At 42.8% G+C, this 144,179-nt stretch overlaps 5 protein-coding genes across 9 annotated transcripts; all 5 read left to right on the plus strand.

The window, feature by feature from the left end:
• Nucleotides 1–7,599: 7,599 nt before the first annotated feature.
• LOC142472281 (Golgi-associated plant pathogenesis-related protein 1-like) lies at nt 7,600–15,550 on the plus strand. Of its 2 annotated transcripts, XM_075579251.1 has the most exons (5): nt 7,600–7,754; nt 9,960–10,009; nt 11,410–11,628; nt 12,693–12,770; nt 14,288–15,550. In XM_075579251.1, the coding sequence occupies exons 2-5, from the start codon at nt 9,994–9,996 to the stop codon at nt 14,440–14,442; spliced, it is 468 nt and encodes a 155-aa protein (XP_075435366.1). In that variant the 5' UTR covers nt 7,600–7,754; nt 9,960–9,993; the 3' UTR covers nt 14,443–15,550. The 2 variants fall into 2 exon arrangements, with proteins under 2 accessions (XP_075435366.1, XP_075435367.1); XM_075579252.1 differs by lacking the exon at nt 9,960–10,009 and having other exon boundaries at nt 7,610–7,754.
• Nucleotides 15,551–36,223: 20,673 nt separating this feature from the next.
• On the plus strand, nt 36,224–42,298 carry LOC142472279 (Golgi-associated plant pathogenesis-related protein 1-like). Of its 3 annotated transcripts, none has more exons than XM_075579246.1 (5): nt 36,233–36,362; nt 36,928–37,093; nt 39,095–39,313; nt 40,385–40,462; nt 41,967–42,298. In XM_075579246.1, the coding sequence occupies exons 2-5, from the start codon at nt 37,012–37,014 to the stop codon at nt 42,119–42,121; spliced, it is 534 nt and encodes a 177-aa protein (XP_075435361.1). In that variant the 5' UTR covers nt 36,233–36,362; nt 36,928–37,011; the 3' UTR covers nt 42,122–42,298. The 3 variants fall into 3 exon arrangements, with proteins under 3 accessions (XP_075435362.1, XP_075435361.1, XP_075435363.1); XM_075579248.1 differs by lacking the exon at nt 36,928–37,093 and adding an exon at nt 36,470–36,585 and having other exon boundaries at nt 36,245–36,362; XM_075579247.1 differs by lacking the exon at nt 36,928–37,093 and having other exon boundaries at nt 36,224–36,362.
• LOC142472282 (Golgi-associated plant pathogenesis-related protein 1-like) lies at nt 36,233–100,918 on the plus strand. Of its 2 annotated transcripts, XM_075579254.1 has the most exons (5): nt 36,233–36,318; nt 91,982–92,020; nt 97,982–98,200; nt 99,192–99,269; nt 100,320–100,918. In XM_075579254.1, the coding sequence occupies exons 3-5, from the start codon at nt 97,990–97,992 to the stop codon at nt 100,469–100,471; spliced, it is 441 nt and encodes a 146-aa protein (XP_075435369.1). In that variant the 5' UTR covers nt 36,233–36,318; nt 91,982–92,020; nt 97,982–97,989; the 3' UTR covers nt 100,472–100,918. The 2 variants fall into 2 exon arrangements, with proteins under 2 accessions (XP_075435369.1, XP_075435368.1); XM_075579253.1 differs by lacking the exon at nt 36,233–36,318 and having other exon boundaries at nt 91,875–92,020.
• Nucleotides 42,324–45,079, plus strand: LOC142472278 (uncharacterized). The gene is made up of 2 exons (XM_075579245.1): nt 42,324–44,683; nt 44,739–45,079. Exon 1 carries the CDS (start codon nt 42,326–42,328, stop codon nt 44,570–44,572), a length of 2,247 nt encoding a protein of 748 aa, XP_075435360.1. The 5' UTR covers nt 42,324–42,325; the 3' UTR covers nt 44,573–44,683; nt 44,739–45,079.
• Nucleotides 100,919–130,814: 29,896 nt separating the features above from the next.
• On the plus strand, nt 130,815–143,473 carry LOC142472284 (Golgi-associated plant pathogenesis-related protein 1-like). The gene is made up of 4 exons (XM_075579256.1): nt 130,815–130,919; nt 137,182–137,400; nt 137,875–137,952; nt 142,791–143,473. The coding sequence occupies exons 2-4, from the start codon at nt 137,190–137,192 to the stop codon at nt 142,940–142,942; spliced, it is 441 nt and encodes a 146-aa protein (XP_075435371.1). The 5' UTR covers nt 130,815–130,919; nt 137,182–137,189; the 3' UTR covers nt 142,943–143,473.
• Nucleotides 143,474–144,179: the final 706 nt, after the last annotated feature.

Consider the following 144,179-nt stretch of genomic DNA (forward strand, 5'->3'; position numbering starts at 1 on the left):
TGCGCCGACAAGTATTCTAAAACTTGCCTTAAACTTTCCTTGGAAAATCTGGGGCTATCACCAACAAGATCTAGGTACATGCTGGGTACATGCTGGGTACATGCTGCAAACATTTCAGTGACATTTCTGCAGAAACTAATGGCTCAACGGATTAGCACAGCAGGGGTCCCTGGAAGTCCCATTCAGTTTGAAGAATGCGACTGCCAGGGACCCCCGCTGTTAATCCGATGGGCCATTAGTCTGTCTGCAGAAATGTCACTGAAATGTTGCAGCATGTACCCAGCATGTAACCAGCATGTACCTGGGTCTTGTTGGTGATTGCCCCATATTTGTTTTAGAATACTCGTCGGCACTACAGTATGTATGTCTTTATTTATATAGCGCCATTAATGTACATAACGCTTCACAGCAGTAATACACGTGCTTCAGACATGAAAGTAACATGAAAAGGAGTCCCTGCTCCGAAGAGCTTACAATCTAATTGTAACCTTCTCTCTGATGCTTAACCCATTGGCTGCCAGAAGTGCCTTGCTTTGGGATGCTTTGCGGGCCTCTCAGCATGAATTGAGATGATACCAGAACTTAAATAGGGTTTCACATATAATAGACGATGGACCAAACTGAGATCAGATACTGATGTGAGAATGCTTTCAGGGGTGACTCGGTTTGAGTTATTATTATCCTTTATTTGTAAAGCGGCAACATATACTGCTGCGCGGTACAATGGGGGTACAAAGTGACATCAATTTTACATAAACTGACTGCCATACAAATAAGGACAGACACGCACAAACAGATACAGAAGGGAATGAGGGTCCTGCCCCCAGGAGCTAACACTCTAAAGGGAACCAGGGGAAATGTTGAAACAAAAGATAAAGGGGCTGCACATTGTTAGGGTGCAGTATACATCAGGAAGGAGTATGGTCCAACTGTGCACACAGATGAATCTATTAAGGTTTGGAGGTATATACTGTATGTTAGGGGGTGTTAGATAGCACAGGGTTTGGTCTATGAGTTCTAAAATACTTTAGGATGCACTGATACTACACCTCATACATATAGTTTGGCCCCCTGCAGACGCACTTACCAGAACACCTCCTACTGTCTCTGTACGTTCTTTGTACCAACCAATGAGACTGTAACCTCTTCGGAGCAGGGACTCCTTTTCCTAAATGTTACTTTTATGTCTGAAGCGCTTCTCCCCATGATCTGTTATTTGTATTATTTGTTATTTATATGATGGTCACATGTATTACTACTGTGAAGTGCTATGTACAGTAATGGCGCTTTATAAATAAAGACATACATACGTATGTATGAATGAAGTACAAACAAGTATATTTTTCCCAAGTGGAACAAAATAAGTAGTTGTACTGTTGGTGTGTAAATAAAAAGTAGTTGTACTCCATACCCATGTGTATTATTACCACCATATTTTCATGAGGTTTTTCTAAGGGGAAAACTGTAATTTTGGTGACTTCTATGCCTCCTATAGGTATTCCTGAGTCTGACATTTATGTGTTTCTATTCAGACCTGTGCTAACTACCGATGGAGACTGTGATGGCAGATACAATAGATTTCTTCAAAAAACAGTTGGACATGTTTTTATAAAGGAAAGATATACAGGGATATACCAAATAAATAAACATGGGAAGGATGTTGATCCAGGAAGTAATTTGATTGCCAAATCTTGGAGTAAGGAAGGAATTTATTTTTCCCCTTATGAGATATCTTTAGATTGTGTCACTGGGGTTTTTAGTTTGCCTTCCTCTGGATCAATAAGTAAGTCTAGATATAGTAGTATATAGTAGTAGAGTGGAGGTAATTACCAGGCCATTGTAGGTGCGTTGTGCCATGCTGATCACTATATATAGGGCGAGAGAGTACCATCACTCTAGAGCGAGTGAGTATACTTCCTACAGTAGTGACTAGCTGAGAGCTTCTACAACACAGAAGCTTAACTCAACAACGAACAAGACAAGACAATCCTAAGGAGACAGACGAGATAACGGTAAGAACATTTTCTCTGTACGATTTTGTTGAGCATTTTGCACACAACCTGTGATGTCAGTTGGCTGACAGAATCTTCTCTTTAGCACATTCTACGATGGATGAATGGCCATGGTAACATCTCATGCAATTCTCCCACATATTAAGGTGATTTATTATTGGAATTCATTCTTAATTACGTGTTTGTTTATAAGGCACCAACCTTTTCTACAGACGATAAAGGTATAAATTGCAGTTACATTGTAGCCCTATTTCCCCCTGATCACAGAAAGCTACCGGTGCTGCCCTTTTACCTGTTGGCTCCCAGGTGCCTAAACCTCCGCCACGGAGAGCCTGGGGTGATTTACTTAAAATACAGTGCAGCGCCTCCACCTGTGAGGGATCCCAACGGAGTGGGAGGAGCCCCTCATAGGACCCAATCTCAATGAACACACATACTTGTAAAATGAAATGGAATTTACAGTACATAGATAACTCTTAACTCTTAATGCGCTATACTCTATTTGGACTAAGAGGACAACTGCCCACGCACCATTCAAGGCATATCCCAGTATCCCACTGTCACGGTAACTTATGACAAGATATAATAAACACCAAATATCTGGGCTGAACTGAACGAGGCTTAGATATGATAAAATATAATTTATTCCTTGAAGAAGGTGAACACAACAGATTATACAAATAACAGACAAAATATAGACACTTACTGAAAGGTTTGGACAAGAAAGCCATCAGGATACCGGATGGGCCATTTCTTCCATAATTCAGGTTCAGATGTAGACATCACGACAATACATGAAGATCATGAAGACCATGCATGAAGACATTTGAGTAAGGGCTGACTCTGGTTTAAATACCATTTCAACCCCCTCTCTTAAAACCTAGGCGCCGAGCTGGCTAGAGAAATCTCTTTGAAGGAGATTTTGGCTTCCCCTGTAAGTGTGAAGTACCACACTTAAAAACACTCAGCTCCTTTGTTCCTGCCCCTAGTATAAACAATCAGGGCAGTTAACTTTTGATCACTTTGGATCACAGGGCTATGCTAATTCTTCAGGATGCTCTTCCTGCCCTATTAGCATAGCAGATGGGGTCTGCATTTTCAGAGCAGATCCAAAATCCCATGTACACTTTAATATTTTCACATATTAATAAGTTCCGTTCTGGTGGGTCCAGTGGGTTGAAATCTGCCAGTTATTAAAGCCTACAGTGACCCCACATATTGGCCAAATTTCAACTCTCTGTGACCTCCAGAACCGGAGATACAGAAATGCACTTTAATACATTTTTTAAAATACAGAATTCGTCCCTTTAAAAATGAATCTCTGCTTTTCACTCTTTCCCCATTGAAATCAACGGGGTTCGCCGCCATAGCGTTGAATGGCGGGCTCTGCCATTGCCGTCAATGGGGGTTTCCCGCCATAGGCTTAGAATGGAGAACTGTCGCCATTAAAGTCTATGGAAAAAACAACAAACTTTACATTCGCCCACACTCCGTCTAGTTGGTCGGAGGGGGCTGGGAATGGCCATGCATTAAAGCCAGAACCTTGGCTACCTGCCACCCAAATCCCATCCCCCTGGTCATTCCAGAACGGGAGATATGGACTTACATTTTTCAGCATTTCACACTTAGTCGTTTTTACGCCACGCGGCTTTTCCCCATTGGAATCAATGGCCGGCGCCGCCATTGACAATGCATGCGCACGCCGCCATTAGATTCAATGGGACCTCTGCTCCGCCATTAAAGTCAATGGCGCCACCCTCCTTCTCCGCTCAACCCCTTTCGGGGGTCTCTCATTCCTGGACCTGGCGTGGATCGTGTGTGGGGGTTCCTAGGAGCTAGGGGCAAAAATAACATTATTCCCAGGGGCCCTAGAACCTAAGATTCCCACACCAATTGTCTTTGAACTTGACCGAAGTGATTAAACTCTTTTCAAAGACATTGTATCCGCTTTTGCGGTCAGCGGTTTGGATGGCTGCCAACCTTTTCCTCAAGGCCGGCGCCGAGGAATCTCCATTGAAGTCAATGGCCCCATTGACTTACAATGGGAAACCGTCGCTCCTCCTCTCGGACGCCACCTGCTGGTCGTCGCTGGAAAACAGGTCCAAAACCGCTACTTCTGCCATTAGAACGCATGGAGGCTCAATGGCGACCTATGGCCGGCTGCAAAATGGAGCCTGAAAAGGCGGGAAAATTACACAAAGGGCTATAATCACTAAATTAACATTAACCCCTTCCCTCCCTCATCAACCCTAGTATATGTGTGAGTGCAAACACCAGGATAACATACTGTCGCGGCCGAGTTTATTCTAACCTTTACCCGCGACAGATACCGGGCGCGCGCCGAGGTGTCCCGTGCGCGCGCCGGAGCCTCGGAGGATCGGTCCTCCGATCGGGGCTTCCCCCTCCCCTCTCTGGGTCCGCCGGGTCCCCCGGAGCCCCCCACCGCCATCCCCCGCATTGCAGCAACCCAGGGCTCCCTCGGGGAGGGAAAAAAACGAGCAAGCCGGGAAACCTCCCGGCTTGCGGCACTAGCCAGGTGAGACTTAAGTGTGTCGCCACTGTAATACATTTAAACATTGTTTAAACATTTGGATACTGCAGCAAGGCAAAAACACATTACTGGACCTCAGTCCAGTTAACCCCTTGCTTCCCAGGTGAGAGTAGAAGGTGGCCAAATGGGGGGTAACCCCTTTAATCCAGGGCCAAACTCCCTATATCATGACACCCACCACCGTGTATTCCACACGTGTCCACAGTACAACCCGCCCCATCATGGTCCTGTGGTCAGCCCTGCCACTATGTGTGTCTACTTTGTTGATTCACTTATTAACGATACCTGCCGGGTGCTCCAGCACCCGGGCCTGCAGATATCTTCACAATGGATCCGCCGATCCACGATCTCCTCCGCGACATCCTGGACTCCGCTGGGGTTGTCATCCCTTAGTGGTTGTCCCACCCTGAAGACAGGCTCTCTCACTACTAAGTAGGCCTTGACCCAGACATCCCACTGGGGTTTTCAGTTTCTGCTGTGTCCCTCACTCTTCCTTCAGTACTAAAGGGGAAGGATCCCTATCCTAGGGCCTTTCCCTATAGCAGCCACAAGCTAAGTACTGACTCAGGGCCTAGCTGGGGCCTAGGGGTTTTCTGGCCTAGTGCAGAGGCTACTTGCCTCTTTGCACCTGCACCTCCTTCCCCTATCCTCTCCTGGCACCTACTGGCTAGCGTTGTCCCTTGTCAGCTTCCTACTTCCCTTCTGCAGAGAACCCTAGAGCCCTATTGGCTGGTATGGTCAGATGGCCCATTGCTAAGGCTCATGGGAATCGTAGTCCCAGCCGAGAGCCTCCTGTGATTGGCCCTGCTTCGCGCACTGTGTACTGCGCATGCGCAAGGTTTCTGAGGGCCGCCGCGACTCCCGCACTACGGCACATGCGCGAACCTCGTGCAAAATGGCGGCACTCAACATCTGATGCTGCCGGGAGCCCCCGGCGACGCGCCCGCCCCCGCAGCTTCCCGACACTCAGCGGAGGTAAGTGGGGGGGAGGGGAGAGAGGAAACCGGAGGACCTGACTACACATAGTTACATAGTAGATGAGGTTGAAAAAAGACATGCGTCAATCAAGTTCAACCTATGCTAAAGTTAGATGACAGATACTTTATCCTATATCTATACTTACTTATTGATCAGAAGGAAGGCAAACAAAAAACCCCAGTGACATATCATTCAATGATATCTCATAAGGGGAAAAATACCTCCAATGATTTTTTATAATTGTTTTTGAGTATGTTTTTGCCATGATACACTTTATCTCGGACTATGCTGAAGCGGGTTGATTCTCCTCATATGATCGGTGAAGGATATTTGTGTACTTTCTTTGACCCATTTCACCCCTTGATTGATGCTTCTATTTTTTGCTGTTTATCATACAGGCTTGTTTGTCTGTATCTTTGCAGTTCAGTCATCCAGGGATTATTAGATTATAGGATAATTCTATATAGCATTCGCGTTTATAAGGAATGTCTTGTTCAGTTTATTGAGTCTACTTACAGTATTTGCTAAGGGATGGTGGAGGAGTCTATTTCTCTTTCTCCTCCCCTTGTGTTCATATATTTAGTGGCTCATCTTTGTCACTGCGGTTAGAATAGGTTTTGGCATTTTTTGTTTTCGTTATTTGTATTTTGTGCCATGGAGGGTCACATAGCGGTTCGTTTTCTTTATGTTTTTTAAATTGTTAGTATTATTTATTTTGTGTGTGTTGTACTATTAAAATCCATTCGTTCTTTGATCCAGACTCTTTATGCTAACAGTGATTAAGGGGTTTCTGTTTGTCTTTGTGTATTTACATATTCATATTTTCCCACCACCATCAGTCATCCTAGATTATTTTGGTATATACATTTTGGATTTACTTAGACTGAGTTGTGATATAGTTTATTTATTGGTTTTGATATATATATATATACACTAGCGAACTCTCTTCCCATGAGCGCTAAAGGCCATGTCTGTACATACTGTGCTATATGTTTGCACACACAGCTGTCTCTCACACATACTAATACTCCTTATTTTTCCATCCCTATACACCAATAGGGACCACATAGTATCCAAACACACTTTTAGTTGTGCTACAAAGTCTCACATTTCCACACCCACCCACACCATTTATATCCCCTCTCACTCCACACACACCTTGTGTAGAGCACTGTTTATACTGTGGGCTCTCCATTCATTTTTATTCACACTGATACACATACACACTCTTTCTTCACTTGCTTTCAGTAACCGTTTGACACTTCTAGCCATAAAACACATCCACACCGGGGGAAGGACCAGCACAGATAACATTCCAAGAGACACTGTTTTTAAGTAATCCTTGCTTCATTCATTGTAACATCGCCGGAAGAAGAGATCAGTGTATCTCGAAAGCTCACACAAATAAAAGCATTTCGTTAGCCACAGAACGGTATCATCTATTTATTTTTTGATTATTGAAGCTCGGCTAACACGGTACTGATACCTCTACATATATATATATATATATATATATATATATATATATATATATATATATATATATATATATATATATATATATATATATAGCAACTGTAAATATTACTGTATGCTCATTTGCATGTCTTAGACAGGTCTGCAACCCTGTTTTTCCCCATTGTCACCCAGCATACAGCGCTTCCACTGCAGCAAGGGATTCTGGGAAATGACATGCAAATGAGCACTCAGTGCCACCTTTTGTCTCAAGCTCGTATTACACAAGCCATATATATATAGCACACACCATGTTTCGCTCAGTCTGGTGATATTTGCTGCACATTTGCTAAATTGTAAAATCGTAGACACATTTTGCCACATTATTATCTTTTTGAGGTTTGGCAAAAAGTTTCACAAGGAAGCGAAATTCAGAAACATAAATGCCAAAAAAATTGCAACAGCATTGAGGGCATTGTCACACATCTGTAATTAGGACATCTCTTAGTGATTGTAGTAAAGTGGGAGGTGAATACCAGGCCATTGTACTGTAGTAAAGTGGGAGGTGAATAACAGGTAATTGTAGGCGTGTTGTGCCATGCTGATCAATATATAGGGCGAGAGACTGCCATCACTCTAGAGCGAGTGAGTATACTTCCTACAGGAGTGCCTAACTGAGAGCTTCTACAACACAGCAGCTTAACCCAACAACGAACAAGACAAGACAAGACAATCCTAAAGAGGCAGAAGTGATAACGGTAAGAACGTTTTCTCTGATATCAACCTTCAAGGTCTGAAATGAGTGAAAGATGGGGCTTTTGTGCCAAAAAAGTGCAATTTTAATGTAAAGTGCTTTTTTTTAGCAGCAAGATTACCTTCAAGTCACTTCTGACGCTAATAATCAAAGGACGGAATACAGTTGAGACTCACAAATAAGAATGGGATTTGATTGGGTTGATTAATGTCTCCATTGGAAAATGTAAGGGGTTGTGAGTATTTGTAACTGTTATTTAAGTTAGATATGCAAAAAAACAGCCACTCATAGCTCAAAGAATAGCACACAAAATACTTGAACGTTCAAAAATATAGCAGTATAGTATGTAGATGTACAGTCTGGGTATAATCAGCAGTGCTGAGGATGCAGGTGTGCCGAATACTGGGGATAAGCCCAACAGTTAGTAATGGAGATTGAGACTGTCATAGATGTAAACTGGAATGAGCCCAAAGGAGAACAACTGGGGGGGACATGCACTGCAGAGGAGAAATGAATTACCTCTGGAGACGCGTTCCATTTAGAAGTTCCTCCTCCGTCTCTCCGAAGTCACGGTGCAGAGTATGGCTGCTCGTGTAGAACACAGCTTCCCTGTATCCTGGCAATGTGAGTCCCGTGTAACCGAGCCCGCAATGCTGCTGCGCGTCACGCCAATCGAATGGCAGGATTCAAATATGCAGCGAGCCCAGAAAAAAGCACTTAACAACTCACCGGGTAAATACAAAAATAAAAAAAAGTTTATTAAACTACATAATAAAGCGCTCTTAGTGTGAAACGCGTGGGAGGAGAATCCCCCGTTTTTGTCCTCAGAATGTTTTTTGTTTTTTATTATGTAGTTTAATAAACTTTTTTTTATTTTTGTAAGTGCTTTTTTTCTGGACTCGCTGTTCAACCAATCCCTCGCTGCATCTTATTACTTATTACTTCCTGGTAAAATATTTTATATATTTTATTACGGCCGCTCCTCCTTCTCCTACCGTGCATCCCAAAACTGGAACAACCTACCAGAGACTCTCACATCCACCACCAGTTTAAGTTCTTTCAAATCTAAGGCTGTCTCACACTTTAATCTGGTCTGTAACTGTTTCATACGCCCATAATATATATTATCTCTAACTATGCACGCAATGTCTTGTATATAATGTATACCCTGTTCATGTATGTAACTGTATTTGTAGCCATGTATTATTTGTTTTACTCTGTGCCCAGGACATACTTGAAAACGAGAGGTAACTCTCAATGTATTACTTCCTGGTAAAATATTTATAAATAAATAAATAAATCCCTCGCTGCATCTTATTATTTAAGTTAGTTTTTAAACATGGTACTTTTTGAAGGGGAGTTAATTTCCTCTCTACTCCCTCTTATCTCAACACATATTATATAAATGACCTGATACATCACCATATATATAAATATACTGTATATCATTTTTGTATTTATGAAGTTATAATGCTCTACATATGTACTGTATGGTGGTCCTCAGCAAGATGATAAACGATGATGTAGTCCATAACAAGGAGAAACCTGTGCCCCCCACATTAAATGAGCTGAAGGAGAAGCTCAGTGATAAGTGGACTTGTTACTCCTTTTCCACTGAGTTAATCTGGTTTGAATCCCGGTGTGAGCTCCTTGTGAGCTTGGGCAGGTCACTGTATCTCCCTGTGCCTCAGGCATTCAAATTAGATTGTAAGCTCTACTGGGCGGGGACCTAATGTGCTTGCCAAATTCTATATACAGCACTGAGTACATTGTCATTAATACGTAAGAAAAATATTGTTACTATAACTATTAATATTTTACATGATTGGGAGCTGCCACACTCTTTTTTGCTATCCAACACAGGGAGGTTCTCTGGAGGTGTCAGTAGTAATTTTTTAACCTTAACATTTCTTTAAAATGTATGAAAATCAGCGCTTATAGTGCCGGAGGACTGGGCCATGTTCAGAACAAGATCTTCCCCTGGTCAATGAGCAAAAGTCATATGATGTTCCCTGAACGTTATAAGTGACTCTTGGGTCTGGCCCTTCTGACGTGCTGTGAACATTATAAGGGCACCCTATGGGTTATAGATTCATTTGATATGTTCCGTTAGTTATTGGGAAGCACTTGATCTTAACCCCTTAGGTGCCAAAAGACTCTTCTGGCAATTCAGGGGTTAATGGACCACTCCTTAATTTTGTTTTCACAGAGCCTCCAGCTGATAAACAGTAAGAACACCAGCCATGGCCAGCAACGCAGGTAATTATTAGTAGGGCTTTAAAGCAGCGTCCTACCCCAAGTATTATTTATTTTTTACCTTATATAATCAGGGGGTCCACAGAGCTGAATCCGGGGACCCCACAATTGCCTATATATATATATATATATATATATATATATATATATATACACACACATATATATTTCTTTTACTTTTGCCAGTACTTGCAAGGAAAAATAAAGATGGCTGCAGTGTCGCCCAATCAGCAGCTGCAGTGTCATCTCGCAATTATTGCAGTGCCAGAGTGAGGCTGCCCCCATGACAATTTTGTTCATAAGGGAATTTCAAATTTAAATTTCAGGGGGTCCCCGTAGCTGTAAGTACTACTGTTCCACGGGATCCCTTTGTTTCAAGCCTCCCCCCCCCCCCACAAAAAAAATAGAGTAGCACAAATTGCTGCTGCAAAGCAACAATACCCAATATGTGTTACATTTCTTATGGAATTTGAGGTATATGTACTTTTTTGTGCTGATTCTGACTTAAAAATCCTGCAAATGTTGCCACGGGGATCCCCAATAGAAAGCCCTGACATTATCTACCGATATCGCAGACTTTTTTGGCCACGTCCTGTGGGGCTGACCCAGTCTGCCATTTTGTTTTTTTCGTAAAATATTCTTAACCAAAATACCTCAAAACTGGGGAGTCGACGGAGGTCAGAGGGCTAGAATCAGGCCGGTGATTCAGTTAATTTATATATTAAGGAAGGGTAAAGACAATTTTAATTTTTATATTCCCTTATAGGATTTTTTGTGTTCATCTATATACTGTACAGCTACAGCGGCCGTTATTCGAACACTTCACGCGTTGTATACCTTGGAATACCCATGTCATGGCGCGTGATTTCTTCCAACCTTCCCGTCTTAAGACGCGTGTTGACTCGGGTTTCTATCGGTTTCAGAAAATTGCATTTTAGCGCGGTCTGCAATACCGTCGAGAAACTCAAGTGGGCGATCGCGAGTTGTCTTAAAAATATAATAGCAATTCAACCTGTCTTTTATTGCCGTACAGTTCTGCAAGTGTGTGTGTGTGTGTGTAATTGTAATTAGATATTGATTTAGGAGTTTTTTGAGTGTGCAGGACATAGTCTCTCTGTATCATAATATGTATTGATTGGTTCCTTATTATAGATAGGGGATAAGTTGTGCAAGTCTTTCAATTTTCTTTTTCTGTGAGTGCAGTTTACTAAACAACTTTACAAAGACACAAACAGCGCCGCCTGGTGTATAACTGTCCTGTTCTACCAGGAGACAATAGATAATTACATGTAATCAGTGAGGGTTTATGGTGATTAGGATAGGCATGTGAATGTTTTTCTGTACGGTTGTTTCACCATCACTGGACGGAAAAACACATACAACTAATCTTTCATTTTCTAAAGGTGTTAATATGAGCCAGTTTGAGCAGACGTTTCTGGCTTCCCATAACACTTATCGGGCGAAGCATAAGGCGCCTCCTCTCCAACTCAATCGAGATATCTGCAACTCAGCACAAAAGTGGGCTGACCATCTGCTGTCCATCCACACCATGAAACACAGCGGAAGTGAATACGGCGAGAACCTGTACTGGATGAACAACCCCAGCGCCAAAGAACTGGCAGGTATATGATTCCTACTATCAAACCTCCTATACTATCTATACTGTAAGTCAGTAGAGAGCTACTTGTATTCTCACTGGTCTACAAGGGCAGCCATCCACACCCCTAGAGGGCAGTTAGACAGGGAAAATATGTAGCAAGCACACCTTGGTCATGTGACCGTGCACACCATAGTCACATCGGGGTCAGATAACCCTGGGATTTTTTGGGTGAACTGAAATGTTTTCCATGATTTTTTTTTTCACACAAAAAATGCGAATTTTAACAAGTTCGCAAACTTTCGCAAACACTTCATACATTGCTATTTGCAAAGAAGAAAGAAAGCGACTGTAAGGTCACCCAATAGGAAGATACAATGTCACCAATGATGATGCTAAGGCTATTTATTGGTCGCTAAAGTGAGGATGCCGCCAGTGGCCATAATGTTTCACCCGTAACAAGAATTCTTATAAAGGAATTACACAAATTAAACATATCAGGAGCCAGGGGGATCACCGTATCTTGCAGGGCCCGGATCAGCTCTGGTTTCAAATATGATAAAAAATGGTTATATTATGTAGGAAAAAAACTGCCAAGCACAGATTTCTTTTTTAAAGCAATTGTGCCTTTTAAAAAAATGGTTCCCCCCTAGGTACAGTAGGAAGCAGATGGTCTGTGGAGCTGAACCGCGTTAATATCAGCTCCGGGGACCTCCTGCCCCCGAGTTACTTACATCACAAAGTGCCCCAGGTCTCTCCTGCATGTTTAAAGGTCCCGCGTCACATTGGCCGCATGGGATGACATCGCGACTTCCTAATGACCCGCCATGCGCGGGACCTTTAAACCGCCATATTGGGTGCCCAGTCAGAGTTGCTACCGGCAGCACCTCCGGGGTAATTATCTCGGGAAGAAGGAGGTTTCCTTGGAGCTGAAATCAAACACGGTCCAGCTCAGGAGACCCCCAGCTCCGGAGACCCCCAGCTTCAAACGTGGTAAGAAGAGAAAGAGCCCCAAGAGGAAACACTTCTTTAAGCCGTAATACGATGCAGAACAGTTCTAAATACTTCTTTTTCTTTCCGTTTATTAAGGTAATTTGGCGGTGGATGCCTGGTACAATGAAATTAAGGATTATAACTTCAGCAAACCTGGATTTTCAGGCACCACAGGTAAAGCATCATCACAAGGAATCCTTAGGGAGCCAAATTAACAAAACAGTGCTAAGCGTTCATATATCTTAAATTGGAAGGAGGCTGCAAATATACTAAGTGCAGTGACATGTTTAATGGGTTAAATTACATCTTTAAACATTTCCATTGCAAACAAAAGCCTTTGAAGGTCTTTTTTTTAACAATCTGCGTCTAATGTCTTTTGCTGATAAGACTGTCAGTTACCAAAGCCCCAGACACATATTTTACTTTTCTCTGTCAATGTTTGCAAGGCGATAATAACGCCATCATTAGTCTTAAAGAAAAACGGAAGTAGCTGATAATGATAACGCCCCTCGTGACCGGGACATTTAAACTTGCAGGAGATACCTGCACCCATACAGGGGCCTGTACCTCAGGAAGCAGGAGGTCCGCAGACCTGAAAGTAATGAGGTCCAGGTCCAGAGACCCCCTGCTTCAATCCAATGATATTCAAATTAAAATATATACAGTGCGATTGCCTGTCAGAGCAGTGCAGGGAGATGCAGCGTCTCTCTGTGCAGCTCTTCCAGGCTGATAGAGGGAAAACACATGTTACGGGCATTTCGGTTGTAAAGCAGCTACCAACTCGTGCGGTATGTCGTTTTTTTAAACAAACCGTATATAACCTGTGATGTGCCTTACTAAATACTGTTTTTTCACTAATTTTATACCGTGATGTAGTAACATGCCAAATGGTCAATTTTGCAATGATAAAATCAAAGCTACTAGAATAGGCCCAATAGAGGGCTATGTATGAAGAATAGTTTTTGAAAACAGTGCATTGTCCCCAATAAACTATTTCTCACCTTATATAATTAGCAGCACATGTTGCTAGGTCATTGTTCACGTTCTTACATTTGGCGCAGGTTTTGTTATTGTTTATATGACGTGCATCACACCCATACATATGAATGCATTACGAGTGTGCGCCTACTTGCATTTCTCTTTTACGGAAAGAAGAAGTTGATGTACAATGTTGATGTATTTATGGTGCATATAACTGACACATGCTTTGTTGCAATTTGTTTATACAGCTCAACCCCGTTACAACGCGAATCCGCTTATAACGCGATGCAAGCGTGGCTCCCAATTTTCGTATTTATGAATATTTTACAACACGATTATTGGTATCTTAAATACTGTATTGTACAATGCATATAATTATACATTATTTCTAATGCGACCCGCTTATAGCGCGATGTGATTCTTTGAACCACAAGCACAGCGTTATAAGGGGGTTGAGCTGTATTTATCGGTTACACATGTATGGCTGGCCAAAATAGGCTTTAAACATCAAAATAGTTTTTATAAATTGATACACCAAGAAGCGTGAATTTGTTATGCTTCTCTATGTCACTTTCCTGACAAATCTGCTTTTAGCAATTACATTTTATCAGGGGAAAAATAGAAAATATGAGAATTTATTTTAGCGATAAATATAAGGAAGGTTCTCTGATAAATAAGGACCCTCCTGTCTTCTCTTGTGAATTTCACAGGTCACTTCACGCAGGTCGTCTGGAAGGACTCCACGCAGCTTGGAGTAGGACTGGCCACCGATGGCAAAGGAGTTTTCTATGTGGTCGGACAGTACAACCCACACGGGAATGTCACCAACGCCGGCTACTTTGAGAGGAATGTCCTGCCCTCATAACTAGCGTCAGATCCATAATAACCCCACTGGTTAGCTCTCGAACCACACATTCCTAAACACAGAATTGTATTTGCTGTACACTGTATGGTGGAAGGTATTTAATCACTTTTTTTACCCACCATAACTTTTGTAATGTCTTTTAATAAACACAAAGGCAAATAAAAGTTATCTTCCTCTCCTCAATCACTACTACTCCTATTCTGTGGCAACATGTTCCCCAATCCTAACCCTACAAACATACCAATCCTTTCACATTCCACACCCTGTCCCAAAGTCTCCTTCTCACCACTTGCTGCCAATCACGCCAACCGCATTACACCTCTCCCTTTCCTTTTCCTGTGCCCTATGGAACGTACAATCTGTGTTCAACATACTCACAGTAATACATGACCGGTTCATTTCCAACTCTCTCTACCTTCTAGCCATTACAGACACCTTGCTCACCCCCTTGCTATGGTGTCTCCATCCACACTGCACATTTCATGCCATACCCCCATTACCCACCTCTGTTTCACATCCTTCGAAGTCCATGGTGTCCCTCTCTTTCCTCCCCTGGACCTGCATCTCAATTTCTTGACAACTGTTGCTTGTTGGCTCCCTCACTTCCTCTATTCTGACACACCTACTGTCATACGGGGAGACTTTAATATAACTCCCTTGACATGGTTTTCTCCCACTCCTGCTCTCTCTAACTCCTCTAACATGCCCTTTACTTTCTCTGATCATCCCCTCCTAACATTTAACTTCACTCTACCCTTTGTACCCTCCACAAGCCTACTTCTACAAGCACATACATGCCCTACACCCCCTCCAATTTTCAAAATCTCTAGAACCTATCCTCCAACCTGAGCCACACGCTATCCTACAATGAACAGCCACCATAGCTTATTTTTTCAACATTGTTCTTCATTCCTCTATATTGTAATCTCTCACGAGTAAGGCCCTCATGACCTCTTTCGTCTGTGCATGTTTTTCCTCACTTGTATGTGACTGTTTATTTAATATACATAACTCTGTACCCCATTGTACCATGCTGCAAAATGTTTTGGCGCTTTACAAATAAATTATAATAATAATATAAAAGTTGAAGACCTCAGATTTTTCATCATCTGGTAGTTGTGTTCCTATCCGAGTATCTGTCTTCAATACTGTACCTTATCTATCTTACTCGTCTTACCTTTTATACCTTGTCTGTGTGAAACTGTTGTACCTTATATCTCTTTGCCTTATAAGACTTTGCCCAGTGTCCCAGAGCATGCCTTGACGCAGACTTATTGTCTCTCACATCGCCCAATAGTTATTAAGCAATTTCATTCCAATAATAAAGGAGAAGGGGAAAGTAGGGTCAGGCTTGGGAGGAAGTACTGTATGAGGAGTTCATGTATTTGAGTCAGCGGAGGGTCATCTGGGATGATATAACGGAGAGACAATCAAAGACTTTGGTCTGGACACCAGGTGTGGGGTTAGGGGTTGAAAAGTACATTTTTGTGTCATCAGCATAGAGGTAATATTTGAACCCAAGAGATAAGATCAGGTTGCCCAAAAGAGCACATATAGAGAAAAGAGAAGAACTCTGGCATACGGCCACAGAGATTGACAAAGGAAGAGGCTGTGTGGCGAACAAGACACTTGAAACAATGGGAGAAGTAAAAGAAAATACAGGCTAAAGCTTTGTTACATACAGTATACCAAGAGTGTGGAGACTGTGAAGAAGAAGAGAATAGTTCACAGTATCAAAAGTTGCAGAGAGGCTGACTAATATAAGCAGGATATAATGACCTTGGTCTTTGGTAGCATTAAGGTCATTAGTGAGCAGGGCGGAATTCACATTATAGAGGGTCTCAGAGAAAATAGACGTTAAGGAAATGGAGCAAGCGAGAGAATACATGTCGTTGAAGGAATTTAGAGTCAAAGACTGGAGGAAGACAGGGTGATAGTTTAAGATAGGTAGGATGAAACATGCTATTTTTGTGTATAGGTATAACTACTGTGTGCTTCAAAGGTTTGGAAAGGTAAAGTACCACAGCTGGGGCAGGAGTTGAAAATATGAGTGAGTCTAGGGATTAAAGTGGATGTAAGAAGTTTGAGGAGATGGGACAGAAAGCGGTCAAGAGGGCAAGAGTTTGAGGAAGAGAAGGAGTGCAACATCATTAAGGGGATGCATTGACGAATGGAATCCATCTTAGTCTTGAAATATTCACGTCCTGCGGTGAAAAGGATGAAGAAAAACAGCTATAGATGTAGTAAGACGTTCTGTCCCCCTGACTGTGAGAAACAAAGCGTAAATCCCGGCATTTATTTGCAATTTGTGGATGGAGCGACCGCGAATGAGCCGCATCCTCAAAAATTGTGTTTTGTGTCGGTCATACTGTAGTATCCTGAAGTAACGATAGCTAGTGTGTGTCTTTAATCTAAATGCAATGTAATCCATCACTTTTCCCCATTCATTTCATATGATATATGATATGATTTCACATTCATTTCAATGTAACCCACCACTGCTTCCCATAAAAACGTCAGATGACTAAAAAGTATTTTATGGTATGACATGGTTTTCTTAGAGTACAGTACGTGACAGTTTAGAGATAAATAATAAATACTTTGAAATAATACAAATCTTCTTACAAAAACACAATCTTCTTCAACAGACATCATCTTCCGGCTGTCTCTTGTGCAGCTTCACCTGTAAAATAATTGTAATATTATTATTTATAATCGAGAATAAATAGATGCATGAACTACACTGTGTGGAACGTGTACTACCGATACACTGCGCATGCGTGTACTGTGGAACCTGTATGGAACCTGTCATTGAATTTCTGCACATGTGTGTACTATATAAACCTGTATGGAATTTATATGCATGCCATTGAATTTTTGCGCATACGTGTACTATGTAAACCTGTATGAAATGCATGCGCAGTACAGTTATTGCCAATTTCATGGAACGCATATATTACCTCCATTATCGCTGGATGTGTTTCCTACATTAACAAGGTGTTGATGTTCATCAAATGTCAAAGGAAACCTAAAAGTGCTTTATACTGCAATAATATAATTGTAATAAAATTATATTAATACATTCATTACAGATAAAACAAACAATTTCTCAGTGTGTGATATCTTTATCCTTTATAAATGTGGGGATTGGTAAAAAAAAAAAGAAAATCTATCAGTGGTTGGCGCCTTTTCTTTAAGAGTATTCCCAACTCTTAGTGAATAGAAGACTGTACAGGGTTAGAAAGGTACAGCACACCACTTCAATAATGCAGATTATTTTAATAACACAGTTAAAACATTGAAGGGAAAAAATTCCACTCACAAGTGTAGAGATGTCACACAGCACACAGACACAGCTTTGTGTATCACACAATGGGATCTCCTTTCTTGGTGCCTCATTCCTCCATGGTAGAGTCTCCTCACACTGGAGTGAAACCACCGAGCTGCAAGCTCTAGACTTCAGTTCCGGGATGCGCCAAGATGAACCCCTGATGTTCTGGAGATGGGTGCCGCAGACTACAGCAGGTTGTCAGCATCCATTGGGTACGGGATTCTGTAATCCAAAATTCGTCAAAGTTGATGCTCATCAGCCTGCTGAATCTGCAAAAAAAAGGATGAAAACAAGAGTTACACAATGGCTAAAATAATGCAAAGACTTTTTGAAATATTACAATTGTCTTCAAATGACATCTGCTTGCTGTCTCTTTTACAGGTTCAAATGTAAAATAATTGTGAGATTGTTATTTAGAGAAGAAATAGATGCATTAAATACATTATCTTACAGTTTCACTGGATGTCAGCTTGAAAACTTGCAGAAACGGATGAAAACAAGGACTAAACAATGACTAAAAGTAATTACTGCATTAAAAACTATATTAAAAACAGTATAATTATTATTCTATAAATGCATGTATCTGTCACGTTTCTATCACTGATTAGTTCAGCCTACAGTCCTCTGATGCCGTAAAAGTGCATTGATTGTGTGTTTCACGGTCTTGAATTGTGCAGCAGTATATTTGTACTGCTTCTTCAGTTCTTCTAAAGTAGCCGGGTATTGTTGGGAACAGCCTTCTTACCCCTGGAGCGGTCAAGGTCGACTTTTTTGTACCACTCAGTATAGCGATCAAAAGTCACTTGGTGCTGAAATACTGTATTAGCTGGGCAAATCGACACAGCTGTCCCTTGCTGGTTGTTACATATCTTTCAATAGTTTCCTCTTATATTTCATAAAGCGGGTTGTCATCTACTGGATCCCCACGGATGATCTCGGGCCTTTGCTTCCATGGTGCCTCAGGTGTGCTTTGGAAAGCAGGCACAGATAACTGCTTCAGGGTGTCATTTTCCTGTAGGTTGGTCCCTGTATGTATGTTGACGAAGTAATATTGCTGAAATGAATATACTGTTGAAATTACTGAAAAGGACTGGGGGGTCTGTGGACAGGAAATTGGCAGCAGTGTGCGGAATCCATCTTGTCTTTGTGTGTGTTATACTGTATGTTAGTACTAGCTGATATACCCGGCATTGCCCGGGATGTAATTTTGGGGGGGCGGGCGACAGGGTTGGGCTCCCCCCCCCTTGACAGCTAAGTGGGTGACTGAGTTGACTGAGTGTGTGAGTGACTGAGTGGGTGTGTGGGTGGATGGGTGACTGAGTGGGTGTGTGGATGACTGAGTGGGTGTGTGGGTGTGTGGGTGTGTGGGTGACTGAGTGGGTGTGTGGGTGACTGAGTGGGTGTGTGGGTGTGTGGGTGACTGAGTGGGTCATTGACTGAGTGGGTGGGTCATTGACTGAGTGGGAGGGTGGGTCGGTGACTGAGTGGGTGGGTCGGTGACTGGGTGATTTTTTGGGGGGTTGGTGAGTGGGTCGGTGACTGGGTGATTTTTTGGGGGGTTGGTGAGTGGGTCGGTGAGTGGGTCGGTGAGTGAGTGAGTGGGTGAGTGGGTGGGTGAGTGAGTGACTGGGTGGGTGAGTGAGTGACTGGGTGGGTGAGTGAGTGACTGGGTGGGAGAGTGAGCGACTGGGTGGGTGAGTGAGTGACTGGGTGGGTGAGTGACTGGGTGGTTTTTTGGGGGGTCGGTGAGTGGGTCGGTGACTGGGTGATTTTTTGGGGGGTCGGTGAGTGGGTCGGTGAGTGGGTCGGTGAGTGAGTGGGTGAGTGAGGGGGTGAGTCAGTGGGTGAGTGGGTGAGTGACTGGGTGGGTGACTGGGTGAGTGAGTGACTGGGTGGGTGAATGAGTGAGTGACTGGGTGGGTGAGTGACTGGGTGGGTGAGTTACTGGGTGGGTGAGTGACTGGGTGGGTGAGTGACTGGGTGGGTGAGTGACTGGGTGGGTGAGTGACTGGGTAGGTGAGTGAGTGACTGGGTGGGCGAGTGAGTGACTGGGTGGGTGAGTGACTGGGTGGGTGAGTGAGTGACTGGGTGGGTGAGTGAGTGACTGGGTGCATGAGTGACTGCGTGGGTGGGTGAGTGAGTGACTGGGTGAGTGAGTGACTAGGTGAGTGACTGACTGGGTGGGTGAGTGAGTGACTGGGTGGGTGAGTGAGTGACTGGGTGGGTGAGTGACTGAGTGGGTGAGTGACTGACTGGGTGACTGACTGACTGACTGGGTGAGTGAGTGACTGGGTGGGTGAGTGACTGGGTGGGTGAGTGACTGGGTGGGTTGGTGAGTGACTGACTGGGTGGGTGAGTGACTGACTGGGTGGGTGAGTGACTGTCTGGGTGGGTGAGTGACTGTCTGGGTGGGTGAGTGACTGTCTGGGTGGGTGAGTGACTGTCTGGGTGGGTGAGTGACTGACTGGGTGGGTGAGTGAGTGACTGGGTGAGGGACTGACTGGGTGAGTGACTGACTGGGTGAGTGACTGACTGACTGACTGGTTGGGTGACTGACTGGGTGGGTGAGTGAGTGACTGGGTGAGTGAGTGACTAGGTGAGTGACTGACTGGGTGGGTGAGTGACTGACTGGGTGGGTGAGTGAGTGACTGGGTGAGGGACTGACTGGGTGAGTGAGTGACTGGGTGAGTGACTGACTGACTGACTGGTTGGGTGACTGACTGGGTGGGTGAGTGACTTGAGTGACTGACTGGGTGGGTGAGTAACTGACTGGGTGGGTGAGTGACTGTCTGGGTGGGTGAGTGACTGTCTGGGTGGGTGAGTGACTGACTGGGTGGGTGAGTGAGTGACTGGGTGAGGGACTGACTGGGTGAGTGACTGACTGGGTGAGGGACTGACTGGGTGAGTGACTGACTGACTGACTGGTTGGGTGACTGACTGGGTGGGTGAGTGAGTGACTAGGTGAGTGACTGACTGGGTGGGTGAGTGACTGTCTGGGTGGGTGAGTGACTGTCTGGGTGGGTGAGTGACTGTCTGGGTGGGTGAGTGACTGACTGGGTGGGTGAGTGAGTGACTGGGTGAGGGACTGACTGGGTGAGTGACTGACTGGGTGAGTGACTGACTGACTGACTGGTTGGGTGACTGACTGGGTGGGTGAGTGAGTGACTGGGTGAGTGAGTGACTAGGTGAGTGACTGACTGGGTGGGTGAGTGACTGACTGGGTGGGTGAGTGAGTGACTGGGTGAGGGACTGACTGGGTGAGTGACTGACTGGGTGAGTGACTGACTGACTGACTGGTTGGGTGACTGACTGGGTGGGTGAGTGACTGGGTGGGTGGGTGGGTGAGTGACTGGGTGGGTGGGTGAGTGACTGGGTGGGTGAGTGACTGTCTGGGTGGGTGAGTGACTGTCTGGGTGGGTGAGTGACTGTCTGGGTGGGTGAGTGACTGTCTGGGTGGGTGAGTGACTGTCTGGGTGGGTGAGTGACTGACTGGGTGGGTGAGTGACTGACTGGGTGAGTGAGTGACTTGGTTTGTGAGTGACTGACTGGGTGAGAGAGTGACTGACTGGGTGGGTGACTGACTGGGTGGGTGAGTGACTGACTGGGTGGGTGACTGACTGACTGACTGACTGGGTGGGTGAGTGTCTGACTGGGTGGGTGAGTGACTGACTTGGTGGGTGAGTGACTGACTGGGTGGGTGAGTGACTGGGTGGGTGAGTGACTAACTGGGTGGGTGAGTGACTGACTGGTTGGGTGGGTGACTGACTGGGTGGGTGAGTGACTGGGTGGGTGTGGGTGACTGGGTGGGTGAGTGACTTTGACTGGGTGACAGTGGGTGGGTAAGTGGGTGACAGTGCGTGTGTGGGAGAGGGTGGGTGACAGTGCGTGGGTGGGAGACAGTGGGTGACTTACCTTGACCGGGTGGTGGTTCCTGGCAGCAGACGGTTCCCCTCCTGGTACTGATATCCCCGTGGCATCTAGCTGAGGCAGGAGATGGGTTTGGGAAGTTGATGGGGGGGGGGGCAAGAGTGGCAGGCTGGGGCAGGAGACCCGCGCCGCGCTTCCCCTCCGTTCCTTGTTGTGAGCGAGGGGGGAGGAGCCTGGAGTTTGCGGCTGGTGCAGGAGGGCCGCGCCGTGCTTCCCCTGCGCCGCACTTCCCCTATGTCTGGGAGCTGGTGCAGGGCGGCGCACGTGGTGGTGTGATGGTGCGGCTCGGGATGTTGCGGTGAGACGGGGGTGGTATTTGTGCGGATGGGGAGGTTGCGGAGCGGGGGAGGGGTAGATGTACGTATCAGGCGTGAAAAGGGTGGTGCAGGCGTGAATAGGGTGGTGCGGGCATGAATAGGGTGGTGCGGGCACGAATAGGGTGGTGCCGACGGGAAGGCGGACATTTTGTGTGCGGAGCAGTAAAAGGGCGATATGCGGACATTGTGAGTGTTATGACAGGGTGGAGGCGGAATTTTTGTTTGCGGAGCGGCGAGAGGGTGATGGTTATGACGGGCACCGGGAGAGTCGTGTGTGTGTGTGTGTGTGTGTGTGTGTGTGGTCAGAGGCGCACGTGGTCACGGTGTGAGGAGAGTGTGCGTGTGTGTCTCTCCTCCCTGCCTGGCTCCTCCCTGCCTGGCCCACAGGCCAATGAGCTGTCCAGCAGACATACACACACAAACATTATTTGAGACTTAGATATATATAGATGTGTGAAGATGCATGAGTTAACTTTGCTCCAGAGGGGGGATATGGACTGTGCCTTGTTGCTCAAACACTCAAGTGTTTTGGTCAGCTAAAAGAAACCAGTTTATGGTAGATTAATTGATCTTTGCAGTCAGTCTGAGATAGATAAGAAGACCTGTAACTTGATTGGTTTAGAATAGGATTATCCCCTTGTGTACAGGGAATGCAGAATCTAAAATGTATATACTGTAAAGCCTGCACTCTTTTGGCAGAGTGTCTAATGGACAACTTTCGTTTATGATCATACTCAGTGCTGTACATGCAGGCAATAACCTTCTCATTATCAAATGAACTCATGTTTGTGAGTTTGCAAACATCGACAATGTACATATATCTTTATTTATATAGCACCATCCAGGTACTGTATATAGCTCTTCACACCAGTAATACATGTGACATAATATTATAACACATAGTGGGAATAAGCACCCCAGGCATTAAAGTAACCGTGGGAAAAGGAGTCCCTGTCCCGAAGAGCTCACAATCTAAGTGGTAAGTAGGGAGAACTCACAGATACATTAGGAGTGTGTTCTGTTAAGTGTGACTGCAAGAGGTTAAGGTCAGTGCCAATGAGATGTATAGAATCAGCCAGCGGAGCTACCCATATGCTTCGATAAAGAGGTGTGTTTTAAGAAAAATCCTAAAAATGGAGAGAGAGGGAGCTAATCGGATATTGAAGGGAAGGACATTCTGGGGGTGTGGGGCAGTGAGTGAGAAAGGTTTAAGACAGGAGAGGGCTTTAGATACAACAGGGGTAGACAGAAGACATACTTGAGCAGAATGCAAGAGTCGGGTAGGTTTATAGCAAGAACTTAAGGCTGCAATGTAAGGAAGGACAGAAGAGTGTATAGCCTTAAAAGAGAGAAGAAGAACTTTGTAAGTAATACAGAATTTAATAGGAAGCCAGGAGAGGGATTTCAGCAGGAGTGATGCTGAGACATATTTAGGAGAGAGTAAAGTGATTCTATCAGCATCTTTTAGGATAGATTGTAGGGGAGACAGGTGAGAGGCAGGAAGGCCGGACAGTAGAAGATTACAATAGTCGAGGCTTGCATGCTTGCATGGTGATACAGTAGCTGTGGGTTTTGCCTATTTGTTTACAGTGTGTGCACTGCTTTGTTTTTTCTGTAGAGCCAGAGGAGCTTACAGTTCTATCTCATGTTTACTCTGCTTCCACACCACTTGATCCCATGTGTCTCGTGGAGATTCTATGCTAAGAAGAGTATAGGGTTATATCTACATCGTAGATGGTAGCAGTGGCAGCATTGACGAAATATATATATATATTTTTTATTATTATTATTATTTTATATTTATATATGTGAATAGGGTTTAAACCCTATCAGTTTACATGTTTTAGTATCTCCCAGAAGTCTGTATGGCTCCTTTTTACTGTACTAGCTGAAAGCACCTGGCATTGCTTGGAAATTCTAAGGAACCAACTGCATCCCTCCCCTCCTCCTCTCACCCCTTCTCTCCCCCCCCCTAATCTTTCTCTCTCCCATCACTTTCCTTTAATACCTTATGATGTCCCCAATTCTTTCCCCCTATCTCCCATTCTTCAGCATTATAACCTTCTCTGCAAGTACCAACTTTCTTTCAGTCTTTCTTTCATTGTCTGCTTTCTGGGTAAACTTTATAGCTATCTGACTCTTTATCTGCCACCAGGCTATGTGCATTATGATGTCACCAGTATGATGTCACGTGCCAGATACATAGCCTACCTGGTAAATAACATGGAACCTAACGTTCCTAGCAACACCCCCTTTGGAGTATTTAGAGAGGAGCCAAACCATGACAATTCGTCTTATTTTGATACATAAAGTAATACCTCAAAGTTTGGATGTTCTAGGTCTTAGTAGTAGTTTGGGCGTGCATACAGTAATGAGACACACACAGACAAATATTCTGAAATATATATAAGAGAATCTGTTTTGTCTAAAATAACAATTCCCCCCTCCCTTGTCCACTGGTAACAGCATTTTTCATTACTCAATATCATTTTCTACCAGTTTCGGGAAAGTCTCTGAAAAGGTGCCTGTGCTTTTGCTTGGATGGAAGTTTGATTTATTTGGAAGGAAGGTGTGTTTATACTTCTCAGCATTATCTAATATTATTGGATTTTAACAGTTATCTCATTTCTAAGTTTCAAAAAGTAATGTTTAAGTGTTAATTGTCATATATTTTTTGTATATCTCTATAAGAACATGAGAAAGAGGAAAGAAAATCCTGTAGTTGTTGCGCACTAATAAGCAATAAATAAAAAGTAGTATGGATAATGTAGAAATGCTTAAAACCTCAACTTTAATGTCACTAACTTAAAATAAGTGGGTATGGCACAAATACACATACTGTGCAACATCCATAAGGTAGGGTTGCAACCATATCTAATGTGGATAGACATAGCAGTTTTAATTAAATAGTTATATAATTACATGGTAGATGAGGTTGAAAAAAGACATACCTGTATGTCCATCAAGTTCAACCTATGTTAAATTTAGATGACAGATACTTATCCTATATTTGTATTTACCGTAATTTGGTATTAATCATAATTGATGAGATCCCATTAATAGGTATATCCTTGATAAATGTTGCAGAGGCTGATTGTATTTTCAGAAACACCTGGTTATAAAATAAACAATAATGAATTCCTTATGACCCTGCTGAAGTATTTGATAGGTAGCGCTAACACCCTCTTAAGCCCTAAGATAATGCACAGCCCTAGAAGTTTGCATGTTCATCACTATCTGAGATTCGGTCACACCTTACCCTACTTTGTAACCTTCACCCACGTTTCGTAAATATTAAAATAACAACATACACTATCTTAGGCTAACTCCCTATTAGTGTCTCTGAGACTCCAGGCACTCCTGTTTAAAAGCAACATATTTAAAAAGATCCTCTATTCGAATGACTCTTTTACTCATTTATCAACATTCTTTAATTATTTTTCTCACGTGAAGCATGAATTTGATTCTAGAACCAAAATTAAACAGGTTTCCTAGCACTGCTGTACTGTAGATAATGCATGGGCATCCAATTCCTATAAGTATCATTTAAATCAGGGGAGCGAAAAAACTTTTGCTGCTGCGCCCACCTGTCTTGCCTGCCCCGGTGCTCGTGCTCCCCCACCCTCCTACCTTGCATCTGCGTCAAATGACGCTGCGGGGTCATGTGAAATCACATCACATGACCTGCGGCATCATTTGACGCGTGTGACATCACATTACCCTGCAGCGTCATTTGGAGCTGCATTGCCATGCCGACACATTACAGCGTCTGAATCACGGTAGGTTTGTAGTGTTGCAGAGGCCTCACGCGATCCCCCGGCATTTAATTTAAATGCCTTGGGGAAGAGCACGGGGCCCCTACAACAGCCTGCGCCCCCCCCCAGAAAAAACTCCCACCCCGTAGTTTGCGCACCCCTGATTTAAACAATGAGAACATGGAACAGGGCGTAAATCCTCTCAGTGGTTTTGTGTTGGAATATACACAGAAAAAATACAAATAAGGCAATAAAGTTAAAGAACAGTATCTCCAGAACTAATTTATATTTGATACACTCACAAGTGGCGTGCTGATTCCAGCTTTATGAGAATTACCCTTCTCTGTGGGTCTGTGTGGATGCAAATTCTTCCAGGTTCACCTCAAAAATAAGAGCTGAAAGTGCATAGTGCAATTCAACTTTACAAACAAAATAGGGGATAATACAGTTAAAAACTCACAAACAAATGAGGGTATCAGGCATGTGCAGATGCAGCTACTTGTATTTATCAGCTGATGCAGCATATGTACTGGTGAACAGCATGCCAAGAGTTGACCGTCCGCGGCACAGTGCTTGGCATGGGGGAATGGCCCATCAAGATTAACACAGCAGGTATCCCCGCTTCTGAATGGGACTCTCGCTATGTGAATCCTACCGGGCTGCATCAGTCTGTAAGAGACGTGCATTGAGGGTAGACAGAATCAGTCACTCTCCCTGCCCACCCCAGTACGACCAACCATGAGGCTACATTGGTAGGACACTCAGGAGAGGTCCAGAAGAGATCAACAAGCTGCTGGAACAGTACTGCTAGTCTGCTGTAGTGTGGATCCTCTCCAGCTGCAGCAACTCTCAAGAAATCCATCTGGTCTGCGTCAAACACAAAAACAGGACTGTACAGGAGCACAACTATTTTCTATTTGATAACCAATTCTTTCTCCAGACATGTGGCACCACCATGAACACCAGGTTCTGGCCAAGTTATACGAAACCTGTTGATGGGAGTGTGGGAGGATCAGTTTGTGTTTAACAACAATCCATTTGGTGAGAACCTGGACCTATGGTGGCGCTACATAGACGATATTATATTTGTATGGAGGGGTTACTTATTGGTTGTATGGAGTTATGCTTAACAACTTCTTGGTGTATTTGAATACTAATGATTTCAACTTATCGTTTACCTATAATTTGAGTAATGTGTTCATAGACTTTTTTAGATGTAATTCTATTTGTAGAAGAAGGGAAGGTAAATTAAAAAACTTTTTTTTCTTTTTTAAGTAGAAAGTAATAATGAAGTACTTAAATCTACACAATTTTCTACAGTATTCCCAGCGGACTATTTAGGTGCTTAAGTTATTTTGTACCAGGCACCGAATTTGGCCCCTGGTGCATTTAAAGAACAGAAGACTGAAAACAAGTGTCTAAATTGGCTTAAAGAAAAATCTAAAGGCGTATGAACATGGAATTAAAAAGACTGACCGATTACTTTCTAACAAGAAATTATATCGTATACAATACCGCTTCATTTGAACTGTAGAAGCACATATGTGGTTTATTTATTAGGATGTCCGTGCGACCTGCAATACAGTATGTAGGCCACACAATAAGACCACTTACAACTAGAATTCTTGAGCACGTTAGCGATATTGGAATAGGTCTAGAACCCTCTAGTGTGTTGCTACATTTAAATGATGCATAATTCCAATCCTAAAAGTCTACAATATAGATGGATTGATTCTGTTGCCAGAAATTGGGGAGGAGGCAAGAGGATCAGAGATTTGTCCCAAAAAGATTTTTTTTTGTATCTTTAAATTGAAAGCTTTTAGTCCCTATGAGTTAAATGTAGATATTGATCTCAACCCTTTTCTAATTTAAATATTTGCCTTTGAGTTCTGTTTTTCTTTTTCTTTCTCTTCCTTGATCTTAGATTGGTATTGACGATAAGGGTTGTGCTTTTCTTAGATTTCTATTAGATCTCCTGAGATTCAATTTTAAAAGGTTCATTTTGGATTAATGTTCATGTCGTATAGGGTATTATAGTTTGTAATTTGAAAAATGTTCTATCTCTGTAGCATTTGATTAAAACTCAAGTTTATGTGGAAGTTTCCCCCCGAAGTTAGATGCACTATTTAAAAAATTGTTCCGATCAGTCTGTGTTTTTGTATGTATTGGTTTTTAAACGTCTTCTTTGCTTGTGTAAATTGCTATATATTTATTTGGGATTTCATCTTTTGAAGGTTTTAATGAATTTTCAACTTCCATGCGGGGAGTTCTCTTAGAGTTAAGGTATTATCATTTATTTTTTAATTAATTTAATAAACAATGTTGTAGATGTAGTTTATAAGGTTTTGTACTACAATTTTTATTATAATCATGATGTTATGTGGGGTAATCAATTCTACTATTAATCAATTATAATGAATTCCTTTAAATTATCAGGGAAATCCTTTCTGTTGTTTAACAATTTGAGGCTTTTTATTTTATACTCTTTTGTGTTTTCTTCATTTGCAAAAGTTTAGCTCGATATAATATATTGATAAGCCTTGCAGCCCCCGCATTTATATGTGCCAAGAGTTTACACTGAGAGACAGTTCCTCCATACAGTCGTGTTTCCATTCTTGAAGTGGTTATCTACCCTAGAGTGAAAAAGGAGTCAACCCACTTATAACATGGATTTTAATAAGCAGTGATACTGGTTCAGCGTGATCTATACACTGGTGCAGATTTTTGACTCCAGGTTGCAGATATTCTACATACTTAGCAATAGTATTAGTAATTTACATTGTTTCTATATTTTCAATGAATACATATCTGAGTCATGAACTTGTTTGGTCTCTAATTGACACTTTATAACCAGTTTCTTATGCTTAATTTATGGTATTGTCTTGAGAAGAGATTTAAAGTGAAGATAATGTGTTCTTTTTCCCCCCCAACAGAACACTATGTAATGTTGCTTAATTATGTTGGATAAGAAGTCTTGTCATATTACCTTCAGTTTATAAATACATACTGTATTAGTATTAGTATAGTGTTATGTACTTTATTTTAGTTTTACATTTATATTGTTTTGTTTATAATACAAGTACATAGTTATTTTTTTACATTATTCTTAATTTTTTATGTTCACAGGATGTTAGATTAATTAACGATTTTGTGCACAGCTTGTTTGCAGGAATGCTACCTTTTTATTTTCTATGTTCGCAACTGGCGATGCTGGTATGCTAATTTCAGATGTATAAAAACTGCATTTCATTAACAGTGTGGTACAGCATCTTGACACAGGTCCATGTTAGGATTGAAATGTCGCTCTGTCCACCATTAAACACTATTTTTAACATTTGCAAAGCCCTGTGGAGTGCCGTTTTTTTCCCCTTTGGATCAGTTTGCCGTGATTACCCGTGCGGGGTGTAACCGTGCACCCGAAACATTTCAACAGAAGAAGTGAGTGCTCCCACTATCAAAGTTCCTCCAAAAGGATGTCCCAGTGTTTCTTATAGATAGAAGTTAAAGGTGATTTAGATAGAGGAGCCGTGGGTATTAATCCTGATTGCATATCTACGTCACGTGTCCACTTGTGTGCTGTTTGTGACAGGTGGTATATGGGACGGATTTAAAGGAGATGTTACTCATCTGAGAGACCTTTGCAAAGATGAAGGGTGGGGCAGCTTGTGAGCTGTGTATTAATCCTTGTCTTTTAGGGGAGATATTGTCCATTTGAGGGACCTTTGCGGAGGGGGGACCGCTTGTGAGTGGAGTATTAACCCTTGTCCCATATGTAGGTCACGTGCTCACAGGGGTGCCGTACGTGACACAGACCATAATGTTCCCACCCCTATCCTCCACAAAGACATGTTAATAATTACTCTATTTTGTAATCTATATTTTTATTTATTTATAAAATGTTTTACCAGGAACTAATACATTGAGAGTTACCTCTCGTTTTCAAGTATGTCCTGGGCACAGAGTTATAATGACAAATACATGGTTACAAATACATAGTTACAGTAAGTGAAAAGGGTTATACAGTACATTATATACAAGACATTGCATGCAGTTAAAGATAATATATATTATAGGCGTATGTAACAGTTACAGACCAGATTAAAATGTGAGACTTAGACTGGTGGCAGCCGTGAGAGTCTCCGGTAGACTGTTCCAGTTGTGAGGTGCACGGTAAGAGGAGGAGAGGCTGGATACTTTGTTGAGCCTTGGGACCATGAACAGTCTTTTGGAGTTAGATCTCAGATGACAAGTGCTGCATGTGGTAGGGGTGAGGAGTTTGTTCAGATAGATGGGTAGCTTGCCCAGAAAGTATTTGAAGGCAAGACAGCAAAGGTGAACTTTGCGCCTAAACTCAAGTGATGACCAATCTAGTTCTTTGAGCATTTCGCAGTGATGTGTGTTGTATTTGCATTGGAGGACAAAGCGGCATATTGAATTGTAGAGGGTATCAAGTTTGCCAAGGTGAGTTTGGGGTGTCGTGTCATATACTATGTCCCCATAGTCTATAATTGGCATCAGCATCTGCTGTGTGATGCGCTTTTTAACCAGCAGACGTGAGGATTTGTTGTGTATATAGTACATCTAGTTTGGCATAGGTTTTGGATATCAGGGTATCAATGTGAAACCCAAATGTTAAATGGAATCAAACCATAAGCCCAAATATTTGAAACTAGTAACAGGGGCAAGGATAGTATTAGAGATGGTTCTGATCTGTAGCTCCTTCATTGGAAGCTTTAGAAATGTAGCCTTGGTCTCAAATACCATTGTTACTGTCTTGTCAGAGTTTAAAAACAGTTTGTTTTAGGAAATCCAGTTTTCAAGTCTCAAAGTCAGATTGAAGTATGTGTCCAAGGTCGGAGAGTTTATGGCTGTGGGCATACAAGATTGTGTCATCTGCATACACTGGCGACACACTTTATTCGAGCTCGGCTAGTCCCACGAATTCGGGTATACCCGGGTGTATTGAGGTTTGTGACTGTTTTCTGCCCGAGTGCATTGGGTTATTTTCCAGGCAAGGATTGAAGCATTTTATTCCCGCTGGCTGCAATACTGCACAGTATATATATATATACTGCATTACAATTCATGAATTTATGCCATCTGGTAGACACGCGAAGCATTGCAGCCTATTAAATCCTAATCATTATTATTTAACAGATCAGCCACCCGTCAGCCAGGCATGAACCCAGGCTGGGAAGGCAAACGCAACGGGGCTTGTCAGAGGTGAGGAGCGGCGCATTCCAGGTATCTGCCAGGTACATACTGGGTATTTGCTCGAATAAAGTGTGTCGGTGCAGTACATGTGTATTGAAGCTTCCTTACAAGCTGTAGGAAGATCATTAATGAACACTGAGAAGAGTAGGGGCCCAGAACAGAGCCTTGTGGGATGCCACAGGTGATTTCCAAGTGTTTGGAGTTAGAGCCTGAGATGGACACATGTTGGGATCTACCTGATAGGTAGGAATTAAACCAGTGTAAAGCATGCTTCTCTATTCCAGAGCTCTGGAGTTTGTTAAGCAGGATAACATGATCAACAGTATCAAAAGCCTTTGCAAAATCTAGGAATATTGCACCAGTGAGTTGTCCCCATTCCATTCCACACTGGATTTCATTGCAAACTTTTAGGAGGGTAATTACCATGATGTTTTTGGGGCGAAAGCCAGATTGGAATTGGCTAGGGAAATTTGTCTTGGTATAGTAATCGTTTAATTGGGAGTGATCACATTTTTCCATGACTTTGGATAGTAATGGAAGAAGAGAGATTGGCCTGTACTTTGAGAAAGTGTTTTTATCCCAACTTTGAAGATTGGGACAACGCTGGCAGTTTTCCTGGTGTTAGGGATATGACCTGAAGACAAAATAGAATTAATTAGGGAAGCAAGCGGTTTGGCAATATCTGTAACCACACCTTTGTTTTAATAACTAATGTACATCGCCATGGATCAGGGCGCTATATAAATGTTGTTATACATAAATAAATGTGTCTTTTAATTCATTCCACCCATCAATTATGCTTAAAATAGATTATTCGGCAAACCTAGTGAACTTTGTAGATGCCATTGTAACACTGGAGATTGGCAAACTACACACATCTCTATACAAGAACCCCACTCTATAACAGCTTCCATCTCACTTATACAAAACGACCCATCATACACAGCAAGGGTATAAGCTTTCAGTGCATATGCTCTGACTTTAAAGACAGAAACAGATACCTCACACCTCTGACTGAATCATTCAGAGAGAAGGGACACAAGCAAAAGACTATTGCCACAACAATCACCACAACACTTAACGCTCCTCAAGAACACCTGCTCCAATACAAGAACAAAAAACAACCACAAGTGAAGCCTCCCATTCTTGCATTCTGGCAACTGCCAAACCCAGAAAACTTGATGACAAACTAAATGACGCTGTTAATGGCACAAAACCAGGCCACCACACATGTTGAAATCTTTGCAAACATATATGCCAATACCCACAGCCAGTCACAAACATAGAACATTCCGTGTTAAAGGATTATTCACACCCAGGAATGTGGTATATATGATTCAATGCAGAAAATGTGACCAACGATGCTACATTGCTGAAACCAGCCAAAAACGTTAAACCAGAGTGAACCTACACAGATACACAATAGCACACAATGAAGAAGGAAGATATTTCACTCCAGTGGAACATCACTTCTCAAAGCCAGATCATTCCATTAACTATCTACGAGATCGATTTAACATAAATTTGATTTCTTGTTTGATGATAAGTTGTTCAGAAAGTCCTCTTTTTAGAATTTCTTTTGGGGTTTTTTGGGTGCGTTATAGTGGGGTATTTTTCAAGTATTTTGTAGCACATTGTATCACTCCAGAGTTAGCTTTCCTATGCATACTTGTCTGTTTTTTGTAGTACAATATTTTATCCCTTATCAGATAGTTTAATTGTAATGTTTTCATTTCTTTTAGTTTTCAGGGTCTCACTCTCATGACTGTTCATATTGTTAATATTCTCTAACTACCTAGTGACTAGTTTGACAAACATATCTACATTAGTGCTCGTTTATACACCCGGGGTGAAACGACTTTTGGATTTAAAATTCGTGAATGCACTCTGACCTAGTGGTTTGTTTCTCTCCTCATGGAGGCTTATCAGGGAATTCTGATTTATCAGGGCTTGGTTATTTAAACTGTGCATGTCATAGTTATTCAAACGGGACTGTTGTATCCTCGTGAAATATTTATGGAGTAATAACTACCAAACAAATGTGTGTGATTTTCGTGCATTCAAAGTGATCTAAGCTGGAGGTGGGAGGGAAAGGCCTTTCTTCTGAACTTTTTTGTGATGTTAATTTAATATAGTGTCTGCTAATTGAATGATACATGTATCATCCTCTCTATCCGTGGTTATCGGTATCGTCCTTCTCTCTTGTTCCTGGGGTCATAATAGTCTCTTAGATTCATTCTGTCTGCAATAGCCCCTTCTGATCCTCCATGTCCTAAATCTGGGGCGTGGTGGGGCGGGAGGAAGTTGTCCTAGACCTAAAACATTGTTTTAGGGTGAAACATATCTGCAGAGGGTAGAGAATATGTCTCCATGTATTGTACCCCTGAAACCTTCTATTTGGTTTTATCTGTGATATTGTGAGTTCTATGTCAGACTCCCGTTCCATGGATTACTCGTCGTATGTTACAGGTCTAGATTTTTCATCATTATGAAATTTGTCAGTCCTGCCTTGTTTGTAGTCAAAACTATAACAACATACAGTAGGAAGCGCTCTAACAAAATAAAAGTCCAAACTTAGAAGAGATTAATGTGGGGCAGTTGCAGTTTGAAGAGTCGAATTGTTCCCAATTCCCAGCAGTGATAGAAGTTCAGAATAATTATTCTGAACTTCTATTGTTTGTAGTCAAGTGTGTTCCTTAAAAGTTTTTTTTGTTTTTTCTATCTTCAGTCACGTTTACAAACTTGTCCATATTTTACTTTAATTGTATTTCACATTCCTTGAACACTTCTTCTTTATTCCAGGTTTCAATTTCTGTTCATAGTTTACTATAGTAAGGCCTTTACTTATTGTCACGGTAGCTTGTTACAGGGTATAATATACACCAAATATCTGGGTTGAATTGAACACGACTTAGATATAATAAATATAGTTTATTCCTTAAAGAAGGAGAACACACAAGATGATACAAATAACAGACAAGAAATAGACACTTACTTAAAGGTTGGACAATGAAGCAATCAGGTACAGGATTGGCAATTCATTCAGCAATACAGGTTCAAATGAAGACATCACGAAAAGACACGAAAGACACTGGGCATAGAGCTTACACTCGTTTATATGGAGTTTCAGTCCTATACCCTGGCATTGAGTGCAAGTCATTGGAGGACAATTATCTGCACCCAATGCCTCCATGCCACCTCACTTGAGAGGCAAAGTAATACCTGCCCACCGGGTGGATATTATTCTAATCAGGGGCTTATTTCCCTAGCCCCCCTCCCACAAGACTGGCGTCTGAAAGTCTGCTTGGGACAGGAAAACCTTTGTCCCAAGGTGTGAAACACAACACTTATCATAAAGTACCCACGTCCTGCTTTCCTTTGTGCTAGCATACACAAGCAGGGTGGGCGGGGCCTTTGATCAGGGGGTTTATTGTAGACCACTTGTCTCCCCCCTGAGCATTAACATACCATATGGGCTCTAGCCTTCCCGGGCTTTTACCAGACCCAAAATACAATACATTCTTTAATATCTACACATATTAAAATAATCCGTTCTGTGGGTCTGAGCGGGCTGAAATTTGCCAGGTCCTCATGCCAGAGAACCCTTGCCATAGTGGCCAAATATTAGCCTTCCACGACCTCCAGAACCGGAGATACAAACATCAAGTTAAAATCCTCTATTAACTTTAATGCAGGATTCTCCGCTATAAGCTAAAAGAAATCTCTGCGAAGGCTCATGGGAATCGTAGTCCCGGCCAAGAGCCTCCTGTGATTGGCCCTGCTTCGCGCACTGTGTATTGCGCATGCACGAGGTTTCTGAGGGCCGCCGCGGCTTCCGCACTACGGCGCATGCGCGAACCTCGTGCAAAATGGCGGCACTCAACATCTGATGCTGCCGGGAGCCCCCGGCGACGCGCCCGCCCCCGCAGCTTCCCGACACTCAGTGGAGGTAAGTCGGGGGGAAGGGGAGGGAGGGAACCGGAGGACCTGGCTACACATAGTAGATGAGGTTGAAAAAAGACATGCGTCAATCAAGTTCAACCTATGCTAAAGTTAGATGACAGATACTTTATCCTATATCTATACTTGCTTATTGATCAAAAGGAAGGCAAACAAAAAACCCCAGTGACATATCATTCAATGATATCTTATAAGGGGAAAAATACCTCCAAGGATTTTTTATAATTTTTTTTGAGAATCTTTTTGCCATGATACACTTTATCTCGGACTATGCTGAAGCGGGTTGATTCTCCTCATATGATCGGTGAAGGATTTTTGTGTACTTTCTTTGACCCATTTCACCCCTTGATTGATGCTTCTATTTTTTGCTGTATATCATACAGGCTTTTTTGTCTGTATCTTTGCAGTTCAGTCATCCAGGGATTATTAGATTATAGGATAATTCTATATAGCATTAGCGTTTATTAGGGGTGTCTTGTTCAGTTTATTGAGTCTACTTATTTGCTAAGGGATGGTGGAGGAGTCTATTTCTCTTTCTCCTCCCCTTGTGTTCATATATTTAGTGGCTCATCTTTTTCACTGCGGTTAGAATAGGTTTTGGCATTTTTTGTTCTCTTTATTTGTATTTTGTGCCATGGAGGGTCACATAGCGGTTCGTTTTCTTTATGTTTTTTAAATTGTTAGTATTATTTATTTTGTGTGTGTTGTACTATTAAAATCCATTCGTTCTTTGATCCAGACTCTTTATGCTAACAGTGATTATGGGGTTTCTGTTTGTCTTTGTGTATTTACATATTCATATTTTCCCAGCACCATCAGTCATCCTAGATTATTTTGGTATATAAATTTTGGATTTACTTAGACTGAGTTGTGATATAGTTTATTTATTGGTTTTGTTGAGCGACACCATTTTGTGTGTGTTAGATATATATATATATACATATATATATATATATATATATATATATATATATATATATATATATATATATATATATACAGTATATATAGCACACACCATGTTTTGCTCAGTCTGGTGATATTTGCTGCACATTTGCTAAATTGTTAAATCGTAGACACATTTTGCCACATTATTATCTTTTTGAGGTTTGGCAAGGAAGCGAAATTCAGAAACATAAATGCCAAAAAATTGCAACAGCATTGAGGGCAGTGTCACACAGCTGTAATTAAGACATCCCTTAGTGATTGTAGTAAAGTGGGAGGTGAATAACAGGTAATTGTAGGTGTGTTGTGCCATGCTGATCACTATATAGGGCGAGAGAGTACCATCACTATAGAACGAGTTTGTATACTTCCTACAGTAGTGCCTAACTGAGAGCTTCTACAACACAGCAGCTTAACCCAACAACGAACAAGACAAGACAAGACAATCCTAAAGAGGCAGAAGTGATAACGGTAAGAACGTTTTCTCTGATATCAACCTTCAAGGTCTGAAATGAGTGAAAGATGGGGGTTTTGTGCCAAAAAAGTGCAATTTTAATGTAAAGTGCTTTTTTTTTTAGCAGCAAGATTACCTTCAAGTCACTTCTAACGCTAATATTCAAAGGATGGAATCCAGTTGAGACTCACAAATAAGAATGGGATTTGATTGGGGTGATTAATGTCTCCATTGGAAAATGTAAGGGGTTGTGAGTATTTGTAACTGTTATTTAAGTTAGATATGCAAAAAACAGCAACTCATAGCTCAAAGAATAGCACACAAAATACTTGAACGTTCAAAAGTATAGCAGTATAGTATGTAGATGTACAGTCTGGGTATAATCAGCAGCGCTGAGGATGCAGGTGTGCCGAATACTGGGAATACGCCCAAAAGGTTAGTAATGGAGATTGAGATAGTCAGAGATGTAAACTGGAATGAGCCCGAAGGAGAACAACTGGGGGGGACATGCACTGCAGAGGAGAAATGAATTACCTCTGGAGACGCGTTCCATTTAGAAGTTCCTCCTCCGTCTCTCCGAAGTCACGGACTAGAGTGTGGCTGCTCCGTGTAGAGCGCCGTCTCCCTGTAACCTGGCAATGTGAGTCCCGTGTAACCGAGCCCGCAATGCTGCTGCGCGTCACGCCAATCGAATGGCAGGATTCAAATATGCAACGAGCCCAGAAAAAAGCATTTAACAACTCACCGGGTAAGTACAAAAATAAAAAAAAGTTTATTAAACTACATAATAAAGCTCTCTTGGTGTGAAACGCGTGGGAGGAGAAACCTCCGTTTTTGTCATCAGAATGTTTTTTGTTTTTTATTATGTAGTTTAATAAACTTTTTTTTATTTTTGTAAGTACTTTTTTTCTGGGCTCGCTTTTCCACCAGCCATGGCCAGCAACGCAGGTAATTATTACTAGGGCTTTAAAGCAGCGTCCTTCCCCAAGGATTATTTCTTTTTTACCTTATATAAACCAGGGGGTCCACAGAGCTGAATCCGAGGACACCACAATTGCCTATATATATATATATATATACACACACACATATATATTTCTTTTACTTTTGCCAGTACTTGCAAGGAAAAATAAAGATGGCTGCAGTGTCGCCCAATCAGCAGCTGCAGTGTCATCTCGCAATTATAGCACTGCCAGAGTAAGGCTGCCCCGTGGCCATTTTGTTCATAAGGGGATTTCAAATTTAAATTTCAGGGGGTCCCCGTAGCTTTGAATGCTGCTGTTCCAGGGGATCCCTTTGTTTCAAGCCTCCCCCCCCCAAAAAAAATACACTGGCGACACAGTTTATTACACTGCGGCCAGATCCGCAAGCCGGGAGATTTCCCGGCTTGCTAGTGGCCGCCCCTCGGCGTGCCGCGCGTCATAGACGCGCGGTCACGCGTCTTCGGGAGCGTGCGCGCCCTGCACGCGCGTCCAGGGGCTCCCCGAGGGAGCCCTGGTGTCCCGCGATCGCAGGACAGCGGCAGGGGGTTCCGGGGGACCCGGCGGACCCGGCAGCGGTAGGGAGAGCGCCCCGATCGGAGGGCGCTCTTCCGCTGCTTCGGCGCGCGCCCGTCACTCTCGGGCGCGCGCCAGGCTACTGCTGCGGCACAGAACGGGCAAATGCTCGAATAAACTGTGCCGCAGCAGTAGAGCAGCACAGATTGCTGCTGCAAAGCAACAATACCCAATATGTGTTAAATTTATTATGGAATTTGAGGTATATGTACTTTTTTGTGCTGATTATGACTAAAAAATCTTGCAAATGTTGCCACGGGATCCCCAATAGAAAGCCCTGACATTATCTACCGATGTCGCAGCCTTTTTTGGCCGCGTCCTGTGGGGCTGACCCAGTCTACCATTTTGTTTTTTTTCGTAAAATATTCTTAACCAAAATACCTCAAAACCGGGGATTCGACGGAGGTCAGAGGGTTAGAATCAGCCCGGCGATTCAGTTAATTTATAAATTAAGGAAAGGTAAAGACAATTTAATTTTTTATATTCCCTTAAAGGATTTTTTGTGTTCATCTACATACTGTACAGCTACAGCGGCCGTTATTCGAACACTTCACGCGTTGTATACCTCGGAATACCCATGTCATGGCGCCTGATTTCTTCCAACCTTCCCGTCTTAAGACGCGTGTTGACTCGGGTTTCTATCGGGTTCAGAAAATTGCATTTTAGCGCAGTCTGCAATACCGTCGAGAAACTCAAGTGGGCGATCGCGAGTTGTCTTAAAAATCTAATAGTAATTCAACCTGTCTTTTATTGCCGTACAGTTCTGCAAGTGTGTGTGTGTGTGTGTGATTGTAATTAGATATTGATTTAGGAGATTTTTGAGTGTGCAGGACATAGTCTCTCTGTATGATAATATATATTGATTGGTTCCTTATTATAGTTAGGGGATAAGTTGTGCAAGTCTTTCAATTTTCTTTTTCTGTGACTGCACTTTACTAAAAAAACTTTACAAAGACACAAACAGCGCCGCCTGCTGTTTTATGTCAGCAACTGCTCTTGCCAAAATGTGCTGATGTTAACAGTTAGGTCTCTTGGTGTATAACTGTCCTGTTCTACCAGGAGACAATAGATAATTAAATGTAATCATTGAGGGTTTGTGGTGATTAGGATAGGCACGTGAATGTTTTTCTGTCTGGTTGTTTCACCATCACTGGACGGAAAAACACATACAACTAATCTTTGATTTTCCAAAGGTGTTAATATGAACAAGTTTGAGCAGACGTTTCTGGCTTCCCATAATACTTATCGGGCGAAGCATAAGGCGCCTCCTCTCCAACTCAATCGAGATATCTGCAACTCAGCACAAAAGTGGGCTGATTATCTGCTGTCCATCCACACCATGAAACACAGCGGAGGTCAATACGGCGAGAACCTGTACTGGATGAACAACCCCAGCGCCAAAGAACTGGCAGGTATATGATTCCTACTATCAAACCTCCTATACTATCTATACTGTAAGTCAGTAGAGAGCTACTTGTATGCTCACTGGTCTACAAGGGCAGCCATCCACACCCCTAGAGGGCAGTTAGACAGGGAAAATATGTAGCAAGCACACCTTGGTCATGTGACCGTGCACACCATAGTCACATCGGGGTCAGATAACCCGGGGATTTTTTGGGTGAAGTGAAATTTTTTCCATGATTTTTTTTTCACACAAAAATGCGAATTTTAACAAGTTCGCAAACTTTCACAAACATATCATACATTGCTACTTGCAAAGAAGAAAGAAAGCGACTGTAAGGTCACCCAATATTGGTCGCTAAAGTGAGGCCATAATGTGGCCAGTGGCCATAATGTTTCACCCGTAACAAGACTTCTTTTAAAGGAATTACACACATTAAATGTATCAGGAGCCAGGGGGATCACCGTATCTTGCAGGGCCCGGATCAGCTCTGGTTTCAAATATGGTAAAAAAAAATGGTTATATTATGTAGGAAAAAAACTGCCAAGTACAGATTTCTTTTTTAAAGCAATTGTGCCTTTAAAAAACTGGTTCCCCCCTGGATACAGTAGGAAGCAGAGGGTCTGTGGAGCTGAACCACGTTAATATCAGCTCCGGGGACCTCCTGCCCCCGAGTTACTTACATCACAAAGTGCCTCAGGTCCCTCCTGCATGTTTAAAGGTCCCGCGTCACATGGGCCAATAGGAAGCCGCAGGGGATGACGTAGCGACTTCCTAATGACCAGCCATGCGTGGGACCTTTAAACCGCCATATTGGGTGCCCAGTCAGACTTGCTACCGGCAGCACCTTCCGGGGTAAGTATCTCGGGAAGAAGGAGGTTTCCTTGGAGCTGAAATCAACATGGTCCAGCTCCGGGGACCCCCAGCTCCGGAGACCCCCAGCTCCGGAGACCCCCAGCTCCGGAGACCCCCAGCTTCAAACATGGTAAGAAAAGAAAAAGCCCCAAGAGGAAACACTTCTTTAAGCCGTAATATGATGCAGAACAGTTCTAAATACTTCTTTTTCTTTCCGTTTATTAAGGTAATTTGGCGGTGGATGCCTGGTACAATGAAATTAAGGATTATAACTTCAGCAAACCTGGATTTTCAGGCACCACAGGTAAAGCGTCATCACAAGGAATCCTTAGGGAGCCAAATTAACTAAACAGTGCTAAGCGTTCATATATCTTAAATTGGAAAGATATTAGGCTGGAAATATACTAAGTGCAGTGGCATGTTTAATGGGTTAAATTACATCTTTAAACATTTCCATTGCAAACAAAAGCCTTTGAAGGTCTTTTTTTTAACAATCTGCGTCTAATGTCTTTTGCTGATAAGACTGTCAGTAACCAAAGCCCCAGACACATATTTTACTTTTCTCTGTCATTGTTTGCAAGGCGATAATAACGCCATCATTAGTCTTAAAGAAAAACGGAAGTAGCTGATAATGATAACGCCCCTCGTGACCGGGACATTTAAACTTGAGGCAATACCAGCACCCCATACTGGGGCCTGTACCTCAGGAAGCAGGAGGTCCGCAGACCTGAAAGTAATGTGGTCCAGGTCCAGAGACCCCCTGCTTCAATCCAATGTTATTAAAATTAAAATATATACCGTGCGATTGCCTGTCTGAGCAGTGCAGGGAGACGCAGCGTCTCTCTGTGCAGCTCTTCCAGACTGATAGAGGAAATCGCATGTTACGGGCATTTCGGTTGTAAAGCAGCTACCAACTCGTGCGGTATGTCATTTTTTTAAACAAACCGTATATAACCTGCGATTTGCCTTAATAAATACTGTTTTTACACTAATTTTATTCTGTGATGTAGTAACATGCCAACACAGTCAATTTTGCAATGATAAAATCAAAGCTACTAGAATAGGCCCAATAGAGGGCTATGTATTAAAAATAGTTTTTTGATAACAGTGCATTGTCCCCAATAAACTATTTCTCACCTTATATAATTAGCAGCACATGTTGCTAGGTCATTATTCACGTTCTTACATTTGGCGCAGGTTTTGTTATTGTTTGTATGACGTGCATCACACCCATACATATGAATGCATTACGAGTGTGCGCCTACTTGCATTTCTCTTTTACGGAAAGAAGAAGTTGATGTACGATGTTGATGTATTTATGGTGCATATAACTGACACATGCTTTGTTGCAATTTGCTTATACAGCTCAACCCCGTTACAACGCGAATCCGCTTATAACGCGATGCAAGCGTGGCTCCCATATTTCATATTAATGAATACTTTACAACACGGTTATTGGTATCTTAAATACTTTATTGTACAACGCATACAATTGTACATGATTTCTAACGCGATCCGCTTATAGCGCGATGTGATTCTTTGGACCACAAGGGGGTTGAGCTGTATTTATCGTTTACACATGTATGGCCAAAATAGGCTTTAAACATCAAAATACTTTTTATAAATTGATACACCAAGAAGCGTGAATTTGTTAAGTTTCTCTATGTCACTTTCCTGACAAATTTGCTTTTAGCAGTTACATTTTTTCAGGTGAAAAATAGAAAATATGAGAATAAATTTTAGCGATAAATATAAGGAAGGTTCTCTGATAAATAAGGACCCCCTGTCTTCTCTCGTGCATCTCACAGGTCACTTCACGCAGGTCGTCTGGAAGGACTCCACGCAGCTTGGAGTAGGGCTGGCCACCGATGGCAAAGGAGTTTTCTATGTGGTCGGACAGTACAACCCACACGGGAATATCACCAACGCCGGCTACTTTGAGAGGAATGTCCTGCCCTCATAACTAGCGTCAGATCCATAATAACCCCACTGGTTAGCTCTCGAACCACACATTCCTAAACACAGAATTGTATTTGCTGTACACTCTGGAAGGTTTTTAATCACTTTTTTACCCACCATAACTTTTGTAATGTCTTTTAATAAACACAAAGGCAAATAAAAGTTATCTTCCTCTCCTCAATCACTACTACTCCAATTCTGTGGCAACATGTTCCCCAATCCTAACCCTACCCACATACCAATCCTTTCACATTCCACACCCTGTCCCAAAGTCTCCTTCTCACCACTTGCTGCTAATCACGCCAACTGCATCCCCATTACACCAACCGCATCCCCATTACACCAACCGCATCCCCATTACACCAACCGCATCCCCATTACACCAACTGCATCCCCATTACACCAACTGCATCCCCATTACACCAACCGCATCCCCATTACACCAACCGCATCCCCATTACACCAACCGCATCCCCATTACACCAACCGCATCCCCATTACACCAACCGCATCCCCATTACACCAACCGCATCCCCATTACGCCAACCGCATCCCCATTACACCAACTGCATCCCCATTACACCAACCGCATCCCCATTACACCAACCGCATCCCCATTACACCAACCGCATCCCCATCACACCAACCGCATCCCCATTACACCAACCGCATCCCCATTACACCAACCGCATCCCCATTACACCAACCGCATCCCCATTACACCAACCGCATCCCCATTACACCAACCGCATCCCCATCACACCAACTGCATCCCCATCACACCAACCGCATCCCCATTACACCAACCGCATCCCCATTACACCAACCGCATCCCCATTACACCAACCGCATCCCCATTACACCAACCGCATCCCCATTACACCAACCGCATCCCCATTACACCAACCGCATCCCCATTACGCCAACCGCATCCCCATTACACCAACCGCATCCCCATTACACCAACCGCATCCCCATTACACCAACCGCATCCCCATTACACCAACCGCATCCCCATTACACCAACCGCATCCCCATTACACCAACCGCATCCCCATTACACCAACCGCATCCCCATCACACCAACCGCATCCCCATTACACCAACTGCATCCCCATTACACCAACTGCATCCCCATTACACCAACCGCATCCCCATTACACCAACCGCATCCCCATTACACCAACCGCATCCCCATTACACCAACCGCATCCCCATCACACCAACCGCATCCCCATTACACCAACCGCATCCCCATTACACCAACCGCATCCCCATTACACCAACCGCATCCCCATTACACCAACCGCATCCCCATTACACCAACCGCATCCCCATCACACCAACTGCATCCCCATCACACCAACCGCATCCCCATTACACCAACCGCATCCCCATTACACCAACCGCATCCCCATTACACCAACCGCATCCCCATTACACCAACCGCATCCCCATTACACCAACCGCATCCCCATTACACCAACCGCATCCCCATTACGCCAACCGCATCCCCATTACACCAACCGCATCCCCATTACACCAACCGCATCCCCATTACACCAACCGCATCCCCATTACACCAACCGCATCCCCATCACACCAACCGCATCCCCATTACACCAACCGCATCCCCATTACACCAACCGCATCCCCATTACACCAACCGCATCCCCATTACACCAACCGCATCCCCATTACACCAACCGCATCCCCATTACACCAACCGCATCCCCATTACACCAACCGCATCCCCATCACACCAACCGCATCCCCATTACACCAACTGCATCCCCATTACACCAACCGCATCCCCATTACACCAACCGCATCCCCATTACACCAACCGCATCCCCATTACACCAACTGCATCCCCATTACACCAACTGCATCCCCATTACACCAACCGCATCCCCATTACACCAACCGCATCCCCATTACACCAACCGCATCCCCATTACACCAACCGCATCCCCATCACACCAACCGCATCCCCATTACACCAACTGCATCCCCATTACACCAACCGCATCCCCATTACACCAACCGCATCCCCATTACACCAACTGCATCCCCATTACACCAACCGCATCCCCATTACACCAACCGCATCCCCATTACACCAACCGCATCCCCATCACACCTCTCCCTTTCCTTTTCCTGTGCCCTATGGAACGCACAATCTGTGTTCAACATACTCACAGTAATACATGACCGGTTCATTTCCAACTCTCTCTACCTTCCAGCCATTACAGACACCTTGCTCACCCCCTTGCTATGGGGTTTCCCTCAGCCACACACCCAGACCAGGGAATTGACAGGGCAGAGGAATTGCCATATTACATTCCACTGCACATTTCATGCCATACCCCCATTACCCACCTCTGTTTCACATCCTTCAAAGTCCATGGTGTCCCTCTCTTTCCTCCCCTGGACCTGCATCTCAATTTCTTGACAACTGTTGCTGGTTGGCTCCCTCACTTCCTCTATTCTGACACACCTACTGTCATACTGGGAGACTTTAATATACCTCTCTTGACATGGTTTTCTCCCACTCCTGCTCTCTCTAACTCCTCTAACATGCCCTTTACTTTCTCTGATCCTCCCCTCCTAACCTTTAACTTCACTCTACCCTATGTACCCTCCACAAACCTACTTCTACAAGCACATACATGCCCTACACCCCCTCCAATTTTCAACATCTCTACAACCTATTCTCCAACCTGAGCCACAAGCTATCCTACAATGAACAGCCAACATAGCTTATTTTTTCAACATTGTTCTTCATTCCTCTATATTGTAATCTCTCACGAGTAAGGCCCTCATGACCTCTTTGTCTGTGCATGTTTGTCCTCACGTGTATGTGGCTGTTTATTTAATATACATAACTCTGTACCCCATTGTACCATGCTGCAGAATGTTTTGGCGCTTTACAAATAAATGATAATAATAATAATATAAAGTTGAAGACCTCAGATTTTTCATCATCTAGTAGTTGTGTTCCTATCCGAGTATCTGTCTTCAATACTGTACCTTATGTATCTTACTTGTCTTACCTTTTATGCCTTGTCTGTGTGAAACTGTTGTACCTTATATCTCTTTGCTTATAAGACTTTGCCCAGTGTCCCAGAGCATGCCTTGACGCAGACTTATTGTCTCTCACAGTGCCCAATAGTTATTAAGCAATTTCATTCCAATAGTAAAGGAGAAGGGGAAAGTAGGGTCAGGCTTGGGAGGAAGTACTGTATGAGGAGTTCATGTATTTGAGTCAGCGGAGGGTCATCCGGGATGATATGACGGAGAGACAATCAAAGACTTTGGTCTGGACACCAGTTGTGGGGTTAGGGGTTGAAAAGTAAATTTTTGTGTCATCAGCATAGAGGTAATATTTGAACTCAAGAGATGAGATCAGGTTGCCCTAAAAGAACATGTATAGAGAAAAGAGAAGACCTCTGGCAAACGGCCACAGAGATCGACAAAGGAAGAGGCTATGTGGCGAACAAGACACTTGAAACAATAGGAGAAGTAAAAGAAAATACAGGCTAAAGCTTTGTTACATACAGTATACCAAGAGTGTGGAGACTGTGAAGAAGAAGAGAATGGTTCACAGTATCAAAAGTTGCAGAGAGGCCGACTAATATAAGCAGGATATAATGACCTTGGTCTTTGGTAGCATTAAGGTCATTAGTGAGCAGGGCGGAATTCCCATTATAGAGGGTCTCGGAGAAAATAGACGTTAAGGAAATGGAGCAAGCGAGAGAATACATGTCGTTGAAGGAATTTAGAGTCAAAGACTGGAGGGAGACAGGGTGATAGTTAAAGATAGGTAGGGTGAAACATGCTATTTTTGTTTATAGCACACAGGGATCTGCAGCTAGGTGAGGAGCTGCAGAATGAACTCTGCTCAAACACTGGGAGGGAAAGGTTACCAAACAGTGGATTGGGGGGTGGTGCTCACAGGGAATGGAATAATGGGTAAGTGAAAAGAAAGAGAGAATCCCTTTTGTATGGCACTAGAGAGGTTGCACCCTAATTAAAACTTGTATTTTATTGTAAATTGATTAAAATAAACTGTTTGGAGAAAACCACATACACAAAACAAACAAACAAAAAATATTAAAAGACGGAGAGGTGTGGAAGGGTGTTTAATAGAGGTATTTATAATATATACCTCCTAATTAAACCTTAATGAACCCTATGATCTTGATGGTCTCTTATCAAATAACCCTTTGAAATAGTGGGGTATAAGCAGTTAGATGCAGACTTGTCTGCTGTGTGCAAAATAAGGCTGCTCTTAGTAATGGCTGAAGTGAAACAGTCATAGGCACCTTAGGCATAACAGAGCTGCATTTAACTGTCTAATTGGTTAGTACATACCGAATATAGATAAATGAGAGACTAACCCTAGCGTCTGAGTGCTCTTGCTGCCCACGAACGCAGTCTACGAAGCACCCAGACAAAGTGGAGCCCACACCTCACTGATGAGCCGACGTCACGTGATGGTGACGTCAGACGTACCCTACGTACGTTTCACCATAACTGGCTTCATCGGGGATTTAAGTCATCCTGTATCCCAACACTTTAGTCATTGCAGCATGGGAGATTCAAAAAATATGTCTGTTCAGGGTATTGAACATGTACCTAGTCCCATCCGAGGTGGCAATAGATTAAGTATTCTAAACAGAAGAGAACTTTATTGGATATTTACCCTACAAACACGCATCCCATATGGCCTAAACTCAGATTGGGATATTGGGTCTCTTCTGTTGGATACTTGAATCTACAGTATGTCATATTAACTATATAAGTTTTCTTTACGTATGACAGAAGATGCAGAGAGTTATATTTAGTTATATTGTTAGGAATAGGCAGATTTATATGATATATGTCTTTGAGAGATATATTAACAAGTTATATTATATAAATATACGGTCTCTTTTCACTATTCTCTCTGGGTAAGCGGAGCTAAACTATGTTATATTATACTATGTGTAATTATATCTCATCTTATTATATATGTTTGCTCCAGCAAAAAAACCTTACAATACTGTACAACTAGAAATGAGGATCTTAGTATTCTGATATCATAGGTTATCATTAATTGTTTTTAATCCATTTTCTATTGTGTTTTTAAAATGTTTATGCATTACCTCATTGAGAGTGCTTTTTACCATTTGTTTTCAATAAAGTTTTTTTTGTTTTGATACATGTGCACCACGGGACGCATAGTGTCATGTTGCTTAGTTACACCATGCGGTTTGACCTGGTTGGTCACGTGTCTGACAACGGAGTGACGTCATGCGTTTTTACATCACGGAGTAGAAAGCACTGATTGGGGGTGTGTTTGATATACACACGAACAGTGTCTCCCCTGCTCCCGTGCGCATGACGCTGCTCCTGGATTACTGACTATAAGGCGTGGCTACGTGAACAGACAGGTGTGCGTCACGGGTCATGGGTCGTGCACCCGCACCATGTGACGTTCCCGGAAGTTCCTGCAACTGGCCCATGCGTTCTAGTGGTAAGTATAAATTGCACTCGGCAGTTTATTGTTGTATTCACCTTGATAAAGGACTGTAGAGGTCCGAAACGCGTAGGTGTGTTTTGTTACGTAGGTGTGTTTTGTTACCTTGTTCTGACCCATTAAAATAGCTTTTTATTTTGGGAACGTACTCCTGTGGGTTTTATTGCTGCATTTATAGCTGGATACAGTGCTTCGTTTTTTCCTCCTTCATTTCTGCACCAAGATCTTCTACTAACGGATGCACATTCAACCCTGGGACACTGGTTACATTGGACTTGCTGCTTATGGTGGATGAAGATTCCCAAGTGAGTTTATTCCATGTTGTCCCCGCTTATTGTGTCTGCCTAAAGGATGTTTCATCTACCGGTCACCTGCAGGTGTCAATAATATTGTCCTCACTACTTGGCTATGTGGGATAGTATTTTTACCGGGCTGCATCCTTGAGACATTGATCATATTCTATACCAAGGGTTGTTTTCCATTACAATCCTTTATTTTTTGCAATACGGACTGTCTTGTCAGCACCACACACATGTCTTTCTTGAAATATTCATGTCCTGCGGTGAAATGGATGAAGAAAAACAGCTATAGATGTAGTAAGACTTACTGTCCCCCTGACCGTGAGAAACTAAGCGTAAATCCCGGCATTTATTTGCAATTTGTGGATGGAGCGACCGCGAATGAGCAGCATCCTCAAAAATTGTGTTTTGTGTCGGCCATAGTATCCTGAAGTAACGATTGGCGATGCTAGTGTGTGTCTTTAATCTAAATGCAATGTAATCCATCACTTTTCCCCATTCATTTCATATGATATATGATATGATTTCACATTCATTTCAATGTAACCCACCACTTCTTCCCATAAAAACTTCAGATGACTAAAAAGTATTTTATAGTATGACATGGTTTTCTTAGAGTACAGTACGTGACAGTTTAGAGATAAATAACAAATACTTTGAAATGATACAAATCTTCTTACAAAAACACAATCTTCTTCAACAGACATCATCTTCCGGCTGTCTATTGTGCAGCTTCACCTGTAAAATAATTGTAATGTTATTATTTATAATCGAGAATAAATAGATGCATGTACTACCGATACACTGCGCATGCGTATACTGTGGAACCTGTATGGAATGCATATGCCTGTCATTGAATTTCTGCACATGTGTGTACTATATAAACCTGTATGGAATTTATATGCATGCCATTGAATTTTTGCGCATACGTGTACTATGTAAACCTGTATGTAATGCATACGCAGTACAGTTATTGCCAATTTAATGGAACGCATATATTACCTCCATTATCGCTGGATGTGTTTCCTACATTAACAAGGTGTTGATGTTCATCAAATGTCAAAGGAAACCTAAAAGTGCTATATACTGCAATAATATAATTGTAATAAAATTATATTAATACATTCATTACAGATAAAACAAACAGTGTGTGATATCTTTATCCTTTATAAATGTGGGGATTGGTAAAAAAAAAGAAAATCTTTCAGTGGTTGGCACCTTTTCTTTAAGAGTATTCCCAACTCTTAGTGAATAGAAGACTGTACAGGGTTAGAAAGGCACAGCACACCACTTCAATAATGCAGATTATTTTAATAACACAGTTAAAACATTGAAGGGAAAAAATTCCACTCACAAGTGTAGAGATGTCACACAGCACACAGACACAGCTTTGTGTATCACACAATGGGATCTCCTTTCTTGGTGCCTCATTCCTCCATGGTAGAGTCTCCTCATACTGGAGTGAAACCACCGAGCAGCACGCTCTAGACTTCAGTTCCGGGATGCGCCAAGATGAACCCCTGATGTTCTGGAGATGGGTGCCGCAGACTACAGCAGGTTGTCAGCATCCATTGGGTACGGGATTCTGTAATCCAAAATTCGTCAAAGTTGGTGCTCATCAGCCTGCCGAATCTGCAAAAAAAAGGATGAAAACAAGAGTTACACAATGGCTACAATAATGCAAAGACTTTTTGAAATATTACAATTGTCTTCAAATGACATCTGCTTGCTGTCTCTTTTACAGGTTCAAATGTAAAATAATTGTGAGATTGTTATTTAGAGAAGAAATAGATGCATTAAATACATTATCTTACAGTTTCACTGGATGTCAGCTTGAAAACTTGCAAAAACGGATGAAAACAAGGACTAAACAATGACTAAAAGTAATTACTGCATTAAAAACTATATTAAAAACAGTATAAGTATTATTCTATAAATGCATGTATCTGTCACGTTTCTATCACTGATTAGTTCAGCCTACAGTCCTCTGAGCCGTAAAAGTGCATTGATTGTGTGTTTCACGGTCTTGAATTGTGCAGCAGTATATTTGTACTGCTTCTTCAGTTCTTCTAAAGTAGCCGGGTATTGTTGGGAATAGCCTTCTTACCCCTGGAGCGGTCAAGGTCGACTTTTTTGTACCACTCAGTATAGCTATTAAAAGTCACTTGGTGCTGAAATATTAGCTGGGCAAATCGACTCAGCTGTCCCTTGCTGGTTGTTACATATCTTTCAATAGTTTCCTCTTATATTTCATAAAGCGGGTTGTCATCTACTGGGTCCCCACGGATGATCTCGGGCCTTTGCTTCCATGGTGCCTCAGGTGTGCTTTGGAAAGCAGGCACAGATAACTGCTCCACGGTGTCATTTTCCTGTAGGTTGGTCCCTGTGTGTATGTTGACAAAGTAATATTGCTGAAATGAATATACTGCTGAAATGACTGAAAGGGGCTGGGGGGTCTGTGGACAGGAAATTGTTAGCAGTGTGTGGAATCCATCTCATCTTTGTGTGTGTTATATGTTAGTATGTGTGAAGATGCATGAGTTAACTTTGCTCCAGAGGGGGGATATGGACTGTGCCTTGTTGCTCAAACACTCAAGTGTTTTGGTCAGCTAAAAGGAACCAGTTTAGGGTAGATTAATTGATCTTTGGAGTCAGTCTGAGATAGATAAGAAGACCTGTAACTTGATTGGTTTAGAATAGGATTATCCCCTTGTGTACAGGGAATGCTGTGATGTGATGTCATTATATTCTGCCTAGTAACCTATGTTAAACAAAGGAATCTAACATGTATGTACTGTAAAGCCTGCACTCTTTTGGCAGAGTGTCTAATGGACAACTTTCATTTATGATCATACTCAGTGCTGTACATGCAGGCAATAAACTTCTCATTATCAAATGAACCCATGTTTGTGAGTTTGCAAACATCGACAATGTACATACATATATCTTTGTTTATATAGCACCATCCAGGTACTGTATATAGCGCTTCATACCAGTAATACATGTGACATAATATTATACACATAGTGGGAATAAGCACCCCAGGCATGAAAGTAACCATGGAAAAGGGAGTCCCTGTCCCGAAGAGCTTACAATCTAAGTGGTAAGTAGGGAGAACTCACAGATACATTAGGAGTGTGTTCTGTTAAGTGTGACTGCAAGAGGTTAAGGTCAGTGCCAATGAGATGTATAGAATCCGCCAGCGGAGCTACCCATATGCTTCGATAAAGAGATGTGTTTTAAGAAAAATCCTAAAAATGGAGAGAGAGGGAGCTAATCGGATATTGAAGGGAAGGACATTCTGGGGATGTGGGGCAGTGAGTGAGAAAGGTTTAAGACAGGAGAGGGCTTTAGATACAACAGGGGTAGACAGAAGACATACTTGAGCAGAATGCAAGAGTCGGGTAGGTTTATAGCAAGAACTTAGGGCTGCAATGTAAGGAGGGACAGAAGAATGTATAGCCTTAAAAGAGAGAAGGAGAACTTTGTAAGTAATACGGAATTTAATAGGAAGCCAGGAAAGGGATTTCAGCAGGAGTGATGCTGAGACATATTTAGGAGAGAGTAAAGTTATTCTAGCAGCAGCGTTTAGGATAGATTGTAGGGGAGACAGGTGAGAGGCAGGAATGCCGGACAGTAGAAGATTACAATAGTCGAGGCTTGCATGCTTGCATGGTGATACAGTAGCTGCGGGTTTTGCCTATTTGTTTACTGTGTGAGCACTGCTGTGGTTTTTCTGTAGAGCCAGAGGAGCTTACAGTTCTATCTCATGTTTACTCTGCTTCCACACCACTTGATCCCAGGTGTCTCGTGGGGATTCTATGCTAACAAGAGTATAGGGTTACTGTATATCTACATCGTCTGTGTTGCTTTCCTTTTGTACATAGAGATTTGTAGTGTTGGTTACTTACCACTAACAGTGTCATCTGTGTATAAGCAGAGAGACTCTCAGAATTTGCTAACTACGCAAAAATCACGCACGGCTCACAATAGATTCTGAGTATATGGTTGCTGTCAGCCACTTTGGCGACGTCATTAGAAGCACATGTCAGCAAGTATTTAATTTACTTGTCTGCATCTACATATTAGTGCTTCCACAGAATTTTTGCCCGTTATGCCAACTAATCCAGTTACTGTTACTGGACACATACTTTCTTTACAAGGATACAGCATAACTTATCACTGTTAGGCATTTTTAAGTACTCACATTGTCATAATCTGGTTCCGATTTATTGTAGTGTATATCCAATAAATGTTTTTTTAAGTTATTCACTACACATTGCATTTAGGACCAAATTATTGTTGCTGACTGCACCAATCGCTATTGAGTAAGGTGACCCTCTCCACAACCACTGAGTGCAATATATAGGGACTTATCAGGGTGACAGTGCCTTTTCTCCATTCAGTGTTTTGTGTGTGTGTGTGTGTCCCAAATGGAAATATTACTGTATGTTCATTTGCATGTGTTAGACAGGTCTGCAACCCCGCCTTTCACCATTATCACCCAGCACACAACACTTCCACTGCAGCAAGGGATTCTAGGAAATGACATGCAAATGAGCACACAGTGCCAGTCTTGGGGGAGCAAGTGGCAGCCTGCCTGTTTAAAACAGAAAATGGTAGCAGTGGTAGCATTGACGATATATATATATATATATATATATATATATATATATATATATATATAAATATATATGTATTTAAATATATATATATATATTATATATATATATATATTATTATTTTATTTTTTTTAAAATATATATATATATTTATATATATATATGTGAATAGGGTTTAAACTCTATCAGTTTACATGTTTTAGTATCTCCCAGAAGTCTGTATGGCTCCTTTTTACTGTACTACCTGAAAGCACCTGGCATTGCTCGGAAATTCTAAGGAACCAACTGCATCCCCCCTGATCCTCTCACCCCTTCTCTTCCCCCCCTAATCTTTCGCTCTCCCATCACTTTCCTTTAATACCTTATGATGTCCCCAATTCTTTCCCCCTATCTCCCCTTCTTCAGCATGATTACCTTCTCCGCAAGTAACAACTCTCTTTCAGTCTTTCTTTCATTGTCTGCATTCTGGGTAAACCTTATAGCTATCTGACTCTTTATCTGCCACCAGGCTATGTGCATTATGATGTCACCAGTATGATGTCACGTGCCAGATACATAGCCTACCTGGTACAACACATGGAACCTAACCTTCCTAGCAGCACCCCCTTTGGAGTGTTTAGAGAGGATCCAAACCACGACAATTCGTCTTATTTTGATACATAATGTAATACTTCAAAGTTTGGATGTTCTAGGTCTTATTAGTAGTTTGGGCGTGCATACAGTAATGAGACACACACATACAAATATTCGGAAATATATATAAGAGAATCTGTTTTGTCTAAAATAACAATTCCCCCTCCCTTGTCCACTGGTAACAGCATTTTTCATTACTCAATATCATTTTCTACCAGTTTCGGGAAAGTCTCTGAAAAGGTGCCTGTGCTTTTGCTTGGATGGAAGTTTGATTTATTTGGAAGGAAGGTGTGTTTATACTTCTCAGCATTATCTGATATTATTGGATTTTAACAGTTATCTAATTTCTAAGTTTCAAAAAGTAATGTTTAAGTGTTAATTGTCATAAATTTTTTGTATATCTCTATAAGAACATGAGAAAAAGGAAAGAAAATCCTGTAGTTGTTTTGCACTAATAAGCAATAAATAAAAAGTAGTATGGATAATGTAGAAATGCTTAAAACCTCAACTTTAATGTCACTAACTTAAAATAAGTGGGTATGGCACAAATACACATACTGTGCAACATCCATAAGGTAGGGTTGCAACCATATCTAATGTGGATAGACATAGCAGTTTTAATTAAATAGTTATATAATTACATGGTAGATGAGGTTGAAAAAAGACATACCTGTGTGTCCATCAAGTTCAACCTATGTTAAATTTAGATGACAGATACTTATCCTATATTTGTATTTACCGTAATTTGGTATTAATCATAATTGATGAGATCCCATTAATAGGCATATCCTTGATAAATGTTGCAGAGGCTGATTGTATTTTCAGAAACACCTGGTTATAAAATAAACAATAATGAATTCCTTATGACCCTGCTGAAGTATTTGATAGGTAGCGCTAACACCCTCTTAAGCCCTAAGATAATGCACAGCCCTAGAAGTTTGCATGTTCATCACTATCTGAGATTCGGTCACACCTTACCCTACTTTGTAACCTTCACCCACGTTTCGTAAATATTAAAATAACAACATACACTATCTTAGGCTAACTCCCTATTAGTGTCTCTGAGACTCCAGGCACTCCTGTTTAAAAGCAACATATTTAAAAAGATCCTCTATTCGAATGACTCTTTTACTCATTTATCAACATTCTTTAATTATTTTTCTCACGTGAAGCATGAATTTGATTCTAGAACCAAAATTAAACAGGTTTCCTAGCACTGCTGTACTGTAGATAATGCATGGGCATCCAATTCCTATAAGTATCATTTAAATCAGGGGAGCGAAAAAACTTTTGCTGCTGCGCCCACCTGTCTTGCCTGCCCCGGTGCTCGTGCTCCCCCACCCTCCTACCTTGCATCTGCGTCAAATGACGCTGCGGGGTCATGTGAAATCACATCACATGACCTGCGGCATCATTTGACGCGTGTGACATCACATTACCCTGCAGCGTCATTTGGAGCTGCATTGCCATGCCGACACATTACAGCGTCTGAATCACGGTAGGTTTGTAGTGTTGCAGAGGCCTCACGCGATCCCCCGGCATTTAATTTAAATGCCTTGGGGAAGAGCACGGGGCCCCTACAACAGCCTGCGCCCCCCCAGAAAAAACTCCCACCCCCCCAGTTTGCGCATCCCTGATTTAAACAATGAGAACATGGAACAGGGCGTATATCCTCTCAGTGGTTTTGTGTGGGAATAAACGCAGAAAAAATACAAATAAGGCAATAAAGTTAAAGAACAGTATCTCCAGAACTAATATATATTTGATACACTTACAAGTGGCGTGCTGATTTCAGCTTTATGAGAATGACCCTTCTCCGTGGGTCTGTGTGGATGCAAAATCTTCCAGGTCCACCTCAAAAATAAGAGCGGAAATTGCATAGTGCAATTCAACTTTACAAACAAAATAGGGGATAATACAGTTAAAAACTCACAAACAAATGAGGGTATCAGGCATGTGCAGATGCAGCTACTTGTATCTATCAGCTGATGCAGCATATGTACTGGTGAACAGCGTGCCAAGAGTTGACCGTCCACGGCACAGTGCTTGGCATGGGGGAATGGCCCATGGCCATGATCCCATTAATGTGGATCCTCTCCAGCTGCAGCAACTCTCAAGAAATCCGTCTGGTCTGCGTCAAACACAAAAACAGGACTGTACTGGAGCACAACTATTTTCTATTTGATAAGCAATTCTTTCTCCAGACATGTAGCATCACCATGGACACCAGGTTCTGGCAAGTTATACGAAACCTGCTTATGGTAGTGTGGGAGGATCAGTTTGTGTTTAACAACAATCCATTTGGTGAGAACCTGGACCTATGGTGGCGCTACATAGACAATATTATTTTTGTATGGACGGGTTACTTATTGGTTGTATGGAGTTATGCTTAACAACTTCTTGGTGAATTTGAATACTAATGATTTCAACTTAGCGTTTACCTTTTTAGATGTAATTCTATTTGTAGAAGAAGGGAAGGTAAATCAAAAAACTTTTTTTTTCTTTTTTAAGTAAAAAGCATTAATGATGTACTTAAATCTACACAATTTTCTACAGTATTCCCAGCGGACTATTTAGGTGTTTAAGTTATTTTTTACCAGGCCTTTAAAGAACTGAAAACAAGTGTCTAAATTGGCTTAAAGAAAAACCTAAAGGCGTGTGAACATGGAATTAAAAAGACTGACCGATTACTTTCTAACAAGAAATTATATCGTATACAATACCGCTTCATTTGAACTGTAGAAGCACATATGTGGTTTATTTATTAGAATGTCCGTGCGACCTGCAATACATTATGTAGGCCACACAACAAGACCACTTACAACTAGAATTCTGGAGCACGTTAGAGATATTGGAATAGGTCTAGAACCCCCTAGTGTGTTGCTACATTTAAATAATGCATGATTCCAATCCTAAAAGTCTACAATATAGATGGATTGATTCTGTTGCCAGAAATTGGGGAGGAGGCAAGAGGATCAGAGATTTGTCCCAAAAAGATTTTTTTTGTATCTTTAAATTGAAAGCTTTTAGTCCCTATGAGTTAAATGTAGATATTGATCTCAACCCTTTTCTAATTTAAATATTTGCCTTTGAGTTCTGTTTTTCTTTTTCTTTCTCTTCCTTGATCTTAGATTGGTATTGACGATAAGGGTTATACTTTTCTTAGATTTCTATTAGATCTCCTGGGATTCAATTATAAAAGGTTCATTTTGGATTAATGTTAATGTAATATAGGGTATCATAGTTTATCATTTGAAAAATGTCCTGTCACCAAAGTACAGTATTTGATTAAAACTCAAGTTTATGGGGAAGTTTTCCCCGAAGTTACTGTAGATGCATTTAAAAAATTGTTCCGATCAGTCTGTATTTTTGTATGCATTGGTTTTTAAACTTCATCTTTGCTTGTGTAAATTGCTATATATTTATTTGGGATTTCATCTTTTGAAGGTTTTAATGAATTTTCAAATTCCATGTGGGGAGTTCTCTTAGAGTTAAGGTATTATCATTTATTTTTTAATTAATTTAATAAACAATGTTGTAGATGTAGTTTATAAGGTTTTGTACTACAATTTTTATTATAATCATGATGTTATGTGGGGTAATCAATTCTACTATTAATCAATTATAATGAATTCCTTTAAATTATCAAGGAAATCCTTTCTGATGTTTAACAATTTGAGGCTTTTTATTTTATACTCTTTTGTGTTTTCTTCATTTGCAAAAGTTTAGCTCGATATAATATATTGATAAGCCTTGCAGCCCCCGCATTTATATGTGCCAAGAGTTTGCACTGAGAGACAGTTATTCCATACAGTCGTGTTTCCATTCTTGAAGTGACTATGTACCCTAGAGTGAAAATGGAGTCAACCCACTTATAACATGGATTTTAATAAGCAGTGATACTGGTTCAGCGTGATGTATACACTGGTGCAGATTTTTGACTCCAGGTTGCAGGTATTCTACATACCTAGCAAAAGTATTAGTAATTTACATTGTTTCTATATTTTCAATGGATACATATCTGAGTCATGAACTTGTTTGGTCTCTAATTGACACTTTATAACCAGTTTCTTATGCTTAATTTATGGTATTGTCTTGAGAAGAGATTTAAAGTGAAGATAATGTGTTCTTTCCCCCCCCCAACAGAACACTATGTAATGTTGCCTAATTATGTTGGATAAGAAGTCTGATCATATTACCTTCAGTTTATAAATACATATTGTATTAGTATTAGTATAGTGTTATGCACTTTATTTTAGTTTTACATTTATATTGTTTTGTTTATAATACAGTACATAGTTATTTTTTTACATTATTCTTAATTTTTTATATTCACAGGATGTTAGATTAATTAACGATTTTGTGCACAGCTTGTTTGCAGGAATGCTACCTTTTTATTTTCTATGTGATTGTGTGTAAACAAATACACAGTACTTAACCATTTGTTGTTTATTCGCTGCAACTGGTGCTGCTGGTATGCTAATTTCAGATGTATAAAAACTGCATTTCATTAACAGTGTGGTACAGCATCTTGACACAGGTCCATGTTAGGATTGAAATGTCGCTCTGTCCACCATTAAACACTATTTTTAACATTTGCAAAGCCCTGTGGAGTGCCGTTTTTTCCCCTTTGGATCAGTTTGCCGTGATTACCCGTGCGGGGTGTAACCGTGCACCCGAAGCATTTCAACAGAAGAAGTGAGTGCTCCCACTATCAAAGTTCCTCCAAAAGGATGTCCCAGTGTTTCTTATAGATAGAAGTTAAAGGTGATTTAGATAGAGGAGCCGTGTGTATTAACCCTGGTTGCATATCTAAGTCACGTGTCAACTTGTGTGCTGTTCGTGACAGGTGGTATATGGGACGGATTTAAGGGAGATGTTACTCATCTGAGAGACCTTTGCAAAGCTGAAGGTTGGGGCATCTTGTGAGCTGTGTATTAATCCTTGTCTTTTAGGGGAGATATTGTCCATTTGAGGGACCTTTGCGGAGGTGAAAGGAGGTGGAACTGCTTGTAAGTGAAGTATTAACCCTTGTCCCGTATGTAGGTCACGTGCTCACAGGGGTGCCGTACGTGACACCGACCATAATGTTCCCACCCCTATCCACCACAAAGACATGTTAATAATTACTCTATTATGTCATCTATATTTTTTATTTATTTATAAAATGTTTTACCAGGAACTAATACATTGAGAGTTACCTCTCGTTTTCAAGTATGTCCTGGGCACAGAGTTATAATGACAAATAATACATGGTTACAAATACATAGTTACAAAGAGTGAGCAGGGTTATACATTATATACAAGACGTTGCATGTAGTTAAAGATAATATATATTATAGGCGTATGTAACAGTTACAGACCAGATTAAAATGTGAGACAGCTTTAGTTTTGAAAGAACTTAGACTGGTCGCGGCTGTGAGAGTCTCCGGTAGACTGTTCCAGTTGTGAGGTGCACAGTAAGAGGAGGAGCGGCCGGATAATTTGTTGAGCCTTGGAACCATGAACAGTCTTTTGGAGTCAGATCTCAGATGACAAGTGCTGCACGTGCGCCTAGACTCAAGTGATGACCAATCTAGTTCTTTGAGCATTTCGCAGTCATGTGTGTTGTATTTGCATTGGAGGACAAAGCGACATATTGAATTGTAGAGGGTATCAAGTTTGCCAAGGTGAGTTTGGGGTGTCGTGCCATATACTATGTCCCCATAGTCTATAATTGGCATCAGGATCTGCTGTGTGATGCGCTTTCTAACCAACAGACTTGAGGATTTGTTGTGTATATAGTATATCTAGTTTGGCATAGGTTTTGGATATCAGGGTATCAATGTGAAACCCAAATGTTAAATGGAATCAAACCATAAGCCCAAATATTTGAAACTAGTAACAGGGGCTAGGATAGTATTAGAGATGGTTCTAATCTGTAACTCCTTCATTGGAAGCTTTAGAAATGTAGCCTTGGTCTCAAATGCCATTCTTACTGTCTTGTCAGAGTTTAAAAACAGTTTGTTTTAGGAAATCCAATTTTCAAATCTCAAAGTCAGATTGAAGTATGTGTCCAAGGTCAGAAAGATTAGGGCTGTGGACATACAAGATTGTGTCATCTGCATACATATGTATTGATGCTTCCTTACAAGCGGTAGGAAGATCATTAATAAACACTGAGAAGAGTAGGGGCCCAGAACAGAGCCTTGTGGGACACCAGAGGTGATATCCAAGGGGTTGGAGTTAGAGCCTGAGATGGACACATGTTGGGATCTACCTGATAGGTAGGAATTAAACCAGTTTAAAGCATGCTTCTCTATACCAGAGCTTTGGAGTTTGTTAAGCAAGATAACATGATCAACAGTATCAAAAGCCTTTGCAAAATCCAGGAATATTTCACCAGTGAGTTGTCTCCGTTCCATTCCACACTGGATTTCATTGCAATCTTTTAGGAGGGTAGTTACCGTGATGTGTTTGGGGTGAAAGCCAGATTGGAATTGGTTAGGGAAATTTGTCTTGGTATAGTAATCGTTTAATTGGGAGTGATCACATTTTCCCATGACTTTGGATAGTATTGGGAGAAGAGAGATTGGCCTGTAGTTTGAGAAAGTGTTTTTATCCCAACTTTTGAATATTGGGACAATGCTGGGAGTTTTCCTGGTCTTAGTGATATGGCTTGAAGACAAAATAGAATTAATTAGGGAAGCAAGCGGTTTGGCAATGTCTGTAACCGCACCTTTGTTTTAATAACTAATGTACATCACCCTGGATCAGGGCGCTATATAAATGTTGTTTACATAAATAAATGTGTCTTTTAATTCATTCCACCCATCAATTATGCTCAAAATAGATTATTCGGCAAACCTAGTGAACTTTGTAGATACCATTGTAACACTGAAGATTGGCAAAATACACACATCTCTATACAAGAAACCCACTCTATAACAGCTTCCATCCCACTTATTCAAAACGAGCCATCATACACAGCAAGGGTATAAGATATCAGTGCATATGCTCTGACTTTAAAGACAGAAACAGATACCTCACACCTCTGACTGAATCATTCAGAGAGAAGGGACACAAGCAAAAGACTATTGCCACAACAATCACCACAACACTTAACGCTCCTCAAGAAAACCTGCTCCAATACAAGAAGAAAAAACAACCACACGTGTACCACAAGTGACTACATACAGCCTGGCCCTAGATGGAATGCGGAAAATAAGCAAAGATCTTCAACTTGCAGTATAGTATGCTGACAGAAACATTAAAAGACAACTTCCCTAAAGCCTCCCATTCTTGCATTCTGGCAACTGCCAAACCCAGAAACCTTGATGACAAACTAAATGACGCTGTTAATGGCACAAAACCAGGCCACCACACATTTTGAAATCTTTGCAAACATATATGCCAATACCCCACAGCCAGTCACAAACATAGAACATTCAGTGTTAAAGGATTATTCACACCCAGGAATGTGGTATATATGATTCAATACAGAAAATGTGACCAACGATGCTACATGGCTGAAACCAGCCAAAAACGTCAAACCACAATGAACCTACACAGATACACAATAACACACAATGAAGAAGGAAGATATTTCACTCCAGTGGAACATCCCTTCTCAAAGCCAGATCATTCCATTAACTATTTAAAAATCCAAATCCTAAATGGAATGTTTTAAAGCACTCAAGAACATAAAATAAATTGAACTAAAAATGATAATACTCAGTGACACTAAAGCAAGAGGACTTAATGCTGATAAGGGTTTTTTTTTAACATATTACTATAATTCTTTCTAATTGTTCTCCCTGCCTCTCTCATCCATTTATTGCTCAGTCTGTTTATTCCTTCTCTGCATCGCCTGCCTTAGATGGCTTCCTTGTTTTTCTTTTATTACATCTGCGTTAAGCTCATGGAATCTTTGTAAATCCGTATCGCTGACTTGAGGAAAAGGGAGAATTTCTGAAAACTTGTCTGATAATATCTATTGTTAGCCCCCCCCCCCCCCCAAAAAAGGTATCACCTACTACTGAAATACTCTTTATTGCTGCGCTATCTAAACTGAAATACAGTAACATACGTAGCTATTTCTATTGAATTCATTATAAAGTCTCAACCAGTAGGGATAGTGGAATACCTATTCAGTCATTAATTGGGGCGTTCTTGCATTTTAATTGTGATATATTCCCAAATACAATCTAGTGAACAACAGAATCTCCGTTGTTGAGGAGATGAGATATTTTAACAGAAGGAACTTAATTTAAAATCCTTTGGTTACTTATCATCCACAGATTTATTTGGAGATTGAGGAGAAATACACCATATTCCAGGAGAAAAGTAAGTAGATAGAAGGAATGTCTATTCATACCAAAGCCAGATTTCCTAAGGGTTTTTACCTGTACCATATATACATTTGATGCTGTATATGTATGTGCAATGATTCCACATCTAGATTAGCTAGGTAAGTTGTTTTCACAATGGTGACACCATCCAATCTTTTCAGAACACCCTGTGTGTCTTTAACATTTGATAGGTGTTATACAACAAGTTCCCTTAGGACCTGTTCTAGATATATACTTGCCCCTTCCGTTATTTTTCCAATACCTGAGATGATTGGACGCCCAGGAGGTTCATGGGCATTTTAGGGACCTTCGGGATCATGTAGAAGGTGACTATTCTACGAGATCGATTTAACAAAAATTTGATTTCTTGTTTGATGATAAGTTGTTCAGAAAGTCCTCTTTTTAGAATTTCTGTTAGGGTTTTTTGGTTGCGTTATAGTGGGGTATTTTTCAAGTATTTTGTAGCACATGGTATCACAAAGCTTTCCTATGCATACTTGTCTGTTTTTTGTAGTACACAAAAGAAAAGGAAACCTAATATACCAGCACTCTATCAAACTGAATGTATAGTGACATAATTAAAATAATTTTATTGATAAACAATGAATAAAAAAATGGGCTTTAAAATCAGAGATTGTGTTAAACAGCACGTGACTGTAATCATTGGTAACTTAACCAAGGGTAGTTAAGTGATGTATACATATGGAGATCCTTTATGGATATTCAGGATCTGTGGCTATATATATAGCCTCCTTGATTGTGGAGATAGGTCCATAAAGTAACCACCATATACTAAATGTCCATCCACATATAAAAGTATATTTCTCTGAGCTAGTATGTGTTCTGAATCTATGACACCATAGGTGAGGGGGTGCTTGCTAGGATCTTTGGTATACACAGAGTCAAAAAAGTGCAGAAAGATCCTTTGTGTCGCACACCCGGCGGATGCCTCCAAAATGTGAGGTCAAGTGAAATTAATAGTAAAATAATTTTTCATTGAAACTTAATTCTAAAAAATAGGCGACAAAAATCGTTGCAAAAAAATAAAAAAGCACTTAAAAGTGTGAGGGGGTATAGTAAGATCTATAGTTAGGTACTCTTTCATGAGATCAGTACTCATACTGTATATGTATTATACTGGATTCGATGTCTAATCCAGTGAAGAAAAACAATGGGCTAGTTATTACTGTGCAGGACATTGTTTTTTAGGGTTAGAAGCAGACAAAGCTTTAATAAATAGTTGTTTTAAAAACTGTGTGCGTTGAAGCTAGTTGCCTCTGGTATTAAGTTGGAAACAAGGTTGTGTAGTTTTCTTGTAATGATCAAACACTGGGGTACTTAAAGACAATTATATGACCCAAATTATTAAGGAACCACCCAGGAGAGGGGCAATACTGGATTTGGTATTATCAAACAATGTAGAAGTAATAACAAATATTCAAGTCCTGGAACATTTGGGTAACAGTGCTCATAACATGGTCTCATTTGACATAAATTGTCAAAAAACAGATTACTTGGGTTTAACAAAGACCTTAAACTTTAGAAAGGCAGATTTTAATAAACTGAGGACTAATCTACAAGTAATACATTGGGGTGATGTTTTTGCAGAGAAAAATTTAGAAGATAAATGGGCAGTCTTTAAAACATTGTTAGAAACGCACACTCATCAGTTTATACCCTTAGGTAATAAGTATAAAAGAAATAAGTCAAAACCAATGTGGCAAATAAACAGGTAAGAGAGGAAATGGAAAAGAAGAGGCAGGCGTTTAGATTCTTTAAGTCAGAAGGGACAGAGGCATCGTATCAGAATTATAAGGAATGTAACAAAAATTGCAAAAGGGCAATCAAATTAGCAAAAATGGATAATGGAAAAAGGATTGCAACAGAAAGTAAGATCAACCCTAAAAAGTTCTTTAAGTACCTTAATAACAAAAAAAACGAGACAAGAAAATATAGGACCCTTTCAGTGTGAGATGGGTAGGCAGATTATTGGAGATAAGGGAAAAGCAGAGGTATTAAACAAATTCTTTGCCTCTGTGTTTACCAGGGAAGAATCCATTTCAATTGTAGTGCCGCAGGAGGAAGCCACAACCTCCATATTAATGAACAATTGGTTAACTGAGGAAGAAGTTGCTAGGAGGTTTGAAAAAAATAAAGTAAATAAGGCACCTTGCATACAGCCAAGAGTTCTCAAGGAGTTAAGCTCAGTAATAGCAAAACCATTACATTTAATATTCAAGGCCTCCATTTCCACAGGCTCAATACTACAAGACTGGCGTTAAGCAGATGTGATGCCTATAATTAAAAAGGGAGCTACAGTAGATCACAATCGGGGAATTACAGACCTGTAAGCCTGACTTCAATAGTTGGGGGAACTACTGGAAGGTTTAATACGGGATAATATTCAGGAATACCTAATGGAAAACAAAATTATTAGTAATAGTCAGCATGGATTTATGAAGGATAGATCATGCCAAACTAACCTTATTTGTTTCTTTGAGGAGGTAAGTAGGAATTTAGACCAGAGTAATGCACTTGATGTTGTCTACTTAGATTTTGCAAAGGCTTTTGATACAGTTGCACACAAGAGGTTGTGTACAAAATAAAGCAAATTGGACTCAGTAAAAATATATGTACCCGGATTGAAAACTCATTGAAGGACAGACAACAGAGGGTTGTCATAAATGGAACTTTTTCAGGTTGGGCTAAGGTCGTGAGTGGAGTACCTCAGGGAATCAGTACTGGGACCCCTCCTTTTTAACTTGTTTATTAATGACCTTGAGGTTGGCGTTGAGAGCAAAGTCTCCATCTTTGCTGATGATACTAAATTGTGTAAGGTAGTAAAATAAGAGCAGGATGTAATTTCTCTCCAGAAGGACTTGGAGAGACTGGAAACTTGGGCAGGTAAATGGCAGATGAGGTTTAATACAGATAAATGTAAGGTTATGCATTTGGGAGAGGAAGTGCCTCAGTGAGTAAAAGACACTGACTGGCACTGAGTTTGAAGCAGTGGGAGCCTGGTTCAATTCCTGGTGTCGGCTTCTTGTGAACTTGGGCAAGTCACTTTATCTCCCTGTGTCTCAGGCACCAAAACATAGATTGTAAGCTCCACGGGGCAGGGACCTGCGCCTGTAAAATGTCTCTGTAAAGCACTGCGTAAAACTAGCAGCGCTATACAAGAACATGCTATTATTATTATTATTTGGGAAGCAAGAATAAACAGGCGACTTACAAATAAAATGGGGATATATTGGGGGATTCCTTGATGAAGAAGGATTTAGGAGTGCTTGTACAGTATGCAGCAGGCTTAGCAATAGTGCCCAAAGTCATGCAGTAGCTGCAAAGGCAAACAAGATCTTATCTTGCATTAAATGGGCAATGGATGGAAGGGAAGTTAACATAACTATGCCCCTTTACAAAGCATTAGTAAGACCACACCTTGAATATGGAGTACAATTTTGGTCACCACTCCTTAGAAAAAACATTAAAGAACTAGAGAGAGTGCAGAGAAGAGCCACCAAATTAATAAAGGGGATAGACAATCTAACTTATGAGTAGAGGCTACCTAAATTAGATTTATTTACATTAGAAAAGTGGCGTCTAGGAGGGGATATGATAACTATATACAAATATATTCGAGGGCAGTACAAGGAGCTTTCAAAAGAACTATTCATCCCAAGGGCAGTACAAAGGACTCGGGGCCATCCCTTAAGGTTGGAGGAAAGGAGATTTCAACAGCAACAAAGGAAAGGGTTCTTTACAGTAAGGGCAGTTAAAATGTGGAATTCGTTACCCATGGAGACTGTGATGGCAGATACAATAGATTTGTTCAGAAAAAGGTTGGACATCTTTTTAGAAAGGAAAAGTATACAGGGATATACCAAATATGTAAACATAGGAAGAATGTTGATCCAGGGATTAATCCGATTGCCAATTCTTGGAGTCAGGAAGGAATGTATTTTTCCCCTTATTAGATATCATTGGATGATATGACACTGTTTTTTTTTTTTTTTCCTCTGGATCAATAATTAAGTATGGATATAGGATAAAGTATCTGTTGTCTAAATTTAGCATAGGTTGAACTTGATGGACGTACGTCTTTTTTCAACCTCATCTACTATGTAACTATATGTAACTGCTGGGATATGTAGTGTTAATCTGAATACCTATGTATTCGTAAATACCACATGTGCACTATTTGTCAGAGCTCACTGCATAGATTGTAATGGTTTGTTAGAGGTTTTCTATTTTTTAATTTTTATTATAAAGTCCCAAACAGTACGGAGAGTGTCACACCTATTCAGTCATTTTTTTGAGCTCGGATTTAATTTCACGGATGGCTAACAATAGCAGTTTTCAAAATCACCTCTAATTTGGTGGTTCCAGGGTGTAGCGATGTTCTTGTCAAAACATTCTAACTGGGTTTGTTACATTAAATTCCCACACTATTAGTCTGTGTAGTGCTCACGAAAAGGTGCTAAAGAGTTTTATCTGTCTCAGATTAAAAATACCAAATTATAAAGCACACAGGATTTCCGGGTAGATCCGCCTCCCCATCAACACACGTTTCATTGTCTCATTAGAGTTACAATTTTAATGCATATGATTTGTAGGGGGTTTGGGGTTTATTTTGGTGGTTTAAAACATCTTTTTGTTTTCCCCCAGAGGCTGCAATGCTTAAACCCAGCACAACCCTATGGGGTAGTGATTGGTGAACAAGCGCTAGTTAATACAAGTGTAAAAAGTGATTACCATCAATATTGTATGCACACCTATCTTAATATATAAAATCGAAAGGTTGGTACTAGCTGCGGTGAATCTGATTGGTTCTCAGCCTCTGGCCAATCAGATTGGTGGCTCTATGATGTCACCTGGCTCTATGACGTCACCAACTCTCTCTCTCTCTCTCTCTCTCCCTCTCTCCCTCCCCCCCATCGGCTCCCGGACGGAGGGGAAGCGCGGCCCTCCTGCCCCAGCCGCCAATGCTCACTTCCCTCCCTCCCCGGCGGGGGGACAGGCATCCTCCGAAAGGACCCCCTTCCTCCTGCATCTGCCCCCGGTAAGATGGCGGTGCACAGCGGATAGGCGGGGGGTGGTATTCAGTCAGGAGAGAGGGGGGGAAGTTAGTCAGGAGAGAGGGGGGGGAGGGAGTCAGGAGAGAGGGTGGGGGAGAGAGTCAGGAGAGAGGGGGGGAGAGAGGGAGTAACGAGACAGGGGGGAGAGAGAGAGTCAGGAGAGAGGGGGGGAGGGAGTCAGGAGAGAAGGGGGGGAAGCCTGAACAGCTGTGAAGAGGGGAGGAAGGGAGTTGAGAGGGAGGATGGGGGAGGCAGAATATTACATCACGGGCAACTGGCACTTTCTAAAGAAATGTGATGATATATTGCTTATAGCCACATTATGTTTACTTAGAAGAGATTGTAATGTGATCATAAAATAATATCATGCACCGCTAATAGTCATTTCATACGCTGTGTTGTCCAGTAGGCACTGGCAAATTAAAAGCATTTCCTTTAAAAAAATTTATATTAATCGACTTAGTGGTGGTGTCTTTTTTCTTCCCTTTTCTTCTTAGGTCCAGTGAAATTCTTCTATTCGCCAGCGACTCTTCCTTCAGGCGTCACCCTTGATTCATATGAGCGCTCAGGTTTGAGTGATGGAGGAGTGATTCATCCGGGTGCTCGATTCCGATGATATTGAGTCTCTATTCGGAATGCGCAATCAGCCCACAGCCAGCACCATGTGCAGCTCTCACCAGGGGGCATAGGTGAGAGCTGCACATGGTGCTGGCTGTGGGCTGATGGCGCATTCCAAATAGGGACTCAATATCATCGGAATCGAGCACCCGGATGAATCACTCCTCCATCACTCAAACCTGAGCGCTCATATGAATCAAGGGTGACGCCTGAAGGAAGAGTCGCCGGCGAATAGAAGAATTTCACTGGACCTAAGAAGAAAAGGGAAGAAAAAAGACACCACCACAGAGGAAAAAGAAAAAGAGGAAGAAAATAAAGAAGATCACAAAAGATACCTTGATGTGATAGCATTTACACAAGGCCGTGTAAGTGTGTTTGCATTTTTATTACTCCACCACCTTTTATTAGAGTTTTATCAGAGGTTTTATATTATACACTACAGCATTATCCCTCTACCTGTGCTCCCCCTTTTTTCCCTGTTTCCCTGCATTAAAAAGGATCCTGGAGAGGTGCATGCTGGGAGATTGGAGAGCATGGAGGCATAATCCTGTAGCTCTGTGCCCCTCTCCAACATAAATAAGCAAAACGGACGAATAACTACACCGATGTACACCAAAAAAGCACAAACGCTGCACAATAACCCCAGGATGTCAAAGAAACTGGCGAAAACACCAGGAAAGCGGGGCTTACCAGCATATTTCGGCGAGAGCAGAGCCCGCAGAGCGGCCTCAGCAATGGCCCCCGCATCAAGAACAGGCTCTGAGTCAGAGGGAGAAGAGAACCCAGATAACCAGGGGCTGCTGCCGGATATTGAGCGGCTCTTTCAAGATTTAAAAGACGTTCTGCAAGCAGAGATAAGAGCCCTGGCCAAGGAGGTAGGAGGTCTGGGGGCCCGGACACAGGAGTTAGAGGTGCGGGTCGACGCAAACGCAAAAGCAATTCAGAAGGGCGCTAAAACCACGGCGGATCTCCAGTCCCAGATTAATGAAATAAGGAACCGGCAAGAGGACGCCGAAAACAGGGACCGCCGCAATAATGTGCGCCTTCGCGGCATCCCTGAGGACATTGTGGACTGTGAGGAATTTGTAGGGCGCTGGATGGAGCATATCTGCCCGGAGTCCCCAAAAGAGAGGCTCGTGATGGACCGCTGCCATCGGGCATTGCGCGCTCGCCCCCAGCCCAATGAACTCCCCAGAGACGTTATAGTGTGTCTACATCATTACCGCACACGGGAGGAGATTCTACAAAAATCACGAAATACCCCCTTCATGGCGTTTGAGGGAGCTAAGATTGCGGAGTATCAAGATTTGTCACCTATCACACTGGCCAGACGGAGGGACCTGTGGCCTGTTACCAGGGTGCTAAGGGAGAAAGCGGTCCGGTACCAGTGGACGTTCCCCTTCGGCCTCATGGTGATCCGTAACGGGCGACCCATACACCTCAAAGCACCAGAGGAGGGGAACAAGTTCCTACAGAAACTGGGACTCGGCACGGCACCTGGCGCTGGCAACGAGGAGCCTGAAGCCCTGGCGGTAAGCCCCGTGTGGAACACAGTCGGGAGCCCAACCGGAGGAGGGGTCGTCTAAGTTACTAATTTATCACAGTTAAAATAAACCCCCAAGTTTTACAAGTTCTAAATGGTTCTGGTTTAAGGTTGCACCAGCCCCAGCGAATATGCTGACGCAAGTTCCATATGGCGGGACTCCCCACGACAGAGGACCGGGGGGGGAAAAAATAGCCCCCGTAATCTCCCACATGGCGCTGAGCCCTAAGGAAGGAAATGGAGACTGTACAAAAATTTCTGCTTACCTCGTGGTCCAGTCATGGCGACCGAGGTTGCAATGGCGGCCCCCCAGCTTGCAACGCAGAACACGGAAGCGGAGAGCGCGGGAAGAGCTCACCAGGCGGGAAAAGGGACCAGGTAGGAGGAGCGGCTTCGGCTGCGTCTTCCTCGGGCGACTGCCTACTCCAGGATGGCGGAGGGGGCGAGACGTCACAGGAAGGGGCGTCCCCAAAGGCGGCCATCTTGAGTGGGGCGGAACAGGGTGTAACAAGGATGGACGGGACGCACGGAAGTCGACGCGGTTCCGGCGGCGACGGCCACTCTGCAGCAGAGAGAGGCAGCATAAGGCGCGAGAAGAGAAGCGGAGGGACAAGCGCAGCCGGAGAGCAGAGGCCGAGCGGACAGCCGAAACAAGCCACGGGGAAGAGCGGCATAGTAGCAACTAGACGGAGGGAGGGGATGAGGGAAGACAACAAGGGATAATATGAGCCCCGGTAGCAGCTTAGCAAGGGGACTAAGAGAGATAGGAGAAACCGGACGCTGAGTAGGTAGAGTAGCTGGTATCGAGTGGTAGCTTTGAAAAAGAGAGTTTGGAGAAGCGGCAGGAACGAGCGGATAGAGAGAAGGTATTGTAAGTGAGAGGCAGAGGCTAGAGCTAAGAACATATGTGAAAGGAAAAGCAGGGGGAAGTGAACGCAGAAGGGGAGGAGTCGGAGTAGCAAGTGAAGGGAGCAAGAAAGAAAAGTAAGTGAGAATAAGATGGGGATAGGCAAGTGTGCAGGGTGGAGGCAGGTTATAGGGCGCATGAAGGATAAGGAGGTGAGGCGAGAAAAGAGGTGAGGGGAAAGGAAGCCTAATAGCGGCAGAGTACCTATAGAGAAGTTGGAAGGAAAAAAGAGGTGAGAGTGGGAGCTAGAAGACAACGGGGAGCTCACGGAAGTCAGCTGCAGAGGAGCAGAGTACTTAGGAGGAGGGAGGCACGGCATATGCTGGAGCAGACTGGCATAAAAAAAATAAAAAAAAAAAAAAAGGGGAGGGATAGATCGAGCTAGCGGGAGAGAAGTTAGCCAAGTGGAGACAGGAAGTCCTCATAGGTAGAGAGAGAATGTGGAAGGTCACATAGTGGGCAGCACAAGAGGTTGGGGGTGAGATGCAACACGGGGTTACTAGTGAAAGTTATAAGCGTAGTTGTTCGTTCATTTAGGGATAACGGGAAGCAAACGGGGAGGGGCGGGGGGGTAGAGGCCTGCCCTGATCTCCGCATGTGCTCCGAGTCGGGACTGGCTGGGTTTAGGCTAGTGGATTCCGACAAAGTCCCCTGGTTGGGTTGGGCGACGGGGGTGGGGGAGGGACGCCAAGAGGGAGTGCGGGATCCCCCCCCCGTCGGTTACCCAGGGGCGAAGATCACGGGACTGCGGTACGGGTACCAATGTCACGTGACCCATGTTCTGATACCTGTTTTTTCTTTGTTATTTGTCTATATGTTCCCCTCCCCACCCCCCTTTTGTGTCAGCCCTCCCTGGATGTCAATCCCAGAAACAAAGGCTTGGTTCACGGAGAGAGAGAAGCGGGAGACTGATCGGCGAAAAAGACATCAGGAGACAGGATACCAACCTGTCCAACAACGGCGGTTACGTAGATGGTTCACGATATACGGCTCAGATGAGTAATGAGATTATTATGGTTTCACATAATGTGAAGGGGTTCAACAGTCCCGTTAAGCGGAGAATTGCCTTTAGGGAATATATCCGGCGGAAGGCCGACATTATTTTCCTACAGGAAACTCATTTTTCCCGCGTAAACCACCCGAAATTTTTAGATAAGAGCTATAAAACATTCCACCTGGCATCGGCGAATGTCAAAAAGAGGGGCGTAGCAATTATCACGCACAACAGGCTTGCCCTGACCATAGATAAGCAATACTCTGACCCACAGGGTAGATTCTTAATCTTAACGGGCACGATACAAAATCAACAGGTAACACTAGTATATGCCCCGTGCGAACAAAACCCCGTTTTCTTTGAACAGTTTTTTTCCATATTACATAAAATGGCAAAGGGAAATACCTTCCTCGCTGGGGACCTGAACCGCACACTGGACCCTGACCTTGACAGATGCACCCAACCTAACACTACCCACAGACAGGACATATTAACCCTACGCAAGGGCCTTCAAGACTGTCAGTTGACGGATATCTGGAGAGAGCAACACCCGGTGACTCGAGAATATACTTTCTACTCACATCCCCATGACAGATATAGCCGAATAGACTACTTCCTAGTATCAAACAGGGTGGTTCCAGTGGTGGGCCACACAGAGATTCACGAGATCTCGTGGTCCGACCATGCGCCTATAGAGCTGAGGTGCACGATTGTAGGGCTGGACAGACCCGGAGCAAACTGGAAGCTCAATGAGCTTCTTCTTAAGGCCGCTGCTACCGAAAGGGCGATACGTGACCAGATAAAAGATTTCTTTAGAGAAAACAAGGGAAGCGTACAGTCGCAGGCCACGCTTTGGGAAGCCCATAAGGCTACTCTTAGGGGGTTCCTTATGAATATAGCTGGTAAGCGGAGACGAGAGAAAGCTTCTAAAATACATGAGCTGCAGGCGAGATTGACACTTCTCACTGCACAACACTCCGCGGACAAAAACCAGAACACGTGGCAAGAATTGTTAGATACCAAGGCGGCCCTTAATTTGGTGTTATCATCCCAGGCCGAGAAGGAGTTAGCTTGGTCCAAACGCAGATTTTATGAAAAAGCCAACAAGCCAGATACCTTATTAGCCAACAAGCTCCGAAACAAGCTTCCAAACTTTCGGATAGCGGCAATTAGAACCCAGCAGGGTGATCTTACCTCTGATCCGAAACAAATAGTGGAAGCATTCCGGAAATACTATGCTACACTGTATGATGGAGATAAGGTCACCCATAACCAAAAAACATCGGCTGCCCTAAAGAGGTTTCTGTCTGAGGCACAGCTTCCGACCCTGGGCAGGGTTGAGAAGGAGGCCCTGCAGGGTGATTTCACCCTGGAAGAGATCACAGAGGTAATTAAGTCCCTCAAACCAGCCAAGGCCCCAGGTCCTGATGGATACTCAAATTTATACTATAAATTTTTTTGTAAGACCCTAGCCCCTCATCTTCTGAAGTTATTTAACGGGATCCTGGAGGGGGAGCCCTTCCCGGCCCAGATGCTCCAGGCGTCTATCTCGGTGATCCACAAGCCTGGTAAGGACCCGGCAGACTACAAGAGCTACCGGCCAATCTCCCTGATTAATTCGGACATAAAAATATTCTCCAAACTATTAGCAAACAGGGTGGGTAGTGTCCTTCCAGGCCTGATACATCCGGATCAAGTAGGCTTTATTGCAGGTAGACAGGCGGCAGATAACACCAGACGGATAATTGATCTGATAGATTTGGCAAAACAAAAACACATTCCGTCCATGGTGTTGAGTCTGGATGCCGAGAAGGCATTCGATCGTATCGATTGGTCTTACCTCCGAGAGACGCTGGGGTTGTTTGGGTTTGGAGGCCGCCTTCTTGAGGCAATAATGGCCCTATACTCAGGACCCACAGCGAAAGTGCGGCATCAGGGCTTCCCTTCCGAGCTATTTAATATCCGAAGTGGAACTCGCCAGGGTTGCCCGCTGTCCCCTTTACTTTTTGCCCTTTGTATCGAACCCCTCGCAGCCCACATTAGATTAAGCCCTAATATATCAGGAATCCAAATGGGGGGACAGCATCACAAAGCTGCGCTGTATGCAGACGACGTGATTCTGACCATCTCTAAACCGCTGACAACCCTGCCCAATGTCTTTGAGATCTTGGGCGCCTTTGGCAGGATTTCAGGGTTCAAGATTAACCAGGCCAAGTCTGAGGCGCTCAACATCAATCTACCTAAACCAATCGAAAAATTATTAGAACTAAATTTCAATTTTAAGTGGCAATCCTCCGCTATCAAATATTTAGGGGTATATATCACCAGGGATTATAATACTTTATATAAGGCAAATTTCCCCAAGATGATGAAGAAGCTCAAGGAGGATCTCAGGGTGTGGGCGGGGTACGGGATATCATGGTTCGGCAGAATTCATAGCGTGAAGATGAATTTACTGCCCAAAATGTTATATCTGTTTCAGACCCTACCAATACCTTTAATTAAATCTGAGATCCAAGCCCTTCAAGCTCACATCATCCAATTTATTTGGAACAAAAAACGCCCACGAATTGCAAAAAGCCTACTGACAAAACCAGTAGTAAAAGGAGGACTTTCGGTACCTTGCTTGATGGCGTACTATAAAGCGGCACAATTAGGCCAAATCATTCAATGGCACGCGGACCCCACAAACAGAAGATGGACAGAGCTAGAAAGGGAATGTTGTGCTCCAGTGGCACTTCAAGATCTGATCTGGCTACCAAAACAATGCAAGAAAGGCATGGGGACTCCGCTCTGCGCTGTGGCGAACTCCTTAGCGGTCTGGGAGACATCTAAATTTAAAGCTAACTTAACCACCCCCCACACATTAATGACCCCCTTATGGGGCAATCCGGATTTTGCTCCGGGGCTGTCGAGTGATAAATTTGTAAAGTGGACGCAGGCAGGGTACAACCGATTAAAGGACCTGGGGGGTAAGGGATCTATCAAGACGTTCGATTGGTTCAAAGAGGCATCAAATTTCCCAAATTCAGAATTATTTAGATTCCTCCAGGTCAGGGCATTTTATAACAAATTTCCTGTTCGTCCTGCACGAACTAATTTTGAACAGCTGTGCTCCAGACCAACGGACACACGGGGACTGACATCTCGGATGTACAGAGAGGTAGTCTGTCCGGCTGGTAAGGACTCCCCCCGCCTACGATACATGCGACAGTGGGAGACAGAGCTAGGGGAGACTTTAGAGGACGATGACTGGAAATACATATTGCAAACTGCAGCGAAAAGTTCAATATGTGTCACATTAAAGGAGAACGCATATAAAGTCCTCATGCGGTGGTACCACACCCCAGTCAAATTATCTAAATTTGTCAGAGGTTATTCGCCGCTCTGCCCTAAACAGTGCGGAGAATTAGCTGACCTTAAACACATGCTGTGGTCTTGCCCAAGGGTGGTCCCGATTTGGGAAAAAAATCGAAATTGGCTGCAAGGGATGCTCGACTTAGAGATCCCCCTGGACCCGTGGCTGTTCCTTGTGGGCAGGCGGCCCCAGGGCATGTCTAGAACAACACATAAATTGGTCATGCATTTCACGACCGCCACCCGATGCGAGATCGCAGCATTGTGGAAGCAGAATGAGATCCCATTTATCCCCAAAATCAGGAACCGAATTTGGCACGTCTGCCAGATGGAACAGTTGACGAGTTGGGTCAACGACTCTGGCACTAAATTTCTAAAAGTTTGGGGCCCGTGGTTGGAACAAACCAACATCCCAGGGGTGGACGCCGCCTCAATTTTGCACTAATAGTATGAAAAATGCGTTCTCCTTGGATGGGACAGACGGGACATGGACGTAGGGAGACGTTATTTAGAGCCACCCACACGCTACAATGAGCAACAGGTCTTTTAAAGTGAATCTCCAGCTACTTGTGGTCGCTTCATCCCCTCTCCAGAGCATCGCAAGAGCGCCCCCCCCCCTCTTCCCCCTCCACCTTACGTCTCCTCCCCAGTCCTGTAAGTCGAGTACGTCTTGTCTTAAATCCCTAATTGGGGTTCGTTTGGTGCTGTCAGTGTCGACAGCTGTTTTCTCATAAAAAAGTGGTTTGACCATAATGTACGCCCATGGGCGGTGCGTGTCTGAAGATCTGATTTCCACGAATAAAAATGAAAGTTGAAAAAAAAAAGGATCCTGGATAGATCCTATAGGGGTCAGAGTCATAGGAGAGACGACGTCACTGAGGGGATCCTTGTACAACAGTTTCAAGGTTGTAAAAACTTTTTTTTTACATTTTATCCCATTTATTACTTTCTTCGGAGGCAGCGCCCGGGTTTTCTCTGTTCCATTAATCGACTTAAACTGAAAAACGACTGTACATAGGTTTATCTTTCTTCACCTTTATTATTTTGTAATCCTTAATCATTAAATGTTATACTGTAGAGTGACATAATAATTCACTCCATGGCATGAAATTATTATTTCTTCTAAAAATAAATAACAGATGAACAGATAGAAAAATTGAAGGGGAAGCCATCCCTTTTTGCACCTTTAAATTCTAGCCAATTTGTTTCTGGATTCTATTGTGTGCTGTTTGTGAACTACAGTACATTGTAGTTGCCTGTGTACTATTAAGAGGAAGGGGGACTACTGCAGTTGTGGGCATTTACAAGACATGAGATCTGTGAATTGCTCTCTACAGTATTTCAGCCTTACTTTATCCCACCTCTCATTTTCCTCGCAATTCTTTTACATTGTCGTTAATCCCTTCTGCTTCTCCTCTTGCCACAAAGCTTACTCTTTGTATTGTCTGATAAATACTGTACATAATGTAACAAAGAACAGAACCTGCACTCCTACCAATTTGGGCTAAAAATACTAGTGACATTTTACATTTACAATAGAACCTAAGTCTGTGTAGCAAATTAGTCATTTGGTTGCATCTTTTGATCAAAATATGATTCGAGCCGCCATCCTTGTCACGGTAGACTCTGATTAGCAGGTAACTACACTGAATATATGCAATGTCTTATTGTCCTATGGACGAAACTTTGTGAAGTATGCGAAAATGCCCTGAAGGGGTTAAATAAAGCATACTGCATGCATTGTGATTTAGTGCAATTAAAAACTGGGCAAAGCCAGTAACAAAGTTCCCTTGTTATAAAGGTCAAATGTGGGTGCACACTTTGGGTAATACTTCAGGTCTGAATCATGTTTTGATCAAAAGATGCAACCAAATGACTTATTTGTTACACAGACGGGTTCAAAATGTAAAAATGTCACTAGTATATTTTAGCCCTATTGTTAGGAGCGCCAGAAATTGCTCTTTGTTTTCCATCTTTGTATTGTATCCCTGATATATTGTACAGTAGTTCTAAGGGATTCGGGAACAAACTTCTGCCTGATCCTTAAAATATTGGTTTTGAAACCATTACACAGCATATTTTTCACACTCTGAGTTTGTGTCAGATTTTTTTCTGCCATCTACCCGGACATTTAAATGGTATAATTTCTTGCTCATAGACCAGCTTTTTCAGAAGCTCAAACTTTCTGTTATCTTTGTGGGTGCTACATTTATTTTCATGTATTTCATTAAGCATTACCCGCTTCCATGAGGAACCCCATATTTTTAAACATCCTGTATCTTTGGGTCGGTGTCAGAGGGATCTTACATTCATTAGCCTGTTACTAAATAAAATCCATATTATATTACATACTGTAATATTATCCCCGCACAACTTAAATAGTTTTTGGTTACTTATGTAATATTAAGCTTATAATAGGCTACGTGAGGAGGGAATCACCCATTGACTGGTGGAATTCCCCCATTTTGCGCCTTCTGGTTCAATCTGTGAAATCTTTCCTTAGGGGCTGAAACCTAGCATCTTAGACATGGAAATGCCTTATGGATTTCTTTAGTCAAGGTGGCCACCTTTATTCCTTCCAGAAACTGCTTCAAGAATATCTCGTCTCTTGTCTTGGAGCCTGGATCTTTCCTGAGTCCGGTGTTCCAATTGAGATCTCTTTACTTACAATTTGTTTAGAGCAGGACTGGGAAGTCTCCTCTCAGAGCCCGCCTGCTCTCCTCCTGCATCGCACTATGCCCTCCCTATTGCTTTTCTGTTTACTATTTCTTCACTCCTTTGTAAATGTTTCTGTTCTCTCCAACTTCCCCACTCTCCTCCTATCCACATTTCTTCATCTCTCCTCCCCTCCACGTATGCCTGTGCCCATACACTGCACCATTATTTATACACCTCTTTCCCAACAACGTCTTTACCCTTCAATAAAAAGCACTCCCACAAATCCTCTATTCACACCATCTCCCCATCTACTCCTTCCTGCTTCTGGGGATATCGCTCCTAATCCTGGACCCAGACATATACAGACCTGCTCTCACCCACGCCTCCTTGCCACCTCTTCCCCTTCTAATGGTGTATATATACCCACAATGTATTTGGTTTGGAGTTTCAGCTTTAAGACTGTGTACATAAAATAATACATTCAGAATCCTGGAGGGAAATGCAATTCAAGATTACACATGAGCATACATCGCCTTTACAAGACAACAAAATAGAAGATACAACTAAGGGCCCTACATTCGGAACACATAAGGCAGACCTTCAGCACTGCATCTGGTCTTGTGAACACATCTCAAAGTTATGGGTCCTAGTAATGGGATACATTGAGAAAGCTGTTGTAATATCATGGGAGAAACACCAACTACCTACTGTATGATATTTGCCAACATCGACTCCTGGTCAATAAAGGCCAAAAATAGGAAAGAGACCCTATATCGAGCCAAAATGATAGTCCTGTCCGCAAGGAAGGCAAACAATGTTGACGTGGATATCTCCAGAGCAACCGTCCCTGAAGTTGGTTCACTCCCTTCAAAATGCTGCCCATGGACAATGTAGACGCTAGCATTAATAAAGAAACAAAAGCAGAAAAATACATAGCCAAATGGAGATGGTTCTTGGATATTTTTCCAAGGCAAGGACAGGAGCAAGCAATACTTCTAACTTAACCAACATGGAGACTGTAAACAACGTAAGCTAAATATTAGGCCCCCTGATATGTGCCAGGCGAGAATTAAATCTAGATATTCCAGACACTAAGGAATAATAAATGGTCTACCCCAAGATTAGTTAGTTAAATGTGATTACTATGTTCACTAGTCCATGTAGCGTAAGTAAGGTTTCTGTTTCCACAAGTTGGTAACAGCAAAAAAAAGAAGGGAAACTGCTACAAAAATATGACAATAGAAAGAAAGGAATAGACACGATCTAAACTATTCACAAGCCGATGCGGTCACCAGACATAACAAATAAAGTTGACCAAGACAACTACCACCGTTTGGAGTGTAGGAAATGGACATAGACATCTATAGTGTTAGAATTATCAATACTCAAATGTTGGTATGAAATGAATGCATCAAAAGTATTTCTCTTTCCTTTCTGTACCATGAAAAATGCACCCCAAATTAAAGATATGTTGGTTAAAAAAATAAATGATTATGGGACGTATTTACAGTACTCTGTAAAATCAATCTAGCATAGCTTCATGTGCAAGTGAATGGGCTGCACTGTATCTTTTAGCATGGAAAGGGTCTTATGGGGTAGCACTTTTTGGTCAATATGGTCCCATAAACATCTGCACTGTGCTCTTCTTTGTTTGTGCAAGGTGCTGTATTTATCTAATGAGTGTACATGTGGTTAAAAGGGTTTATTATTATAAGCACAGTGACAGATCTTCCTGCACAGCTTCCGCCTGCTTCTAGCAACATATAACCCTACTTATAGAAAACCCCGCCCTACACGCAGGGTGAGTTTATTCCTGGAAGCAGGTGGGATATTCCTGGAAGCAGATGGAACTGTGTTTGGAGTCCTGCCAAGACTTATCTCATAATGATGGAGGTAATATGCCTGCTATATCTGTATGCCGCTCTAAATGTTCTTGGTTCCAGGGTCCCCCTTTGCCTTATGTTGTCATTTACTTGCTGCTCTTATCCCCAATGTTTGCATTGTAATTTTGGAAACTCTTGTATAAACTGTTGGGGCTATATAAATGTACTGTAATGCTACATACATTCGTACACTTTGGAAAAAGGAGAGATTTCCGCTTTGTTCCTGCAGACTTGTACTCGTTAACAGCTTCCAGCTGCTATCACTGCTATCAGGACTTCTTTGATATGAGACCACATGAGTCTCCCCAAAGAGGATCTCCCCACCAAGCTTCCCCTTCACTGCTCTTGTCCTCTAAGCCAGCGTGGACAGGGTCAATTTCATCAAGGAAGGACAGACACTGCTTGAAAACCCTGGAGATCGTCACTGTCCCCTCCTCCCCCCCTCTGCATTTTTTTCCTGGAAGGGTTCCAGCTGCTATCACTTCATTTCAGGACTTCTTTGATTTGAGACCACATGAGTCTCCCCAAAGGTGGCAGCCAAAGTCTGTCAGCCGTTTGCTACCATTCGCTGATGGTAGAGATGCTCTGTTACAATTCCCATAATCATTTATAACCCCCAACTGTCCATGAAATGTCTGTGAACTGAATGTATAACCTATGTTCATTTAATGTACCCCCCTGGACCAATAAAATCCATTGATTTCACCTTTTCTATAAGCATTTGTTCTTGCCGGGTCAGACTACCCTGCTGGGGCACTGGTGAAATCCCTGGTGGGTGAACATCCCTGGTTTGCCAACGTGGGGAAAACCTATTTGACAAAGGGGTGCTCGGCCAACCAAACCCCATTTTCCGGGGTGGGCCAGCTGGTCCCCCTTTCCCCTGCTTCACCCCTCTAGTCCGCAACTCCCCTAATTCTGGAAATATGGGACCTGAACACTGGCCAAACAGACGGATTCCAGCATTGGCCAAAAACGATCTTCTACCAGAAAGCCAATCAGTATAAAGACGAGTTTGTCTAGTAAGTATTCCCTCCAGTTTAGATACTCTAATAAAAAATGTGTGGTTGCTGTTTTAATAGACAAAAAAGGCTAACAACTTCAGTCAGGCTTAAGGCTTAATTAGTCAGAATGTGTTGTCAAGGTCCTGCTGTTCTTCCTTTTATGTTCTTCAGGCTATAATTTGAACAGATTTTAAGTATCATAAAACCTTTTATTGGACCAATTATTAGTGGACCAACATGACTTCTTTATACATGAAAGGATATAGTATAATTTAAACCTCTCAGGTCTCTTGTTCAGGTATAGTGACCGACTGCCTGGGTGACTTTGAAAGCTCTGTGCACTAAGCTTCGAAAACGGCTTCTTTGGCGCAAAATTGTATATCTCTTTCTAAATTATGCTTGTGAGCAAGAGAGAAGAGAGGAAGTCGCCCGCCAGCTCCAACTTGGTGTAAACCCTAAAAAGTCTATTTATATTGATACCTAAGTTGCTGTGTATCAACCAAAAATGTTTTTGTTTTTTGTGTTCTCCACAGCACAAACATTTAATTATATAGGTTAACACTTCAATATGTTCACAGTATGGCTATTATAAATAATATTACATTAATAACACAAGTTATTAATACACAAATACACATAATTCTGTTTTAGTTTAAATTGTATCAGTCAGGTATTTAACATGACACAATGCATAAACATTTATTTCCCACAACAAACAAAGTGTCATATGTGTGAAGCCGTAAAATAATAAGTGCAATTAGCGCTCGTGCAAACAAAATACAGTGATGTACAAAATAAAACCTGTGATACAGAATTCGATGAAGGTAGTCCTTTAGCTGCCTGGAAGGTTAATCTGGTATCTCCCAACCAGATGAGAAGTCTGTGGAAAGGAACCTCCTATGGCGCTGAGGAGTGAATGGAAGTGAAATCTTGTGCAAACGTTCTTGTCTTATGCGGACATGAGTAGGACATGCGCAATGGTTAAATGGTCTTTAACATCAGAAGACACCGCTCGCCGTGCGGTGAAACAGCCTGTTGATGCGGGAGGATCGCCTTCAATGCTCGTAGTCTCCTTGCCAACAGAGTCCGGTCGATCGGCTCCACCGCTGACATCACCACCTGGATAGCACTGCTACGGTGTCCCTGAGAGGCCAAAAAACCTTCCAACGCGTTTCGAAACTCCTATTTGTGTCTGACGAAGAAACCCATCAATAGGAGTTTCGAAACGCGTTGGAAGGTTTTATGGCCTCTCAGGGACACCGTAGCTTAATGAAGGTTTGCGCTACTTTTGAGCAGTAACATTTTAATGCAGAATAGAAATTCAAATATAATCTTTGTATGTACTGTAGGTCCAGTGTCTTTCTTTTGGTGATTTGTGTAAACTAATGCTTATTTATTATGAATTATGCTTATATCATTAGCAAGATTGATAAAGCAGAAGAACAATCAGTACTAGATATGGTTAAAAATACAAACGCGCTCGCTGAGGATAGAGACATTCATCTTTCACAGGAAATAAACATGTTAAATATTTACTTTAAATCTGCAATCCCCCCCAGGAACCCACAGTATATAAATGTAACTCCTATAATGTTAGTGTCATGCCCCCAGAGCATATCCTGCTTTAAAAAACAAATATGTAAACCGTGTTTTTCTTCTGTTCAATCTGTTTTCTTGATTTCTAGCTTCTGAGAGTAACATGGGATCTTATAGACTACTGTACTCTGTGCTCTGGGTTGAGCATCATTTCAACCTGCCGGACACTAAGGGACCCATGCTATAAGCATTCATAAAAAAAATTGCTGGGCCATTTAAATTGCCTGTTTTTTGAGCGTTGCTATCACGGTATCAGAATGCCTCGATTTCCTGTGATAGCAAAATTCCCAAAACCGGCGAGTAGCCGCGGCGTGAAGATCGCCTCTCTGAAAAGGCCTTACCCCGTGATTTCTTTCAGCTGCAGAGAGAGCTGCTCAGAGAGAGCCGCAAATCTCGTCCGAAATGAATGTTTTTTTAATATAAATTTTATTACTAGTGTAGATGAGCAGGGGGTCTCCGGAGCAGAACCGCGTTGGTTTCCGGTCCGGAGATCCCTGCTTCCTGAGATACAGGCTTTGTTATGGGGTGCCGGTATCTCCTATGCATTTAATTCCCACGGTCACGTGACGCGGGACATTTAAATGCATAGAAGATACTGGCATCCCATAATGGGGCCTGTATCTAAGGAAGAAGGGGGTCCCCGGACCTGAACCCCGGTTCTGCTCCGGAGACCCCTTGCTCATCTACACTAGTATTCATTTTTTTATTAAAAACAGATGTTACACACAATAACGTCAAGGTATAACCAAAATAATGCAGGTCCTACACTACACTGTGAACCCTTTCCTTTTACCTCTGTGAGAGGGGAAAAAACCATAATGGGTCTTGTTCCTGCAGCAAGTGAAATGACCTTCCAAGTTAAAAGGGTGAAGGAGGAGGAGTGAGCTCTGGGGGGAGGTGCCACAGCCTCCAAAGAGACATAGGTTAACACAGATACCCAGCAAGCTCAAACTCCCCCACCCACCACAAAGTGAATATATATTTATGTCAACCAGAGAGCTACTGAGCGTGGCAATTGTATATAACAAGAGACAGGGGGTGCCCAATGCTGCATCCAATTGACAAAACATATAAAGTAAAATACTTCAATAATAATAATTGGTTATTTAGTTAACCCTTTGGCCAAAGGCGTCATAAGCCTGCATACCAACGTCAAGGTATAACCAAAATAATGCAGGTCCTACACTACACTGTGAAACCTTTCCTTTTACCTCTGTGAGAGGGGAAAAAACCATAATGGGTCTTGTTCCTGCAGCAAGTGAAATGACCTTCCAAGTTAAAAGGGTGAAGGAGGAGGAGTGAGCTCTGGGGGGAGGTGCCACAGCCTCCAAAGAGACATAGGTTAACACAGATACCCAGCAAGCTCAAACTCCCCCACCCACCACAAAGTGAATATATATTTATGTCAACCAGAGAGCTACTGAGCGTGGCAATTGTATATAACAAGAGACAGGGGGTGCCCAATGCTGCATCCAATTGACAAAACATATAAAGTAAAATACTTCAATAATAATAATTGGTTATTTAGTTAACCCTTTGGCCAAAGGCGTCATAAGCCTGCATACCAACGTCAAGGTATAACCAAAATAATGCAGGTCCTACACTACACTGTGAAACCTTTCCTTAAATATATATTCACTTTATTATTATTGAAGTATTTTACTTTATATGTTTTGTCAATTGGATGCAGCATTGGGCACCCCCTGTCTCTTGTTATATACAATTGCCACGCTCAGTAGCTCTCTGGTTGACATAAATATATATTCACTTTGTGGTGGGTGGGGGAGTTTGAGCTTGCTGGGTATCTGTGTTAACCTATGTCTCTTTGGAGGCTGTGGCACCTCCCCCCAGAGCTCACTCCTCCTCCTTCACCCTTTTAACTTGGAAGGTCATTTCACTTGCTGCAGGAACAAGACCCATTATGGTTTTTCCCCTCTCACAGAGGTAAAAGGAAAGGTTTCACAGTGTAGTGTAGGACCTGCATTATTTTGGTTATACCTTGACGTTGGTATGCAGGCTTATGACGCCTTTGGCCAAAGGGTTAACTAAATAACCAATTATTATTATTGAAGTATTTTACTTTATATGTTTTGTCAATTGGATGCAGCATTGGGCACCCCCTGTCTCTTGTTATATACAATTGCCACGCTCAGTAGCTCTCTGGTTGACATAAATATATATTCACTTTGTGGTGGGTGGGGGAGTTTGAGCTTGCTGGGTATCTGTGTTACACACAATAAACATTAAAAACACCACAACACTAAAACCCACCTCCTCTACCCCACATGATTGATACCAGAAGCTGCAGGTGTCTGCGGATCCTTGGGTGGTCCCAGTGGGTGTCTGTGGGCTCTCAGGTGGTCCTCGTGTGTGTCTGTGGGCCCTCAGGTTGTCAAGTGAGTGACTATGGGCTCTCAGGTGGTCCCTGTGGGTGTCCAGGGGTCCTCAGGTGGTCTTTGTGGGTGTCTGTGGGCCCTCAGGTTGCCCACACGGGTGTTCAGGGTTCTTCAGGTGGTCCACGTGGGTGTCCAGGGGTCTTCAGGTGGTCCCCGTGGGTGTCCAGGGGTCTTCAGGTGGTCCAAGGGTCTTCAGGTGGTCCAGGCAGGTGTCCGGGAGTCCTCAGGTTGTCCCTGTAGGTGTCTGTGGGCCTTTGGGTGATCCCTGTGGGTGCCTTGCGGTCCTCAGTGGTCTCCATGGGTGTCTGTGGGCCCTCGAGTAGTCCCCGTCCGTGTCCGGGGATCCTCAGGTGGTCCCCGTGGGTCTCCGTGGGTCCTCATGTGGTCTCCGTGGGCCCTCCGGTTGTCCCCGCAGGTTCCCACTGGTCTGCAGTACCAATCTGGGGCAAAATTTTTTTGCAATACATTGAAATAAATACACTCCCCCCCCCTACATATACAGTACTGTAATGGGCAAAATAACTATTATCCAGCTATGGATAATAGCTCATTTGCCCATTATAAAATCAAACATTAGCCAGCCAGCATAAATAAAGTAAATAAAACTTTCTACTTACCCCTGCCATCATGAAGGGCGCCCTCCTCAGCATATTCCAGGTCCATGTCCTCCGTTGCCAGAAAGAATACAAGAAAAAATACAAATCTAATGGCCCCTAACACCTTAATCAACTTAGCGGTTAATAACCGCTATAGTAATTAAGCGGTTCACCCACCCCTGTTACCCACCCGGGAGGCCTAACCACCCCGGGCCAACTATACCCACCCTCTACCCATTGATTGGCATAGTGGTACCTCATACCCATATAATATGGGCATGATAAGTCCCTATAGCAGTCAATGGTCACCCTGATAAAAAAACATGAAGGCCAAAAATACCCAATAATAAAATATATACACAAGAACCTAACACCCCAATTCAAGAAATAAAATCACTAGCCAACCAATTAAATAAATACATAAAAGCACTAGACAACCAATTAAATAAATACAAGCACTAGCCGACCAATCAATTTAATAAATAAAAACACTAACCAATAAAACAATTAATTAATTTTAAACACTAACCAATCCTAAAATGTACTAAAAACAAGCCATCCAAATTCCAAACAATTGAATCCAAACAATAATAATAATAAAAAAAAAAAATAACAATCAATTCAAAACAAGCATTTGCACCGATTAATGCAATATAAGTCAATGGGCAATCACAAAAATAAAAATAAATAAATACAATGAAAAAACCTGAAAAAAAGACAATTACATACATTCAATATTTTACTTACCTTTAGAAGTTTTTACTCTCCGAATCCCGTTGTTTCTGCAATCTCTCGTACCGCGCCGTCATCACCCGAAATCCAACGCCATCCACCTTGAAGATCAGCATCAGGTAAAAAAAAAAACTTCTTTCTTTTATCTTCTATCACGTCTTCTTTCTTCATCTGTCATTATTTTTATCTTTTCTTTAATCTTCAATCTTCACTTGTCAATCCAAAGCCGCATGGTAAATCCAGAATAAGATGTTCTCTCGTCCGGCTTCTTGAGGCAAAATGAAACATACAGACCATATATATGACCTGTGATGTCACATTTTATGGTCAGATGATACAGTGTCCAATCAGATTGGAGCTGTACCATGTGCCCGCCTGTTGTTTTTTTGTTAAGGATGTGACATCATCTCCAAGGGAGGCACCACATCCTTAAAACCACATGGCTATATCACATGGTATTACAGCCAATGGGATTGAAGACAATCCCATTGGTTGCTGTATCATGTGATAGGTCACATTAGTTCAAAAGGATGTGACATCACATCCTTTTGAACTAATGTGACCTACAGACAACCTAATTGGCCCACAGACACCCGCAGGGACCACCTTAGGCCCCCCGAACACCCGTGGGGACCATCCAAGGGCCAACAGACACCCATGGGGTCCACCCGAGAACCCCTGGACACCACAGGGGACCACCCGAGGGCCCACAGACACCCACTGGGAGCACCTGAGGATCCCTGGGGGGACCACCCAATCCGCTTTTGGTAGGTTTACCATACACATTATTAGTTAAGTTATGGTGGGTGAAAAAGGCGACAAAAAAATGTACAACCAACCTCACACTGATGAGACCCAAAAGGTCGAAACAGCTGTCTGTGAGTGGTTTGATTGCACCTAATCCCATGCTGTGCTTAAAAGCTGTGTGAGCAGTGAGAATTTGCTTATAAGTGTTCCATGTAAAAATGGATGGATTTCAGGCAAGGGGGGACACATTGTGTGCCCATTTGCATGTCATTTCCCAGAATCCCTTGCTGCAGTGGAAGCACTGTATGCTAGGTGATAATGGTGAAAGGCAGGGTTGCAGACCTGTCTAAGACATGTGAATGTGCTCACAAGTGATATTCTTTATTGGTTATATGCTAACAGTGGAGGTTTTTTGTCGCCTTTTTCACCCAGCATAACTATATATATATATATATATATATATATATATATATATATATATATATATATATATATATATATATATATATAATGTAAACGCACAAATATATATATGTAAACACACAAAAGACAAACAGAAACCCCATAAGCACTCAAAATTAATCGTAATTAACAAAGTAAAAAGCATAAAGAGTCTGGATCAAAGAACAAATGGATTTTAATAGTACAACACACAAAAAAGAAATTATCCTAACAATTTAAAAAAGATAAAGAAAACAAACCGCTATGTGAACTTCCAAGGCACAAAACACAAATAAAGAGAACAAAAATGCCAAAACCTATTCTACCTGCAGTGAAAAATATGAGCCACTAACATATACAAGGGGAGGAGAAAGAGAAAAAGATTCCTTCATCATCCCTTAGCAAATAAGTAGATTCAATAAACTGAACAAGAAACTCCTAATAAATGCTAATGCTATATAGAATTATCCTATAATCTAATAATCCCTGGATGACTGACCTGCAAAGATACAGACAAACAAGCCTGTATGATAAACAGCAAAAAAATAGAAGCATCAATCAAGGGGTGAAATGGGTCAAAGAAAGTACACAAAAATATAATAAAAAATGATATGTACCAACTGCAGAAAGAAGGGAAGAGTAAATCAGACTATATCAAAGCGATGTGCCTGTGTGTAACACATACTGCTCTATTAAAGTCACCATATCTGACTAGGCAAATCGAAGTACACACAAGAAAATCTACTTATGAAAAAGTGGTATAATAACCACAAGCGAAGCGGGTGATACTCAACTGATGTAAATAGCATAGTCAGGAGTCCATGATGGTATCCGGTCCCTGCTGTATGGTACAAATCCTTCACCGATCATATGAGGAGAATTAACCCGCTTCAGCGTAGTCCGAGATAAAGTGTATCATAGCAAAAACATACTCCAAAAAATTATAAAAAATCCTTGGAGGTATATTCCGGGAAGAAGCCCACCCTATGGGCGAAACGTGTTGAGTATTTCGGATGCGTGTGATACCTCCAAGGATTTTTTATAATTTTTTGAGAATGTTTTTGCCATGATAACTTTATCTCGGACTACGCTAAAGCGGGTTGATTCTCCTCATGATCGGTGAAGGATTTTTGGGTACTTTCTTTGACCCATTTCACCTTTTGATTGATGCTTCTATTTTTTTGCTGTAAATCATACAGGCTTGTTTGTCTTTATCTTTGTAGGTCAATCATCCAGGGATTATTAGATTATAGGCTAATTCTATATAGCATTAGCATTTATTAGGAGTTTCTGTTGCTAAGAGATGATGGAGGAGTCTTTTTCTCTTTCTCCTCCCCTTGTGTTCATATATGTTAGTGGCTCATATTTTTCACTGCAAGTAGAATAGGTTTTGGCATTTTTTTGTTCACTTTATTTGTATTTTGTGCCTTGGAGGGTCACATAGCGTTTAGTTTTCTTTATGTTTTGTAAATTGTTAGTATTATTTCTATTTTGCGTGTTGTACTATTAAAATCCATTTGTTCTTTGATCCAGACTCTTTATGCTTTTGTACTTTGTTAATTACGATTCATTTTGAGTGCTTATGGGGTTTCTGTTTGTCTTTGTGTGTTTACATATTCATATTTTCCCCAGCACCATCAGTCACCCTAGATTATTTTGTTATATTCTGTACATTTTGGATTTATTTAGACAGAGTTTTGTTATCGGTTATTTATTATTTATTGGTTTTGTTGCGCTACACCGTTTTGTGTGTGTTATATATATATATATATATATATATATAAAGAAAAGAGAGAGCGCACGCCCCATAGTGTAAAATTGTACATTTATTGGAAAGGAAAGAAAAGGGGAAGAATATCACTCACAAGGGTAATAAAAATATAGGCAATTGTGATCATATATCGTCACCGCTTGAGTCTCCACGTGTGGTCCGCGACGCAATTCTCACTCAACAGTGCCAAGGGGCGGCGGTATTCGGAAGGCCAAAGGTCACTGCTTCAGGTCCTCCAAACAGTCTGTACGGAACCTCAGCAGGGTCTCCAGCCTTTGTGAAAGTCGCCCGTCTGCGACAAAACACATCAGGACTACTTCATGACAAAGACATCAGGTTCAAGCCAAAACACGCGCGGAGTAAAATGTGTGGCTGGAAACATCTCTCTCTTTTCTTTTTCTCTTTAGGTTTCTAATTGGATTTGGTTAACCCTCCTGAGAGCAGCCGGAGACCCCCTTACCGGATCTATTATTCATCACTTGCTGGACTTTTCAGAAGGACTGGTTCTTATACTATTACTTTTTTTAATTTGTTTGTTTGTATGTGATCACATCATTGTGTATATGTTTCAATTAGTTGATTTTATTAGTTGAATAGCACATATTTTAGCACTCATTCATAATAATTCATTAATCACTTTCTCACATTATATTAGTGTGGCACTACTTTACATGTTTTATTATATATATATATATATATATATATATATATATATATATATATATATATATATATATATAAATATAAATGAGAAGAAAAAAGCGCCCAATCCTAGTGCATTACTGTGTAAAAAATGGTTTAATTCCCAATAAAAGGCTTATAAAATGAACTCACAAACATAAAAGATAAAAAGCATTGTATGAGTAATACTCATGCTCCAAAGGATCTGTAAGCGCTGCTGCTCTGCTACTCTGCTCCGTGACACCACCGCATCCAGTACAGCCCTCGTGTATCTCTGCCAGCAGGAACTCACGTCATCAGGCTCCTCACAGTATTCTTTCCCCAGGAACACACCAGGTTTCAATTCTTTTCCTCGTAACCGAAGGCCTCAGTGGGTTTTTACTATCTTTATCCAATGTCTTTCGCAGTTACATTGATAATCCCCACTGCATCTCTCCTGTTCTGTACTGGTAAAGAGATGATGATGCTGTTACTAGCCCAAAGTGTATGCCAGCCAAGTATCTGATAAGCATGCGTTTCACGTGGCCTGAATCTAAAATAAGCTTTCCATGCACCAATTTTGCACCACAAAAGCAATTGGGCTGGTAACAGCATCATCTCTTTACCAGTACAGAACAGGAGAGATGCAGTGGGGATTATCAATGTAACTGCGAAAGACATTGGATAAAGATGGTAAAAACCCACTGAGGCCTTCGGTTACGAGGAAAACAATTGAAACCTGGTGTGTTCCTGGGGAAAGAATACTGTGAGGAGCCTGATGACGTGAGTTCCTGCTGGCAGAGATACACGAGGGCTGTACTGGATGCGGTGGTGTCACGGAGCAGAGTAGCAGAGCAGCAGCGCTTACAGATCCTTTGGAGCATGAGTATTACTCATACAATGCTTTTTTATCTTTTATGTTTGTGAGTTCATTTTATGAGCCTTTTATTGGGAATTAAACCATTTTTTGCACAGTAATGCACTAGGATTGGGCGCTTTTTTCTTCTAATTTCTATGCAGGTGGAGAGGGAGGTCGTTGTGCCCTTTAAAGAAGCTGCCTTATTCCTGTCAGTGCTTTTCTGTTTCTTGCATTTTTTGGACTTCATTTGGACTTCAAAGGATTTGTGACAAAAGTTTGTTATTGGGTCCACAGCACATCTTTTTATAACTATATATGCATTTGGTGAACGTATTGATTGCACAGTTAAATATTTTTGTCATTTAGGTTTTTTATACATTTATACATTTTCTGATCATTTATTATTATACTATTGCTGTCACACCATACCCAAGCGCAGTCCTTTTCTGTATATATATATATATATTTATATATATATTTATATACCAGCTGATATACCCGGCGTTGCCCGTGATGTAATGTTCTGCCTCCCCCATCCTCCCTCTCAACTCCCTTCCCCCCCTCTTCACAGCTGTTCAGGCTTCCCCCCTTCTCTCCTGACTCCCTCCCCCCCTCTCTCCTGACTCTCTCTCTCCCCCCCTCTCTCCTGACTCTCTCCCCAACCCTCTCTCCTGACTCCCTTCCCCCCCTCTTCACAGCTGTTCAGGCTTCCCCCCCTTCTCTCCTGACTCCCTCCCCCCCTCTCTCCTGACTCTCTCTCTCCCCCCTCTCTCCTGACTCCCTCTCTCCCCCCCTCTCTCCTGACTCTCTCCCCAACCCTCTCTCCTGACTCCCTTCCCCCCCTCTTCACAGCTGTTCAGGCTTCCCCCCCTTCTCTCCTGACTCCCTCCCCCCCCTCTCTCCTGACTCTCTCTCTCCCCTCCCTCTCTCCTGACTCCCTCTCTCCACCCCCTCTCTCCTGACTCTCTCCCCAACCATCTCTCCTGACTACCTCCCCCCCCTCTCTCCTGACTAACTCCCCCCCCTCTCTCCTGACTGAATACCACCCCCCGCCTGTCCGCTGTGCGTCGCAATCTTACCGGGGGCAGCTGCAGGAGGAAAGGGGTCCTTTCCGGAGGCTGCCTGCCCACTGCCTGTCCCCCCGCCGGGGAGGGAAGGGAGCGTTGGCGGCTGGGGCAGGAGGGCCGTGCCGCGCTTCCCCTCTGTTCGGGAGCCGGTGGGGGGGAGGGAGAGGGAGAGAGAGGGAGAGGTAGAGAGAGAGGGAGAGAGAGAGAATTGGGTGACGTCATAGAGCGGGTGACGTCATAGAGCCACCAATCTGATTGGCCAGAGGCTGAGGACCAATCAGATTCACCGCAGCTAGTACCAACCTTTCGATTTTATATATTAAGATATATAAATGCCAGCAAAGAAAGAGGAAAGGGTCCCTGTATAAGCACTCAAGCAAAGGTAATATATAAATTGATTAATTAAAAGAACATGAATTACACAAAATTAAATAAAACAGTCCCCAAGGTATCCCTACACCATGAAGTCTGACCTAAACATAGATTGAGATTACTATAATGTAATATGGTATATGGAACACACATAAACCATATATGATATGCAGAGCAAGAAAAACAAATGTTTAACCTGCAAAGCAATGTGTAGACCAGCCGGTCAGTAAGGAATTCTATGTAAGGTAGCTGAATGCTCTGACCAAATAACTGCTGACAGAAGATTTAACCCCTAATGCAGTACCACTCAGTTAACCACTCAATCAGCCACAATAAGGCAATACAAAACCTGAAAACCACAAGCAAAAAGCAAATGCAGAGTATACTTGCAAGTGATCATATGTTTGCAGAGCAAAAAAAGTCCTGGAATGGTATAGGTTGCAGATTGGGGTGTCCAGCAGGGGTTCACACTGAAGTGTTGGGGGTCCAAGGGGAGTGCAAAAAACCACAACCCCGACGTACGTTTCGCACCCTAGCTTCGTCCGTGTATATATATATATATATATAGTCATGGTATGGAGATTTGCACTCACGGTTTGGTTAGAAGGCAGATGCTTGTCCCATATGTAGCATATAGACGTGTGGTAACCAGGGGATCCTGATGACCAAAGAAGACAGCACACCGCAAAGATGATATCAAAAAAGTGTATTATGAAACACAGGGCCGCCAACGTTTCGGTCCTCTCAATGGGACCTTCCTCAGGGCTCTGCTGTCTTCTTTGGCCATCAGGATCCCCTGGTTACCACACGTCTATATATATATATATAGTTGCTGAATGTTTGCTAAATTGTAAAATTGTAGACGCATTTTGCCACATTATTATCTTTTTGAGGCTTGGCAAAAAGTTTCACAAGGAAGCGAAATTCAGAAACATAAATGCCAAAAACATTGCAACAGATTTGAGGGCAGTGTCACACATCTGTAATTAAGACATTCCTTAGTGACTGTACTGTAGTAAAGTGGGAGGTGAATAACAGGCCATTGTAGGTGTATTGTGCCATGCTGATCACTATATATAGGGCGAGAGAGTACTATCACTCTAGAGCGAGTTTGTATACTTCCTATAGTAGTGACTAGCTGAGAGCTTCTACAACACAGCAGCTTAACCCAACAACGAACAAGACAAGACAAGACAATCCTAAGGAGACAGAAGAGATAACGGTAAGAACGTTTTCTCTGTACGGTTTTGTAGAGCGTTTTGCACACAACCTGTGATGTCAGTTGGCTGGCAGAGTCTTCTAGTTATGCACATTCTACGCTGGACGAATGGCCATGGTAACATCTCATGCAATTCTCCCACGTAATAAGGGTATTTATTATTCATATTCATTATAAATTGCGTGTTTGTTTATAAGGCACCAACCTATTCTATAGACGGGGATAAATTGCACTTACATAGTTACATACAGGCCCGGTTTAAGGACATTCACTTTAAGTACACTCGCGAGTAAGTACATATCGCCCAATAGGCAAACTGCAGCTCGCGCATGCGCCTGTCAGCACGTCCTGAACAGCAATACTGGCTCATACCAAAGCTGTGTGCAAGCGGGGAGACTATAGAGCCTGTTACAAATGCATTATTTACATCAGTTATGCACGTATATGATGATTGCAGTACAGTACATGCATCTATAAGTGGGAAAAAGGTAGTGCTTCACTTTAAGTACATTTTCGCTTTACATACATGCTCTGGACCCATTGCGTACGTTAAGGCGGGGTATGCCTGAAGTAGATGAGGTTGAAAAAAGACATGCGTCCATCAAGTTCAACCTATTCTAAATTTAGACGACAGATACTTTATCTTATATCTATACTTACAGTATATTGATCCAGAGGAAGGCAAACAAAAAACCTCAGTGACATATCGACCAATGATATCTTAAGGGGAAAAATAAATTGCTTCCTGACTCCAAGAATTGGCAATCAGATTACTCCCTGGATCAACATCCTTCCCATGTTTACTTATTTGTTGTATCCCTGTATATATTTCCTTTCTAAAAAGATGCCCTACCTTTTTTTGAACAATTCTATTGTATCTGCCATCACAGTCTCCATATGTAATCAATTCCACATTGTAACTGCCCTTACTGTAAAGAACCCTTTCCTGCTGTGAAATGTCCTTTCCTTAAGGAATACCCCAGAGTCCTTTGTATTGTCCCTGGGATAAATAGTTCTTTGAAAGCTTCTTGTACTTTCATGTACAAGGAGATAAGGATAATGTTATCTGTGCAGTGATGCACAGATAACATTATATAAGATAGCGACACAGAACTATGTAAGCAAGTACCAACACACTGTACTGATTTGTATAAGTATACGTATGCGTCTGATTCCTGAATCGTAAAGTTGTTGATAAATTTAATGTAAGCATTTTGCCACGTTCTGGCCAAATAATCCCTATAAATATGGCCACCAGGGTCACAATAGAAAGGTATGATCAACCGATGATGTCCCTGCTTTTCTATTGGTCATCGAAGCCAAATCTGACCCGGCAGCCATATTGTTCTAACCCGGGAAATGTGATGTTTTTATCTATGAACTCCACGGGATCCCCCCGGAGTTATGAAGGTAACAACAAATACTTGAAACTACCAATAATAAACAACGTGCTTCGGTCAGATGCAGCATTGTTGAATTCCTCCATCTCCTGAGGATAAAAGCTGTGTAAACAACTTGAGACAGGCTACAGACAGCAGTCTAATAGCAGCACATATATTTATTTACAAAAGCATCCAAGCCAGTGGTGGGATTCAGACTGTTCGCACCGGTTCATGCGAACCGGTTACTAAAATTTCACAATTTTGCCAAACCAGTGCTTAATTCTCTTACCTGTGGCGGTGGGCGGCCACGACACGTGACGTAACCACATCATGTGACGTCCGTTGCTATGGCAACCAGACGTTACGTGATGTCACAACATTAAGCGGCATCGCATTGTCATGGCAACCATTTTGAGAAGATATGCAGGGAAAAGATGCTGGAAGATGACTCCCGCCACCCACCACCAAGGTAAGAACCGGTTATTAAAAATGTTCAATCCCACCACTGATCAAAGCTTGTGGTTCCTGTAATGAGACACATAAAACAGTGCTGTCCCCATGTTGGTAAGAAGCAGGTATGTTAACCTGTACAGTGAGATTTAAAAAAAACTGCTCAGAAAACAAATGACAGATTTAGGTATATATTGAAACCTACTAAGGCCAACATTTAGTGCCCATCGGGTATCTGTATAATAGTGTGATTAGGTTTATTAGCCCAGGGAGAAAAACGCTTAACTGGAAAAAATCCCACGATGCACTGCAGTAGGGATTTAAACACGCCCTAGTGTCTAGAACATACAACGTAAATAATGAATGGGTCATTGAATTGTATTGTATGTCTTTATTTATATAGCGCCATTAATGTACATAGCGCGTCACAGCATTAAGCACCCGCTTGGAGTGAGCTAAATACAAATGAAAAAAGACACAGCACTTCCCGTATGTAGGCTTAATAATAATTAGAGAGATGCGTTCCCATAGGTATAAAAATGAAAAAAAAATGTAATGGAGAAGATACAAAGGCAGGTAGCCCACACCTACGCGTTTCACGCCGAGGCGCTTTATCAAGGTTAAAAAAGACACACATGCCGGAGTGTTGTTAAATTCTCAGTACGTGCCATTTGTATTAACCTGTACAGTGCCAGGTATCCGGCCGCAGAAGAGTGCCATCAGGTATTTCCACGTCACGTGAATGCTAATGGTATGGTCACGTAACGTGATCAGACCCCATATGCAGGAAATAAAAGTGGGGGGGCGCATCCCTTCCGTTTTGGTCATACTAGCCACTCCAACATACAGTAGAGTTCAGTCCAATCAACCCCTGAAAAATGTACATTTGCCATTGACGTACCAGGGCACGCTAAAGGTTAATGCGGCATTTCCGCTTGGCGTTTAAAAACTATTTTTTGGCCTGGGTAGAAAGCAGGGGGTCTCCGTAGCTACACAACATTCATTTAAACTCTGCGGACCCCCTGCTTCTCAGATATAGACGTCTGAAGGGGCTGCTAGTAGCAGCTCCGGCTGGACCCCCAGTATGGCCGTTTAAAGGTCCCGCATCCTGCCTGCCACATCATTTATTGCTGCTTCCTAATGGCCCGGCTGACCTTTAAACAGAATTGAGATACCGGCAGCACCTTTAGAGGTACTTCGGAAAGCAGGGGGTTCCCAGAGCTGAAATGATCATGGTTCAGCTCCGGAGACCCGGGGCTTAACCAACTTACTAACAACTGTCCTGTTAGCACAGACGGTTAATAGAACAAATGTATGATTTAGATGATTAGTAATGCAGAAATGTGACACAATCTATCTGTTTGCAGAGGCACAAATGTGACATGTGAGATCTCAGACAGGCAGCCGCACCTGTGTGTGTGTTTTTTTATTTTGTGAAGATATCTTCCCCACACTGCACAGCCGCATGTGACGTCTGCTTTCATCGCAAGAGTTTTTTTCCCGTCTCATTGATTTTTTTTAAATTCTGTATTTTGTTCCTAAAAAAGTATCCCCAAGCCGAAATAATCTGGCTGCTAAACCCCTCTCATTTACTGACATTAGCTGACCTCAAATAATCTTAGCGGCTTATTTTAAGTTGAGCTGTTTATTTGTCTACCTTAAAAAAAAACAAAAAAAAAACAGGAGTGCTGGGTGCAGCTACTTGCTGGGGAGCGAGGAATTAACAAGTGAAGGAAAACCTAAACTATTATAACCATGCTAATAGCAAAGATGTGCCTGCTTTTCATTTTTTGGGGAAATGAGTTCCTCGTTGAATTTACAATACAAACGTGCACTCTTGATGTCTCCTCTCGATGATGTTCCTGCTTTCTATTGGCTGCTGGGGCAAAGCTGTCCACTGCTGCCATATTGTGTCCACCCTGCAAGTATTCTTCCCCAGTGGAGAAACTGTCGGTGTCTGAGGGAACTGGTGGCCGGGGGAAAGTTGATTGTCTCCTGTTTTGGGTATATGACAAAAAAACTCCCTGCCCCCAGAAAAGGAGCAGTGCGGACCACTTCTTTAACTAATAACGATTTGTATTTATGCTACATTAACAGTGTGCATTATGGTTTACATAAATAGAGCAATTCAGGCATATTGACTTCTTGCCTGAGGAGCTTGCAATCCTTGCTTCATGAATCATGCAGGCATATACTGACTTATCTAAGGTGTTATGGTCCCCTATCTGTTCCATGACAGTGATGCCGCTGATGCATTGTAAACCTACCGACGACTCTCACATCCACCACCAGTTTAAGTTCTTTCAAATCTAAAGCTGTCACACATTTTAATCTGGTCTGTAACTGTTTCATACGCCCATAATATATATTTTCTTTAACTGTGCATGCAGTGTCTTGTATATAATGTATACCCTGCTCATTTATGTAACTGTATTTATAACCATGTATTATTTGTCTTAACTCTGTGCCCAGGACATTCTTGAAAACGAGAGGTAACTCTCAATGTATTACTTCCTGGTAAAATATTTTATAAATAAATAAATAAATTATAAATAAATGTACTGATCAAAAGACATTGTAAGCTGATTAAAGCAGTGCATTGCAGACAGCTCTGGTAGAGGAGGGGTTAATGATGAGGCTACTCCTCTTTCAGAAGGACATCCAACCAAGAGGTCAACTGTCATTGGTTTGCAAGAATATTTTAAAGAGATTACACATTTATTTTTAAAGTTGCCCCTGCTTGGACCAAAATTAACCAATGTTGGTGTCATGTTTAAGGTGCTAAATCACAGTGAGAAAGATATCAACCTTCAAGGGACAAAATCAATGAAAGATGGGGGTTTTGTGCCATTTTAATGGAAAGTGCTGGTTTTTAGCAGCGAGATTACCTTAAAGTCACTTTTGAAGCTAATAATCAAAGGACTGATTCCAGTTGAGACTCACAAATAAGAATAGGAGTTGACTGGGTGATTAATGTCTCCATTAGAAAAAGGAAGTGCTTCTGAGTATTTGTAACTATTATTTAAATTAGTTTATAAACATGGTAAGCTGATACCTGGAGGATAGGAGTTGATTACATTTTGCTCCTCCCTCTTATCTCAACATGAGTTATAACAATGACCTGTCACATCACCATATATAGAAATATATATACATTTTTGTATTTATGAAGCTATGATGCTCTACATATGTACTGTATGGTGATCCTCAACAAGATGATAAACAATGATGTAGTCCACTTGTTGTGTCAACCCCCCCTCCCCCAAATAGAGCAACACAGATTGCTGCTGTGAAGCAACAATACCCAACATTTGTGACATTTATTATGGAATTTGAGGTTTCTGTAGTTTTTTTGTGCCGGTTTCAGACACAAATATCCTACAAATTTTGCCACGGGGATCCCCAATAGAAAGCCCTGACATCATCTACCGATGTCGCTTCCTTTTTTTGGCCGCATCCCGTGGGGCTGACCCAGACTGCCATTTTCTTCCCCCGTAAAATATTCTTAACCCCCAAAATACCTCGAGAACCCGGGGAGTCGACAGAGGTCAGAGGGCTAGAATCAGGCCGTTGATTCAGGTAATTTATATATTAAGGTAAAGGAACGGTCATTTTATTGTTTATATTCCCTTATCGGATTTTTTGTGTGTTCATCAATATATGCTTTAGATATTGAATTTATGAGGTTTTTTTGCAGGTGCAGGATTTAGTCTCAATTCCTTCTTTTTCTTGTTTTAGGATTCAATATTTTATTTAGTGATTCACCTAGCACCTCATTATGATAATATGCATTGATTGGTTCATTATTATAGTTAGGGGATAGCTTGAGCAAGTCTTTACTTATTTATTTTTCTTCTGTGCGCGTAATTTACAAACCAGCTTAACAAAGACACAAACAGCGCCGCCTGCTGTTTTAAGTCAGTAACTGCTCTTGCCAAATGTGCTGATGTGAACAGTTAGGTCTCTTGGTGTATAACTGTCCTGTTCTACCAGGAGACAATAGATAATTAAATGTAATCGTTGAGGGTTTGTGGTGATTACAATAGGATAGGAACTTGAATGTCTTTTTGCCTAAATGTTTCGTCATTACTGGACAGGGTAACACAAATATCTAATCTTTGATTTTCTAAAGGTGGTAACATGAGCAAGTTCGAGCTAGCGTTTCTGGCTGCCCATAATACTTATCGGGCGAAGCATAAGGCGCCTCCTCTACAACTCAATCGAGATATCTGCAACTCAGCACAAAAGTGGGCTGATTATCTACTGTCCATCCACACCATGAAACACAGCGGAGGTCAATACGGGGAGAACCTGTACATGATGAACAACCCCAGCGCCAGACAACTAGCAGGTATATGATTCCTACTATCAAACTTACTGTTCTGACTCGTGCACACTGTGGCTAGTGAGTAGAGGCAGACAGCTCAACTCAATTCCTATACAATAAAAGAGGGAGGCTTTTATTTTCTGAAATGTTTATTAGGTGAACAAAGCAGAAATAAAAGGGCACTAAAGTATTGTGGAAATACACAGTAAGGGTTGGGAACATGTAAAGGGAATAGGTTTAGTGCTGGCAATAGGGATAGGTAAAAAACAAAGGCTTCTCATGGAGAAACAGAGGGAAAACATTGCTGTAGCGAGGCACACTCTGAAAGGACAGACCATGACAAAATCAGAAGGGGAAAAGGAGGCAGGACTGTACGAAAAGGCAAGGGGAGGAGGAGCAGCCCAACTCAAAGAGATGAGAAGGGGGATTGCCAGGGCAACAGCAGAAATAGGAGGTGCTGAAACAGACAGAGGACAGAACACCTCCTTCTATATCTATATGTCATTAGAGAGCAACGTATGCTCACTGGTCTACAAGGGCAACCGTCACACACCCCTAGAGGGGAGTTAGACAGGGAAACTGCGTCTTTAAGAAAAGGGTCCCACTCCCCCAGTAGGAATCAGAGAGTCTGTGGAGCTGAACCTCATTAATATCAGCTCTGGGAATCGTCTGCCCCCGAGTTACTTACATCAGAATGTGCTTCAGGTCTCTCCTGCATGTTTAAAGGTCCCGCGTCACATGGGCCAAGAGGAAGATGCAAGAGATGATGTTGTCGTTTCCTATTGGCCAATGGGACCTTTAAACCTCCATGTTGGGTGCCCAGTCAGAGTTGCTACCGGCAGCACCTTCATAGATAAGCATCTTGGGAAGAAGGAGGTTCCCAGAGCTGAAATTAATGTGGTTCAGCTCTGGAAACCCCCTGCTTCAAACATGGCAGAAAAGGGGCAACACTGCTTTAAACTGTAATACGATGCAGATCAGTTCCAAATATTTCCTTTTTTCCCCATTTATTAAGGCAATGTGGCTGTGGATGCCTGGTACAATGAAATCAAGTTTTATAACTTCAGCAAGCCTGGATTTGCAAGCAACACAGGTAAAGCGTCATCACAAGGAATCCCCAGAGCTCCAAATTAACTAAACACTGCTAAGCGTTCATATATCTTAAATGGGGGATGGGACTGGAAATATACTAGTGTTATCGACATTTAAATGTAGGGGTCGTGGCTAAAAAATAAAAAAAGTTGACCACAACTGTTATAGATTGTCCTTTTGCGCCCTCTACTGGTGAGATGTGAAATTGGCACTTAGGCACAGATGCATCAAACTCTTAAATATGAATTAATATCGCACCCGGTCACAATTAAATGACGCCATTTTTACCTTCATGTTATGGCACGGGTGCTCAACATTGCTTTAAAAATGAACCAGGTGTGATATGGAGTAAAAATTGTTATACAGTAGCTATACGGTAATGAACTCCACAGAGAATAGGCATTAATTACTGCTAGCGATGCATTAAAGAGGGCAATGTTACATACTTATACCACTGGGTTATGTAATAATATATTAAACACCCTATGGCAGATAAACATTAACCCCTTTGATGTCTGGGTCATAAGATCAGATTGTAATGCTTAGTACATAGGCCCCTAGGTGCAGTAAGTTTACATGAAATAAACTTCAATACTGTACTTTAGTACTGTATCCCTAAATGTCATGGAAAAGAAGGTTAGCTTTATCAAACTCTCCTGACGGGTGAGAAATAAACCTTCACCAGATTTATGAAAGCAAAGGAATCGGTTCTGACCCAGTTTTTCAAGAGAGGGACTTTGATACAGCCAATTTTGACGTATTTATGACGTTCTTATGGCGCACATAACTGACGAATGCTCGCCATTTTGTTTATACTTAACGTTTGCATATGTGCGGCTGGACAAATTCAGTTATAACAGATCTTAATCGGTCCTACATTGGCACATCAAGAAGCATGAATTTGTTACTCTTCTCTATATCACTTATATGACAAAATTGCCTTTAGCAATTACATTGTTTCAGGGAAAAAATAGAAAATATGATTTATTTTATCAATAAACGAGAAGTATTGGCCAATATGACCCTCTGTCTTCTCTTTTGAATCTCACAGGTCACTTCACGCAGGTCGTCTGGAAGGCCTCCACGCAGCTTGGAGTGGGACTGGCCACCGATGGCAAAGGAGTTTTCTATGTGGTCGGACAGTACAACCCACACGGGAATGTCACCAACCCCGGCTACTTTCAGAAGAATGTCCTGCAGTAGGGAGCAATTCCAGGGTGGGGTTCATAATAACTCCACTGGTTAGCTCTCGAACCCCACATTCCTAAACACATAGGGTTTTTATTTGCTGTACACTGTATGGTGGAGGGTGGTTGTCACTTTTTACTGTGCGGCTGGGCCAATCTCCACCCTGTCTAACATTCCCGCCTCCCCACAAACTTTAATGGACTCCTCACTGTCAGGCTGGGCCGTATTCTAACCTGAGCCACACTCTATCCTACAACGAGCATTCTTGTTTCAACATTGTCCATCGTTTCTTCTAGATTGTAATCTCTCACAAGCAGGGCCCTCATTACCTCTTTGTATCTGTGCATGTTTGTCCTCACTTGTATGTAACCGTTTATGTAATATACATAGCTCTGTACCCCCTTGTACCACGCTGCAGAATATGTTAGTGCTTTACCAATAAATGACAATAATAATATAAAAGTTGAAGACCTCAGATTTTTTTCTCTGCTTGCAGTTGTGTTCCTAACCGAATATCTGACTATCATACCTAACCTGCCTTACGTTGTCTTACCCTTTTACACCTTCTCTGCTAGATGCTACTGTCTACCTTATCTCTCTGCCTTTGCCTTGTGTCCCACTGCACGCATTCACTCAGTGTGCTCCAGCTTATTGTATCTCAGTGTACACATCGCCCAATATTTATTGAGCAATCTTAAGTCACAAAACCCCTTCCGGCGGACAAGTAACAAAGTTCCCGTATTATAATAGTCAACTGTGGGTGCACAAATACCCTGGTGTGAGATATTAATACTTACCCGTACTGTATCTCTTCTGTCAGCCATAAACACTCACATGCTCTTCAGTGGAGGGTGATGTGTAGACTGACAATGAGGTGTATAATACCTCTATGCTAATTGGAGAATTGGTAGGGGCTCTGTCCTGAAGGGAGGAGCCATACACCTCCAAGGAACTGATCAGTAAAGCAGAAACCAGGCGAGCCAAAACCTACCCCTATGACGGAATTTATCATTACCACTATAATTTTTTACCTTCTATAAACCAGGTGGTTCCCGGAGCTGAATCCCGACACTCAAAGCTCCGTGGACCACACGATTGCAAAGATATATATATATATATATATATATATATATATTTTTTTTTTTTTTTACTTTTGCCAGTACTTGCAAGAATAAAGAAAGATGGCAGCAGTATCACCCAATCAGAAGCTGCAATGTCATCTCGCAATTATTGCACTGCCAGGGTGAGGCTGACCCTGTGGCCATATTGTTTGTAAGGGAATTTCAAATTAAATACTAGCAGGTTCCCATCGCTTGGAGTGCCGCAGTTCCATGGCAGTCCTTGTGTCAAACAATTTCCTCAACATGCAGGTCTCCTCTCAACTTTTCAGGTCCCACATGGACCTTTCATCACCTTTCACCTGATAAAAGGTCCATATGGGACCTGAAACATTATTTTTCCGCTGTTCTTGGCTGTCACATTAAATGGAGAATTGCATTATGAACGTGTGAGTAGAGCTCTACTTCCTATTTTTGAGGAGACCTGTACTTTGAAGATATTGCATGTCTATGTTGTGTTGGCTGCACAAGCTGGATTCTCCTCGCCTGAAACTGTTTCCCCAAACGTTGGAATTGTACACACACACACACACACACACACACACTATATCTCTCTTGGATAAAGAATAATGCTCTGGGCATATTGAAGAAATGTTTGAAACTTCATCTTCTATCTTTATATTCGACGCCCCAACTCAACTTTGTCACTGCCATCGACTGAAGTGTTATGCAAGGAAGTGACATATAAAGGGCCTGTCTTCATCACATAGCACATGGAAGGTGGCCCCGTGATAAATCAGATTGCCTAGTAAATGCTCTTACCAATGACGTAGGATGTTGGTGCGATATTTTTCCACGTAACGTTATCGGTGAGAGCGTGATGCCATATATTAACCAAGGGATTGTTTGTATGTTACTCAAGGGTTTATGTTGTCATTCTTATAGAGGGGGAGAGTGTTAGGTGTGCTGGGGTGGGAGTACAGGAACTGTGTCATGGTGGTAGGGGCCTCTTTGAGAGGGAACAGAATTAGTGAATATGGTACACATTTTATTTATTCTCATTCGTGTTTCGTTTTCACTAATGGCCGTTATAAATAATTCTATGCTTTTTACAGGAGTAAAACTGGATTAGGTTAACGTCATGTTAAATAGGTTTACAAGCTTAGCGAGTCAGGGTCTTAGAGAGCAGCTTGATAGCAAATATGAATATTTTTGTAAAAAACTTGGCCAATTTGGGCAACGGTCATGGATATTTATATAAATTGAGGTGTTCATTTTTAATTCAACGAGTCACCAAATAGACTTTACCTCAATTTGAGAATTTTTTTTATTTTACAATTCCTAACTTAGCAGAAATGTTCTCAAAGCGAACTAGTAGCAGGTTTGCACACCTCTATTCTATATTCGTGTTTTATTTTTATTTCATCTGTAGTTGGGTGTCACCCAACACGTGGTGCTCTCTGACATGCAGATCATGTTTTCTCTCCGCAAGACGGACTCTGTACGTGTATTTCCACAGTCTTCAGCATCTAGTCACACCTGCATTTTAAGGTGTAAGTAGAATAATCTCTCCTATTATCACTCTGTTTTGAAAGATCAAGACATAATTAGGGTAAACCCATGTGATGCCAATTCTACAGGGATCCGGGCACATGAAGAGGGCGACCTGGATTTCCTCTTAGAGTAATGCCGTTTTGGTGGAAACTCCTTGCGGGTGGCACTGCCCAGCTTTATCAAAACAAGCTTAATCCTCCTGCTCTGTGTCTGCTTTACAAAAAAATAACAGAGACACAGGTATACCCTACCTGGATTCTCCCAATGCATGTCTACATAGAATAACAGACAGTATCACATATTTATTTATTTGTACATGTAGCATTGTAAGATCCCTTCTTTGCTTTATTTGTAGATTATTTTCATTTGAATTGTGTTTTTTTTCTATGCAACCAATTACTAAATGGTGGTATACCTCAGGGTGCCATGTCCTTCGCTCTTCTACACTATAGCATAACGTTATACATATAAAAAGTGCTTTGTATCTATAATTCAAAGGATCTTTGCAGCAAGCTAATGTGGAACTAAATGAAAGCTAAAATAATCCTTTTCATCCTGTATCTCTTACTGCCAATGCATGCTGATACTTTTGCTACGTATGTATCAGAGTGGGATCTGGGGAATATTAGTAGGAAGATATAGGCAGAAGATACATGGCACATATTAATGGGATGTATCAAATTCTGCAACTGTACATCTTTTCTCTGCATCAAGAATTTTACTATACAGTAGCTGAAATGGTGCATACTGTACACGTCGCCAGCATATGGTGTGCATACGTGCTGGAACTCGCATGAGTTTGTTTGAAGATAATTGGGTTTATTTATGTATTCCTACAGATTGATGATCATCTTGAAAAGGTCACCTCAGAGGACCGAAACGTCGATCTGTGTGCATAAATAAAAACAAATTATCTTCAAACAAAGCCCTGAGTTTTACATCCTTTTCTTCTATCCTCTACATAGAGCACCTAAGCAGCAAGAAGATCGTAAGTGCCCCCACCCTGACTATATATACAGTAGCTCAACTCCGGAAGGCTTGTTAAAAAACAGAGAATTTTAGCGATGTGGTGGACCCTTGTTCCCAGTCTAAACTTGGGGACCAAGCCACAGAGAGTCAATGCAGAGGTGTGAACAGAATTCATATGCTTCCTAACCAGTGCTGTTACCAATAGTCCTTTCCATGACTTTACATGAGGACGTCTGTTATTGTATGTAGCCATGCATTGGGAGAAACTGGAAGGGAAACGGCGCTACTGCGCATGTCCGGAAAAACGCTCCCAGAGTAATCTTCAAACAACTTTATTGAACACACACGGGGCTACACCAGCATCTCCCCCTCTACGCGTAGCGCCGTTTCCCTTCCAGTTTCCAGATACCTTTTGACGGCGGCACGCAGGAGCCAACGAGGAGAGTGGGCCCCAAACCGGAGGACAGCAGGTGAAGTATCATACCCCTCTCCCTGCACCGGTTACTTCTGTGGCCTGGCATAACTCCCTCGTATGGCTCCAGTGTCTGAAGCATCCAGACCTGGTTAACTACACTGATGCGCACGACAGACCCATTGGTACATGCATTGGGAGAAACCCAATGACATAACTTCACTATGGTGTGAAGCTGCTTGCCTGTGCTGAAGAAGAGTTCTACATTCAAATAAAGGGGACTACAATCTTTTTCAGTTTATGGAAGACAGCTTCACAGCATATCGATTAGCAGCCTAAGTATAATAATGTGCATACATTGTATAGTTGTGGTAAATTCCTGTTCACAATCTAATCTGGTGCCTAATACACAAGGAGAAAATGGAATTGCCCAGTCTTCAAGAAACGATACTGTGATGCAAATGGGATTCACATGCTTAAAAGACTGTGCTCTTGCCAATATGTCTCTCCCTGTCTTTGATAACCAATGCCAAGTATGAGGATTAAGTGTGATTTTCTAAAGTTGGGCAGTGCCTCCCACAATGACATTCTGAAAGAAATTGTACCCCTCTACAAAGAAATCCATTCCATACGAGGTATGAGTCTATTTGGGTCACCCTGTTCATGTCCTTAGACCTCTCCTAGACTTGGCAGCTCTTGAGTTAACGTAATTATTTTTTAATCTTTCAAAACAAAAATGAATAATATGAGAGATTAATCTGACTAATACTCCTCCAATTAAAGAAGTGACTGGTTGTTAAAATCTGTGGGAATACACGTAGTGAGCAGTGCTAGAGTCCTAAAAAAGCAGCACAGGAGCTCGCATTGAGACTGAGGGTTTACAATGGGAGGGTAAACATGAGGAGTGGAGCCAGGGGTCAACGTTCCATTTCAAACTGGAGGTACTGTGCTCTAATTCAGGATATTTCCACTTATTTGGAAAAGGAAGGTATTAGGGCAGTATTTTTATGTTTACTGGATGGTTATGACCTTATAATTTAAAACAAAATCCCTTTTATGCCATTTACTTTGTAAAACAAAAACAGATTATCTTCCTACAGATAAAAGCGCTGTATGATTGGGTACCATAGAAACATCCTTGGTTTTCTTGGATATTTAGGATAGCTTTATGTCTCTCCTACACAGTTTGTATTCCCCTGCTGTATTAACCCCTGCCCTCCCTATTGCAAGGCTATATCATGAATATACCACCTTTTCTGTGAATAAATACTTCCTCGCATTTCCCCCGAGGCTCCCACTCTCCAGCTTCAGAGGACGACCTCGTTATAGCGCTTCCCTTTATCTGAAATACGCTTCCCTCCTGTCATTTTGGAAACTGTGTACGTTTTTATAGTTTCTATCATCCCCCCTCTCTTTTCTCTTTGAAGCTGTACATATGTATGTATATACAGTCATGTGAAAAAGAAAGTACACCCTCTTTAAATTCTATGGTTTTACATATCTGGACATAATAACAATCATCTGTTCTTTAGTCGGTCTAAAAATTAGGTAAATATAACCTCAGATGAACAACAACATATGACATATTACACAGTGTCATGGTTTATTTAACAAAAATAAAGCCAAAATGGAGAAGCTATGTGTAAAAAACTAAGTACACCCTTACTGCTTCATAGGAATTAAGATGCTAAGTAGCAGACAGGTGCTGCTAATCAAATGCCCTTGATTAATCGATCATCAGCAAGTGTGACCACCTCAATAAAAGCCGAAGTTTTAGCAGTTTGCTGGTCTGGAGCATTCAGGTGTGTTAACACAATGCCAAGGAGGAAAGACATCAGCAATGATCTTAGAGAAGCAATTGTTGCTGCCCATCAATCTGGGAAGGGTTATAAGGCCATTTCCAATCAATTTAAAGTCCATCATTCTACAGTGAGAAAGATTATTCAAAAGTGGAAAACATTCAAGACAGTTGTCAATCTTCCCAGGAGTGGACATCCCAGCAAATTCACCCCACGGTCAGACCGTGAAATGCTCAGAGAAATTGCAAAATACCCAAGAGTTACATCTCAGACTCTACAGGCCTCAGTTAGCATGTTAAATGTTAAAGTTCATGACAGTACAATTAGAAAAAGGCTGAACAAGTATGGTTGGTTTGGAAGGGTTGCCAGGAGAAAGCCTCTTCTCTGTAAAAAGAACATGGCAACACGGCTTAGGTTTGCAAAGTTGCATCTGAACAAACCACAAGACTTCTGGAACAATGTCCTTTGGACAGACGAGACCAAAGTGGAGATGTTCGGCCATAATGCCCAGCGCCACATTTGGCGAAAACCAAACACAGCATATTAGCACAAACACCTCATACCAACTGTCAAGCATCGTGGTGGAGGGGTGATGATTTGGGCTTCATTTTGCAGCCACAGGACCTGGGAACCTTGCAGTCATTGAGTCGACCATGAACTCCTCTGTATACCAAAGTATTCTAGAGTCAAATGTGAGGCCATCTGTCCGACAGCTAAAGCTTGGCCGAAATTGGGTCATGCAACAGGACAATGATCCCAAGCACACCAGCAAATCTACAACAGAATGGCTGAAAAACAAAAGAATCAAGGTGTTGCAATGGCCCAGTCAAAGTCCAGACCTCAACCCGATTGAAATGCTGTGGCTGGACCTTACGAGAGCTGTGCATAAACAAATGCCCTCAAACCTCAATGAACTGAAGCAACGTTGTAAAGAAGAGTGGGCCAAAATTCCTCCACAACGATGTGAGAGACTGATAAAGTCATACAGAAAACGATTACTTCAAGTTATTGCTGCTAAAGGTGGTTCTACAAACTATTGAATCATAAGGTGTACTTAGTTTTTCACACATGGCTTCTCCATTTTGGCTATATTTTTGTTAAATAAATCATGACACAGTATAATATGTCACGTGTTGTTCATCTGAGGTTGTATTTACCTAATTTTAAGACCTGCAAAGGAACAGATGATTGTTTTTATGTCCTGATATGTAAAACCATTGAATTCAAAGAGGGTGTACTTTCTCTGCCACATGACTGTATGTGTATGTATGCATGTATATATGTATGTATGTATGCATGCATGCATATATGTATGTCTTTATTTATATAGTGCCATTAATATACATAGTGCTTCACAGTAGTAATACATGTGACAATCATATAAATAACAAATACAAATAACAGAACATGGGAATACACGCTTCAGGCATAACAATTAACATTTAAAAAGAGGAGTTCCTGCTCCGAAGAGCTTATAATCTATTAAGGTCTCTCGGTCTTTCCTGATACGTTTTATGGTGTAGATCATGCACTATTTTAGTTGCCTCCTTGTTTGCACAATCTGTCGTTTATGTCCTTTTGGAAAATATGGTGTTCAGAGCTGACACAGTACTCTAGGTCTTACCAATTCTCATTCAAGTGGTATCACTTTATTGTCATCCAACTCCTCACCTTCACGGGGTTTCTGTTGTGTAACATTTCTGTTTCTGAGGCTAATAATATATTCTTGCCTCTCTCCCAGTGTCACTACCAGGGCTACGCACTCTTGAGGATGGTGATGAGAATAACACGGCATTGACTGCTATTGCCTAACAGTGTATGCTTTTTACGATGCAGACTATGAGGGTGGTTGTGATGGGCTTGTGTGTGTGGTTTTTTCTACTTTTAAATATACAAATACAGTATATCATTTTTTCTTTTCTATATACTTCTAATAATATAAAACCTAGTGCTACTAAATGGGGTGGTGGCCATGGCTGCTTATAGAGTGATTCGCTATAAATGTGATCATTGTCATCGCCTTCTTCACTGCTGCTATCACCTCCAACACCACTAACAGTTTTTGTAGCACCAAAGATCACATCATCACCTACATTATCATCTCCTCCATGATGACCATTAGAGTCGCTTCCTTCCTCTGAGAAGTTTTTGCATCACACACTATTAAAATCATGTTCATCACCATCATCACCATCACCATCACCATCATCTACCTTGTCTACCTGTCCCCTTACAAGATTTTTCAAGATCCAGAAATCCTTCTCACTCCTCACCACGTAGATGGTCATCAGAGGAAGAAATCCATGCCCAAAAACCTAACACAAGATCTATTCTGAAGTCGCCATACACTGACCGTAGACCAAGCTTTGACACTGATTCTTCAGATAACAATGAAAGACCATCTGTATCATTCTTTACACAAGATAAACACACCAATAGAGAATCTGAAGGTGGTTATTTTGATAAGACCTACATGACAAATCCTAGAGAAGAACGTTCAAGACCCACTTATCCTAACACTGACACTACTAAGTCAAAAAACTTAAACGTGCAGAAGGGGCAAGAAGAAAAGAAAAACCATATGGGGCAGACAACAAGAGGAAAAAATACTCCTAGACCTAGCGTTGAACAATGTAATTAACATCTCTGATATTACTTTAACATCATCTCAGGTGTTATTATTATAAATAAGGGCCTTAACTATGCTCCTCACGAGAACTTTGATCTATTCTCAACTATAATTGACCTTCAAAAATACACAAGGAAATGGGCCCTTAAAAAACTGTTTGCAAGTAAAACCAACATTGCTCAACCTTTGAATACTGTCCCAAATACTAATGATATTGATGTTGATATGACTAATAGAAATGTTTCTTCTTTTGCCGAGAATGCCTTTGCTTTTGATATGCAATCTTTATATGAGGAAGGAAGTACGGATACTACTGTAGACCCCCCTTTTTTCGGGCACATAGATTCCAACTTGAGAAAAAGATCATCATTTATCCCAAATAATACCAAGGGTTTATGTATATCGACCTTTGAGAGGCTGGTAGATAGAGATCTAAGGATACTGGCCAAGGGCTATTCTTTCTCTGATCCCTTTTATATATCTAATAACTTAACCCAACAAGAGAGATCTGATTTGGATCTATTAAAGAAAAATAAGTATATAACTATAAAAAATGCCGATAAAAGGGGAGCCATAGTCGTACAATCGTCCGCCAGGTATAGAGATGAGGCTCTTAGATTGTTGAGCAACACAGACTTCTATGTTAGATTGAAAACAGATCCTACAAAAATGTTTCTTGGAGAGCTTAACAGTTTGCTTGAGTTAGGGGATACACTGTATGTCTTAAACAATAAAGAGAGACAATTCCTGGCGTGTGAATATCCCATTGTCCCCGTGTTCCACCATCTCCCAAAGATTCATAAATCACTGGAGAACCCTCGGGGGCGACCCATTGTCTCCAGTATTGGATCTTTGGGAGATGGTGTTTCACGTTATGTGGATAAATTTCTTTAGCCAATTGTGAAAACCCTACCTTCATTTATTGAAGATACAACAGCTAATATGTCTAAAAGATATTGTTTGGAAGGAGGAATACAGATGGGTCACCATGGATGTCACATCATTATATACTATCATTGAACACAAACACGGCCTACGGGCCATTTATCACTATCACTATCTTCAATCTTCTTCACTTTCCACAGCACAGATCACTTGTATTAATGATTCTATCCTCTTTTTACTCACACATAATTATTTTCTTTTTGATTCACAATTTTTTCTTCACAAACAAGGCACAGCTATGGGGACTTCTTTTGCACCCTCATATGCCAATCTTTTCATGGGCTTATGGGAATCTTTTCACATTTATGGTAGCACTAATGAATTTCGTTCGAATATTATTTTCTATAAACGTTATATTGATGATTTGATATTTATTTGGGATGGTGATCTTAATAGTCTTCACTCTTTTATTCACAATCTAAACTCTAATGATATTAATCTTCAATTCACGTTTCAAACTGACACTAACAAAATTAATTATCTTGATGTGACTATCCATGGTGATCCAATCATAGGTATACAAACGGACATACAGTAGCGGCAGCTTTTATTTGAATAAATGCCGGCGGCATGCCGGGATCTACTCCGACTGGCGCCAGTCAAGACCGCGCGCCGCCGCGTTTCCTCCACGCACCCCCCTCCACTTCGGGCGCATTTTAGCCCCCCTTCCCGACCCCGAACCCGGCTCCTGCTCTGCCCCTCTGCTTCCCCGCACCCCCGCTTACCTCACTTTAAACTCCAGGGGTGTCGGGGAAGCCGGGGAAGCCGGGGAAGCCAGGCGCGCACGTGACTGTGACGTCACAGTGCGCCACAAAAAGCCGCGTCACCACGCTTCCCGCACGCATCCTGCCGTGCGGGAAGTGTTCAAATAAAAGCTGCCGGTACTGTATTTACCAAACCTCTTGCCAGGAACTCTTACACTACCGACACACTTTATTGAAGTGTGGTCGGTACCGCAAGCCGGGAAATCTCCCGGCTTGCTAGTGGCCGCCCCTCGGCGTGCCGCGCGTCATAGACGCGCGGTCACGCGTCATCGGGAGCGTGCGCCCCCTGCACGCGTGTCCAGGGGCTCCCCGAGGGAGCCCTGGTGTCCCGCGATCGCGGGACAGCGGCAGGGGGTTCCGGGGGACCCGGCGGACCCGGCAGCGGTAGGGAGAGCGCCCCGATCGGAGGGCGCTCTTCCGCTGCTTCGGCGTGCGCCCGTCACACTCGGGCGCGCGCCAAGCTACTGCTGCGGCACAGAACGGGCAAATGCTCGAATAAACTGTGCCGCAGCAGTACCTACATGCGAACAGCAGTCATCCCAAAGCATTGATCCGTGGAATTCCGAAGGGTCAATTCCTGAGATATAAACGTCTTTGCTCCAACCAAGATACATTTTTACAACATTCAAAAGTATTAGGTTCCAAATTTTTGTCTCGGGGGTATTCACAAAGAGATGTGGATATGGCCTTCCTGAATGCAGATTCTACTGATAGGGCCAAACTGATCACACACAACAGTACTAGAAATAAAAATAATAAGAAGAATACAACCTTTGTAGATAGTCCTCTGTTTATTACAAAATATAGCAAGCAGGCTACACAAATCAGACACATAGTTTCCAAACATTGGAATGTATTAAAACTGGATAAGGATTTGGAGTCTTTTACCAAAACTGGACCCAAATTTGCATTCAGGAAGGCCAATACACTAGCTTCATCGATTTCAAGGAGTCTGTTTCAATCACCACGTCAAACTCACATAGGCAATATACCCAAGGTATTTCACAGATGTGGCTTTTGTAAATATTGCAAATTTGCAGTACCCACTAAGAGAGTACACAAACTGTCCCCAAGAAGTAAACACAGGATTAATACATTTATCAACTGTCAAACGATTATGTTATTTACGTCATTACATGTGGATGTAAATATAAATATGTGGACAGAACGATCAGATCATTGTATATCAGGATCTCTGAACATATTAAATTAATTAATAAAAAGGATTTATTTCACCCAGTGTCTAAACACTTCTCACAATGTCCACTTGGTGGACTAAGGAATTGTACATTCTTTGGTGTTGAACACGTTCCTATCAATGTCAGAGGAGGTGACAAGTTAAATCGCTTAAACAAAAAGGAAATGTCATGGATTTTTTCTCTTAACACTTTACAACCTTATGGTTTAAATGTGGAATGGGAATTAAAACATTTTTTTCATGATTAATTTTCATTTTTGTCACTTTTTTCTTCTTTTTTCCCATTCCCTTCTCCCCCTTTCCCCCCTTCCCCCCCTACCTCCCTTCCTGTTCCTTTTTTCTCCCCTTTCCCTGTCCCCATCATTATATCATTTTATATTTACCATCTTAGTTTTTTGACTATATTCATCTGTGACATTTCTTTTGGATACAATTCTTTTTGACACATTTTTAATGATTATGTTGTCTTTAAGTTGTTTCATGTTACATTTCCTTGGGTTCAATTCATTTAATGTTTAAGAGATGTTGAATATTTGTTTAAAAAAAAAACACGTCACCTGTGTCAAACACTTGTATATTATGTTTACTGACATATTCACTATCTCTTTTGATTCCTTGTCCTTAATACATATGGGCATATTTTAATTTCATAGATTTGTTGATTCAATTAGGCATGTGTGTGCATATCACTTTATCTGTTTTGTTTTTATTTTGGTGGCCAATATAATATTGTTTTTCTTTTTCCAAATTGTATAATATATGTCTGTATAGTTTGATGAATTCTATTAGACACACTTATACTTGGCTTAGTATCTTTTCTGGCCATCATTTTATTGTTTTTAACTTTACATTCATACTGTGGGTGTGTGGAGGTATGCACCTGTTGCTCATTTATTTTGGGCTATGGATGCAGGTGCTACTACTTACACATACTATATGAGAGTGTTTTTCATGCAAACGGATCACTCTTTGACAAAGGCCTGACGGGCTGAAACTCGTCAGAGGATCCGTTTGCACACTGTTCCAATAAAGATTTTTTAGTCACTACATCAGCCTTTTGCTTTTCTTCATCACGGCTGTGCTGCGTCTACACCTCCTGGGAGAGGATCTCTAAAATACTGCTGACCGCCGTCAGCACGCCGGGCTGTTGCTGGTTTTCCACCGGTGCCCCTGCTGAACCAGGAAGTCCCGACACTGCCGCCGGTCATATGACCACCCACCGAGACGGAGCGGGTGCAGGGTTGGCGGCTGGAAGAAGTGTCGGCTGCTCGCCGGGCTGAATTACCCCTACAGATTCTACCACAGAGGAGTTGCTAAAGGAGGACCGGTGGCTCTACAGAAGACTTGAGGTCCATGAATGCTACGGCGCCATTAGCCATTAACCCCTCTCGTGAGTAATCTCATTTACCTATATACTATTGACGCTTGTCATGACCAAGCTATTATAAGGGACTGCATATCCATTTACTCACCCGTCTGGGGCTTGCCATAACCAGTGTCCCATGAACATTTATACCATTCCATGCTACAGCTTTGAACTTTTCTGAGCGCCTGGTGGGTTAACACGTTGTTTACCCGTCACATATACCTTTTCATTTCTGCCTCAGTCTATCCCTCAGTCTTTATTCCTCCCTACATCTTCCCAGAGTTTTGAAATAAGAGAGCTAGAGGCTGTTTAGAGTCCATCTTCTCAGTCCCAGTCCATGCAGTTGCACATTTTGCTGAGGAATAGGATGCATCAGACTCATTATTGAACCCTGGCGTTCTTTCACATCTAGTTCTGCTGGTGCCCTTGCACACCCAGATGTAGAGGCTTGACCACATTCATAAAAATACGAGAATAATAAATTGACCTTATCTGTAGTTGTGGGAACTCTGTCCCAAAAGAGTCCAGGGAATCCTTCTGAATACTGCAATACTTGAAGGGGGTGTCCTCCCCTGACTGGCTACAGGGAGCGGCGGTGTCCCAGCCTCCAATCTGTAGGAGAGAGGGAGAGACAGCAAACCAACCTGCCTCACTGTAAGTTCCTGTTCCTCAATTAGGAGGGTAGGTGACGGGAATTAGAAAAACTGTGAATTCTAGATTTCCCATTCACCAGCCCCAGCAATTGTGAAGCTGTGGGATTGATTACTTTTACACTACAGTATGACTGCACTTTCTGATCTAAATAGAACAGAAAGCTGCCTAATATCCTGGGACTAATATATATATATATATATATATATATATATATATATATATATATATATATATATATATATATATGTAGAGGTATCAGTACCGTGTTAGCCGAGCTTCAATAATCAAAAAATAAATAGATGATACCGTTCTGTGGCTAACGAAATGCTTTTATTTGTGCAAGCTTTCGAGATACACTGATCTCTTCTTCCGGCGATGTTATTTATTTATAAAATATTTTACCAGGAAGTAATACATTGAGAGTTACCTCTCGTTTTCAAGTATGTCCTGGGCACAGAGTAAAACAAATAATACTTGGTTACAAATACAGTTACATAAATGAACAGGGTATACATTATATACAAGACATTGCGTGCACAGTTAAAGAAAATATATATTATGGGCGTATGAAACAGTTACAGACCAGATTAAAATGTGAGACAGCCTTAGATTTGAAAGAGCTTAAACTGGTGCTGGATGTGAGAGTCTCTGGTAGGTTGTTCCAGTTTTGGGGTGCACGGTAGGAGAAGGAGGAACGTCCGAATACTTTGTTGAGCCTTGGGACCATGAACAGTTTTTTGGAGTCAGATCTCAGATGATAAGTGCTGCATGTGGTAGGGTTGAGGAGCTTGTTCAGATAGCTGGGTAGCTTGCCCATGAAGAATTTAAAGGCAAGACAGGAAAGGTTAACTTTGCGCCTAGACTCTAGTGATGACCAATCTAGTTCTTTGAGCATATCGCAGTGATGTTTTTTGTAGTTGCATTGGAGAACAAAACGACAAATTGAATTGTAGAGGGTGTCAAGTTTGCTAAGGTGGGTTTGAGGTGCCGAGCCATATACCATGTCTCCATAGTCAATAATTGGCATTAGCATCTGCTGTGCGATACGCTTTCTGACCAGGAGACTTAGGGAGAATTTGTTCCTGTAAAGTACCCCTAGTTTGGCATACGTCTTGGTTGTCACAATGTTACAATGAATGAAGCAAGCAAAGGGTATTCTTAAAAACAGTGTCTCTTGGAATGTTATCTGTGCTTGTCCTTCCCCCGGTGTGGATGTGATTTATGGCTAGAGGTGTTAAATGGTTTCTGAAAGTAAGTGATGTAAGAGTGTGTGTGTGTATCTGTGTGAATATAAATGAATGGAGAGCCCACAGTGTATACAGAGCTTTACAAAAGGTGTGTGTGGAGTGGGAGTTAATATACATGGTATGGGTGGGTGTGGAAATGTGAGAGATTGTAGCATAACTGAACGTGTGTGTGGATACTATGTGGTTCCTATTGGTGTATAGGGATGGAAAAACAAGGAGTATTAGTATGTGTGAGAGACAGCTGTGTGTGCATACATATAGCACAGTACAGTACCGACACACTTTATTCGAGTGTGGTCGGTACCGCAAGCCGGGAAATCTCCCGGCTTGCTAGTGGCCGCCCCTCGGCGTGCTGCGCGTCATAGACGCTGGGTCACGCGTCTTCGGGAGCGTGCGCCCCCTGCACGCGCGTCCAGGGGCTCCCCGAGGGAGCCCTGGTGTCCCGCGATCGCGGGACAGCGGCAGGGGGTTCCGGGGGACCCGGCGGACCCGGCAGCGGTAGGGAGAGCACCCCGATCGGAGGGCGCTCTTCCGCTGCTTCGGCGCGCGCCCGTCACTCTCGGGCGCGCGCCAGGCTACTGCTGCGGCAGAGAACGGGCAAATGCTCGAATAAACTCTGCCGCAGCAGTATGTACAGACATGGCCTATAGCGCTCATGGGAAGAGAGTTCACTTGTGTCAATAATGACTCATAAAATTTCGATCTCTGTTTAGGCCACCGCTAAGTGTCCCGAACAGTTGCATGAATTTGTATTCATGCAACCGTCTCTCTTTCGGTGTTTTAAGATTACCTTTGAGTATGGCAACCCTCAGATCATTCATCTTATGGCCAGAATCAGAGAAATGTTCGCCAACAGGACTGTCTCTTGTTCCGCGTGTGATGCTGTGGCGATGCAGGTTCATTCTCTTGTTTAGCCCCTGCCCCATCTCACCTATGTAGTAGCAGCCCCCTGGGCATTTCATGCACATGATGAGGTACACGACATTGCTGGAGGAACAGGTGAACCTTCCTCTGATTTTGTATTCCCCATTCCTGTGTGGTATTTGTATTGTGTCCGCTGTGTAGAGCATTGCGCAGGTTTTGCATCTTGGGTCCTGGCATGGTTTCGTCCCGCATTCAGTTGACACTGCTGAATACTTTACTCCTCATACTATGGTGAGGAGTAACGTATTCAGCAGTACAACTGAATGCGGGACGAAACCATGCCAGGACCCAAGATGCAAAACCTGCGCAATGCTCTACACAGCGGACACAATACAAATACCACACAGGAATCGGGCGCCAGTGTGAGGACGTGAGGACGTGAGTAAAGATCTTCCGGGTCCCTGATTCCAGTGAGAGAGTAATGGCGGCCGCACGCTACTAACAAGCTTCGTTTCAAATGAAGTACATCCATCTTGGTGACTGCGGCAAATACAAACGCATATCTGGAGCCATTTCGGACGCAATCGTGCAGAGGTGACTGTGGAGTCTTCAATCTGGTGCATGGGCTGGTCCCATAACATGCCTTATTTTTATTGACAAATTGTGAGTGTGCATTTGTCCTGTCCATGATTTATTAAAACTTTTATATCTGATTTTATACAAGGATCGGGCGCTTTTTCTCTTCTTTTTTTCTAATAGGTACGTTGGGAGGTTGGTGAGCCCAAGAAGAAGCAGCCTGGACTTTTATATCGTCTATTTCATGGACTCATATGGACTCAAGTATTTTCATTTGTATAGTGTTCTCTCAACATTTGGCATTTTTTATTTATATGTAATATGTTTTTGCATTATTTTTTATCTTATAGTCCATATGTCACATTAGTGTGATTTATTCATTTTTCATTTTTTTCATTTTTATTTTTATTTGTATTTTTGCATTTTTTATTGTATGCACACTTTTTTGTTTTTTATATATTTTTTAGGCAATACATTGATTACTATTGTAATATATTTGTTTCATACAGTACCACATACATATTGGCATGCTTTACTTATGAATTAGGCATCTGTGCCGGGTACAATATCTTGCCACATTTGATCAGGGCTGCAGCAATTTGGGTGTAGTGTGTGAAGGGCGCTGTCTTTATTACTGTTATCTCACATATATATATATATATATATATATATATATACAGTATATACATATATACATATACATACATATATATATATAGACCTGCCTAAGACATGCAGATGAGCATACAGTTGTATTTGAATATTTGCTTTCCTGTGGACGGGTTTTTGTCACTTTTTTACTCACCATAACTTAACTCAGTATTATATATATATATATATATATATATATTATCTTGACAAATCACCCAAAAATCTACTCACCGAATCAAAAAATCTACTCTCCACCTAGTCCCGCCCCAACCCCTCCCCTTGCCCCGCCTTTAGAAAATACATAAATAAAATAAATTTAATAATTTCCTAGTAAGAACAACATTTGTTTTTGACATAAGTTTATTTATTGTATTACATTATACTACAATTAGTTCTTGTTACGTGTGTGTGTGTGTGTCGGATCTAGAAAAAAAAGTCAAATGTGAATGACTAGTTTCCTGCACCCCTTAACCAGTGTCTGGATGCCCCCGCTTCACAATATTTAAAGCAGCAATCCCGCCTGGGATCTTACCTGATCCGCAGTCCCTCAATGTCCAGGTACCCTCATTCCCGCAATGTTATATGTTGGAGGGGAGGTGCTCCCTACCTGTCTTCTGCGTTAGGGGGAATTCCGATGTCTCCCGTGTGAAGCTTGAGTCAGATCTGGAAGAAAACAGTATAGGTTATTTCGGTGTAGTATAGGGCAGTTAAGATATACAGGGTAAATAAGATATCCAGATCCAGAGTGTGAGACAGAGAGTGTGGGTGAGAGACACAGAGAGAGAGAGAGAGAGAGAGAGAGAGAGAGAGAGAGAGAGAGAGAGAGAGAGAGAGACAGAGAGAGAGAGAGAGAGAGAGAGAGGGAGAGAGACAGAGAGAGGGTGAGAGAGAGAGAGAGAGTGTCTATGTGTCACTATCTCTCTCTCTGTCACTATCTCTCTCTCTGTCACTTTCTCTCTCTCTCTGTCACCCTCTCTCTGTGTGTCAAACTCTTTCTCTCTGTCACATTCGCTCTCTGTCAAACTCTCTTTCTCTCTCTGTCACTATCTCTCTCTCACACACACTCTCTTTCACGATCTGAATATCTTATTTACCCTATATATCTTAACTGCCCTATACCTACACCGAAATAACTTATACTGCTTTCTTCCAGATTTGACCCTCAAGCTTCACACGAGAGACATCGGAATTCCCCCTAACCCAGAAGACAAGTAGGGAACACCTCCCCTCCAATGTACTGTATAACATTGTGGGATGAGGGTATCTGGTAATTGAGGGACTGCGGATCAGGTAAGATCCCAGGCGGGATTGCTGCTTTAGATATTGTGAAGCGGGGTTCATCCAGACACTGGTTAATGGGTTCAGGAAACATCTGGCTTTTTTTTAGATCCGACATTTACAGACACACACACACACACAACAAGGACTAATAGTAAAATATAAATGTACAGTAATACAATAAATAAACGTTTTTCAAAAATGTATGTTGTTATTAATTCTTATTAGTTCAATTTATTTCTTTTTTTTTTAAAAAGAGGGGCTGGGGGCGGGGCTAGGTGGCGAGTAGATTTTTTGGTTCGGCGAATACATTTTTAGGGAGAGGGAGAGAGGGAGAGAGGGAGAGAGTGAGAGAGGGAGAGAGACACACACAAAGGCCCACTTACAAATAACCTTGCTTTGTGAACAAGGTGTAGAGTTGGATGAGCGTGAGGGGTGCAGACATTTGCCAGCATAGAGGGGAAGAAAGGGAGCGCATCACTTAGGTGATCCGTGCTGTGACTCGATCATCCCTGAGTTGCTGGCTGGTGGTGACGCTGACGGAGGAAGGAGTTACGTGGTGACGCACCGAGTAATGGTCAAGCGGGCGGAAGCAAACTCTGGCCACTGTCAGGGCTCCGTGGAGAAGCAGACGCGCTGTAGCAGCAGGCAAATTACCCCTGCGGAAGGACACTGCACACCTGATTGCAACTCAACCAACCTTTTTTTATTTTAACAGATGCTTGTGAGTGTATTTCTTTTTGTGTGTCATTGTAATAGTAAAAACTTTATTGCACCAGGAGGTGTGCGCTCTCTTCTTTTCTCTTTTTCTTAGTGGTTCTGGAGTGCTGGGTGGCATCCCGAATTGGGAGAGCAGCACCCTACCTTGGACTAACTAGACTGTATTGAGTTACTGCTACTTTAAAGGTTTTCCTATGATCATCAATCAATCGATCCCACAGTGGTCGGTTAACCACTTATTTAATTGTGTAGTTTGAGCGCCTGTAGCCGAGTCTATCTTTATCTCTATCTCTCTCTATGTAGAGGTATCAGTACCGTGTTAGCTGAGCTTCAATAATAAAAAAATAAATAGATGATACCGTTGTGTTGCTAACGAAATGCTTTTATTTGTGCGAGCTTTCTAGATACACTGATCTCTTCTTCCGGCGGTGTTACAATGAATGAAGCAAGCAAAAGTAAACCCTTTGCTTGCTTTATTCATTGTAACACCGCCTGAAGAAGAGATCAGTGTATCTCGAAAGCTCACACAAATAAAAGCATTTCGTTAGCAACACAACGGTATCATCTATTTATTTTTTGATTATATATATATATTACTATATATGTGGTTTATGTTTGTATATGTGTTAGGTTTTTAGTACAAGTGTGTTTTTACCTCCTTTGTGAGCCTGGGAGGTAAATCCACTTAGTTATAATTATTATATATATATACAGTTATTCTTTATGCAACTTGAATAGCATAAGCTCATACGTTTGTTTGACAGAGAAATCTGTGAGTATAACTTCTACAGGGTGAATCAGCACTGATTCCAAGTTGTGAATTCAAGACATACTGTGCAATTTGCATATGTTTCTTTTATTACATGTGTAACAGACTTTCTGAACCTTCCTGACCCACCCAATCTCACATTGGCCCCTGTGGTCTAACCAGTCCCCATTACATGGTCATGTCTGGTGGTGCACCTGTTGGCAACAGGACTCCTGAATCTCCTGCATGATGGTGTATGGGGAATGTCAACCCAGACAGGCAGCTGAGGTAGTGTGCGTGAGTCCTACCTACATACAGTGCAGCGCCTCCACCTCATCAGGATCTCTTCGTCCGCAAGGAGATGGTTCTGATGAGGAACTCCTCTGTGGTGCCTTCCTCTGTGGAGTAACTTCACACTCACACATGGGGGTTCTTATGAACAAGGGCATCTTTATTGGTGTTATAGGCAGACTGCCCCCCACAGCAAACAGCTTAGCCGCTCATCTTCTTCAGTGCTCTCCTTTCAGAAGATCTGCCCTCCCAATGGAGTTGGATCACCTCTCCCCTCAGGGAGATCACCACCTGTACCAGGTCCCTGGACACAGTGAAGGCCCTGCCAGCCTTACTGCTGCAGGCCTCACTACTTGCTGTAGAATCACTCTCTTGACTCTTAATTAACACACTTGACCTTGAACTTAAACAGCAGCCATACTAACTAACTAACGTTAGACAGTGCTGTGTCTTATATAACACAGAGAATAGCTCCACCCACTGTACATATGACACCTACCCGGGTGTGAGGGCAAGCCACCATGATTGATGCTGGCAACCCTGTATATTTACCAGGTTTACTGCCAGCAAGAGAGAGAACTGTATACCATTTTTATCACATGGCTACATTCTCCCCCTGGTGAATCCCAACGCTCCATCTGGGACCTAAATTTGTCAGACCTTCTTCCAGGAAGCACTGCAAAACATAACAACATTGTCATCTCACAAATGTACATCATACAGTTCTCATGATAACATATTAACAGCTATAATGCCTGCTGGCCAGTAGTTGGCACTGTTTCTGAAGCGAACCCCATTATCTTCTGTACCTAATAATAGTGCCTAGGGTCTGGCTTCTTTACCTCCCGGCCAGCACTATCCTTAATGGTCACGCTGTACTCCCGGGGTAGCCCATTCTCCGACCGGTACTCTACCCCATGCATGTACACATTGCGCCCAATGCTCCATACCCTTATTAATTGAGAAATTCTCTCATCCGTCTTGTGAGCAGAGAACCCGCCACCTTTGGTCAAGATATATTCTTCTATGGTTTCCCGTAACCACCCATGCCTCTGGTCCTCTATCTCCTGCATTAGGGGTTCAGGGACATAAGGGTACTCCAACCCGTGGGACTTCTTGTACCTTGTCACTATGGCCCTTTCAGCCCTGCTCGTCCTGATCAACCTGGCATTGCCTGCTTTACCTGGCAGCACCCATGATAAGGGTTCAGCGGGTTCTACAGGATCTCGTAACCTGCCTGATCCCTTGGGGTCCACTACCCCCGAACTGATATCATAGCACCTCAGTCTCAGTTCCTCCAGACGAGCCTCCTCCGTGAATTCCCCTGGTGCCCACCAGTAATCCACAACCCCTTCTTTTCTTAGGATAAACCTGGTGCGATCTAGCCATGCCTCATACCCTTCAAAATTGGGTGCCCACTCCCTGGTTTCCCTAACCTCCTTGGTTACCACTGCGGTGCCCTCACCTTCCTCTAACTCCCTGCCAGAGGATATCCCCGAGGTGCCAGTAGATCTGGAATTGGACCCTAACCTTTTGGGCCTACTGGTAACCTTAACGCTGATAGAGCTAGGACAATCACTCGAACAGGACACCTGTCGCATGTACCTTCCCCCACCCGACCCGTCATCCGACGTAAAACATTCCCCATAGTCCAAGTTCTCCCCAGTCCTTTCATCTGAAGTGGCTCGGGACTCCCCAGACAACCCTTGGCTCGACTGGGACACATAGGAAAAAGTGACAGGGGTCGGGGCTTTAACTATGGCCGGGGGTTGGGCATAAGAAATACGGCAGGCATCCGCGGGGCTACGACCCGCATCTCTTTGCTACCTTGCCCGGTGCCATCGGACTGGCCTTCCGGTTCTCCCGTCCTGCTGCTCCCAGGCTTCCGCAGGGCCTGCCAGCTCTTCCCCAATCCAGGCGATCTGGTACAGCTACTTGGTCGCGAGGAAACCACCATCTTCCATCCGGCTTCGCTGTGCCCACCGGAAGTGATGTCATAGATCTCGCAGGACTCACCAACGCCATCTTGCATTGGGTTTCCAACCGGAACCTCTTCCTCCAGAACGACATCCGCCGCCGGAAGTGATGGTTCTGCTCTCCGCTCCGCTCGGGCCCGGACTAGGCCTTTCTCTGCCATTGCCACCACCGGCGCCTGGGGAGGGCAAGGATGTCGCTTACCACTCCATCGGCGCGGGATGGTTCCTTCTCCGCCATCCGCTCCGCCGGTCACCGCGGCCGTGGGACTCTGCCTCTCAGGTTGTTTCTGCACCGGCGACACGCGACTCCGCTCCGCCACGACATAGGTAAGTGCCGGTTCTTTCACAGCACCACTGTAGTGGTCCGCCGATAGGCACGTCACCACTGGTGTCGGGGTCGCTTGCTGCGAGTCCGAGGAGTCGAACTCAGACTCAGAGAGTGGCACTCCCGTCGGGGACCGCTGATGAGGTTCTCGGTTTTCACCTCGCTTACAGGCCCCTTTCTCCTCCGGCTCCGTCTTTATCATGAGGAGCGATCCCCACGCTCTGGGTTCCACGGGTTCCTTCCAGGCCGCACGCGGGGCTTCAGCCATCAGCATGGCTGTGTCCGCCCCCGCCTCCATGGTCTGTCCGGGCACAAATGGTTGCACAGCCCATAAATAATGGATGCCGCATTGCGGGCATCTGGACGTGGTACTGACAGACCCACCGGGCAACCAACACTGCAGGCAAAAACACTTGACAGCCTCTTTCCCCCCAGCTCTGAGCACCAGAAGGCATCCGGGAGCCGAATAGGGATGGGCAGAGATATCCAAATCTTCCTCACTTTTGCAGGCCATATTACTCACAGGAGACACTTTTTGCAGTGGTCTTCCCAGTATGTCAGCTCCTCGCAACTGAAGGGCAGGGGCTGGTTTGTTAACTCCTCCCTCCGCCAGCTCCATCCTCATTTGACAAAGCTGGAAACCACTCCCCCTGGTTGATATTAGAGGAGGGTCCCACAAGTTCACAGGGTGACCCAGCACTGGGGCTGAGCTTGTTACTGTCCATGAGGGCGCGGCCACAGCTTTCGCGCCATACCCCCCATCAGGGTGGGGTTTTCCTTTTGGCGCCACTCCCGGCCAACTTTCTGCAATCTTATCATTTGCAGCATTTTCTGCATCTGGCCCACGCGGTCTTCCAGGGAAGCGGGTAAAGCCATTTTGGTTTACATTGCAATCACTTTAGCAACTGAGGTAGCTCGTTGTATAGCGCTCGCCGGCTGGCAAGCAGATCCTTCATTTCTACCACACACCACCACAATGTCCTCATTATTATCCTCCAGGGTATCACCCCGCAGTCCTAGGCAGGACCAAAACGGTGCGGCCACACTTCAGTAGCTTGCTCTTCCGTGGAACACACACCACGTGCGCTCCCTCCATCTGCCTCCGTTCGCCATCTTGGACCTTGCGCCCCGCGCGGATCCTCCATTCTGGCGGTTGGCATTTGGTTACTGTTTTTGCGGTTATTGTACATGGAGCTCCTCTCTGCGGGGCAGCTGCCATACTGATACAATAAAGATTGCCCGATGCACCACCTGTGTACCTAATGTAGATCTGACACGTGTTGCACTACCTCAGGCTAGGCTCACTCTCTCTGTGTATGCTGTGTCTCTCTTTCTCTCCAGTCTGTGCTCTCAGCAGTAAGTGGTCTAGAATGGACTAGAGTACTCTGGCTTCTCCATGCAGTACTGGGGCATCTACCTACTGTTGGTCAGCCTAGCGCAGACCTCGTTAACAGGCTATCCCTTTAGGCATCCTACCAACTAGCACTACCTCAAGGTGACTAGGACAGCTATAGCCCTGTCTCCAGACCCCTAACTCCTTTAGGCTCCCAGGTCGTCCCTGAGGACTGACAACTCCATCAGTCCCCTGACTACCCCTAGGTTCCGTCCCAACACAGCACTGACTGGCAGCATACACTCTTCTGTTTCCCAGTGTGCCTAGCAAAAGCCTGTCCTGTTGACAGGTATCTCAGCAGCGACTCCAAATGTAACAGACTTTCTGAACCTTTCTGACCCACCCAATCTCACATTGGCCCCTGTGGTCTAACCAGTCCCCATTACATGGTCGTGTCTGGTGGTGCACCTGTTGGCAACAGGACTCCTGAGTCTCCCGCATGATGGTGTATGGGGAATGTCAACCCAGACAGGCAGCTGAGGTAGTGTGCGTGAGTCCTACCTACATACAGTGCAGCGCCTCCACCTCATCAGGATCTCTGCGTCCGCAAGGAGATGGTTCTGATGAGGAACTCCTCTGTGGTGCCTTCCTCTGTGGAGTAACTTCACACTCACACATGGGGGTTCATGTGAACAAGGGCATCTTTATTGATGATGGTATGAGCAGACTGCCCCTCGCAGCAAACAGCTTAGCCGCTCATCTTCTTCAGTGCTCTCCTTTCAGAAGATCTGCCCTCCCAATGGAGTTGGATCACCTCTCCCCTCAGGGAGATCACCACCTGTACCAGGTCCCTGGACACAGTGTAGGCCCAGCCAGCCTTACTGCTGCAGGCCTCACTACTTGCTGTAGAATCACTCTCTTGACTCTTAATTAACACACTTGACCTTGAACTTAAACTTAAAGCCATACTAACTAACTTTAGACAGTGCTGTGTCTTATATAACACAGAGAATAGCTCCACCCCCTGTGTCACTAACAATGGACACAGGGTCTGTTACCACTCCCCTCATGTACATATGACACCTCACCAGGGTGTGAGGGCAAACCTCCATGATTGATGCTGGCAACCCTGTATATTTACCAGGTTTACTGCCAGCATGAGAGAGAACTGTATACCATTTTTACCACATGGCTACACAGTAGAATGAGGATTTGACTTCATGCAGTTCCTATATAATTTATATGATCATCTCATAACCACCGCAGCCTAAAGAAACCTTTATATACATCTAAACACAATGAAATCTGTGAGTATATTTCTACTGGGCGAACGAATATTTCTCTCAGCATTTAAATTCAAGACATATTGCACAATTTGTATATTATTTTTCTATTACATGTATTTGCGCTCCCTGACCCCTCTGGAGTTCTAAGCTTTAGAGGAACCTACAATTCAGTTAAATGGCAGCTATGAAGTTCATTCTGTCTTAGAAAGTCTGATCCCTATAAAAATGATCATAGACCCATTCTAGCACAGTTTAGTGTGCAAGTGAATGGGTTGCGTGGTATCTTTTAGCATGGAAGGTGTCTTATGGGTTACAACCTTTTAGTTAATATGTTAATAACCCTGCTCCCCAGGGTTTAAAGCTCGCCCACCCCACTTTCCAATTAGCAGTTTTTATCATGTCCCTGTGTATCACAGACACAGTATGGGGTTTTTCTCCCTCCACCAAAAAGAGAGGTGCATGAGAATTGTGCCAGGCAGTGTTAGGACCTGCATACTGGTCATGCCTTGATGTTGGCTGCAGCCTTATAACGCTTTGGCCAAAGGGTTTAACTAAATGACCCTTACTCATGAGCAAATAAGCACTGAAGTATTGTACTACAGTACATGCTGTGCACTTTGTATCTTGTGCTGGGCCTTTGTTTTTTGTTTTAGTTAATATGGTCCCATAAACGTATGTGCTGTGCACGCACTAGCTTGTGCAAGGTGCTCTACAGTATCTAATATGTGTGTACACATAGTTAAAAGAGTTTATTATAATAAGCACTGTGAAGGGAGTTCCAGCACACCTCCACCTGCTTCCAGCAACACCCAACCCTAATAGAAAAACTCCACCCTACAGCAGGGTGAGTTTATTCCTAGAAGCAGGTTGAGCTGTTACTGGAAGCAGGTGGAACTGTATTTGGAGTCCTGCCAAGATTTATCTCACAATAATGGAGGTATAAGGAATCGGGGAGCATGTTCCCCGCGACGTGCTTTCTCCTTACCTGATGCACTGCATACTCCAGCGCTGTTTACAGAACACGCGATCCCACGGAGGACTTTCAATGTTCCCACGGAGCTTGGCTCCACCCCCCGCTTGCGACGTGTGGCCACCCCGAGCGGCGCGCACACGTGACGCACATGCACCGCTCTCCAGCTGCGCGTCAACACTTTTAGCCTTTCACCTGTCTCCTGCACCTCACTGCCTATCCCTGTCTCCGCACTTTTTGGCGGCCCAACATGTTAAAAGACATTGAAGAATTGATCAAATCCTGCTCCACGTGCACTCAAAACAAAACTACACGCAGCAAACCACCTGGTCTTCTACGCCCACTGCCTATACCGGATCGTCCCTGGAGTCATCTGTCTATGGACTTTATTGTTGAACTTCCCATTTCCAGAGGAATGAGCACCATTCTGGTTATTGTCGACAGATTGTCAAAGCAATCACACTTCATTCCTCTTAAAGGCCTTCCCTACTCCGCTACGTTGGTGGATATCTTCATTTAGGAAATCTTTCGTATTCACGGGGCACCACTGTCCATTGTGTCCGAATATGGATCTCAATTTATCTCGAAATTCTGGCTTGCTTTTGCTCAAAGAATGGATATTTCTCTTCATTTTTCTTCAGGGTATCATCCCCAGACCAATGGACAGACCAAAAGGACTAACCAGACCTCGGAGCAGTACTTACGATGCTTTATTTTTGATGCCCAAGACGTCTGGGTAGATCTTCCGTGGGCAGAATTTGCCCACAATGAATCCACTAAGGAATGAATCTACACGGGAATCCCCGTTCTTTATCAATTACGATTTTCACTGGGCACAGCTTCCCATTACTTCTTTTTCCGGGGTCCCAGCAGCGAACTACAGAATTCATTCTTTACAGGAGTCATGGAGGATGATTCAAAGGACTCTCGAGGAGGCAACTCGCAGACAGAAATCACAGGCTGATAGTCATCGCCGCAAGGCACCCAATTTCAAACCAGGAGACAGTGTGGCTTTTTTCCAAAAATATCAGGCTTAAGACACCGACTCTCAAATTGGCCCCAAGACTCCTGGGCCCATTCTCTATCCTGGAGCGAGTCAATCCAGTAGCATACCATTTCCAACTTCCTCCTTCAGTTATTCATGTGTCTCTCTTGAAGCCTGTTTTTCAAAGTTCACAAGTAATCGCACATGGACAAGCCGAGAACGAAATACAGTCCATCATCGACTCAAGACGTTCTAGAGGGGCTATTCAGTTCTTGGTCCATTGGAAGGGGTTTGGACCTGAAGAGAGGTCCTGGATACCCTACCACCAAGTACACACTCCCAGACTTCTAAGGCGGTTACATGCAAAGTATCCCCTCAAACCATATTGGAGTCGTCCTGAGGCCGCTCCTCAACATGGGGGTGTGGGATACTGTAAGGAATCGGGGGGCACGTCCCCCATGATGTGCTTCCTCCTCTCCCGATGCTCAGCATACTCCAGCACTGCTTTCAGAACGCGCGCGCCCACAGAGGACTTTCAATGTTCCCACGGTTCTTGGCTCCGCTCCCTGCTTGACACAACGTGACACGCATGCACCGCTCTCCAGCTGCACGTTAACTCTCGTTAGCCTTACACCTGTTTCCTGCACCTCACAGCCTGTCCCTGTCTCTGCACTGACCATTCCACCCCTGTCCTATTGATCTCCTGTTCACATATATGCTCAGCTCCTGCACTAATTCTTTGGCTTAGCATAGTTCATTGTAGCCTTGCTGTTCCCACGTCCCTGTTCCTGTGGTTTGTGCCTTGTTCTGCCTTGCCTGTCTTGTGATTGATCTCCTGTGTACTGACCCAGCTAGACTTTGGACCCCTCTCTGGATTTCCGACCCCGGCTTGACTGACCTACCGTACCTCTTCATCCCTGACTACTGCATCCGAACAACGACTATCCTACTGGCTCCTACCCCTGACAACAGCACCCGGATACCGACTACTCTCCTGGCTCAAACCTCTGACCTCGGCAAGTATCAAGACTATTCTACCTTCTCCAACCTTGACCCGGCAAACCTTGACTGTGGAGGGGAATTGTGTGGGCATTTTCCTGTATCTGCCTACATCCTGTGGACTATGTTACAGACAGGAATGCCCATATTTGGGCATGCCATTTTTGGCTTTCTGGCCCACCTTCACCCCAAAACTCTCATCAACTGGGTCTGGGGCCGTGTACAGAGAGCAGGACTATTGTCCTACCTAGACTAGCTGGTATCTCCCTAATTGGGACAGGGTATAAATAGTCTTTCCCAGCTACAAGAGATTAATTCTGGACCCGATAGCCTTTGTGAAGGCTGTGTGCTCAGAGAGCTGACAGGAAGTCAGCAGAATTGAACCAAAGAGACCCAGTGCAGGAGTCTGGAGCATCCAGTGGAGCTGCAGTCTGTGTGTGCAGCGTCGGCCTGAGCTGTTTGGAGTGAAGCAACGGTGGGAACTTTGAAACGGCTGACTCAGAGAGCGAGGCAGTGTGGCCCATACTACCAAGGAAGTGGAGAAAGTTGGAAAAGCATATCTGGGTAAGCTTCCTGATGGAGGACCCCGCACCTAGGACTTTAGGTTGGGTGAGTTTGTGTGCCTGTCTTATGTACTGGAAGTTTGTGGAATCTTTTGCCAATAAATTCACTTATGTTCAACTCTGAAGTTCTGTCTAGCAGGGGGGCGCAATCTTTTCCCCCTGCCCCCCCCCCTGCTGGCTTTCCCCCTCTCCTCACGTCCCCCACTCTTACCTTAATTCAGACTTCCTGGTGTCATGACGTCACGTTGTCATGGCAACGTGATGTCACATGACCCCGCGGCGTCAAATGCACACGTCACCAGGGGCGTCTGAATCAAGGTAAGTAAAAGGTTTACAGAGGCCCTGCAGCTCCCCCGGCATTAATTTAAATGCCTTTGGGAAGCGTGCGGGGCCTCTGAAACACCGCGCCCCCCACAGCAAGTCTCGCACCCCCCTGGGGGGGGCGCCCCCCACTTTGCACACCGTTGGTCTATTGTATTGATCCCTGGTGTAATTACATAATTAATTTAAAAAAAGTCATGCATCCATCAAGTTCAACCTATGCTAAATTTAAACTACTGATACTTTATCCTATATCCGTATGTTGCAGGGTACATGCAACCACACATGCGGGGTCTCTTGATGAGGCTTATTTATTGAGCCTTAAAAACATACAGCACACAAAAACAAAATAGCTTCTCTTCAGCATACAAAACCAAAATAACTTCTCTTCAGCATAGAAAACAAGGTAGCTTCTCTTCAGCATGTAGGACACAGACAGTTCATCACACATGTACTTTGAAAAACAGACCTTATAGCAGTAATCTCTTCAGTATTTCAGTCCTGTCTCCTGACCAGCTAGCCTGCATGTGTGTACAGCCTGGGGGTTTTAAAACACCTTGATTATGCAGCTGGGGTCAGACTAATTAAGCAGCCCTTCTCCACTGAAACTTAACCTCGTCACTGCTGCACTGCAAGCCTAAACATAGGTTTGCCAGGTATATGGCTGGTGACATTCATTCACCCTGTCACAACGTACTTACAGTATATTGATCCAGAGGAAGGGAAACAAAAAAACAAAGTGAAATATCATCCAAAGATCTCTCATAAGGGGTAAAATAAACTGCTTCTTTTGTGCAAAATTGGTGCATGGATATCTCTTCCAAAATTGCGCTTGTGCGTGCTCATGTACAGGTACAGTCAGGTTCATTATCTTCTCTCCACCTTCCGCTTCCCTCTTAAAGGTTCTAACCGGTTGGGGTTTTTTCTCCGCACGCATGTCTCCGTATCCAACCGGCCTCTCCACTCTCCGTGTCACGTGGGATTGCCAACTCTCGTCTCGCGTGATTTGGGGGATGGTCCGTCGACTAGGCTCCACTGAGCTCCTGAAGCTCTCTCTGATACCGCAGATCACGGCTTAACGCTCCAAGCTACACAGAATAACAGCTGCTGATCCTTTCCTTGCACAAACACACATCCTACGCGTTTCACCGCTATCGCTGCTTCAGGGGTCAGCAGCACCAAATAGGGGAAGTATAGTCACTGGTTATCACCTCCTCTTATTATATATTGATTGTTTTATTCACTATTTAAGTATATTAATAATAGCATGTTCTTGAATAGCGCTACTAGTTTTACATAGAACTTTACAGAGACATTTTGCAGGCACAAGTCCCTGCCTCGTGGAGCTTACAATCTATGTTTTTGGTGCCGGAAGCACAGGGAGATAAAGTGACTTGCCCAAGGTCACAAGGAGCCGACACCGGGAATTGAACCAGGCTCCCGGTTCAATTGTTCACTGTAGCGCTTATTGGTGTGTGTGTGTGCGCATATATATATATATATATATATATATATATATATATATATATATATATATATATATATATATATATATATATATATATCACACACACCATGTTTCGCTCAGTCTGGCGATTTTTGTTGAACGCTTGTGAAATTTCAAAATAGTAGACGCATTCTGCGACATTATTAGCTTTTTGAGGCTTGGCAAAAAGTTTCACAAGGAAGCGAAATTCAGAAAAATAAATCTCTAAAAGATTGCAACAGCATTGAGGGCAGTGTCACACATCTGTAATTAGGACATTCCTGAGTGATTGTACTAAAGTGGGATGTAAATACCAGGAGGTTGTAGGGGTGTTGTGCCATGCTGATCACTATATATAGGGCGAGAGACTGCCATCACTCTAGAGCGAGTTTGTATACTTCCTATAGTAGTGACTAGCTGAGAGCTTCTACAACACCGCAGCTAAACCCAACAACGGAAAAGACAAGACAATCCTAAGGAGACAGAAGAGATAACGGTAAGAACGTTTTCTCTGTGAGGTTTTGCTGAGCGTTTTGGCACACAACCTGTGATGTCAGTTGGCTGGCAGAATCTTCTAGTTAAGCGCATTCTACACTGGACGAATGGCCATGGTAACATCTCATGCAATTCTCCCACGTATTAAGGTGATTTATTATTGGTATTCATTATTAATTACGTGTGTGTTTGTTTATAAGGCACCAACCTATTCTACAGACGGTAAAGGGATACATTGCAGTGATGCACAGATAATATTATATAACAAAGCGTCAGAACTACAGAAGCAAGAACCAACATACTGTACCAATTGGTATCAGTATACGTACTATCAATCAATCAATCAGTACAGTATAGACCAAAAAACAAGAGAACCGATCCCAAATATCAGTGCATTAGAGTATGCTTTGTATGACAATGTATAAATGTCAAAATAATCATTTTTAATTGATGTGGAGGACATATACTGTATATGTTATACACCTGTGAGTCTATTGAAATGTTGCTTAAACCAATGAGCTCATAGATAAAGGGATATGTATAATGCCTAGATCTAGAGGAGAAATAGAACCATCTTCTGCCTGTAAAAGCAGCTATGGCTCAAATCTCCACATATACTGATCAGACTATATATCCCAGACTCGCATAAGGTTTATCAGAAATGCATTGTCTTCATCCACATGATACTGTAGATGTTGTACTCACACTTAATGGTGTAGAAAGTCCTCCATTGCATGCTTCCAGCCAGGAATTAGCAGCAGAGAATTGATCCAGTGAAGGAGAAAAAAGGGAGCACAGCTATAGCAAAAACTAGGGCTAAAATTGGCCAGCCGCAGTTTTTGCTATACCGTAGCCGTGCTCCACTTTTTTCTCCTTCGCTGGATCAGCTCTCGCTCAGTACAGTATGTTGGTATTTGCTTCTGATTCCTGAATCTTTAGAATTTACAATCTACTGTACAGTAACTCTCAAAGATATGTAGCTTAGTTTGTCTTGGGATAATGTTGGTGGTCCAATCTACAGCAATTCAAAGGTCTTTTTAATTTAATGAAATAGTTTCCATTTTTAGACTTTTCAGACTTTCAAAACTTATTTAAACAATACATATATTAGTGTAATTTTTAAAGCTATCAATCTCTAAGATTTAACTTGTTAAACATACAGTATCACTGCTATGAGTTCACTGTGGTCCTAAGTCAGTTTTCCCTTTGGAACCACCCGTTCTAACATATGAGGTTTGCCCCCACCCCGGGTCTCCCAGTCTCTCTTGCCACTCTGAGACCCCCCCTTTTTAAATCCTTTTGTCACCTCCCCCCCTGGTTTGGAAACCCTATTCTAAGCAGAGCTGCACCTTTCCCCTCTGAAGAAGACCAATCTGCATAGGTGTGACAGTACTGTAGGTGCAATATGTCCTGTTCCCTGTGACAGTAGGTGCAATATGTCCTGGTCCCTGTGACAGTAGGTGCAATAAGTCCTGGTCCCTGTGACAGTAGGTGCAATATGTCCTGGTCCCTGTGACAGTAGGTGCAATAAGTCCTGGTCCCTGTGACAGTAGGTGCAATAAGTCCTGGTTCCTCGTGACAGTAGGTGCAATAAGTCCTGGTTCCTCGTGGCAGTAGGTGCAATAAGTCCTGGTTCCTCGTGACAGTAGGTGCAATAAGTCCTGGTTCCTTGTCACAGTTTGTGCAATGAGTCCTGGGTCCCATGTCACAGTAGGTGCAATAAGTCCTGGTTCCCTGTGACAGTATGTGCCATAAATCCTGGTCCCCTGTCACTGTAGGTGCAATAAGTCCTCATTCCCATGTCACTGTAGTGTTCACAGTTGGCCACAGATATACTGTAAAAGCCAAACTCAGCAAATGTTTGATTGTAAATACATAGCATTACAGTGTGTTACTGAATAGCTCTTAAGCGGTGTACAGTAGTTAAAATATTTAAAGCTGTCCCCATTTTATTGATCTCCCTCCAGGGATTAACCGGCTCCCCATATATTTGTGTTTTTAGTGCTGTTGCTTGACAAATAAAAACTAATAATGTGGCCACCGGGTCACAAAAAGAAAGTTGTGACTTCCTCTCTCGATGACATGGCAGCTTTCTATTGGCCACTTAAGCAAGGCCTTGCGGCCACATTGTGTCCACTGGACATGCATTCTTGCCCAGAGGAGGAACGGCCTCTATCTCGAGAACTGTAGGGTCACCGGAGGTCGGTACACTGCTGATCATCTCAGAAGGATACCCCCACCATTCAAGTAATATAAAAAGTCATGCGCCCCAAATGAATGAGCAGTGGGGACGGCTGCTTTAATGGTGGCCATATTGTGTCCACTGGACAAGTATTCTTACCTAGTAGAAGAACTAGACAAAAAGTCCCAGTTCTTACATCCAATAAGACAAATCATATGGTTACAGTAGATGCTTTTTCTTCATACTGTAAATGAGGGTCATTTAGTTAAATTCTTTGGACAAAGCATTTTTAAGCTTGCAAACCACACCAAGACATTCCTTCTTTTTCTAGTCCTACATTTTATTCCTAAAAAAATAGCCCCAATCCTGAATGATCTGGCTGCTAAACTCCTCTCACTTAGTGATATTAGTAGACCTCAAATAACCATTGCTGAGAAGATTAAGATAAGACATTTCTTCTAAGATCCTTTGTAGTCCCCATGGAAAAACAGCTCTGTGCTGCCTGGTGGAAGGGAGAAAATGAAAGTGAAAATAAACAGCAGTTTATACAAGGTACCACTTAGTACCATCTGCATCAGTAGCCAGACTAACTTGTACCTTAGCCTGGAGCGTGTGTGATTTCTGCAGAAGTGCTCAGTGTTGATATTTAATTACAGCCTTTGTAGCGAGGTGTGTTTACCTACAGTACTGTATACAGTACTATAAACAGCCGCCTTAGTCATGCAAAGGATTAGCTGAGCTGTATCTCATTACTATAATCAGGATGCCTCGTTTCCGCCGAGCCCCGGCTCTCCCCAGCTGTGGAAACGAGAGGACCGGCAGCCGGGCAAAGAAGTTGCCGAGCCCAACTTCCCATGCTGGCCGGCCGGGCCCCATGCAGCCCCCTGCTCTCCCCCTTGTCGGTGGCCCTGAATATAGTACCTGCTGACTGATTTCAGGCCACCTGGTATGACAGAGACTCGGTTCGGTCAGCTCCCCCTCTTCTAACTCAGTAGGCCTGTGCACATGGCTTAAAGCCGCAGCCCATGCTGGTCAGCGTTTGTTTTTCTTTTTTCTTTTCAAGAGATGTTTTTCTTTTTAAAACTTTTTTAAATATCAAGTATCCGGGATCTTAAAATGGCGCTTTCCCCAGTGCTGTCTAAAGGTTACCATGGTAACCTCAGAAAGTAAAGATTAAGAACATCTTGATTTGTAACTTTAAAAAAAAAAAAAAAAAAATTAAAAACAGGACATTGTCAGGGGGCGAGGTACTAACATTATACGAATTAAACCCCACCGCCATCACCACCTCCCCAGCGGCTCCACTTCCATTTTGATCGGGGCGGCTGCTCCAGTGGAGCGGTTAGCCTGCTCACTTTCTAGAGCAGTGGTCCCCGACTTCAATCCCCAAGCACCCCTTCAGTCACAATGAGTGATCCACCTGTGCTGAAGCAGGGATTTCCTTAAGGCCTGCCCTATTAGTGGTCCGTAAAGACTGGAGATGCTCTAGAGCATTGGTGCCATAATGGAACAGGTACATTATAAGGTTCTGTAACGGCTAATCCCTTCGCTGCCAGAGGAGCTACCGTACTAACTCTTAAATCAATTTACATGTCATTACAGTTGGATTTTTTCCAATAGAATAGAAATGAATTTGATAAACATGTCATTTTTTAAGCAAGTATTATTATAATAATGCGTTGCAGCCCCTCTTACAGGAAAGGGGTTCATGGAAATCATTTGTTTCCCGCTAATCAGCAATACTCAAATCAAAAGTGACACTTTTCAGGCCTGTGCTAACTTCCCCCTCCCAGCTCACACCAAGCAGGGCTCCTAAATATAGATGCTTTGCAGTTTCAATATTATTTGTTCCTTAATGTAGTTTTACGTACAGTATTGTTTTCTTCCCTGTAGATTAAAATTCAATGTCAACTTTCCTTATTATCATTGTTGATTTGTAAAGCGCCATGGTGCAATCCCACATAGCCAGCCAAAAACGACCTTGAATTGAACGCCTTGGTAAATAAGGCCACTTCAACGCAACGTAAGTTTGTACAAGGTATCTTTCGGACCGGGCAGCTTCTTATGGAGTAGCACTGCTTAGTAAATATGACCCTAAATCTTAGCTAGGAAGAGTTCATGAGCAAGGGCCAGCGTAAGTCCGGACCTCAAACTCGGGTAGCAGCTGGGGGCCCGGAGGATGCTCTGGGATTTGTTTTAAATCAAGAGGGAGATTCAAGTCATTGGCATTTAAAGCTGGACGAATGGGCTTGTACTTCCAATTTAGTGATGCCGGATGAAGATGTAGTCTACTATAAATGGGCAGTTTCTCCCACGATGACCTATTTTTGACCCTGAGCTCCATGTCTCCACTGTCTAAGGTTGTGACACGGTGGATTCTGGGCTGCGGTATAGATTACAAAGAGATTGATGGGCATCATGAGATATGCTCTGCAGAGAATTCACTTTGCTGCCCATCACCATTATAACATACCATTTATTAATAATTCATTAAGACGTATCATTGTTCTTTATATTTTAACAGTAATTAAAAAGTATGTGGTTGGGATATATTTGGCAGTGAAATAACCTACTAATAGTAACTTGAGGTGAGTAACTCAGAGTAATTAATGTTGCTCCCTTATCAATGAGCTTTAAAGGAGTAATGCATTCATTTGTTCAAGTGGTTAAAGCTTCAGTTCAAGCTGCCGTTTAAAAAAAAGTGGTTAGGTGGGACACACTCACACAGAGTACGGCACTGTCCGTGGTCTAAATTTTCCACATTGCGACAACTCTGTGTTAAAAAGGCAATCCAAGCGTTTTTACTTTTTAAAAAAAGTGTGTCCAATAAAAAGGAAAGGGTTACAAATATATATTTTACCTTATATAAACCAGGGGGTCCCCACAGATGAATCCTGGCACTCATATCTCTGGGGACCCCACGATTGCAAAAAGATATAGATACATAGACATATATTTTGTTTACTTTTGCCAGTACTTGCAAGGAAAAAGAAAGATGGCTGCAGTGTCGCCCAATCAGAAGCTGCAATGTCATCTCGCAATTATTGCACTACCAGAGTGAGGTTGAGCTCGGCGGCCATATTATTCATAAGGGAGTTTCAAATTGAATACTAGCGGGTCCCCATAGCTTGGAGTGCTGCGTTTCCATGGCATCCGTGTGTCAATCCAACCCCCCCCCCATAAAGCAGCTCAGATTTCTGCTATAAAGCAACAATACCCAATATTTTTTGACATTTATTATGGAATTTGAGGTATGTGTAGTTTTTTTGTGCTAATTTCTGAAACAAAATCCTACAAAATTGGCCGTGGGGTGACCCAGTCTGCCATTTTGTTTTCTTTCCGTAAAATATTCTTAACACCCCAAATACCTCGAGAACCGTAGTGTCCACGGAGGTCAGAGATCTGGAATCCGGATTCAGGTAATTTACAAATTAAGGAAAGGTACAGGTAATTGTATTGCTTATATTTCCTTATAGGTTTTTATGGGTGGTCATCTCATGTGCAGGACATGTCTACTTGTTTTTCATCTCAATAGTTGATTTAGTGATTCACCGCGCACCTCGGGATGTGATACGATGTATTGATTGGTTATTATAGTTAGGGGTTCGCTTGCGCAAGTCTCTCCTTTTTATTCTTCTGTGTGTGTAATTTACTAAACAACGGTAAGATCGCACAAACCGCGCGACCTTCTGCTTTAAGTCACCAACTGCTCTTGCCAAAAATGTCCTGATGTTGTGAACAGTTAGGTCTCTTGGTGTTAAAATGGATGAGAAGTAGAGAGTGACACACTGTGCTCATTTGAATGTCATTACCCAGAATCCCTAGCTGCTGTGGAAGCACTGTTTGTTAAACAATAATAGGGAAGGACAAGGTTGCAGACCTGTCTGAGACATGCAAATGCATCACAAGTGGTATTTTTAATTTCTGTTTTTTTGGTGTATAACTGTTCTGTAGGGAGACCATAGATGATTACATTTCATGTTTGTGGGGATTGGGATAGGCACTTGAATATCTTTCTCCCTGATTGTTTCACCATCACTGGACGGAGGAACACACATAACTAATCTTTTATTTTCTAAAGGTGGTAATATGAGCCAGTTTGAGCAGGCGATTCTGGCTTCCCATAATGCTTATCGGGCGAGGCATAGGGCGCCTCCTCTCCAACTCTGTCGAGGTCTCTGCAACTCAGCACAAAAATGGGCTGATTATCTGCTGTCCATCCGAACCATGAAACACAGCGGATGGGGTTACGGGGAGAACATATACTGGACGAACAACCCCAGAATCTGCCAGCCAGCAGGTATACGATTCCCACTACCAAACCGCCGATATTATCTATAAGTCAGTAGAGGGCAATGCATGCTCAATTGTCTACAAGGACAACATCTCACAAGCCAGGTCGTGACCTTGCACACCATACTCATATACAGTAACCCTGTGATTGTTTTGGGGTGTGAAGTGTGCAATTTCCTTCAAGAATGTTTCTCACACAAAATTTCTAATTTCAAGTTCGCAAACAGTTTATACATCTCTCCTTGCATGGAAAAAGAAAGAGACAGTGGGTCGCCCAAAAGGAAGCTGCAATGTCATCCAATGATGATGTTAGAGCTTTCAATTGGTCAGTAAAATGAACAGAGTAGTTCCTGTAGATCCACGTGGGTAAGGAACCGGAAGAGCACAGCAAAACGAAAAGCCCCAAGAGGAAACACTTCTTTAAGCGATAATACGATGCAGAACAGTTCCAAATATTTATTTTTTCCCCCCATTTATTAAGGTAATGAGGTGGTGGATTGCTGGTACAATGAAATTAAGGATTATGACTTCAACAATCCTGGATATAGAAGCGGCACAGGTAAAGCGTCATCACAAGGAATCCCTCGGGCCTCGAATTAACTAAACAGTGCTAAGTGTTCATATATCTTAAGTGCAGTAGCATGTTTAATAGGTTAAATTACAACTTTAAACTTTTCCATTGCAAGCAAACATTTTGGAAGGTTTTTTTAAAATCTGCATCTAATGTATTTTGCTGATAAAATTGTCAGTTTTCAAAGCCCCAGAAATATTTTTAACTTCTCTGTCAATATTTGCAAGACAATTATAACGCCATCATTAGTCTAATAGATCAACGTGAGTAGCTGATAATGTTCCAGTTCAATGTTCCCAGAGAAAAGCTGAACATTAACTGTTCACACGACAGAAATAAACCGGCTTCGATAAGCACTGTTATTGTTTCAGGAAAAATGACAAAAAATCCAAACTTCAGTTATTTGTTGGAGAAGTATATTGTAACGGTTATGCTTACCACAAAAGTGGGCCAGACTGCGAGGTGGGGATGTGAAAACACCGACCTTATACCACGAAGCCGGTTCTGGGTTGTGTAGTCCTTAGTCGTGGGTAGCCGGGTCAGGGTTGGAGAATGCAAGGTAATCCGTAGACAAGCCGGGGTCAGGGTAGGCGGCACAGGAGCGATGGTCATGGTCACAAGCTAGTGTCGTCATCAGGAAAATCTTCAACAAAGCTGCTTCAGCTTAGAAAGCAGGAAAACTTCAGCGAAGCCGATTCAGCGTAGAAGGGCTTTTGGAAGGAGGGAACAGGAACAGAGGAGAGCGAAGGTCATGGGAAACCAGGGGTGCAGACATGCCACAGGAAACACTGGGGACACCAGCGTAGCCGCTTCAGCATGGCGAAGTCTGCCAGGAACAAGGTGAGTAGTGCTGGGGCTACTGAGCAGGAAGACCTTTGGGAAGTAGGAGGAATTAGAAGAAGGAGACTAAGGCACAAGGTGGCCAAGTCAGGCCAAACAAAGACGTCTGTGCAAGCACAGTTACTTGCAGCAGGAATTCAAAGTCTATGTTCAGCAAATTCCTGGGGGAAGGACAGCAGCTAAGTAGTACAGGAAGCCAATCAGACAGAGCTACATAGGAGGCAGCAGGAAGCAGGCTGCAGTCTAATTGCAGGAGCAGGTGATTCTGACTATTCAGTGCAGGGAGGAGTTTGTCTGGAACTCTATAGGCCCGTAAGAGTGATTCAGCCAAACCCAGGACAGGGTTCCTTACAGAATCCCACCCTTCAGGCGAGAACTCCGGGCGTGCAGGAACGGGATCGCACAGAGATCTGGGCGACATAGAATTATTTCTGAATTGTCTTAGGTGGGCAGTAGATCCGTGGTCCAGCAGTTTGTTAGCGAATACCATCATTAAAGGGGAGAATAGTGGTAATGGTAATATTGTGGAAGAATCAGAGACGTATAACTCCGTTTTGAACACTGGGTCCTTTGAATCTGTAGGAACATCAGGTACTACAGAACGTTCCATGAGAGATAACCCTGAGTTCGTAGTAGCAGTCATTTAGTCTGTAGCGGATACCTCAAATTCTGTGGAAGAGTCAGTGAGAGACAATATTGTCTGAGGAGTGGGAATCCCAGACTCCAAGGCTACATGAGGAGTTATGGGGGGACTAGAGAGAGGAAAGCTATTCTTTGAAGTGAGGGGTTTGAAGTCATCCTTGGTTACATCAGGAGCTTTAGAATAGTCAGTGAAGAATATGTTTGTTCCCGAAATGGATGTCTGAGAATCAGAAGTGGTCTCACTAAGTACAGCACAGGAATCAGAGAAAGGTATACTGATCTCTAAAGTGGGTATTTTTGAAACAGCAAGGGCTAGGCTAGGTACTTCAATTGAATCAGGGGACGTTGTGTTTATCTCTGATGTGGGTATTTGTGACATAGCAAGAGCTAGACTAGGTACTTCAATTGAATCAGAGAAAGTTGCGCTTATCTCTGAAGTGGGAGCCGAGTGTCAACAATAGGTATACCAGAACCTGTGGTAAGTTGTACCGGAAGCCAATGAGACAGAGCTGCATAGGAGGCAGCAAGAAGCAGGCTGCAGTCTAATTGCAAGAGCAGGTGATTCTTACTGTTCAGTGCAGGGAGGAGTTTGTCTGGAACTCTATAGCCCTGTAAGAGTGATCCAGCCAAACCCAGGACCGAATTCCTTACATATATACAGTAGCGTCTCGGTTAACTGGCACTCCGTTTCATCCGACATGCCTTCCCCCCCCTCTCACTTACCAGGCTTGGCGGTGGCACAGGAGTCAGGGAGTGGAGCGGCAGTAGAAGACAATGTAAGTGGAGGGAAGACGTTGAGACAAGTAGCTTGGCTGCGTCAGGCGCAGACATCCAAGACATCCAGGAGCACAGGACATGGCAGGGGAAGTACACACTTTGAGACAGGCGCTGGTCAACTTCCGGTGTTACAGCATGTACCTCCCCTGCCATCTCCTGTGCTTCTGCTCTGATCGGACGTCTTTGCCTGACACAGCTAAGCCACCACCGCCCGCTGTCTCAACGTCTTCCCTCCGTTGACATCATCTTCTACTGCCGCTCCGAACCCCGACTCCTGTGCCGCCCCGGTCCCGCTGTGCCGCCCGCTCCTGCTGTACCGCTGCCAAGCCTGGTTAGTGAGAGGGGGGTGGGAGGGTTGCAAATGTCGGATAATACTTTCCGTATTATCCAACACAGGGTTGGTCCTGTTTAGGTCGAGTAACCGAGACTTTACTGTATCAAGGCAAAAGTGGTAAAATTGTCGGGCAAGACAAATTGCACCAGATCGAATAAAACATCCTAGTGATTAAAATTGGATTTTTTTTAAATTGATTTGTATGCCCCATAATAAACAGGCTGTATGGGTGTTTGTGTTGTAGATCAGGGGTGCGCAAAGTTTTTTGGCTGCGCCCCCCATGTCTCGGTCCCTGCACTCGCGTCCCGCCGCCCCCCGACCTGGTGTGAAATGACGCTGATGGTCACGTGAGCCCCCGTGACCCCGCAGCATCATTTGACGTGCGTTGTCATGGCGACGTGAGCAGAAGCCGGCTGAATCCCAGTAAGTACAGGTTGCAGAGGTCTCGCGCGGTCCCCCGGCATTTAATTTAAATGCCTCGGGAAGAGCGCGGGGCCTCTGCAACAGCCCGTGCCCCCCCATCAGCCTGTGCACCGCTGTTGTAGATCATCCTCGCGACCTCTACTGGTGAAACGTCAGTTCGCGCTTAGGTCTAGATACATCAAACCCTGTTCAATATGAAATAATACCGCACCCGGCAACAATTAAATGACGCCTTTTTTACTTTAATTTTATAGCCCAGGTCCTCAGCATTGCATAAAAAAATGAACCGGGTGTGATATGGAGTGAAAATTGCAATAACTATATGGTAATTAACTCTACCGAAATAGGCATTAATTACCGCTAGCGATGCAATAAGGGAGGGGAATGTTAAATACATATACCATTGGGTTATGTAATAATTGATTAAAAATCACATGGCAGAAAAAGCATTTACCCTTTTGATGTCCGCGACTACCAATGTAAAGCACGGGCACCAAAGGGGTTAATAGCTTCCTAAAACTACACTACTCTACTAACTGTTAAGGCAAGCAAGAGGTTAACTTAACCCTCCCCCTTGAGGCACCTACCCCAAACACCGTCTCCCCCAGCCCCTCATCCCCCATCAAACCTGACCCCCTCTCTATAATAATGGCTCTAGTAGCCAAATGAGTCTTTTCACCAATATAAGCACATTGCATGCATAAAATAAAAACATTACAATTACAGACATTAATATTAATTAAACTTACTATATACAATATATACAAGCAAATAATATAGCTAAATACTGTATATCAATATTTACATTAACCCATTGTGTGTCAGTGGGGCTACCTATACCGTCTCAACGTGAACGTCTCAGGTTAGCACATAGGTGCAAACAAGCGCAGTGTAAAATGAGATCTACGTTTGCCAACTGTGCGCCCAAAAGGCAGATTGTGATGCTTAGTACATCGGCCCCTGTGTGTTTGCTGTAGATTTACATTAAATTTAAGTAATATCCCTAAATGTCATGGAAAAGTCGGTTCGATTTATCAAAGTCTCCTGACAGGTGAAATATAAACATTCACTAGATATATAAAAGCAAAGGAATCGGTTCTGACCCAGTTTTGCAAGAGAGAGACTTTGATTAATAGACACCATTAGATCTAAATTTCTCAAAACCCCGACAAATCTCCTTACCACTGATTACTGCCAGTCTGCACGGGGTCAGACTTTGCCTTACAACAGAGGTTGCTAAAATCTAATCACAATTAGTCAAACGTTTAACTGCTAATGCAATTTAAACTCATAGGAGGGCTATGTATAAAGAATAGATTTTCTCACCTTACACCGTATAATTAGCAGCACATGTTGCTATGTCGTCGTTCACGTTCTTACATTTGGTGCACATTTTCTTATTGTTTGTATGATGTGCCTCATACTCGTACATATGAAAGCATTACGAGTGTGCGTCTACTTGCATTTGTCTATTACAGCAAAAAGTTGATGTACGATTATGACGTATTTATGACGTACTTATGGCGCACATGACGCTCGCAATTTGTTTATACTTATTATTTGCCTGTGTGTTGCCGGCCAAATTAAGTTTTAACACATCATAATCAGTTATACATTGTCACACCAAAAAGCATGACTGTGTTACTCTTCTCTGTCACTTTCATCACAAAATTGCTTTGAGCGATTACATTGTTTCAGGGGAAAAATAGAAAATATGATATATTTTACAAATAAATAGGAAGGAAACTTCCCGGATAAATAAGGAGTGTTGGCCAATATGACCCTCTGTCTTCTCTCCTGAATCTCACAGGTCACTTCACGCAGGTCGTCTGGAGGGGCTCCACGAAGCTTGGAGTGGCAGTGGCCACCGATGGCAGAGGAGATTTCTTTGTCGTCGCACAGTACAACCCACCTGGGAACGTGAACACCGCCGCACACTTTCAGAGTAATGTCCTGCCCTAAGGAGCAGCACCAGCAGCCGGGGGGGAGGGGAGGGGTGAATGGTGTCTATAATAACTCCATTGGTTAGCTCTCGAACTCCACATTCCTAAACATATCGGGTTTTTATTTGCTGTACACTGTATGGTGGAGGGTTTTGTAACTTCCCCTCTCCCCCCCATAACTTTTTTAATGTCAGGTTATAAACACAGAGGAAAACATATAAAAGTTCTCTACCCTATTGGGACCAGCTGTGTAGCTGGACCAATCTCCACCCTATGTAAAATTCCCCACCCCCAAACTTTAATGGATTCAGCTGTCAGGCTGGGCCATAGTCCAACCTGAGCCCCACACTATCCTACAATGAGCAGCCACCTTACCTTCCTTTTCAGCATTGTGCATCGTTTCTTCTAGATTGTAATCTCTCACGAGCAGGACCCTCGTTACCTCTTTGTATCTGTGCATGTTTGTCCTCACTTTTACAGTATGTAACTGTTCATCTAATATACATAACCCTGCTTGTACCACGCTGTGGAATATGTTGGTGCTTTACAAATAAACAACAATAATAACATAAAAGTTTAAGACCTCAGATTTTTCCTCTGGTTGCAGTTGTGTTCCTATATGAGTTCATGACTATCAGACCTTATCTACCTTACTCTGTCTTCCCACTTACCCCATCTCTGCTAGAAACTATAGTACCTTATCTCTCTGCCTTTTCCTTGTGTCCCACTGCACACAGTCACTCAGTGTGCTCCAGCAAATTGTCTCTCAGTGTACACATCGCTCAATATTTATTGAGCAATCTTTTGCCAAAACCCCATCCGGCGCTGTAAGACATAGAGATGGGGGCTTTGCTTGGGCCCTTCAATTCTTACAGCCAGGGCATTATTGGCCAGGAATACCCAGTTCAGAGGGGATGATTACTACTTCAAAATGTATTTATTTCCAATTCTTAACATAACACAAGCTCTCGTCTCCCCCTCTTCCCTCCCGTTCTCGCTCTCTCTGCGCCCTCACCGTGTGTGTGTGTGTGTGTGTGTGTGTGTGTGTGTGTGTGTGTGTGTGTGTGTGTGTGTGTTTTCTCTAAAATAGTTGTAAAAAAGAATGAAAAGCCACATATATTTTTTTTATTATTTTTATTACTTTCTGGACTGACCTGAGGTCTGTATGAATCAGTGGTGGTCTGTCAAAACTCGTCCTCGTGGCAGGCACGACAATGTCCGTTGTGAGAACCCACCCTGCAGGAAAAAGGGTGCAT

Source organism: Ascaphus truei, chromosome 21 (assembly GCF_040206685.1).
Source record: "Ascaphus truei isolate aAscTru1 chromosome 21, aAscTru1.hap1, whole genome shotgun sequence".
Lineage (NCBI taxonomy): Eukaryota > Metazoa > Chordata > Amphibia > Anura > Ascaphidae > Ascaphus > Ascaphus truei.

Bases quoted from the DNA above. Each gene is read 5' to 3' on its own strand.
- LOC142472284 (XM_075579256.1), top strand. From the start codon at position 137,190: ATGAGCCAGTTTGAGCAGGCGATTCTGGCTTCCCATAATGCTTATCGG. The intron at 137,401-137,874 runs GTATACGATTCC...CCATTTATTAAG, and splicing joins CAGAATCTGCCAGCCAGCAG to GTAATGAGGTGGTGGATTGC. The intron at 137,953-142,790 runs GTAAAGCGTCAT...TGAATCTCACAG, and splicing joins TGGATATAGAAGCGGCACAG to GTCACTTCACGCAGGTCGTC.
- LOC142472279 (XM_075579246.1), top strand. From the start codon at position 37,012: ATGCTGCTGCGCGTCACGCCAATCGAATGGCAGGATTCAAATATGCAA. The intron at 37,094-39,094 runs GTAAGTACAAAA...GATTTTCCAAAG, and splicing joins AGCATTTAACAACTCACCGG to GTGTTAATATGAACAAGTTT. The intron at 40,463-41,966 runs GTAAAGCGTCAT...TGCATCTCACAG, and splicing joins TGGATTTTCAGGCACCACAG to GTCACTTCACGCAGGTCGTC.
- LOC142472278 (XM_075579245.1), top strand. From the start codon at position 42,326: ATGTTCCCCAATCCTAACCCTACCCACATACCAATCCTTTCACATTCC.
- LOC142472282 (XM_075579254.1), top strand. From the start codon at position 97,990: ATGAGCAAGTTCGAGCTAGCGTTTCTGGCTGCCCATAATACTTATCGG. The intron at 98,201-99,191 runs GTATATGATTCC...CCATTTATTAAG, and splicing joins CAGCGCCAGACAACTAGCAG to GCAATGTGGCTGTGGATGCC. The intron at 99,270-100,319 runs GTAAAGCGTCAT...TGAATCTCACAG, and splicing joins TGGATTTGCAAGCAACACAG to GTCACTTCACGCAGGTCGTC.
- LOC142472281 (XM_075579251.1), top strand. The intron at 11,629-12,692 runs GTATATGATTCC...CCGTTTATTAAG, and splicing joins CAGCGCCAAAGAACTGGCAG to GTAATTTGGCGGTGGATGCC. The intron at 12,771-14,287 runs GTAAAGCATCAT...TGAATTTCACAG, and splicing joins TGGATTTTCAGGCACCACAG to GTCACTTCACGCAGGTCGTC.